A 109,366-nucleotide genomic window follows, 5' to 3' on the forward strand; every position below is an offset into this window, starting at 1 on the left:
GGCGCAAGGTACGAACGCTACAGGTTGCCTTTGTTGGTGGGAGAGATCATCATGTAAACAAGTCTCTTCTGTATTGGCCTCTACAACTGTGGGCACAGCAGGTGTTGCAACCTTCCAACAGTTTGCCTTCACCCACAAAGGCACACTCCTCCACTGTCTCCCGAGGCAGATGGGTGCCGACAACAATATTAAGGAACAGCCAAGCTACAGTTTCACTCTCAAAGTGATCCCTGTTGAGTTGGGATCGACCATATGGCCAGGACAGGAGTGGGCTTCCTGTGCCCTCAGTGACATCAGCACATAGCTGCATTTGATTGGCTACCCTGCATAGTGCTCTGACGTCATCACATCTAGCATGTGGTCACAAAGGTTACTTAAGGAGGAACAAAGTGTGTGTGTGTGCATAGAGGGGGAAACGGCCACTGAACCTAGCAGAGAAAAACAGAAGGGGAAAAGTGGCTTCATACAATTGTAAGCAGCCCTGAAACTGTCAGCAGGAAGCCTTGATTGGAACTAGGGACCCACTCCACAGTTGTCATTTCTTTAGGATAGAACTGGGAGCCAGTGTGGTGTAGTGGTTAAGAGCGGTAGACTCGTAATCTGGTGAACCGGGTTCGTGTCTCGGCTCCTCCACATGCAGCTGCTGGGTGACCTTGGGCTAGTCACACTTCTCTGAGGTCTCTCAGCCCCACTCACCTCACAGAGTGTTTGTTGTGGGGGAGGAAGGGAAAGGAGATTGTTAGCTGCTTTGAGACTCCTTAGAGTAGTAATAAAGCGGGATATCAAATCCAAACTCCTCTTCTTCTTCTTCTTCTTCTTCTTCTTCTTCTTCTTCTTCTTCTTCCTCCTCCTCCTCCTCCTCCTCCTCCTCCTCCTCCTCCTCCTCCTCCTCCCTGTTTAAAAGGAGGCGTGGGGAATCTTCTACAGCCCAAGGACCAAGTATTCTTGTGAATAAACTCCCAGTGGTTTGCTGGTGCCAGGGTTAAAAGTGGGTAGAGCCAGAGTCAAACCTGGGTGGGACAATGGATATGAATCTGATAGTAGGCTACATTCTACCTATGCAAAAGTCAGAGATTCACACACACACACACACACACACACACACACACACACACACGCTTACACTTCAATTCTCCTTCCAGGTAAGCAAGAGACATCACCATAGTCTGACGATGTTGGAGTTTGGTGCCTATATTTTGAAGAAATAAATAATCTGTTAAGATTGCTGGCTGGAGGAATAAACAAGGCTTATTACTTTTGGCAAACAAAGCCATACTAAGTATAAGCTTTCTGCGGGCATCACAGAAAAGGAAGGTTTAATGCTAACTGATGGAGGGGGAAGGAAGGAAGTAAAGCCAGAGAGAGAGAGAGAGAGAGAGAGAGAGAGAGAGAGAGAGAGAGAGAGAGAGAAAGCAATCTAAAAGTAGTTACTCAAGAAGGAATCAGTAAGGAAAAATAGGTTGCCTTTCTGTCTATCTCCCCCAACTGGTCCAGGCAACGTATTACAGGCATTGCTGCTTTACCCCCAACATAAGACCGATTCCAAACAGCCAAAAGCAGCCCAGGAGAGTACCAAGAGCTGCAGAGAGAGGCCTGGCAGGCCATATTCTGCTCATGGGATGGAGGTTCCCCACCCCTATTAGAAAGCATGAATAATGTAATGTGTAATTTGGCCGTCACTCGAATTGCAAGGGAGGTATTTCTTCTTGAACAGCTGATTGCAAGAAGCCGCTTTACCGCCTAAAACAAACAGGCCTCTCCTAATAAATAAACCTGACTCGCTTGCCATGAGATTGGAGCCTGCCACAATCTCCAGGGAAGGATTATGAACAACGTGTTAACAGCTCAAAACATTTACATCTTGCCGTGAGTTCTAAATAAACCATAGGAATGTGTGCACGGCTGAAATCATCCTGGAATGAATTTTCGTATTCATTTCTTATTAATGAGGAAGAGAAAGTCAAGGCTAAGGTTGGATTTCATCCTAAGTAATTAGCAATGACCTACCCTGCTGGGGCCGGAGGAAATCATTCTGCACCGTGAGCTATAAAACACACAAGCGCCATTTCTTCCCATTTGGTAGATGCAATAGTTACAGCTGTCTTCCCACTGGGTTTTTGCACTTTGGCCCTGACCTTTTAGCGCTCGAGTTTAACTGGGATGCATTATTAAGTTCATGATTTCCCTGGGATTCTGAAGCTATTCACTGCAGGCTTGAGTGATCTTTGAGCACCCTAGTAAAGCCTCACTGCTCTTGGGATCACTTCCTTCAGGGAAAGGACCACAGCTCAGTGATAGAGCATTGCATGCAGAAGGTCCAAGGTTCACTCTCTGGAATCTCTGGATAGGGTTGGGAACGCCCAAAATCCTGGAGGACCACTGCCAGTCAGTGTAGACCAGAGTTTCCCAAACCTGGGTTTCCAGCTGGTTTTTGGACTACAACTCCCATCATCCCTACCTAGCAGGAACAGGGGTCAGAGATGATGGGAATTGTAGTCCAAAAACAGCTGGAGACCCATCTGGGAAACCCTGGTGTTATGTACTGAGTGAATAGGATCCAAAATGCAGCAGTCTGATTGGTCCTAGAACAATAGGATCCAAAATGCAGCAGTCTGATTGGTCCTAGAACAATAGGATTCAGAATGCAGCAGTCTGATTGGTCCTAGAACAATGCAGCAGTATGATTGGTCTGCAGGAGCCACCCAATCCGGCTCCAGATGGAAGTGACTCCACAACCTGATTGGCCTACAGGAGAATTCCGGAATTAGCCAATCACGTGCAGCCCATTGTGTAAATAATGTATATAAAGCAGATACTTTGAGGGGACATTCATTCCTCCTCACCACTATGAGCTGAATAAAGAGCATGAAATCCACTCTCGACTCAGAGCATATTTCACCTGGTGTAGACAATACTGAACTGGAAGGACTAATGGCCTAAATATTGAGACGAGCCATAGCCCAAAGGCAGACCATGCTCTTTCCAAGTCTCTCCCAGACCTCAGAAGACCATGCTGGTCACTTACAACTCAAATTCTAAACTTGCGATAGCTTGGATGCTGAGTGTCTAGCCGTGTGGGAATTCTGAAACCCTGAGGCTGGCAAACATACACAGTCAAACTGAGGAACTTTGTTAGGAACAAAGGTGGGAGAAGGCAGGCAGAAGGTCACAGAAGAATACAAAATAAACCTGAGTACTATGGCACCACAGCTGAACTAATACTAGCCGATTCACTGCACGCACTGTTGTTCAAATTTACTCACAAAGAATGAGCAATGCTGGTCAGCTTCATAGAAGATTGTGTCCTGGATCTCTGATGCTGGAAAGGGAATTGGATCCCTTGATGTTGGTGGGGGGGGGGGGAGCTGCAATAAGCAGTTCAACTTTTTTAAAGGCTTGCTGCCCTCTAATTGGGGTGGTGTGTCTTGGCTTGGCTGTTCCTGGTAGGCCCCCCTTAAGTACCCAACTGGCATATAATGAGGACTGGCCAGAGATATGCTTAGAGAAATGGGCTGATCAAGGCTCTTCTTCACCTGTGTGGCTTTCTCTTAATTGTTTTGAATATACTGAGTATAGCAGGAGCCCAGAATAATTTCTCCCGGTTCTCTCTGAGCAATCCAGGATGGCCTTGCACAAGCCAACGAGGTTGCATTACATCAACCCTTTGTGCGCAGGAGCCAGATCTGAAGGATATATAGCTCCACTACAGTGGTACCTCGGGTTACATACGCTTCAGGTTACAGACGCTTCAGGTTACAGACTCAGCTAACCCAGAAATAGTACCTCGGGTTAAGAACTTTGCTTCAGGATGAGAACAGAAATCGTGCTCCGGCGGCGCAGCAGCAGCAGGAGGCCCCATTAGCTAAAGTGGTGCTTCAGGTTAAGAACAGTTTCAGGTTAAGAACAGACCTCCGAAATGAATTAAGTACTTAAGCCGAGGTACCACTGTATAATCACACTGGAAACAACTGGCAGAAAAGTGACTTCTGTTCCTTTAACAGTTACCGTATTTTTCGCCCTATAGGACGCACTTTTTCCCCTCCAAAAATGAAGGGGAAATGTGTGTGCGTCCTATGGGGTGAATACAGACTTTCGCTGAAGCCTGGAGAGCGAGAGGGGTCGGTGTGCACCGACCCCTCTCGCTCTCCAGGCTTCAGGAGAGCCACAGCGCCAGCCCCACAAGGTCGGGGGACAGCGGGGAGGCGGAACGCCGCCATCCCGCTGTCTCCCGATGTGGTTTGGAGGCTGACCGCGGGGAGACGCGTGCTTCTCCCCGCCGCCAGCCCCGCAAGCTCCAGGGACAGCTGGGAGGCGCAGCGTGTCTTCCCGCTGTCCCCGGACCTGTTCTGCAGGCGGGCGGCGGGGAGAAGAGCGCTTCTCCCCGCTGCCTGCCCCGCAAGCTCCGGGGACAGCTGGGAGGCGCAGCGCGTCTTCCCGCTGTCCCCGGACCTGGTCTGCAGGCGGGCAGTGGGGAGAAGAGCGCTTCTCCCCGCTGCCTGCCCCGCAAGCTCCGGGGACAGCTGGGAGGCGCAGCGCGTCTTCCCGCTGTCCCCGGACCTGGTCTGCAGGCGGGCAGTGGGGAGAAGAGCGCTTCTCCCCGCTGCCTGCCCCGCAAGCTCCGGGGACAGCTGGGAGGCGCAGCGCGTCTTCCCACTGTCCCCGGACCTGGTCTGCAGGCAGGCAGTGGGGAGAAGAGCGCTTCTCCCCGCTGCCTGCCCCGCAAGCTCCGGGGACAGCCGGCCCCACAAGAGCCTGGGGGGGGAATAATTTTTTTTTCTTTATTTCCCCCCCAAAAAACTTGATGCGTCCTATGGGCCGGTGCGTCCTATGGGGCGAAAAATACGATACATTGTAGAAGAAGGAATCATAGCTGAGTGGCTGCTGCTTTGGGAGACATGAGCCTCAAATGAAGACTAGCACTACAACACCCATAAGCCCCAGCAAGGATGGTCAATGGCCAGGGATGGCTGGAGCTGTAGTTTCACAGCATCTGGAAGGCAAACGGTTCCCAACACCTGTGCTATGCCTTAGCTGCAAGGTTGCTAGCCATGGTCCTGAACTCACTCCATAAATGTTGAGGGCATTACCTGTACCATGTCTAGGGTTCTGAAGCCACCCCAATCTAGACCAGTGACAGCCAAACACCTTAAATCAGGGGTGGCCAATTCCCAAGAGACTGCGATCTACTCACAGAGTTAAAAACTGGCAGTGATCTACCCATTTTGGGGGGTTCAGATTAAAGTTGTTTAGCTTTTTTCAGGAAGGAAACCCTGTTTTGCGGGATTCAGGTCTTTTTTTAGGGAGGAGGGAAGCCCCATTTTTTAGGAGCTCGTCCTACACTCGAGTAGGACCCTGGCAAAGACACATGCCCGACTGGCATGTTCTCTCCCTCCTGGTCGATCGTTCGGGAGCTTCAAAAGCTTTCTTCAGCCCGAACATCACAGGCACCCTATTGGTGAGGATGACCATGACAAGGCAAACCCAGAAAAACCAAGATGCCAATGATTGGATCTGACATGTGGGTTCCAAAGTCACAGAGCGATACTCTCGGCAAACATAGTTTGCAAGGTCTTTCCCTGGATTCAGACAGAGTTTCTGATGGGAACTGTGACAAGATAAACCTGGAAAAAGCCAGGATGCCAATGGATGAGTCTGACATGTGGGTTGAGACGTCACGAGGCAGGAAGCATAGATTCTTCCTCGGGTATGGTGATTGGTGATGGCTTGTACAGTGTACTAAAGCCTAATACCGAGCTGATTTTACTCACTGGGGATGTTGAGTGCAGAGAAGAGTGGGAAGGAAATGTGTGTATTTTCCTAGGCTACCCCATTGCTGAAGACTTAGATACTAAAACAGCCCCCGGTTCTTCCTCTGCTGGCACTGGGTCTGTGGCCCCGATCCCTGGGCCCATGACCGTTGTCAGGAGCTCGTCCTACACTCCAGTAGGACCCTGGAGGGAACATGCCAGTTGGGCATGTGTCTCCACCAGGGTCCTACTCAAGTGTAGGACAAGCTCCTGACGGTTCAGGTCAGAGTTTTTCAGCTTTTTTTAGGGAGGAGGAAAGCCCTGTTTTGGGGGGTGCAGGGCTTCTTTGGGGGGTGCCAGTGATCTACCAGCGATCTACCAAAGACGTTCAGTGATCTGCAGGTAGATCACAATCTACCTGTTGGACGTGCCTGCCTTAACTCATGCCCTCTCCATTAAACCATTGGTCCACCTAGATCAGTATCTAGTCTGACTGGCAGGGGTCTCCAGGGTTTTGAGCAGCTGTTTCTCCTATCTGTACCTGGACAGGTTGGGGATTGATCATGCAGCCTTCTGCATGCAAGTCAAATGCTCTGCCATTGAGTTATGGCCCTTTTAATTTGGACCCCCTTCCCTCTCCCTCTTTTTTCTGGGGCCGGGGTAGTTCTTTGGTATTGAAAGACGCTGAACTGAAACTTTCCACAGCTGCTTTGACCCGCAGCCTGTGCTTTGTCCATGGCATTTCTGTCCTCAGTCTGCCCTTCAAGTACATCCTCTCCTTAGTTGCAACGTGGTTTGGGACTGGCCAAGGCTGCCCTCTTTCGACACACTGGGGTATTTCAGGTCATCTTTAATGCAGCATCGTAGCTTTGCAAATATGAACGTTCTTCCAGCTACAGACTGAAGGCGAAAGACTGCTTGGAACTGAGCTCCTAATGACAGGCTCCCTGCAAATATTTGCCTTTTGGCACAGGATCAATCTCAGTTAAGTTAATGGAGTGAGTGACTTGACAAAAGTATCAGGATCGGCTAGAGAAGGGCAGGATGATTTTCAAGCTTCTGAGTTTTACTTTGCTTTTTAGCAGAATCCTGTTGCAAAACACATGCACTTCTTTAAGCATTTTTTATTGTTGTTGTTTATACGTGGTTTAAGGGCACCTACAGACTATCAATGTTTTTAAATAGCATTCATTCGCACACAGTGGTACCTCGGGTTAAGTACTTAATTAGTTCTGGAGGTCTGTTCTTAACCTGAAACTGTTCTTAACCTGAAGCACCACTTTAGCTAATAGGGCCTCCCGCTGCTGCTGGAGCATGATTTCTGCTCTCATCCTGAAGCAAAGTTCTTAACCTGAAATACTATTTCTGGATTAGCGGAGTCTGTAACCTGAAGCGTATGTAACTTGAAGCATATGTAACCCGAGGTACCACTGTACTAGAAAATGTTGTTGTTGCAATGCTGCTGCTGCTGATGATGATGATGAAGAAGAAGAAGATGATGACACACATCTGACTGGGGTGCCCCAGCCACTCTGGGCGGCTCCCAACAAAAAATAGTAAAAACACAATACAAGATAAAACACTAAAAATCACATAGCTGTTTATCTGTTTGACATCTGCTGGGAAGATGTTCCGCAGAGTGGGTGCAGCTACCAAAAAAAGCCCTCTGCTTAGTTCCCTGTAACCTCACTTCTTGCAATAAGGGAACCACCAGAAGGCCCTCAGAGCTGGACTTTGTATGGAAAATACATCTGGAAGACAAAAATGTATCAAAGAGTTAGTTATCTGACATTACCCTTCCTGTCTCTGTTCCTTCCCCCTCCCTTGCTCTTGTTAAGTTTTTTGATGGTGTGAGAACAGTCTTTAATGTCCTGAGAAAGTTAGAAGGAGGTGAAGTCCCACACACAGCTGCTTCAGTCAGTTGTGGAGGATAATGCTGGGTACCTTCTTTGATGTTGGACATTGTTTTGAGAAAGTGAGGCATTGGGAGGGGGTGGCTAATAAATGATCTGCGTGTAGCCAATCTTGGAAACCACACTGTCTATCTATAAAATTGGATGATTTGGGCAGAGCTTCTTTGAAGCTCGTGCATGGACTGATTGGCTGCAGGGCCGTGCAAACTGAGGCTACCTGGGGGAGCTGCTTTGCCACTTCTTGGAAGGGCTTCCAAGTGGCAGATTGAAGTGCTTGCTTGGTATGTATACATTGCTGATTTAGAATAAAATCTTTAATCTTCTCACTCACTTGTATATTTTCTATTGCTTCTGAATCACATTTTAAGAGATTTAGGTAGGTAGCCATGTTGGTCTGACGCAGTCGAAATAAATAAAAAATTGTCCAGTAGCACCTTAGAGACCAATTAAGTTTGTTCTGGGTATAAGCTTTCATGTGCATGCACACTTCTTCAGGTGCTACTGGACATTTTATTTATTTATTTCATTTTAAAAGAACCACCTTGCCTTTGGCAAGACAGACCTCAGTGTGCAGGCTGAACAATGGCGGTGAAGATACTCCTTCAGATCTACAGGGCCTCCATGAACACCTTGAGTCCAAAATGACTCCCAGGCTGTACACCTGATCCTTTAGGGGCACAGTTACCGCATTCAGGACCAGGGAGTCCTCCAGACCTGCCCGCCCCACCCCCATCTTCCCAGAAACAGTACTTCTGTCTGTATAACATATCATTTTCAACAATCATTTAACATAATTTCATATCTTATACAATTTTTTGACTTCCATCAATCACATCTGAAAATTTTCCAATCTTTTTCACTTAATTTACATTTCTTAATTTCACTATTACTTTTAATTATCTTAACTAATAAGTCTCTTCATAACCTTCCTTCCAATATTTCATATGTTCCTCCTTACAAAACTTCTTGGAATCCTACTAGCGTAATCTGCTGATTACAATTGCTTTTCAAATAGTTCACATATTTATTCCAGTCCTCTGAGAATCTCTGGTCCCACAGGTTTCCTGGCATCTTATCTAATTCTGCATAGTCCATTAATTTCGTCTGCCATTCTTCTTTCGTCAGTAATTCTTCTTGTTTCCATTTAATAATAAATAAATAAATAAACAATACAAAAATGTACATATGTGTCTTGCCAAAGGCAAGGTGGTTCTTTTAAAATGAGATTCAGAAGCAATACAAAGTACACAAGCGAGTGAGAAGATTAAAGATTTTATTCCAAGAACAACAAGCAATGTATACACACTAAGCAAGCACTGCAATCTGCCACTTGGAAGCCTTCAAGAAGCGGCAAAGTGGCTCCCCCAGGTAGCCTCAGTTTGCATTACCCTGTGGCCAATCAGTCCGTGCACAAGCTTCAAAGAAACTCTGCCCAAACCATCCAATTTTATAGATAGCCGGTTTGGCTTGCCAGACTGGCTACGTGAAGGACCCCCCTTCCCAATGCCTCACTTTCTCAAAACAATGTCCAACATCAAAGAAGGTACCCAGCATTATCCTCCACAACTGATTGAGGCAGATGTGTGTGGGACTTCACCTCCTTCTAACTTTCTCAGGACATTAAAGACTGTTCTCACACCATCAAAAAACTTAACAAGAGTGAGGGAGGGGGAAGGAACAGAGGCAGGAAGGGTAACCGTGCCAGATCACTAACTCCGATACATTTTTGTCTTCCAGATGCATTTCCCACACAGTACGTATATATTAGTGTTTGTTAAGCACATACAATAGTGAATAGTTGCACTAAAATGCAACTACAGTGGTACCTCAGTTTACGAACTTAATCCGTTCCGGAAGTCCATTCTTATATCAAAGCGTTCTTAAACCAAAGCATGCTTTCCCATAGCAGGTAATGGAAAATGGATTAATCCATTCCAGACGATGAAAAACAACCCCTAAAGCAGCAATTTAACATGAAATTTACTATCTAACGAGACCATTGATCCATAAAACGAAGGCAGTAGTCAATGTACTGTACTATAAAATAAATAAGTAGATGTATTGTAGATTGTAGTATTGTAGATGATAAAAATTAAAAATTATTTTCTTTTTCTTATGTGCACTGACGATAGTCATTGTTTGGATGGAGGGGGCACTTTTATCCATTTCTGCAGTCACACAACCAACCAGTAGCTGAACTGGGTTCCACACAGTCACAAAAGCAAGTCACAAAAACAAAGTAACAAGCCGCAGTCACAAAAACAAAGTAACAAGCCACAGTCACAAGTCAGTCCCATAAAATGAAGAACAAGTCACAGTCAAAAAAACGAAAAAGCCACACAAACAAAAACGCAAAAAAAATCCAAAAACAAAAGCTATCACCTCTGTGTTGTGTGGGTGCTCAGGACTCAACAGTCAACAGACTCAACAGGAAGCTTCTGATTAGCAGCAGGGGGCTCAATTCACAAATGGAACACACTCAACAGGAAGCAGAACATGTTCAGCTTCCAAGGCAAAGTTCACAAACCAAAACACCTACTTCCGGGTTTGCAGCTTTCTTATTCCAAGTTGTTCATAAACTAAGCTGTTCTTAAACCAAGGTTATTGTTGTTGTTGTTTAGTTGTTTAGTCATGTCTGACTCTTCGTGACCCCATGGACCAGAGCATGCCAGGCACTCCTGTTTTCCACTGCCTCCCGCAGTTTGGTCAAACTCATGTTGGTAGCTTTGAGAACACTATCCAACCATCTTGTCCTCTGTTGTCCCCTTCTCCTTGTGCCCTCCATCTTTCCCAACATCAGGGTCTTTTCCAGGGAGTCTTCTCTTCTCATGAGGTGGCCAAAGTATTGGAGCCTCAGCTTCAGGATCTGTCCTTCCAGTGAGCACTCAGGGCTGATTTCCTTCAGAATGGATAGGTTTGATCTTCTTGCAGTCCATGGGACTCTCAAGAGTTTCCTCCAGCACCATAATTCAAAAGCATCAATTCTTCGGCGATCAGCCTTCTTTATGGTCCAGCTCTCACTTCCATACATCACTACTGTATAAATATGAACCATGATTTACTTCTTGACCAGTAGGTGGCAGTCACAACAGAGCTTCGACCTATCTATTCTATCTGCAGAAGTGTGCATGCACACGAAAGCTTGTACCAGAACAAACTTAGTTGGTCCAAGGTGCTACTGGACAATTTTTTATTTTTTATTTATTTCAACAGAGTGTTATGCTACTAAAGAGCAGAAAAAAGATGAGAAGCATTTATTTATTGTAATAGGGTGTTTTGACGGTGCCTGGTGATGATGAGCAAACCTGTCCTGTGTGGAAGGTGAAGCATCCAGGCAGCTATTTCCCCAGATGCTGAGCATGGATATGTTTTTTTAATTTATTTATTTTGCAGAAAACTCACATGGAAAGCCTAGATCTAAGGTTATCCTATGCTTAATAGCCCGGGAGCAAGTGCCACTGAAATCAATGACACTTCTGAGTACACATAAACTTGCACTGTAATTGCAATTCTCTTTCCAAAAAAAGTACAAATTCTCAAGTTTGATTCTTGTATCTTTGTGAGCATCAGGCAGATGGAGGCTTTGGGGTGGAAATTGACAACATGTTGCATCTCCATTCCTATCACAACAGGTGGGTGGGTGGATGGGGTGTTATATTGGCTTTGTGGTTTTTGTGCAATCTGGAGACACTCTTCTTTAGGTTTCTGCTGAGTCTGCTCCCCTGCCAAACAGCTCTTACCGTCAGAAAGTTTCACAACGTGTTTTTATGCATATCAGACCAAAATGTGACACACCCACTCAGTTTAGAGCTGCCAGCTAGTGTATTTTGCACAGAAAAAATGGCTAGGAAGCATTTGTAAACAAACACAATTATCAAATTATGTCTCGCTCTTTCTTTGTGTATGTATTATTTTTGTGTGGAGGGGTATTAAACAGAGTTTGAGTGGCCACCTGTTGTGTATGATCTATCTGAGATTCCTGCATTGGATGGGGTTGGACTAGATCTCTTCCAACTCTATAATTCTATGACATAGCTGTCAATTTACAGATTTGAAAATAAGGGACCAGCAGCCTGGAAAATAAGAGATCAGCAGCCAAAATAAGGGATTTTGCTTCGCTTATACAGAAATCCACCACTGATGGAGCCATGCTGCTTTGGCTGCGACTGACTGTGTTTTGCAGGGGGTTGGACTAGATGATCCTAAGGGTCTACAACTCCCACCAAAGAAGAGGGGCAGACAAAACTGATGAACGACATCGAGATGGCATAGCTTACAGGCAGAATTAGAAACCAGGAAGAGGACCTCTTTAATAAAGAATGGGGAAAGTTTATAATTTAGTTGAAAAGCTGTTGTAAAGAGTTACATACATTGGTAGGATTGACAGAAAACTTGTATTAAAAATTTGAACTATGGATGGACAAATGATTTATAAAAATAGAGTTATGAAAGGGATGCAGAGGGGAAAATCATTGCATTAAGATGCTGCACTGGTTGGAGGGTATGCTAAGCAGCACGTTGGGGCTGCCGTCATCCTGGTGCAAGGAGTTCCATCGGCCCTTCCCCACCTGAGAGAGGGAGGGGAGGGAGGGAGACTCTCGCCCACGCCGCCCGCGAGCCCGGCATGAGGCGGTTGTGGCACCGCGACAGCCCCTGAAGCGCCACCCTTCTGCGTGCCTCCCCATCCCCTCCTCTTCTTCCTCCCTCAGGCTGCCTTCTCAGCCGCCGCTGCCGCTGCCGCCTCCGGCTTCCCCTGGCAGCACGGCAGAAGTCTCGCAAGAGAGGGGCTGCCTGCCCGCCCACCGCCACCCGTCTCCTCACGACGCGCCCCTGAGGGGGGAAAGGGAGAGACGGAGACGTGGCAGCTCGTGCACGCGCGCTCTCGTGCAGCGGAGGACCCCGAGCCTTTGCTTCCCTCCTGAGCTGGGCGAGCATGAAACCCGGGAAATTTAAGGGACATCATCAATAAGGGACAGCAGCAGGACACGGTGCTGGAATAAGGGAGTTTCCCACCAAATAAGGGACGGTTGACAGCTATGTTCTATGATTCTGTAATTTGGAAATCCTCAACCTTCAATGCACTTTTCCCTTTTCCCTCCACTTGGTGGAGTAGTGAGATGTACAAACAAACAAAAAAGTCTATTCTTTGGCTTAACTTCAATAACCATTTGGCCAACGGCATCTTAAGGGGTTCCCTGTGAGGAGCCAAGCAGCTTTCTTTCCTTTCCTCTTTTTTCTTTTTTCTTTTTTTCTTTTTTGTATCCCAGGCTGAAAACCTGGCACACGACCCAAACCTGGCAAGGACTTTCAACAGGTGCTAGTAATGAATGTCGGACTGCTTTACGCCCCCCCCCCCCCGGGCAGATTATGCAGGTATTTGGTTAAGCCGGACCAATTTTACGAGCCACCAGCACAGGAAATGGAATGTGCAAGGCAGAACACACAAGCATTATAAAGAAGGGAAACTGCTGACTTCGGCATACCCGGACTCGCACGGCAAAACATTTTTTGAGTTTATATGCAAGGCTTAACACACATCATCGTGGCTCAGCTGGGAATGAGCACAGCAACCTAATTTGGGGCTGGGTCACCTTTTGAATATGCTCATAAATAAGTCCATTCCATCCCTTTTATGTATTAATCTCCATCCCTTCATGATGGACACGGGGAACTGGATCCTAACAGCAGAGCAGGTCCTTATCTCCCTCCCTGCCAATAATAATAATATTGTAATAATTTATTATTTGTACCCCACCCATCTGGCTACATTTCCCCAGCCACTCTGGGCGGCTTCCAACAAAATTAAAAATACATTAAAATGTCACACATTAAAAACTTCCCTGAACAGGGCTGCCTTCAGATGTCTTCTAAATGTCAGGTAGTTGTTTATCTCTTTGACATCTGATGGAAGGGTGTTCCACAGGGCGGGCGCCACTACCAAAAAGACCCTCTGCCTGGCTCCCTGTAGCTTTGCTTCTTGCAGTGAGGGAACTGCCAGAAGGCCCTCGGAGCTGGACCTCAGCGTCCGGGCAGAACGATGGGGGTGGAGACGCTCCTTCAGGTATACTGAGCTGAGGCCGTTTAGGGACACCTGATGTCACAGTGAACACACAGATCATCTCTCCCATGCAGTGGCGTAGCGTGGGTTGTCAGCACCCGGGGCAAGGCAAGTAATTTGCGCCCCCTAACCCGTGGATTTGCGCCCCCTAACCCGTGGATTTGCGCCCCCTAACCCATGGATTTGCCCTAACCCCAGATGTTGCGCCCGGTGCGGCCCGCCCCCCCTGCACCCCCCACGCTACGCCACTGCTCCCATGCAGACAATCTTGTGTGAGATTATGCGTTGGTTAGGTTTGGCTGCTATTCTTGCTAATTAGCATGAGAAGGGACTGACACCACAGAGTTGTACTGCTGATAGGCAGTTACTCAGACCATAGAAATACAGTTGGTAGAGAGGGCTCTGTACGATGTCATTTCCCCTCCTTTCCTAGAAAGGAAGGAGTGTATAGTACTGTACTTCTTGTTCCTCTGTCACCCTTCCTTTGGCCAGCCTTGGGAGCAGGTGTGCCCTGTGTCTGCTCCAACTCAGGCAAATATCTGAAGCTGGTTATAATGTAAATGTAAGTATTTTACAGTGGTACCTTGGGTTGCATACGCTTCAGGTTACAGCCGCTTCAGGTTACAGACTCTGCTAACCCAGAAATAGTACCTCGGGTTAAGAACTTTGCTTCTTTAAACAAAAAAAGCCCACATACAGGGAATATTGGAACGGAGTGTCTTTGCAAGCTCTTGAGATGGCAGCCTGCCAAACAGCATTCACGCAGCTTTGTAAAGGAGGAGCTGCTGTAGTTGTGATTAACAAAGAATAAGGAGTAACTATTCTTCCCAAAGTCTCCTTGCACACATCCCCTTTCGTTGCCAGCACAGAAAACATATGGCAAAACCTGCTAATATTGTGTTAATGGAGGCTGCTTTCTTCTCTGCTAGTGATAAATGAAGAGCGATTTCCTCAAGTCAATGCTCTACTTTCTCTTTCTTTCTTTCCTTTTTTATTTTAGACAAAAAAAATGGCAATGGGTCCTTTTTCTGGACCTTGGCACGATAACACTCCTGCTTGCATCGCCCTCCCCCCATCAGCCTGGAATAGATGAAAGCAGCTGCATAGTTGCCCTCTGTGGATGCCCTTGGGCGCAGTTCAGTTTTCTTATTGGCTAGGACAGGAAATTATCCATTTTGCACCCCCACCCCAATATGTTACAGACATGTAAGCCCATGTATGCACATTGGGCGGGGGAAGGAAAATATGCATTCACAAAGATCTAAAATGTGCATAAAAACTGGAGAGGGGAGGATAGAAGCATATACTATGGAGGCAAACAATATTGCTAAAGTAGCGGTATACTCCCACAAGAGATTAAAAAGCTGAATAGTGGTGAGCACGAGTTTGTAAAGGTAAAGGGACCCCTGACCATTAGGTCCAGTCGTGGCCGACTCTGGGGTTGTGGCGCTCATCTCGCTTTATTGGCCGAGGGAGCCGGCGTATAGCTTCCGGGTCATGTGGCCAGCATGATTAAGCCGCTTCTGGCGAACCAGAGCAGCGCACAGAAATGCTGTTTACCTTCCCGCCGGAGTGGTGCCTATTTATGTACTTGCACTTTGCACTTTGATGTGCTTTCGAACTGCTAGGTTGGCAGGAGCAGGGAGTGAGCAACAGGAGCTCACCCCGTCACGGGGATTTGAACCGCCGACCTTCTGATTGGCAAGTCCTAGGCTCTGTGGTTTAACCCACAGCGCCACCCGCATCCCATGAACACGAGTTTAGTCTGCAACAAAATGTAGCAGCGTGTAATGTTCTTGTCAGGGTTCCAGTCAACCATGTCCTTTCCAGGATACTCAGTTCCATTATTCCTCTCACCTGGCTATTCATCCCACCCAGTATTCCATGTTCAGAGCCTGCTTATTCCTCACTGGGCTGTTTGGGGTTGTGTCTCCCACTCTAGTCCTTAGGGTCTTCCCCCCTAATGATTGTTTTGAAGTTCTGCAAAGTGTTCCTCCTAGCAAACAGATAGCTCCCACTTGTGGCGGTGCCCCTCATGCCTGAACACTGGAAAGAAAGAGAACGAGGCAGCCCAGGACACCCTCATAATTGTTAGAATTCCTGCTCCATGATTGCAGTCATGGGATTTTTGTCTATCCCATGACGGTGTATGTTTTGACTCCACTGAGTGGGAAGAGACGGAGACAGGATATTTGTGTTACTGTGTTCCGTGAAGTGCGACTATTGTCCTTTGTTCTTTTTCTCTCTTTGCTGTCTGATGCTAGAGAGAGAGGGAGCCATGTTGTAAATAAAAGTAGATTAGCCAAAATGCTGAGTTGCTGAGGTCTGTCACGCAAGCTGCACAGACTCTGCGGATCCCTAAGTGTGCCTGTGTCTGTTGGCATCGGTTGCTGTGATGTTCGGGCTGAAGAAAGCTTTCGAAACTCCCGAACGATCGACCAGGAGGGAGAGAACATGCCAGTCGGGCATGTGTCTCTACCAGGTCCTATTCGAGGGTAGGCTGAGCTCCTGACAATAATGACTAAAATAGTCCGAACCTGGAGAAATGCAAATTAAATGTGGGGTGCAAAATGTACCACATGATTTCAGACCTCAGCTGAGAACAAGCCACACCACACAGGCGCAAGAGACAGGAAACTTTGCTTTCCTCCTGCTTTTGATTTTCAAAATCAATAGATTAGAGGTGGGGTTTTTGAAAGGGTGCCATCCAGGAATGTATCAAGGGTGCTGCTCAGTCGTTAGAAGGCTTGAGGCAACAGACCAATGTCATATGTTTGCCTCTGAGCAAAGTAGGATAGTGAGTGGTTGGGGTCTCCTATGGTGCACTCAGCTATCCTGTAAATAATGATTAAAAAATAAAAGGGGGGAGGGAAGGAGATTTGGAACCCAGCACAAAAGACCTGAGGATCAGGTCCTCTGAGCTAGCTGAAAACAACACCTTACCTTTGTTATTGACATCCATCTCTCTTGAGAGGCAATGGAGTGTGCCTCTGGGGGTGAAGCCAAACCGTTGCATTAGCAGCCCTGAAATGACCTCTCTGGGGCAGAGGCCTGGTCTGTTTGTATGAAACTCCTGGGCTGCCCAGAATAACAATACTCCCTTCTCGACCTCACTGATGTGGTCCAAAGGAAAGCAGAGCAACACATTTGTCACCAGCTGGGCTGTCAGAGTTGCCAGAAGGAGGCGTAGAAGGCGCTGTCATGGGGTCAAATCTCCTGTTCCTGGGGTGACTTAAAGCCAATGAAACAACAGCCAGGGGTGGACAGTTAGAAGAAGTTTACTTTCAGGCTTAAGCGTAAAGGCACAGGTGTGCTAAAACACCAAAAGTCTGCGCACCCTGCTCATATTTATAGTTTTTCTACAAAGTTTCACGTGAACACAACATGTTATGAATTCAGGTAGGTAGCTGTGTTGGTCTGATGCAGTCAAAATAAATTTAAAAAATTTAAAAATGTCCAGTAGCACCTTGTTGTTGTTTAGTCGTTTAGTCATGTCCGACTCTTCGTGACCCCATGGACCAGAGCACGCCAGGCACTTCTGTCTTCCACTGCCTCCCACAGCTTAGTCAAACTCATGCTAGTAGCTTCAAGAACAGTATCCAACCATCTCGTCCTCTGTCGTCCCCTTCTCCTTGTGATCTTTCCCAACATCAGGGTCTTTTCCAGGGAGTCTTCTCTTCTCATGAGGTGGCCAAAGTATTGGAGCCTCAGCTTCACGATCTGTCCTTCCAGTGAGCACTCAGGGCTGATTTCCTTAAGAATGGATAAGTTTGATCTTCTTGCAGTCCATGGGACTCTCAAGAGTCTCCTCCAGCACCATAATTCTAAAGCATCAATTATTTGGCGATCAGCCTTCTTTATGGTCAAGCTTTCACTTCCATATATCACTACTGGGAAAACCATAGCTTCTACTATATGGATCTTTGTTGGCAAGGTGATGTCTCTACTTTTTAAGATGCTGTCTAGAGTAGCACCTTAGAGACCAACTAAGTTTGTTCTAGGTATAATAATAATAATTTATACCCTGCCCATCTGGCTGGGTTTCCCCAGCCACTCTGGGCAGCTTCCAACTGAATATTAAAATACAATAATCTATTAAACATTAAAAGCTTCCCTAAACAGGGCTGCCTTCAGATGTCTTCTATAAGGTATAAGCTTTTGTGTGCACGTACACTTCTTCAGATACACTGAAACAGAGGTCACCAGACCCTTATATATAAGGGCTTGTCTTATATACCTAGAACAAACTTAGTTGGTCTCTAAGGTGCTACTAGACAATTTTTTAATTTTCATGTTATGAATATGCATAAGCTACTTGAAGCATGGTCAACGCATATGTACATTTCATTGGTTACAGAAACATGCTCCTAGCTTCATTAAACAAAGCCACAGCAATGGGGAACTTTAAGCAAAGTCGCAATGTTAACTTGGCCTGCTGTCCACATCAGCTAGTTGCGACCTTCCATTCTTAATTTACAACTGTCTTTGAGTTCCTTTGAAGTTCCCTTGTATTTTTCTGAAGGTCAGCTTATTCTCACTGCAACGCACCAAATGATAAGAAAGTGAGGGGCCAAAAGATGGGTGCTATGCTAGCAAATCATAGAAAATACAGTTTCTATACCCAGTTTTTTTTGGGGGGGGAGTTTGCAGGGAGCAATGAAAAACTGCAGTTTGAGCAACTAGAGGAGAAGGCAACTTATTTAGCTTGCCCCTATTCAGATCAGCACCATCCAACTGTCTTTTTCAAATTTTTATTTACAGGTATGCTTTTCAGGTTTATACATTTCACTAATTTTACAATCATTTTAACATTCAAAACTTGACTTCCTTCCCCCTCTTTCTGTGGTTCCTTAAATTATTTTTTAATATCTTCTGCATATCCAAATTAATTAGCTCATTTATTCATCTACTTTAAATATATACTCTTATCAAACTGTTGCTGAGTCTGAAGAAAGACATGCAGGTGACAGAATTCATCAGTAAAAGTTTACAGAGGTTTGAAAAGCGTAAAATGGTTGCAAAGTCCAGGAATCTTGCAGGGTACCCAGCAAAGCTTGAAACACAACTGAAAATACCTCATCCATAAGCAGAAACACAAATAGGCTGTTCAAAAGAAAGGGAGTGAGAATACAGAGCAGCTCAGAGCAGGATATTTATCTCCTACACAGAGCGGGGTTTTTTGACCTTGAGTCTCACATGACTAAAACAACAGCTGCAGGTCTGTCGATCGAGACAGTTCCAGTGAGTTCCAGAAGGTTTGAGAATGTTCTGCCCCCAAGCACATCCCAAAGACTAGAGTTCCCAGTAAGTCCCAGTATCTCCAGTGGAGGCTGGTACATTGCGGCGAGACTCTGTTCCACTCCACCTTTGCCCAGCCCGCACCTGCCTGCCTTCTTCCTTGCAACCAGCACAGAGGATGACCCTGGCTGTGAGCTTCCTCCTCCTTCATAGTTTCCCCTTGTAGAATTCAGCAGGGAGGCAGATGGGGACAGAAATGGAATTAATTGGCTCTGGCTCCCTCTATGACTACACAGCCTCCCTGTCTTTTACCCTACCAGTCCCAATGGGCACCAATCAACACTGTCCAGCTCTAGCTGTGCACAACAGTGAGTATATCAGAGCTTCTCGGGGCCACAGCAGATTTAAAGTAGACGATCAGCTACTAGGCTACCCAATGTGTGTGTTTTAACTAATTAGATACATCACAAAGGGGCTGTTTCAGAGGCGGCGCTCCAGGAGATGGGTGTTCAGCTGCCAGGCTAGACATGAGCTTTAAGCTAGCCTTTGCATCTAGCATGGAGGGTTTTTAAGAATTAAAATTATAAATGAAGTGTGGTGGGGTGCTTGCAGGCATGGAGGGGGGAATTTAACCCTTTCCTTCCTTCCTTTGATCCTGTGAAATATCCCTCTCATGCAGTTGGTGTTTGCAGAGAAAGGGCTCCCACAATGGGGAATTTCCTCCTTGTGCAAATATTTCGCTCCAGGTTACAGTTTTCCCCCTCAGGACCACAGCTAGGGACAAAAGGGTTAAACTCCATGCACTCCATGGTCCCATAAATTTCACCCCCACCTCAAGCAAAAGCAATTTGCTTTTTTAAAAAAAGCCAAACCTTGTACATTAAATGCAAAAGCATATTTAACATCAGTCTAATTGAGCTGAGTGTTCCCTGCCTTATGCTTTCGCTGCTGCAAATTGCACTCTGTCTTACACACACACACACACACACACACACACAAACACAGGACTCAAGCAGCTGTGTGTATTGAGGCAGGGGTGGAGTTACAGATGCTCTCACACATTTTCCAGCTCATCTCTAGTTTTGTCCTAAGAGGACCTCGGCTATGAACTGCAAAGCCCCCAAGTGACACATCCCACTTGCGTCACCAAGTGTCACTAAACTCACCAGGTGTCACTAAACAATGCACTATTCCCTCTGCCTCATTTGCAACAGAAATATGATGCCTCGCAATTTTAAGGGCTACCGCCATAAACCGAGATACTGTGAAGTGTGTGAAGTACCTGAACACTGAATGAATGAATGAATGTTTATTATTACGGCCAAACAGCCAGCATAGGTATCAACATTCAAACATTTGAAATCACTACTAGGTAGAGCTTCATTTATTTACTTTTTATTTTTTTAAAAAAGCTTAGTTTGCTCAGACTCAGGTTTCCTGAAATGCCAGCCATGCAGATGCTTCTGGTAAGCAGAGCAGAAAGGTGACAGCTTCTATCTCCTTGTCCCCATTTTTCCCCCCATTCACACAAAGGTGAACTGGTCCTGAACATGGAAGTTTCCTTTAGTTGTCATGGCAAATGCTCGTCCATTTGCTTAATTATTCCCGCAAGCAAAAATGAAAAGAGCAAGGGCTGTGTCTCTGTGGGGTGGAGCAAGATGTTCTGGGTTCAATCCTCAGTTTCTTCACATAGGACTGGAGAGACACCACTGCCCAAAGCCATAGAGAATCCATCTGTTATGTACTGAGTTGAATAGGATCCACAATGCAGCAGTCTGATTGGTCCTAGAACAATAGGATTCAGAATGCAGCAGTCTGACTGGTCCTAGAACAATGCAGCAGTCTGATTGGTCTGCAGGAGCCACCCAATCCAGCTCCAGATGGAAGTGAATCCACAACCTGATTGGCCTACAGGAGAAGTCCGGAATTAGCCAATCATGTGCAGCCCATTGTGTAAATAATGTATATAAAGCAGATACTTTGGGGAAACTTTCATTCCTCCTCACCACTATGAGCTGAATAAAGAGCATGAAATCCACTCTCGACTCTGAGTATATTTCACCATCCCTCACCATTCACCATGCTATCTGATGCTGATGGGAATTGGAGTCTAACAGCAGCTGGAGGGACATAGATTCTCCATCCCTGCTTTCTACCACCTTTCAGTGCAAACCTCTTATTTTTGCTTCAGATTGATGCTGCTCTCCTCTTCCTTTCTTTTTTAAAAATACCATCTTAACTTGCATCCAGCGCCACATTCTATGGTATGAATTATATGTTGAGAACATATGCTGAGCTAGATCAGCCCCACCTAGACAAGACTCCTGTTTCCAACGATGGACAGTCAGATAGATCTGGGAAACCCATAAGCAGAACTAGAAAGCAAAAGCGCCCTGTTGTCCAGTTGCCCACTGCCCTGGAAAATTGAGGGGTTGGACTAGATGACCCTTGAGGTCCCTTCTAACTCTACAATTCTATTTTTCTACAGGCATTTCTTAGCTGTCCCTGCATTTATTCTGGCTCCCGTTCAAAGTCATCTCTAGCAATAGCCTGGTTAGAGATGTGGGTCAACCCCACACTGGCTGTAAAGAACCAAACAGACTCATCATGCACATCAGGGCTGGGTATCAAATGCTAGGTACCTAACAATGGGGCCAGCACATTCAGTGTAATGTATGCAGGATACCAGCACTGGTGACAGCAGTCACGAAATTAAAAGACGCCTGCTTCTTGGGAGAAAAGCAATGACAAACCTAGACAGCATCTTAAAAAGCAGAGACATCACCTTGCCATCAAGGGTCCGTATAGTTAAAGCTATGGTTTTCCCAGTAGTGATGTATGGAAGTGAGAGCTGGACCATAAAGAAGGCTGATCGCCGAAGAATGGATGCTTTTGAATTATGGTGCTGGAGGAGACTCTTGAGAGTCCCATGGACTGCAAGAAGATCAAAGCTATCCATTCTGAAGGAAATCAGCCCTGAGAGCTCACTGGAAGGGCAGATCCTGAAGCTGAGGCTCCAATACTTTGGCCACCTCATGAGAAGAGAAGACTCCCTGGAAAAGACCCTGATGCTGGGAAAGATGGAGGGCACAAGGAGAAGGGGACGACAGAGGACGAGATGGTTGGACAGTGTTCTCGAAGCTACCAGCATGAGTTTGACCAAACTGCGGGAGGCAGTGGAAGACAGGAGTGCCTGGCGTTCTCTGGTCCAGGGGGTCACGAAGAGTCGGACACGACTAAACGACTAAACAACACCAGCACCAAATCTTGCTGCAGGGTGTTCCACAAGTTAATTTTGTCCCTGTCCTGAATCTATTGTCCATGGATGGCTTAAACTTTATTGCAGGAAGTTTCACCAGTTAATTTTGTGCCTTCTCTGAACCTACTGCCCATACATTGCTCCCCTCCCACCTTAATCTTGTTGCAGGGAGTTCCACAAGTTCATGTTGTGCTCCCCGCGCGTGGCTTGTTTCCCGCCCGCCTTCACCTCGTCTTGGCTCTGCGCTGATTCCTTCCCTCCTCGCCTCGCCTCTGTAAGCCCTTCCTCCCACGGCGCGCTTATTATTATCTGCAGCCACACACGTACTCTAGGAGCTGTCACTTTCGGTTCAAAGGTACGTGCCGGCTTCTTCGCCATTGGCTCGGCTAAGATAAGGCCACCACCTCAGAGGCGCCTGGGTTGGCTCGGTGAAGCATCAGTCATGCCAGGTGGGTGGGATTAAAGAGGGATTGAATGGAAGGGAGGGGAGAAAGAGAGAGATGAAGAACTGATTAAGGAAGAGAGAGGAGCAGCATCTCCGGGGTCCCCACCCCGCCAAAAAACACACACACCAAACCCGACCAGGTAGACGGGATGCGGGATGGGGAACGCAACGGGTGGTCTTGAGAAATACGGATGGCAATTTCCGATGTTGTATATGTAATATTTTTAGTAGTGGGCTTAGGGGGAAAAAATGCATGTTGGCCAGCCTGTTTTCCTGCTAGACTCCAAGAAGGACCAGAGGTGTGATCCTGATCCCTATAAACACACGCGCACCCTGTGGACTCTGCGTTGAACAAATGTCCAGTCCGAGAGAGGCAAATACGGTCGGATGAGGCGCCGTTGTTGTAGGAGTCAGAGGGAAGGCAGGCAAAGGGTGGTTGAGAGAGATAGAGAAAGAGAAAAAAGCATGCATGTTTCCGATGATCGGGACCAAATCCACACGTGAAAAGTGGAATCCCCCCACCCAGGGGAAAAAGAGACCATGAATGAATGTCTATATGGACTGGGGAGAGGATGCCTGAGGACCTCGCCAGCTTTTCCTTTGTCACGTCGTATTGTGGGCATCAGCTACTGTCTACTGATGGGGGAATTTGGGTTGTGTCTGGGGTGGGGAGAGGACAGATAGATCCGTGGGGTGGGGATCTGGCGCGCGCGTCCGCCGCACATCTGCCCAACCCAACCAAGAAGCCCTGGATTTATGATTCAGCATCAGCCGAGGAACTGCCGTGGGCTGGCGAGGGGGCTGAGATGTCTGGTGAATAGGGGGAATGAACCGGGGAAGCGACGGGGGTTTCCTCGCAAACCCAGCGCTCTCCTCGGTCTTTCTTTGTGCGGCGGAACATTTCTGGCGAGGGCGAGGCGGATCAGGTGGCTGAGTTATTTTGGAACCCGGTTTGCCTGAATGGAGCTGCGACGCTTGCATTCTTCAGTGCCTTTTTTTTAAAAAAAAAAATCTACCTTTTGACTCCCTTTTGTATTTCTCGAGGTATGAGGGCTGGTTCTGGCGCCTCAGGGAGATGCGCTCTTCACATGTTCAGAAACGCTGCCTTGTGTTGCTGCTCTTTACACCTTCCAATGCGCGCGCGCGGGGGGGGGGGGAGAGAATCGCCTTTGGAGTTTAAACCCCAGAGGAATTACTGGGGGGGGGCTCCCTGACTGTGGAAGAGGGAAGGGGGCGAGATGGGCTACCAGGTATAAAATTTTAGAATTGTAGAGTTGGAAGGAACCCCGGGGGTCATCTAGTCCAACCCCCTGCAATGCAGGAATCTTTCGGACTCGAGTGGCACTCGAACCCAGAACCCTGAGATTAAGAGTCTCATGCTTTATCGACTGAGCTATCCCAGAGCGAGGGACTACGTTTGGAAAGACGGGGCTGCAAAAACAATCAAGATTTTTTCTTGTTTTTTTTTTTTTTTTAAATCAGAACTACAGAATGTTCTGAATGGGCTTTGATTGAGAGGGTCAGAGCAATCGCGATCGTCCTCAATCTCTTTCGAAACTGGCAAGGAAATTGAGAAGGGTTGGCCCTCAGTGGCGATTAGGCAGTAGTCTAGACGTGCGTCAAAAGGGGCGCCCTCTAAGAAACATTGGGAGCTGCCTTATACCGCGTTAGACCGTTGGCCCATCTTAGCTCAGTATGGTCTACACGGACTGGCAGCGGTTCTCCAGCATCTCAGGTAGGCGTCTCACCAAACCAGGGGTACCAACTTGGATAAACTATTGGGGGGGGGGAAGTAAGCCGCGCCCGCATAATCGACCATATGACGCGGTACATGAATGGCAGTGCCCATGAACTTTGGACGGGCACGGCCCCCTCAAATCCTTAATGGGGGAGAGACCCCTTGGCCCCCTAGGAGTACAGTGGTACCTCGGGTTATATACGCTTCAGGTTACGGACTCCGCTAACCCAGAAATAGTACCTCGAGTTAAGAACTTTGCTTCAGGATGAGAACAGAAATTGTGCTCCGGCGGCGCGGCGGCAGCAGGAGGCCCCATTAGCTAAAGTGATGCTTCAGGTTAAGAACAGTTTCAGGTTAAGTACGGACCTCCGGAACGAATTAAGTACTTAACCTGAGGAACCACTGTATATTGAACCTGGGACTTTCTCCTGCTTGCAATGCAGGCTCGCTCTCTGCCCCTGGGATAAGGCTGCGCTCCGGTAGGGCCGGAGAGGTTGGGTCTCCCCCGAGCTCAGACAATCCGGATTCACTGCGGCTGCCAGCCCACGTGGGAGCGTGGGAAGCGAAGCGCAGCAGCACCCCCCCCCCCGCAATCCCCCACGGGGTGGTGTTGGTGGTGGGGTCCCTGCCTTGCCTGCCTGCCTTTGGGAGCTGCCAGTGGGAAACGCTTGGCGATGCGGGAGAGAAAGAGAGAGGGATGTGGCTGGAGGGAGGGGTTCTCGAGGGCGGGGGCAGGTTAGTGGCTTAATTGAATTGCGGCGACTCCGAGGAGGGAGGGGCACGGGGGAGGCGCGCTCGCGGGTCTCTAGCGTCTGCCGCCCGGGGTTATGTTCGGTCATCCACCTGTGCGCTCCGCTTCTGCGGCTGCTCGCCGACACGCACAGGAAGCCGCGGGCTGCTGCTCCCCCCCCCCCCTCCGCTGGTTTGGAGAAGCCGGGTAGCCGACTCTCCTCGGCCACCGATCGGCCTTGTGGAACGCCGTGGTGCTGCATATTGCAATGAAATGAAGGCCCCCGCCCGCCCCGTTTGTGGGACGTGGAGAGCCCCAGGGTGGCTGCGCTGGAGAAGTCGTGGGAACTGCAACTGGCCGCCGGAGGGCGCGTTCACACGACCCTTGTGGAGCATTTGAGGGCACCGGGATGGTGCGCGCGCGCACACACACACCGCGTGTGCGTGGATGTGGGCCCGGCCTGAAGTGCTTACCTGAGCCCACTGATAGGCAACTGGCAGCCTTCGAGCTAAATGCAGCCCACAGCTGATTGATTAGTTCTTGGCCCCATTGCTCACCCTTGTGTGTTCCGGTAGATAGAGCTATGCACCCTTTTTGGCCCTAGTCGGTGTCTTCACAACATTCACAAGGGAGAAAAAAGACCTGGGAACACGCAGCATTGTCTTGATCACAGGCAACACCCTATTTGGGGAACTGTAATGTTTGACAGTTTGATCCACCTGGGACACAGGTGGCGCTGTGGGTTAAACCACAGAGCCTAGGACTTGCCAATCAGAAGGTCATGGTTCGAATCCCTGTGACGGGGTGAGCTCTCGTTGCTCGGTTCCAGCTCCTGCCAACCTAGCAGTTTGAAAGCACGTCAAAGTTCAAGTAGATAAATAGGTACCGCTCCGGTGGGAAGGTAAACAGTGTTTCTGTACGCTGCTCTGGTTTGCCAGAAGCGGCTTAGTCATTCTGGCCACATGACCCAGAAGCCGTATGCTGGCTCCCTTGGCCAGTAAAGCGAGATGAGCACTGCAACCCAGAGTTGGTCACGACTGGACCTAATGGTCAGGGGTCCCTTTACCTTTACCTAATGTTTGAAATGGTTTTAGAGTAGTATTTCAAATTGTTGTCACCCACTCTTACAATGAAGGGCAGGTAATAAGTCAAAATCGTCGCCGTCGTCAGCTGGGGCCTCTAAAACTAGTAGGATCCTGATTCTTTGGGAACTGGCTCTTGTGGAGCTGGGGAAGTGTTTGGATGTGCAGGGATGCAATGAACATAGACTGAACTATGAAGAAATAAACTTCGGTATCATGCCTTCTTGGAGGCCAGCTTTGCAAACTGAAGCTGGAAGGCTGCATATTTCATGGCTGCCTCGCTCTGAAATGCGAAATGCAAAAGGGGCTGCCAACTTTTTTCCTGGCAAGGCTCCTGTGTCTTTAAATGCAAATAATAATAATAATAATTCTGCAGCATGTGAAGATTTCCCACATCACAAAAGTTTCATATGCCCAATTTCCCCCTGTGCTTCAGCTGTGAAAGGCTCAGGAGCCTTGCCAGACAAAATAGTTGGCAGCCCTAGCTTGAGGCTAGCTTTGAAACTTCGCTTGCAGTTGGGCGACAACTAATGGAAGGCTCTTCTGCAAATTCAGCCATGCACAAGCCCAATTAAATCAATGTGGTTAAGTGCACCTAGCAGTAGCTCAGGGTTGGGTTATTCCCGACCTCGCTCGAGGGGGAGGCTTTCGTGAGATAAGTTGAACAAACAACCTAATCGCAGAGGCACTTGAGGTTTCTCATGCTCTTGTGCATCACTAATACTCATGGCTAATTGTCTGTGGGTAGGTGGGAGCTGGAGGTGACTCATGAAAGGTCTCTATTTCATTCAGATTGAAAGCGCAGAACCTTGAGTGAACCTTGGTTGGTTGGGGGAAAACTGAATCACATGTGGGGAAATTCAGCTCAGAAAATAGCGAGTGGAGCATGAAGAGATGGGCAAAGCATTCCTAGTGGGTGTGGAAGGAGAATCATATATAATTTTAGAGTTGGAAGGGACCATGAGGGTCATCTAGTCCAGCCCCCTGCTTTGCAGGAATCTTTTGCTCAGCCTGGGGATGTGGGTGGCGCTGTGGGTTAAACCACAGAGCCTAGGAGTTGCCGATCAGAAGGTTGGCGGTTCGAATCCCCGCGACGGGGTGAGCTCCCGTTGCTCGGTCCCTGCTCCTGCCCACCTAGCAGTTCGAAAGCACGTCAAAGTGCAAGTACATAAATAGGTACCGCTCTAGCGGGAAGGTAAACGGTGCTTCCGTGCGCTGCACTGGTTTGCCAGAAGCGGCTTAGTCATGCTGGCCACATGACCGGGAAGCTGTACACCAGCTCCCTTGGCCAATAAAGCGAGATGAGCGCCGCAACCCCAGAGTCGGCCATGACTGGACCTAATGGTCAGGGGTCCCCTTTTTGCCCAGCTTGAGGCTAGACCCCTGAGATTAAGAGTCTCATGCTCTACTGACTGAGCTATTCCACCTCTTCACTGGCCTGCACTAGGCAGGGAGAAGACTGGGCGGTCTTTCCGAGGACATGTCGGGGGAAGTGAGTGGAGCTTTGAATCTAGTGCAGGGGTAGGCAACCTAAGGCCCAGGGGCCGGATGTGGCCCAATCGCCTTCTCAGTCCAGCCCACGGACAGTCTGGGAATCAGCGTGTTTTTACATGAGTAGAATGTGCCCTTTTATTTAAAATGCATCTCTGGGTTATTTGTGGGGCATAGGAATTCGTTCATTTTTTTCCTTCAAAATATAGTCCGGCCCACCACATGGCCTGAGGGACGGTGGACCGGCCCATGGCTGAAAAAGGTTGCTGACCCCTGATCTGGTGGATCCAAGGCCTTTCCCCACAACAGATCCAATCCATGGAACACTGGCAGCAGTGCTGCATCCATGGCAGAGCCTGTGCCTGTGGACCTCCCTCTGTGCTCGCAGCAGAGCACATCCATCCACACCATGCAATGGCCATGTAGCTCCCCTCTCCAGGAGCTTGGGATTACTCACACAATCATGGTGCACAAGAGGCAATGGTCATGAGGCTAATGGATGCAGTAAAAAAACACTCTTTGTAATCTGCTAGTAATAATAATAAGTTTTTATTTATACCCCACCCTTCCTGGTTCAAAAACCGGGCTCAGGGCGGCTAACAACAAATTTAAAACACTTAGTTATAAAAGCAGCATAAAATACAGTATAAAAACATGAATAACAATAAAATTCAAAGTTCAAAAATCAATTTAGGGGAAATCCATCTAATAAATATTGGATAATCACCAGGGCTAGCTGGCTGAATTAGTCCTACTTGGGCCAGTGAGGAGGCCAGGGGAGAAATAGCTGTGGGGTCTCAGAGTGGGTAATCTTCATAAAAGGGGAGGGGAAAGGAAGAGAAGGGAAATAAAAGATCAGGCTGAATTCAACTTAAAAGCCAGATGGAATGGCTCTGTCTTACAGGCCCAACGGAAGGAGGTTAAATCCTGAAGGGCCCTAGTCTTGTGGGACAGAGTATTCCACCAGGTTGGAGCTATCACTGAAAAGGCCCTGGCCCTGGTGGAGGATATCAGACTTCCTTAGGGCCCAGGACCTCTAAACTATGGTTATTCATGGACCTTAAGGTCCTCTGCTGCAGCAAAATGAGAGATTCCCAGAAACCATACTCTGGAGGAGTGGTTTTCAGCCAGTGTGCTGTGGCACCCTGGGGTGCCGAGGGCAACACTGGCCTCTGTCCTTCTTTCCTTCCTTCCCTCCTCTGATTCCCTCTCACATCTCTGCCTCCCAAAGGCTTGCACAGCTGTTTGTTGCAGCAGCCCTGGCTGTTAGCTCTGCAGGCAAAGGGTGCCTCTGGGAGGCAACTCTCCTTGGGGTGGGGGTAGGGAGCAGCTTAGAGACCTGGGATGGCAGTAGCAGCTGCCCGGAGGACTCCCAAGGAGAGGGGAAAGGAGAGGAGGCTGAGGGAACACTCCACAAGGGAGGGTGTTTTGAAAGGGGTGAGGGGCTGCTAGCTCAGCAGGCAACCTTTACCATTAAAAGAAACCTTCAGGTTCTCAATCTATTTAGTTCTATATTTGAATTTTTAATTAATTGATTAATTAACTAATACTTAGCCTTTTCCCCATTATGGAAGTCAAGAGGGCATTGCAGGGGGTTGGACTAGATGGCCCTTCAAACTCTACAATTCTATGATCCTATGATTCATGCAGGTTCCCAGGAGGTCTCCTGCCCCGTAAAAGGTTACTACATCGTGCACCATAAGTCCTGAACTGCCAAGAGCCGATTCTGTTCTTCTGCCAGCTACAATTCTAGCTCTGCATGTAATCTTGGGCAAATCCAGTGGGTTCTAATGTCGGCAGCCTCCATATTCTCTCAGTAAATTGTCATGTGAAGTTTAGAAATAGTTTTGGCAGCGGTAACAGCGTTACAAGGCCTGGCAATTGCCCCTGTTGCTCCTTATTCACTGACAGCCCAGGTGGAAAAGGCGTGGCTCAGGATCCCCACACACCCAAAGTGTTGAAAAACCTCTTTACACAGGTTCCCCCTCCCCAATTCTAACTGTAGTCAGCAGCGGAAGAAGCTGCTTGGGCGCCTGGGGGCGGCGCAAGGGCAGAGCGAGCTGCCCATAGGGGCGGGGCATGCCGTGGGGCCTCCAGACTCTGCCTGCCTCTTCCCACTCAGCTGCCCTACAGCTGGAGGGAGGCAGCGGGCGGACCGTTTGGGCAGCATGGAGCCTGTGCATGCCCAGGAGAGACACGTGGCTCAGGCGCGCTGCAGGTCCCACAGTGAGTGCCACCCGGCATTTTGTCACCCCCCCAGTGGTGACTCCCGGGGCGGCCTGCACCCACCACACCTTCCTTCCTCCGCCCCTGATTGTAGTAGCAAGTTGAGCTGCTTAAAAAGGGTCATCGTTGGAGCAAGCCTCCAGTGGAAACACGCCTAAGGCTTCAGAGGAATTGCTATCCGTTCTCGTGATCTCTGCTAGTCATGCACAATGGGAGCTGGCAATGCGCATCTGTCATCAGCTTGACCTTAACTACAATGTCATTGTGACATTGTATGGTGCAAGCCATATCTTCTCCACCCATTCCAAACAGAGAGAGAGAGGGAGGTTTATACCTCCTGACTAGCGTCCACCTTACTTTGTCGGAATGCGAACACTCCCGGAAAATGTTGCTTGCCCTGTCGAAAATCTCCCTCAACTACCCTCATCCCACCAGAAGTGCTTTTCATAATAGGGGTGGTAGTAACAAAGGATTGGCTGCACCTGAACTGAGTGCCGCTGTTGATTATTATTATTATTATTATTATTATTATTATTATTATTATTATTATTTTAATGATTATTATTTTTTACCAACAACCAAAACACAAACAGTGAAAACAAACAGTGAAAACCCCCTGATACATTGGGTATACATAATCAATAATAACATATTCAAATCAACCATATGTACAATTCTGTATACCTTAACGCTCCTCCCGCCACATGGTTTATTTAACTTTTAACATTGTGATTGCCCCAAATTGTTCAAACCTACCCAAATAATTCAATATCTTCTCAAACTAATCAGAGTGCCACTGTTGAATAAAGGAACTGGAGGAAATGGTGGGTTGGGCCTATCAGTTTTAAATCTGCCTTTGAATTTCGGGTGTGTGATGAGTTTTGTTTTTGTTGTATCTATGTTCCTGTTCATTTTGTGGTTTTACATATTTATTTTGTAGTTTTAAAAACGTTTCTTCCTCATTTACCTTAAGCCACCCGGAGAAACTTTTCTTATGGATTGGCATAAATGGTGTCGGTAAAGGAACTCTGCATCACTCCACTGACATATTTTACTAGCTGTGCTGGAAATCCTCTGACTTCCCTCCCAATTCATGCAATGTTTTGCCAATGTGGGGAATCCCCAAACTCATTTTGGATCTTGCTTTAGGCAACTTTGCAGCAGCCACCATAAACTGACTCATTCATTCTGCCCCAACCCAGGGCGTATGTGTGCATTAGACCACAACTTCTTGTTTCTTCTTCCGTGTATGTGAGATCAGTTGTCTTCAGGCCTCTGGTAGGATTCCTAATGCACACAAGTATTAAAGTGAAGAAAAAGCTGCTTTTTGTGTGACCTCTGTTTATCCACAAAACATTTTAAGCTTATACGGACATCTAATTTCATGTCATTTCTCAGTTCCATAATCTGTCTCAGACCCTCCAAGTGTCCCTGCTTTCCAGGGACAGTCCCAGATTTACAGAAGCTGTCCCGATTTTTAATTTGATCCCAAAATGTCCCACTTTTCCTTAGGATGGCCCTATTTTCATTGGAGAAATGTTGGTTATGGAGTTATGCAACCCCCAAGCCAAGGAGATAAGTAACTTTACAACCTTTAGAAGACATCTGAATGCAATGCTGTATAGGGAAGCTTTTTAATGTTTAATGTTTTATTATGTTTTTATATATGTTGGAAGCTGCCCAGAGTGACTGGGGCAACCCAGCCAAATGGACGGGGTATAAATAATAAAATTGTTGTTGTTGTTGTTGTTGAATAGGATGCCCCTATTTTCATCAGAGAAATGTTTGAGGGTATGTGTGTCTTTCCTCTCCAGACATGGGTGTTCCCAAGGTATTTTCTGTTGATCCTGGAGTATGTAATTGAAACTCTACACAGGGGTTTGTAACTTAATTGGTTTATTAACAAGGGATGCAGCTACATTAGTAAAGAAACAGCTATTTGAATGCACTATAAACCTGCAACACCAGATGGCACCAGAGAGCAGGAAATTTTAAAATGCGATTATCCATAGGGATTTCTTTTTTTTGTCACAACAATCTAATTTTTGACTTATTTATAGCGGGGGTTTTCCTGTGTCTAGATCCACCCAAGGTTATATACAATTCTCTTGCAGGGCTCCTACTTCAAGCCTGCCCCCCTCCCTTCAGTATACCTGACAAAAAACCAAGCTATTTCCCACAAACATGCCACTTTGTGCCTGTGGCTTGAGAATGAACGGAACTAGCTCTCTGCCACTGAGTCACATCAGGAGATGCTATGTTCTATGGACAACATGTAGGTGATAAACAAATTATTTATGTGAATCCCCTTATTTCACTTTTTTCCTGAGGTTGGGGAGCAGATTGCCATTACAGTCGTACCTTGGAAGTCAAATGGAATCCATTCCAGAAGTCCGTTCGACTTCCGAAACGTTCAAAAACCAAATTGCGGCTTCTGATTGGCTACAGGGAGCTCCTGCAGCCAATTGGAAGCTGCGGAAGCCCAGTCAGATGCTTGGGTTCCGAAAGAACATTCGCAAACCGGAACAAGCGCTTCTGCGTTTGTGGCATTCGGGAGCCAAAATGTCCGAGTTCCAGGGTGTTCGAGATCCAAAGTACGACTGTATTTTCATGTCTTGGTTGATCTGACTGGCTGCTTTTGGAATTGAAATGCAGGAATGGCTAGACCTTGTCCTATCCAACTGAGCAAATTTCAAGAGTGATCGCCATTCTTTTGGAACTCTGAAAGGGGGAAAGCTTGAGTCCAGAGTCCAATTTAAAGTGATGGAGCTGCCCTTTGCATGTCCCTCTCTGAGCTACTCCTAAAGGTCAGGGGTGCTTCCAGAATGGCGTGGAATCTGGAGTGGGCATGGGCTGCATCTGGAGGAGGAAATATACAGGAGTTAAGGACCTCCTGCCCTTCACATGCATCGAAGTACCTTCTTTTCACATAAGGGGATTTCTGAATTCCACCCAGGGTCAGTCACTAAGTTGGTCTGAAAGGCGGGATATAAAACAGAGTGGGTTATTATGGGATTCCTTCTAGGACCCCACCAGAACTGTGTTGCCAGGCCATCGCATCTCTAATGCTAGCCTGGATAGGTCAGAAAAAGGAAATAGCATGGGACAGGGTGAGCAAGGCAGCTCTTGTGGGGTGACCTTTCCTCCACCCCTTTTTTTCTTTAAAATGCAATCAAAGCTGAAAAGTATGCTTTTGAAGGATTTGCAATTTCCGAAGAAACATATCCCTCTGTGACAGCTGCTGTGCAATGCTGCTGTTTCTCAAGGGTATGAGATCTGGTTTGACAAAATGTCCATCTCTCCCAGAGATGCAAAATGAGCCCCTTGGAATGCCAACAGATGTTTGTGCCTGGCAACAGAAACATTATATACCCTTATCTTGGGAAGAAAATGTTGTGTCCGTTTGGCAGTGTGATGTGTGTGTGGTTTTTTTAAAGGAATATTTTTTTCCCACCCCTTGGCACTGGGAACAAAATTTATGCCTAATATTTCAAAAAGGCCTCCTGGGGAGGGAGGGAGGGAGGGAGGAAGGAAGGAAGGAAGGAAGGAAGGATGGTAGACACCCACCTTTGATCTCTCTTCCCAATGCTCCCCTTCCCCATAAATCTCAAGGGGCAGGTCCATGCCATACATCTAAAATGCCCCCAATACCCATTTAAAGCACATGTGCATTGGATGAACTTTAATTGTAAGGTGTGTATACGGTTGGTGCATTTGTGCTTGCAGTCAGATTCATTTCATTTTCATTTACTAAACTACTTCTTCTTCTTCTTCTTCTTCTTCTTCTTCTTCTTCTTCTTCTTCTTCGGTGATGACTCATAGCCAAGTAAGATTGTCTTCCACAGTGGCGTAGCGTGGGGGGTGCAGGGGGGGGGCCGGCCGCACTGGGCGCAACATCTGGGGGTTAGGGTTAGGGGGCGAAAATCCATGGGTTAGGGGGCACAAATTACTTGCCTTGCCCCGGGTGCTGACAACCCACGCTACGCCACTTGTCTTCCATAAACACAGTTTTAACAGTGACTGTGGAGGCCAATTCTGGATCCACATGTCCTTTCACAGTGGGGACATGGGTTTCCGGGTGGGAGTTGATCATGGTGAGGGTTTCCTTCCTCTTAGCATGTTTCTTCTTTTCGTCCTGAGTTCAAGCGTCTTCAAAGACCACGGCACCTTTGGTAAAGGCTGTTCTCCAATTGGAGCACTCTCAGGCCAGTGTTTCCCAGTTGTCAGGTGTTTATGCTACATTTTTAAACATTTGCCTTGAGAAAGTCTTTAAACCTCTCTTGTTGACCACCAGTGTTACGCTTCCCATTTTTAAGTTCAGAATAGAGTAGTTGCTTTGGAAGACGGTAATCAGGCATCCAAACAACATGACCAGTCCAATGAAGTTGATGTTGAAGAATCATTGCTTCAACACTGGTGATCTTATTATTATCCACTTGTCACCCAAAGGTCTACAAGCAATTTACAGCAAAAAAAAGACAGAGATACATATTACCATGGCGGGGGGTGGAATCGGTGTGTGTGTGTGTTATACAGTACACTAATATTTTATATAACCAGTGCTTTTTCCTGGGGGTACTCAAGAGTACCCAGTACCTGCACCTTTTTCCCCTAAAAGAAAAGCACTGGTTAAAAATGTGGCACTTACTGTAACAACTTCATGGTGAATACTGGCACCTCTTTTTCTAGAAGAAAAGCACTGCACAGAACATAACACCCTTTAAAAAAAATACTCAAATAATAAACAAAGCAATTCTCTGACCCACTCATTAACAAATCCAAAACCTCCTCTCCCCCCCCAGTCCAAAAATCATTCACATCAAAACATCAATTTCCCCGTTTAACCTCACCACCCAGAAGTCTGGGGTCAAGTCCATTTATTACAAACCAGTGATGGGGTTGGATAGTTGCTCATCCAACTTTGGTGGTCACTGGTTATGTTCCAGTCGTGCTCCTTTAACTCAGTGGCAGGCAACTAGCTTTAACCCAAGGATGGAGGCTCTTAGAGTAGATTATAAACTAGCTTGCAAAAGCCAGATGTTTCGGTGCACTTCCATGCACACAGATGTTTCTACAGCCAGCCATGCAAGAGGGTATTATCAGTTCAAGGACATGTACCAGCCAGGGAAGAGCACTTTGACAGGAGCAATGCCCCAGAACAAGGCTAGATCCAAGGATCCCTCCAAGGTGGCAATGTGTTTCTTTACCTCCTCGTTTTATTCTCACAACAACCTTGTGAGGTAGGTTAGGCTGAGAGGCAGCAACTGACTCCAAGTGAGCTCCATGCCGCAGTGGGGATTTGAACCCTGGTCTCCCAGGTCCTAGTCCGGCACTCGAACCACTACACCACACTGGATCTCAATAACAAATAGGAAACAAGAAAGAGAGGGCATACACAACCCTTGTACACTTAAAGGCACAGGCAACCCAACTCCGACAACGAAGAGTGAAAGTCTAATTTTCATTTGCCAAGTGAGTCAGCCCTGCAATTGGTCACGTCAGGTTGATAGACCAAAATGCATTGAGCACAATCGCTCACAAGCAATTGAAATGGAAAGAGTAAAAAAAAAAAAAGTTACGAAGGTTCAAAGACATTTGGCAGAAAAGCTTTGCACGTCAATAATTGTTCTCTCCCCATTCAACCAACCAACAAGTCTGTTTTGTTTTTCACTGATATTGTTCCTGGAAAGAATTGGAGGGAAGTGTTTAGCTGGCAGTGGGAAGTGTATTTGGCTTTTGTATGCAAACGTCATTTGTCAGACACTTTGGTAATATCTGTGACATAAATTTTTGGGCCGTCTTGCAATTTACAAGGCTCAGGTGAACTTTTTTCTCATTTCGTGGCCAGTCTCTTGCCGGTGGAGTTGCACAGATAGTTTTAACCAGGGGTCAACAAACTTTTTCAGCAGGGGGCCAGTCCACTGTCCCTCAGAGCTGTGGGGGGCCAGACTATATTGGGGGGGGGGGAAGATGAACGAATTCCTATGCCCCACAAATAACCCAGAGATGCATTTTAAATAAAAGCACACATTCTACTCATGTAAAAACAGCCAGATTCCCACACCGTTTGCAGGCTGGATTTAGAAGGCGATTCAGCCAGATCCGGCCCCCGGGTCTTAGTTTGCCTACCCATGGTTTAGGTGTTGCTTGAAAAGCAGACGTTGTGGTTTTTAAAAGAAGGAAATTTCTGAGTATTTGCACAACCTCCAGCTATGGCTTTTGAGCATTTCCTTTTTGCACTCTACATATTATTTCCTGGTGTGCCCTCCATACCAGACATGAGCTCCAACTATATATTCTGCTGGTGAATTACTGAAATTCTCTCTTTGAACAATTCTTAAGATTCTTTATCAAAGGGCTTGTTCATAGGTTGGCATTGGTCAGTGATCACTGCTTTTGTGCTGGTTTCCCAGCCTGCTGGGCTCAAAAAATGCCTGGATTTTCAAATGTACGCCGGACCTGCACAGAGACTTCTGAATTCTAGCACTCGGCAGTGACATCATCATCGAGCGCCAGAGCATGGAGGTCCTAGACCCGTAACATATGCAAAATACATCAGGACTCCATTTTCACTGCTCTGCTTCTTGCATGCTAAATACCAGAGGCAGAAGGGAAGGCCAAAAAGGTCCAATTCACAGGGTGGAGAGCATAGATTTCTGAGATAGCTCTAGTGGTTTTTTGCATGTGGGCTAAAGGGAAGGAGGTTTCTGCTAAAATAGGTAATGACCCTAATATATACCAGAATGTGAAATAATATAGAAACAGGAAGACAAACACACCCAACTTACTCATTCTGCTTACTTTCATCCACCCCCATCGTTCAGCCCAGACACTGAGGTCCAGCTCCGAGGGCCTTCTGGCAGTTCCCTCACCACGAGAGGTGAGGTTACAGGGAGCCAGGCAGAGGGCCTTCTCGGTAGTGGCACCCACCCTGTGGAATGCCCTACCATCAGATGCCAAGGAGATAAGTAACTATACAACCTTTAGAAGACCTCTGAAGGCAGCCCCATATAGGGAATTTTTTACATGCTTAATGTTTTTATGTATGCTGGAAGCCTCCCAAGAGTGCCTGGTGCAACCCAGTCAGATGGGCAGGGTACAAATAATAATTTTTGTTGTTGCTGCTGCTGCTTCTGCCGTTATCCTAATCCACTCCTCAGTAGCATTATTTGAACATAACACAAACCATGGTTTCTGCGAACTATGGCACACAAACCATGGAGCTTCCAAATGTACTGAAATATACTCGAGTGTGGATTTCATGCTCTTTATTCAGCTCATAGTAGTGAGGAATGCCAGTTCCCCCCAAATGTCTGCTTTATATACATTATTTACACAATGGGCCCCACGTCATTGGCTAATTCCAGGATTCTCCTGTAGGCCAATCAGTTTGCGGATTCACTTCCACCTGGAGCTGGATTGGGTGGCTCCAGCGGACCAATCAGACTGCTGCATTCTGGATCCTATTGTTCTAGGACCAATCAGGCTGCTGCATTTTGGATCCTATTCAACTCAGTACATAACATGTACAGACCAACTATGGTTGAAGGCTGGTTGTCTGTTTCCATTTCCCATTTCCTTGGCGCTGTAGATTCTAGACTCAATACTTTCCACAGGCAGTGCACCTGCCTTACATTTCATACAGTAAAACTTGGTACAGGCCACTGACAACCCCGATTCCCAGTTCTGGTTAGCTTGTTGTTGTTGTTTAGTCGTTTAGTTGTGTCCGACTCTTCATGACCCCCTGGACCAGAGCACGCCAGGCACTCCTGTCTTCCACTGCCTCCTGCAGTTTGGTCAAACTCATGCTGGTAGCTTCGAGAACACTATCCAACCATCTCGTCCTCTGTCGTCCCCTTCTCCTTGTGCCCTCCATCTTTCCCAACATCAGGGTCTTTTCCAGGGGGTCTTCTCTTCTCATGAGGTGGCCAAAGTATTGGAGCCTCAGCTTCAGGATCTGTCCTTCCAGTGAGGACTCAGGGCTGATTTCCTTCAGAATGGATAGGTTTGATCTTCTTGCAGTCCATGGGACTCTCAAGAGTCTCCTCCAACACCATAATTCAAAAGCATCAATTCTTTGGCGATCTGCCTTCTCTGTGGTCCAGCTCTCACTTCCATACATCACTACTGGGAAAACCATAGCTTTAACTATTCGGACCTTTGTTGGCAAGGTGATGTCTCTGCTTTTAAAGCAATGACAAACCTAGACAGCATCTGGTTAGCTAAATCTTTCAATTCACACATTGCCCCAAACCATAGTTTCTTTTTCTTAGCCATGTATGCAACAGAAGTCCCCTTTCTCCTCATGCCATTTCCCATCCCAAATGTGCTCTGGGTTTAGTGGGTGTGCAGTGGGGGAGGAGAGGCGAGGAGCTCCATTGCGGAAGCAGAAGTCCTTGCACTAACAATGGGACGAGTGACTTAGCACTGCTTTGGATACAAGCCCATTGTTTGGAATTGCTACAGTATCTGAGCTGAGCCGGTGTGCAGCCTACTTCATCAGAAGTGTATCTATTTTCTATCTGATAACTGTTGGGAAGCATGCAAATGTTTCCACAAAAGCTGATGCTTTGTTTACACAAAGATGGTGAATCATTATCTCTTTAATTTGCTTTGTCCTGGGAGGAGAGCCAGAAACCACGATCCAGATAAAAGCTTTCCTTTGTTCATGTTTTCAAATACATAAGAAGCTTCCTTTGCAAATGGTGGGGTCCAAACAGCACTGGCTGTTCATACTGGGCTTGGTTCAAGGTGTTGACTTCTACATATAATGTCCTGAATGGCTTAGGGAACCAAAACCTTAAAGGACAACCTCTGCTGGTTTGGACCTTGAGATTTGCAACAGAGGTCTTTTTTCATGGTTCCACCAATAGGAGTAACCCATGGTTGCAGTGTCATAGGATGGGCGATTTCAGTGGTGGTGGTGCCCTGGTTACGGATCTTGCCCACCCCACTTTGGAGGTCCAGGTCTCTCTGGTTAGTGGTCTTTTGGTGTCAGCTTAAGATGTATATTTTCAACCTGGTGTTTTTCTGTGTATTCTGTCTGCATTTTTCTCTCTATTTCTAAATTGCTGGAGTGGCGGTATACATAGGAACCAACTCCTAGGGGCCGAAAGTCTTCGCCCCCCCCCCAATAAAATATTTTATGGGGCCGGCCCCCCAATGTTTTATTCAAGCTGGCACACTTGGTGGTATATATTTTGAATTGAATGTTGTTTGTTTTAATCTCTAACCTGATTGTGTTGTTTGGTATGGCTTTCTGTTTGAATTTGTTATTTTGCACACCACTCTGGGATCTCATAGCTGAGCTGGCTTAGCAACAAGCATTGTGTATATTTTAATGAACTGAATAGAGTGAAATATAATATTATGAGTCATGGGAGCATGGAAAGTGTGTATGAACTTCACAGTGCTTAGCTTGTGTGTGTGTGTGTGTGTGTGTGTGTGTGTGTGTGTGTGTTTTGTTTTGTTTTTTGGTTCCTATTTTGTTAATATTGTTTTATAGATGATAAATGCTGTAATGGTTTGTCAATAACACAACTTTTTCTGCAATTGCTGCTTTATTAATAGTACTTTACAGATGATTTTACTGAAGGTTTGTTAATTATTTTATATGATTTATGCTGTACTTGTGATGCTCTGTTACGTTGTGGTTATTTATCGTTCGTTTGGGATTCATTTGAAGGAAAAGCAGCCTAGAAATATAACAAATTTTTAAAAAATGAAATCAACCAGCCATGTGGTTCAGAAAAGCATGGAAATGACACAAGGCTTTGTGTGGGCCCTGGCCCACTTAAGAGGGGGAGGTATTAAAATCACACTTCAACTCTGGAGTGGGGAAAAAGATCCCTGAATAATTCTGACTTAGGTCATTATTTATTCCCCACATAGAACTGATGCACCCCCAAAATTCCCGCTATCCCACCATGTAACACTGAGCTTTCAGCCTCTTTTTGAAAGCTGTGGGCTGGTATTTCCTTCAGAAGTTCTAGGGCAGGGGTTAAGATCTTATGTTGCTCCAGATGTTGCTAAGACTCCATCATGCCTGACCATTGGCCATGCTGACTGGGGCTGATGGGAATTCTAGAGGGGCACAGATTCTTTGTTCTAGAACAGGCTTCCTCAACCTCAGCCCTCCAGATGTTTTGAGACTACAATTCCCATCATCCCTGACCACTGGTCCTGCTAGCTAGGGATCATGGGAGTTGTAGGTCAAAAACATCTGGAGGGCCAAGGTTGAGGAAGCCTGTTCTAGAAGGACCAAAATGAAGGATGCCCACTTTTAGTCTGGTTGTCTTGGGAACTGATCTGGCAACAGGAACTAATGCAGCCCACCCATGTCATTTGTTGCAATCTGCTAGGTGTTTAGAATCTCCCATTCCTCCTTTGGCTTGCAGTCCCAAGCAGGAAACGAAAACATGAGGTTGATAGTGTCCCTGGTGAGCTATTACGACATGATCGGTAATGGGCTGTGTTCTGCCTTGCAGGCCTTGAGTTACGCAGAACTCAGTGCAACTCTTGTCAATGGACTGGTTGGCTCTGTCAGGCTCCAGAAGCTGGACTAATTTGTTTGGTCAGCTCACATCTCATAGCATGTTAGAATCAATGTTTTATAAACAGTTCCAGTTCAGTGAATGTGACGTGAAATGAGCTCTGCATCCTATCCCATTGCATGCTGCCAAAATAAATCTATTGATTACGGATTGGAAACAAAATAAAGAGCAGTGCTGGTGTGTGGGGGGGGGTTATCATCTGACTCCTCTCCCAGTACATTTTTAAAAGTGCATCATTCATGCTTGGAGACAACAAATGGTCTCCGATACTTTTAGTGATGGTTGAGAACATTTGCTGGTCATTCAATTTGCAGTTTTTATCCTTTTTCTTTCTATTTGGGTAGCAATTAACTTAGGATTTGTTTTATTGTTCTGTGTTGCCTTGAAGCCATTTCAAGTGCAAGACATGGTATAGATTCCATCATTGCTGGTTTTATGTTTCTCTAGATTTTATTATTATTTTATTATTATTTATTGACGTTATATACTGCCCTATAGGGATGCAGGTGGCGCTGTGGGTTAAACCACTGAGCCTAGGACTTGCTGATCAGAAGGTCAGCAGTTCGAATCCCCGCAACGGGGTGAGCTCCCGTTGCTCGGTCCCTGCTCCTGCCAACCTAGCAGTTCGAAAGCACGTCAAAGTGCAAGTAGATAAATAGGTACCGCTTTGGCGGGAAGGTAAACGGTGTTTCCGTGCGCTGCTCTGGTTTGCCAGAAGCGGCTTAGTCATGCTGGCCACATGACCCCAAAGCTGTACGCCGGCTCCCTCAGCCAATAAAGTGAGATGAGCGCCACAACCCCAGTCAGCCACGACTGGACCTAATGGTCAGGGGTCCCTTTACCTTTACTTATACCGCCCTATACCCGGAGGCATAGTTACCAGGTAGGAGGCATCTGGTTTGCCATTGTGAGAACAGGATGCTGGGCCTGATCCAGTTGGCTCTTGTGTTATTATGATAATAATAATGCTTATCCATAAGCATACTTAACATTTGCAGAGTGATTTTTCTTCTTCTGATGTCTTGATAACCACACACATTTTTTCAATGAGGTTATATATACAGCTCCCTGGCAGAGCTATTATTACAAGTCTGTAACAGGTTTCCCTCTTCTGAAAGGTAGAGAGGTAGAAGGAATCTGGAGTCTGAGCTCCACCTCAGAGTGCACTGCTAATTCAGTTTATATCTTGCCTCCACCACAAACCCAGACAATGGGTTATATAACATCTTCCCCCATCACATTTCCCTCTAGATGTTATGGATGCAGCTTCCAATATCCCTAGCTGGGGCTGATGGGAGTTATAGCTCAAAACATCTGGAGGTAAAGGCAAATGTAAAGGACCCTTGGATGGTTAAGTCCAGTCAAAGGCGACTATGGGGTTGTAGCGCTCATCTTGCTTTCAGGCCGAGGGAGCCGGCGTTTGTCCACAGACAGCTTTCCAGGTCATGTGGCCAGCATGACTAAACTGCTTCTGGCACCACAGAACACTGTGACAGAAACCAGAGCGCATGGATATACCGTTTACCTTCTCACTGCAGTGGTACCTATTTATCTAATTGCACTGGTGTGCTTTTGAACTGCTAGGTTGGCAGGAGCTGGGACAGAGCAATGGGAAGCTCACCCCATCACAGGGATTTGAACCGCTGACCTTCTGATTGGCAAGCCCAAGAGGCTCAGTGGTTTAGACCACAGCGCCACCCATGTCCCACATCTGGAGGGTGTCAGGTTGGTTGGGGAATGCTGATATGGAAGATGATCACACTATTCAGTTTGTGACCCATGCTACACTACAGAGCTGGAGAACAGTTGGATTCAACTCCTGCCATCTCTTACCAATGGCCAATGGGAGTTGAAGTCTAACAATATTCAGAAGCCCAGCAGTTCCTCATCTGTCAGGAATGAGCCAACAGTAAATCACACCATGCAAGCTGGAGTCAGCTCTTTATTTGCAACAACAGGATCTGCACAGGGTTTGCCAGGCCTACTGAGAACAACAACTCGTATCTGGAAGTCTTGCCCCCATGAAGCAGTTGCTGAGGCTGAAGGTCCCCATCTCCCCACAAATAACACCGGTCTTGAAAGACCTACACTGGCTCCAAGCACAATTCAAAGTGTTGGTGCTGACCTTTAAAGCCCTAAACAGCCTCGGTCCAGTATACCTGAAGGAGAGTCTCCACCTCCATTGTTCTGCCCTTTACTGAGCTCCAGCGCTGAGGGCCTTCTGGTGGTTCCCTTGCTGCGAGAAGCCAAGTTACAGGGAACCAGGCAGAGGGCCTTCTCGGTAGTGGCACCTGCCCTGTGGAATGCCCTCCCACCAGATGTCAAAGAGAAAAATAACTACCAAACTTTTAGAAGACATCTAAAGGCAGCCTTGCTTAAAGGTAAAGGTAAAGGGACCCCTGACCATTAGGTCCAGTCGTGACCGACTCTGGGGTTGCGGCGCTCATCTCGCTTTACTGGCCGAGGGAGCCGGCGTACAGCTTCCGGGTCATGTGGCCAGCATCACTAAGCCACTTCTGGCGAACCAGAGCAGCACACGGAAACACCGTTTACCTTCCCGCCGGAGCGGTACCTATTTATCTACTTGCACTTCGACGTGCTTTCGAACTGCTTTTAATGTTTAATAGGTTATTGTATTTTAATATTCTGTTGGAAGCCGCCCAGAGTGGCAGGGGGGACCCAGCCAGATGGGCGGGGTATAAATAATAAAATATTATTATTATTATTATAACTGCCTATGTCCACTCCCCTCCAGGGTTTCCCCCCCAAGCAATTGGAGGCTGTGCCTGTGCAATGCTGATCTCTTCTCCACCCTTTCCATGCCTCCTCTGGTTCTGGGAGACAAGCGGGAAGGGAATCTTGTCATAGCAGGAGGGGGAGATACTTGCGACTCTTTACCATACTGACTCATCTCTGCTTCTTGGCCTCTCATCACCCAATTTCCTGCCTCTGATTCTGGACCTCTCTGCCACAGACTCTCCCAGCTCACTTAGCCCTGTTACCTCCTCAGCTTCCAGCATCTCTTCCCCCCACTCCAACCAGTCAATGACACAATCTTTGATTTAGCGTTACATGCAGTCCCAGTGCATGAGTCACTTAGGCCAACATTCTCCAGCCTATAGTCCTACTGAAGCCAAGGAGCTGTTCCTTGATTTAAGAAATGCCAGAACTAATTGACAACTCTGAAGCTGGCTCTGAGGTCGTAACACTTTGCTCTTCCATTGTGCCCTGTTGAAGCTTGCATATTCTCTGCCAAGACTGTCAGAATCTTGTCCATCATCTTCAGGAAAGACTTTCTGAAACAAGATCATGCCTTTCTGCACCAACTCTTCCCCTTGGCATTTTTATGGTGATTTACGAAGTTTCAGGGGAGGTGCCACAGAAGAGAGCCCCTGCACCCCCATCGAAGCCTTTCTAGGCCCAGTTCGATGACCTAGAAAGATCCTCAAAAATGTTCCTTTGCCGCAGTCCCTGTAGAATTACCTTAGGAAACCAGATACTGCAAATTAATTTGCAGAATTAATGAGGCGTGTGTTGCTGCTGATAAAGAATCAATTACTAGCAAGCATCTGGGTGGTGAACCTCTTTCTCCAAAGTAACCCATAAGAGCGAACAAACCTTTCGGCGCTTTTCATTTCACTTCTCTAAACAAGATTTGGTTCTGCTTTTAGCTCTCCTGAGAGTCGTGGATATAAATTTATCTTCGTGGTTTTCATTACAAAGGCCGGATACTTATCTAAGATTGATGGCTATTAATAGAATAGTTACAAGGATGAAAGTTAAGTATTACTGAGTCTAGCACTGTTCAGGTAACAACACCATTCAGTAAGGCCCAAAGTGTCATTAATTTCAGACTATTTAAACTCTACAGTTACTTCCTTGCACAGCCACACTAAATGTTATGAAAATAAATGGTTTCCTGTAAGCCCAGCCTGGATACCAGCTACCACTTAGCTAGAGTTCATTCAACACCTTTGCAATATCTGCAGCACAGATATTGCTCTGGAGTGTATTTTTATTACACTTACGCTCGCCATAAACCTTACATGCTTCCTTGTTGCTGTTAGGTGCATTATATATATAAGCACTTTTGCCCACTAATGGTTTTGTGTCTTCATTGTATGTTGCCATTACTAAGGTTGCCACCTGGTGAAAGCAAACATAATGGGTTAGTCATGTGAACTTTAACCACTTAATTAACTGATTAAATCTGCATATATTTGCATATGAATTAAACAGAAGTTCCGACAAAAGAAAGGCATCCATTTTTTTAAAAAAGATGACTCATATTAGAAAGTAATGTTAATCTGTCTTAGCATTTTAACTGTTGTATGTCTTAAATTAACTGTTGTAATTTTTTCTTGATTTGTCCTAGTATTATTATTACAGTCGTACCTTGGTTGTTGAATGCCTTGGTACTCGTACGTTTCAGCTCTTGAACGATTGAAACCCGGAAGTGAGTGTTCTGGTTTTCAAACTTTTTTTGGAAGTTGAACATCTGATGTGGCTTCCGTGGCTTTCGATTGGCTGCAGGAGCTTCCTGCAGCCAATCAGAAGCCGCGCTTTGGTTTCTCAACATTTTGGAAGTCGAACGGACTTCTGGAACAGATTCTGTTCGACTTCCAAGGTATGACTGTATTATGATGATGTATTTGTATAAAGACCTTGCATCACAAAGGCATCATATTTACAACCATGCTCATAAAATGTAAGATAGACAGACAGACAGATAAAAACAACATTCCCAATTATTTTGTGCTTTTAAAAAAGGAAAAAAGGGATTCATCACATAATCTACTGTGTGGTGGGCTCTGTAGTCAATATAATATGCATGGCTGTGTTGCAAAAAGGTGCAGTCTTCTTTTGAAAGGTTTTAACTACTAACTAGTGCATTAAATGCATGCTTTCTCAAAAGTGAAACCCACGTTGTACTACAAAACTTACTTCCTGGTAACTGTGCATAAGATTGCAGCCTATTACTCAAACCAGAAGTGGATCCTTTTTCTTCTACTTCTTCTTTTCGTAGCCTCCATTGCATCTCCAGTCCCAGCAAATTGCTAATAAACTTTAATTCTTCCAGCAAAAGTGCATTAGTTGCTCCAAAGCACTAATGGCTTCTAATGACTCTGCCAAATCAAATCACAGCCCTTGATTCAGCAAGAACAGGCTGTATATTCTCACTGGTCTCGCTCAGGTTCTTCGTGAGCACGTCCAAAAATAGCAGGCTCAATGCTGCCTTGAAGACGCAGCTCTCTGAGAACATCCAACAAAAAGAAATCAGCTTTCAAGGAAATGACTTGGGCTGCAGTCTTACTTACCCAAGAATAAACCCTCAGTAAACCCTCAAAAGACTCAAAGGGACTTTCTTTGAGAAAGACATATGTAGGATTGCAGGGACAGTTTCCAAAGTTTTTTCTTTTCTTTTATTCCATTAAATCTATTTACGTCTGCAACAGTTAATTGATCAACTTTCTCAGCTGAAAAAATCTTTTGCTTGTCCAAAAAGGTGTCCCAAGTTAATCAGGCTGAAAATCTTTATTTTATTTTTCTGTAACTTGGTTTCATTCTGATACAAAACTGAATTGCAGAGAGGAACCAAGAGTGAGTAATATCTTTTGGCTCAAAGGGCCACATTCCCTTAGTGGGCAGCCTTCTAGGGGCCACATGTTAATTTGCTGGTGGAGCAGCAAATATTATTATTATATATTTATTTATATCCTGTCCTTTTTTTATTGACAAGAACTGAAGGCGGCTTACAGGAACATCTAAAAATATCTAAAAACAGGAACATCTAAAAATATCGTGCTTTTCTGAATTTTTCAGTGGAGAACCCGAGCACACGGAAACACCGTTTACCTTCCCGCTGCAGTGGAACCTATTTATCTACTTGCACTGGCATGCTTTCGAACTAGGTTGACAGGTGCTGGGACAGAGCAACAGAGTCACAGGGATTCGAACTGCCGACCTTCCAATCAGCCAGCCTAAGAGGCTCAGTGGTTTAGACCACAGAGCCACCCGCGTCCCTTTTGCTGCTGTGAGAAGGGGATGCTGAACTAGATGGGTCTTTGGCCTTTTCCAGCAGGGAACATCTTATGTTCAGTGGTGAGATTTGGACTTAGAATTTGGGATTTGCAACTTCTGGAGTTTCCGCCTATCAATTTCAGTCATTTGGGGAGACCCAGAGCTCTGGGTTAGTGAACAGAATCCGGTGATCCTTTCCTGACGTGGAGGTCACCAATGTGTGCCCATAGGTGTTCACATACCCACAGAGGTCCCCCTGGGTCCCGTACCCTGCCCCTCCCTGCTCTGAAACCAGGCTCAAAAATAGCAATTTGTTGTAGCCCATGGAACAGTTCGTAGTGTGTGTGTGTGGTGCCGGCAACAGCTTATCTAGTCTGCAAATGTATCCGAAAGGGCCAAAAAGGTGGTGACCCCTTCTCCTAAAGAAGAGGGGGGGTCACCCTTGCAGGGGGGTTGGACTAGATGACCCTTTGGTCCCTTCCAACTTCACGATTCTATGACACTAAGAAAAAATAAAGATCAATTTAGGTGACACTTTGAACCACTTGGTTGCTTGACTGGAAGTCAGGTGTGGCTTACCAAAATGAGCAATGCAATAGCAGAGCTGGGAACTGACTCATCTCCCCCCTTTCTGTGGTCTCAGATGCACATTGCAGGGCTTTAGAGGTTGAAGAAGTAGCCTTGTGGCCTCCCAATTCGTACAATATCCAAGCTAACAGGTGTTACTTGCCTTTTCAGTCCCTTGTGTTGATTCCATGATGGCTGTGCTCTGCCGCCACAGTTTGAAGCAGAAATGCTTTTGAATTACAGGAAAATGCAGGTGGGGAGAATGCAAATTTACTCAAATCCTGCATGTGGGCTTCCCACAGGCATCTGGTTGGTCATGGCGAGAACAGGATGCTGGACTCGATGGGCTGTGGGCCTGATCCAGCAGGCTGTTCTTATGCTCATAATTTAATCAAAAGTTATGCAGTCACTACATGTGTTTTCATTACATTTTGATCCCAACATTTGTTCATTGAGCTCCTGGCATCATAGGAACCTAGAAAGCCACCGTATAACAACTCAGGCCATTGGCTCATCTGTATTGTCCTCAGGCATGGGTTGAACTAATGACCTGAGGATCTAGTCCATGAGTAGGCAACCTAAAGCCCGGTCCAATCGCCTTCTAAATTCGGCCCACGGACAGTCCGGAAACCATTGTGTTTTTACATGAGTAGAATGTGTGCTTTTACAGTGGTACCTCGGGTTACATACGCTTCAGGTTACAGACTCCGCTAACCCAGAATCCTTTGCTTCAGGATGAGAACAGAAATTGTGCTCTGGCAGCACGGCAGCAGCAGGAGGCCCCATTAGCTAAAGTGGTGCTCCAGGTTAAGAACAGTTTCAGGTTAAGAACGGACCTCCGGAACGAATTAAGTACTTAACCCAAGGTACCACTGTATTTAACATGCATCTCTGGGTTATTTGTGGGGCCTGCCTGGTGTTTTTACATGAGTAGAATGTGTCCTTTTATTTAAAATGCATCTCTGGGTTATTTGTGGGGCATAGGAATTTATTCATCCCCCCCAAAAAATATAGTCCAGCCCCCCACAAGGTCTGAGGGACAGTGGACTGGCTCATGGCTGAAAAAGGTTGCTGACCCCTGTTTCTAGTCCAACCCCCGGCAGTCCAGGAATCTCAACTAGAGTATCCATGACTTATGACCACCCAACCTTTGCTTTAGAACTTCCTCAGAAGTAGAGTCCACAACCTCCCAAAGGAGACTATTCCACTGTCAAAGAGCTGTCACTCTCAGAAGGCTATTCTTGATGCTTAGTGGGCATTTCCTTTCTTGTCACTTAAAACTTGCTCCATCTTCCCTGTGAAAGCCCTTCAGGGAACCCTATCATATCTCCTCTCAGTCTCCTCTTTTCCAAGCTAAACATGCCTAGCTCCCTTGCCCCTTCCATGGAGGGGCCATGGATTGAATTACACTGCCAGCTAACGTAAACATTACTGAGCCGGAGAGACCGATGGCTTGACTGAATATAAAGCAGCTTCTTACGTTCTTATGAGAAGGGTCGCCACCCATTGCTAGATATAGGCAACATGCCATAAAGCTGTTAAGGAGCTAGAAAGTGTTGGTCAGGTAGATGGCCTGAGAGGGGAGGATGCAGCGCTTTGTTGCATAGCCAAAAGCTGCTGGCAAGAAAGTGAAATTATATCGAGGCAGCAGAGAACAGACTACTCATGTTGGTGCCAGGGAAAGAGCCTGTTAAGAGTCTTAGTCCTGAAGGCCTTCGAAAGAAGGCTCTAATTAGGCTATAATAATAATAATAATAATAATAATAATAATAATAATAATAATAATTTATTATTTATACCCCGCCCATCTGGCTGGGTTTCCCCAGCCACTCTGGGCGGCTTCCAACAGAATATTAAAATACTATTTACTAATGTTTAATGTCTATTAAACATTAAAAGCTTCCCTAAACAGGGCTGCCTTCAGATGTCTTCTAAATAGTTGTTTTTCTCTTTGACATCTGGCAGGAGGGCGTTCCACAGGGCGGGTGCCACTACCTAGAAGGCCCTCTGCCTGGTTCCCTGTAACTTGGCTTCTCGCCGCAAGGGAACCACCAGAAGGCCTTCAGAGCTGGACCTCAGTGTCCAGGCAGAACAATGGGGGTGGAGACGCTCCTTCAGGTATACTGGGCCGAGGCCGTTTAGGGCTTTAAAGGTCAGCACCAACACTTTGAATTGTGCTCGTAGACATTGTGCCCATGTCATCGCATCCCCATAGTTCCACAATTTCAGTGGTTGCCAAGCTGCAAATGTACAAATCTGAGTTGGGTTCCCTGATGCTTTTGCAGGTAATTCTGCATCTCACTTTTCTCCTCCTCCTCCTCCTCCTCATATTCAAGGCCTCCCATTATATTCTGCCACATCAGCCAATGACGGCAACTAATTTCACTTTGCGGGGCGTAAGTCTCTCCCGGCTATGAGAAAACACAAGATAAGAGCGGATCTCATTTGCTATAGTAATTCCTTATCAAAGTCACAAAGCCAGCGAGAGTGAAAGAGAAGATTACCTACCACTGAGAAATGCCTTGGGAAATAGGATTATTTTACATGCCATTTGGCAGCTAACTCATAACATTCATCGCGCTGAGTAGTTGCAGCTGAGTTTTCAGGGAGGGATTTTAATTGGCCCTGTGACTTGTTATGCTGATTAAAACGATAATCTCTGATGAAAAGTTTGTCAGAACGCTTCTTAAACCGCTGCTTCCAAGGCCAGTGGGGTTAGGGGACAAGTTGTGGGGTTTTTTTAATTAATATTTATTGGGTTTTCAATGTTGCCAGTTTCTGCCCCCACATTGCACTCATCTTCAAGCTGCTATGTACCGTATTTTTTGCTCCATAAGATGCACCAGACCATAAGAAACACCTAGTTTTTGGAGGAGGAAAAGAAGAAAAAAAATATTCTGACTCCCAGAAGCCAGAACAGCAAGCGGGATCGCTGCACAGCGATCCCTCTTGCTGTTCTGGTTTCTGGGATAGCTGCGCATCCTGCATTCACTCCATAAGACGCAGACACATTTCCCCTTACTTTTTAGGAGGGAAAAAGTGCGTCTTATAGAGCAAAAAATACGGTAAGTCTAAAGCAGGGACTGCTAATGTGGCACAGTGAGGCAGTTATAGTGGTTAGCTTTTCATCTTTGAAAAATGTCTAGAACCAAATGAAGCAATTGGAAAAGTGATGCTCCTCTCTCTTTGCCCCACCATCCTCTTTCAGTATATTATTATTTTCAAGGCTCAGATTAATTGTGCTGGATCTGACTTTTACCCAGTTTCTGTCTCTCAGGGTGGGCAAAAAAGTGATCAGAGGCAATGGTGGTCACTCACTCAAAAATCCAAGTGTGCCGACAGGCCCAAAGAATGTGGCTATCCCTCCTTTAATGGGTTGCCTGATGCACATAGCCCTTATAATCTTCTCACAATGTTTGAAGAAAGGAAGAGAGTAAAGTTTGCTGTGTGAGAATTAGTTACCAACTTAAAATAAAAATAAAAATCAGAGGCTACATCGGTGCCTTTAACAGCAGTCTTATCTGGAGATGTTAGCAACTGATGATGCATTGTTTCCATGCCAAGAAAACCCCCATTTGCTAATTTCTGCAGAATCAGGCTGCTGTTAAAAGGTACAGGAGCAAACCGGGTTGAGATCTCCCTCTTCTGCCAATTACTACTGGTTGGGAGACCCTCTGGAGCTGATTTTGGGGTACACAGAGAAGGAGGAGGAGGAGGAAGAGAGTAATTTGAAATCCTTCTGTGCTAGCAGAACCCAAAGGTTGCAGCAGCAGAAACCTTATGTTTGGCCTCCTTTTGAAATTCTTCAAGGTGTTTTGAAAGACTAAATTCAATCTTGAGAGAAGTTTCAAGAGCAACATCATCATCATCATCATTATTATCATTAATAATACACTGCCCTATACATACAGGTCTCAGGGTGGTTCACTTTACTAACATGGTGGTGGGCAAGGATGCTAGACAAAGACAGTCTAGTATTTTGAAATAGAAACTTAAATATCAAACAGTTACAGAAGAAGTGTGCATGCACACGAAAGCTTATACCCAGAACAAACTTAGTTGGTCTCTAAGGTGCTACGGGCAGGGACGCGGGTGGCGCTGTGGGTAAAACCTGTGGGTAAAACCTCAGTGCCTAGGACTTGCTGATCGCAAGGTCGGCGGTTTGAATCCCCGCGGCGGGGTGAGCTCCCGTCTTTCGGTCCCAGCTCCTGCCCACCTAGCAGTTTGAAAGCACCCCTAAGTGCAAGTAGATAAATAGGTACCGCTTTATAGCGGGAAGGTAAACGGCGTTTCTGTGTGCTGCGCTGGTGCTGGCTTGCCAGCTGTAGCTTCGTCACACTGGCCACGTGACCCGGAAGTGTCTTTGGATGGCGCCGGCTCACGGCCTGTTGAGCGAGATGAGCACGCAACCCTAGAGTCGGACACGACTGGCCCGTACGGGCAGGGGTACCTTTAAGGTGCTACGGGACAATTTTTAAAAATTTTATTTATTTATTTTGATTGTGTCAGACCAACACGGCTACCTACTTGAATCTAGAATCAACAATTAAAAACTCCCATGAACAGATCTGCCTTCAGATGCCTTCTAAAAGTCAAATTGTTGCTTACCTGTTTGACATCTGGTGGGAGGGTGTCCCACAGGGCGGGTGCCACTACAGAGAAGGCCCTCTGTCTGGTTCGTCATGGCTTCACGTCTCACAGTGAGGGAACTGGCAGAAGGCCCTTGGAGCTGGAGCTCAGTAACTGGGCTGAACGATGGAGATGGAGACGCTTCTTCAGGTATACAGGGCTGAGGCCGTTTATCAGGTGGCACTAATTTCCATCTCCATTGCAAAGGAAATTGTGCATCCCAAACCATTTCCGTGGACTGCATGGGTATTGCAATCTGTGCTTATATGTGGACTGAAAGCAACATCATCTAAAGGCATCTTAGGGGAAGAGTTGTGGCTCAGTGTTAGAATTCCTTTTTTGTAGGGAGAAGGTCCCAGGTTCAGTCTTTCACATCTCCAGGTAGGTTTGGGAGAGACCCCTGTCTGAAACTCTGGAGAGCTGTTGCCATTCGGTGTAGACAATCCTGGGCCAGATGGACCAATTAGATGGTCTGACTCGGTGCAGAGACAGAGGTAGCTGCCTTCTACCAAGTCATTCCATTGGACCATTTAGCACACTGTTGTCTACTCTGACTAATGCAAGACAGCTTCCTATGTTCCTAATGAGTTAGAAAGTGTGGCATTTCTGCAAACTTTTAAGCAGTATTTTAATAAAGTCATGCAAATCACTGCAATATATATTTGCACCCCAGTGCTTTGAGATGGGACAGAGAGTAAACCTATTTATTAACAACCAGAACACTCCACAAAAGGAACCTTTTCTATTCTGAAGACAGCTTAAAAGCCCAGGAAAATGATCCATTATATATCACTCTTTTTTCAAAAAAATAACATATCCATGGAATGCATGCATTCCATCTGGGCTTCTCTTCTAAAACATTGTTTTCTTTTCCCCCCTGCATTTCTTTCATCCTTATCCTTTTTGCGGGGGAAGTATTGCTTCTCCTGATAGTGTCCTTGTATTACAAGTGTCCCCATAGGATTAACTTGACCTATTTCAAAGGAGAAATAGAGAAACATCCTTAATGAAATGATCCTAAATATGAACTAGTTGCATAACAGCCCTACTTTTCATCAGCTGGTAATGCGTGGCATCCTATCTGCTTCCTACCACAACCATGTGCTGTGCACAGTTGACGATAAAGAAATCCTAGTGGATCAGATCCTACTCATGTGTAGGAGCTCCACACAGTGAGAACATCCGTGGTCTGCATAGAAACCATGTGCAGTGCCCAGCTGCTGCAGAAAGTGGCTAAAAAGTGCTAAAAGTGCTTCTTCTTCTTCTTTGACGATCACTTGTAGCTGAGTAAGATTGTCTTCCACAAACACGGTCTTAACAGTGAGTCCATGAGTGACTGTGGAGGCCAATTCTGGATCCACACGTCCTTCCACAGTGGGGACATAGGTTTCTGGGCAGGAGTTGATCATGGTGAGGGTTTGCCAAGTATACTTTCCTCTTAGCGTGTTTCTTCTTTTTGTCCTGAGTTCAAGCGTCTTCAAAGGCCATGACACCTTTGGTAAAGGCTGTTCTCCAATTGAAGCTCTCGCAGGCCAGTGTTTCCCAGTTGTTGGTGTCTATACTACATTTTTAAAGATTTGCCTTGAGAGAGTCTTTAAACCTCTTTTGTTGACCATCAGCATTATGCTTTCCATTTTTAAGTTCAGAATAGAGTAGTTGCTTTGGAAGACGATAATCAGGCATCTGCACAACATGACCAGTCCAACGAAGTTGATGTTGAAGAATCATTGCTTCAACACTGGTGATCTTTGCTTCTTCCAGTACACTGGCATTATTTCGCCTGTCTTCCCAAGTGGTGCGTAAAATTTTTTGGAGACACCATTGATGGAATCTTTTGAGGAGTTGGAGATGGGGTTTTAAGTGGTCCATGTTTCACAAGCATACAGTAAGGTTGGTAGTACAATAGCTTTGTAAACCAGCATTTTGGTTTCCCTGTGAATTTCCCAGTCCTCAAACACCCTGCACTTCAATAGGGAGAAAGCTGCACTCGCAGAGCTCAAGCGATGCTGGATTTTGGCATCAATGTCGGCCCTTGTGGAAAGATAACTGCCCAGGTAGGAGAAGTGATTGACACTTTCCAATGTTGCACCATTGAGTTGGGTTGGTTAGATTTGTTGTTGCAGGAAGTGGGTGCAATGTTTGGGGCTAAAAGTGCAACCACACCATGGCCTGACCTGTGGGAAGCACATAGAATCACATAATTGTAGATTTGGAAGAGATCCCACGAGTCACATGGTCCAACCCTCTGCAATGCACGAATCTCAACAAAATCACAATAGCTGACCAGATGGCCATAGGAAGCCAGCGATCAGGACCTCAGCACAACCCCACCAATGGTTTCCTGCAAGTGGCATTCAGAGGCATATAGCCAGGAGGTAGGGCATAGCCAACATAGCTAGTAGGCACTGTCAGCCTTATCCTCCATGAATTTGTGTAACTCTTTTTTACAGCCATCCAAGTTGGTGGTCACTCGCTAGGTGACCTTCGGACAGTCACATACTGTGTAAAGATTCTCAGTTGCTTTTAGGTTTTCCTCCCCATTGTGTCTACATTTAAATTCTATAATATTTCTATTTCTACATGCATTTGTATTTGTTACGCTTATTACTTTTACTGTATATTGTATGTGTTTATTTCAAGATATCTTAATTTACTAATTATTATTATTATTTTAAAAAAGATAAAATGCATGGTTGGGAGTGTTGCTTCGTGGAAGAAAACCAGGATAAGAATGTAATGTGATAAAATAAAAAGTGCACCTCCTCATTCCATCTGATTATTTCTTTCCAGAATGAAGCTGTTTCAGGGTCTCAGCACTGCCTGTATACCCATCGGTGCACTTATTGCCAATTCTCCCCTTCTGAAAGCCGAGACCTCCACCCACTCTTAGAAGAACACAAGCCAGCCTGGGGAAGGGAGAAAAAAAGAAAAAGAAAAAAGCACAACACACCTCTTGGCTCCTCTTTGATGGCAATGCCTCACAACTTGGCAGGAGAAAATGGCTTCAACTTTACCCAGAAACTCATTTTCTCCAGCCCGTCCAACCCAGCGGAGAACAGCCTTACTTTTGATACGACCAGTCCCAAGGAATCTTGCAACACTTCCGAGAGCAATGGCACTTTATACTCCAGCGCAAACAGCCCTTCGGACTCCTGCATTAAACCCCTCTGTGACGAGGGACCCGAAAACAAGAGCCAGTTCAGCAAAGGCATTAAATACGTCTCCTCAGAAGGAGAAGTGCTGGTTTGCGGATGGGGAGCCTTCACACCGAGTTGTTTACAGTTCTTCAACACGCCCAAGGGGGTCTTGTTCTTCCTCTGCGTGGCTTCTTTCCTCCAGGGGATGACCGTGAACGGCTTCATTAATACGGTCATCACCTCCATAGAGCGGCGGTTCGATCTCCGGAGCTACGAGAGTGGGCTGATTGCCAGCTCTTACGACATTGCCGCCTGCGTGTGCTTGACGTTTGTCAGTTACTTTGGGGGGAATGGGCACAAACCGCGGTGGCTGGGGTGGGGGGTGTTGATCATGGGCATTGGGTCGGTCATCTTTGCGCTGCCCCAGTTCACCACCAGCCAATACGAAGTACACTTCTCGGAGGAGATTGGCATGTGCTCCTCCAATCAGAGCATGGGGTGCACAGAAAGCGTCTCCAGCCTCTCCAGTTACCGGTTTGTCTTCATGCTCGGACAGTTCCTGCACGGGATCGGAGCAACGCCATTATACACTCTTGGAGTGACCTATTTGGATGAAAATGTCAAGTCCAACTATTCCCCCGTGTATATTGGTAAGTGTCAGGCTTCAGGGAATCGGTTTCCTCCCTCCGTGCCAGTAGATAAGCAGAACAAAGGGAAAGGAGTCTTCTTACCGGTTAGAAACTTTAATACTCACAGCCAGAGAACAAAGAACCCATCTCCAAGAAAGGGCGGTGCTCCCAATTAAGAATCCCACCCTTTTACATCCCTATGAATCCATGTCACTGCTACGTCTTGTAATCTGAGCTTGTCCCCTCTGTGATTTGTGTCCTTTCTTTTCTGCCACTTTCTCAGCTCTTCTTGACCTTGGGGAGAGCGGATGAATGCTTTCCAGAGACAGTGGATCTGTTAACCCTCTCTCTCCCAGTGTTTCATCTCCTAGCTGTTCCCCATCCAGTATTTCCCAGCTACTGCCTTCTGAAACTGTGCCCCTCTGCAAACCACTGTTCCAAATCTACACTGTCCTCCTGCTCCTGGGAAGATTCAGGAGCAGGGGGAGGGGGAGGCTCCCACCATTCCTCCTCAGTGCAGCCCTCCTCTGTCATGGAGGGCATGTTGGTGTTGCTTTCTCCTTCCCACACACCTGCCCCATTGGATAGATTTGGAGGGTAGGATAAGATATTAGTTATTATTTATCCTTATATTGCCTCCTTGTGCAAGAGCACCAGCTGTCTAGCAGACTACATCCTTAGCTCCACAAGGCAAGCCTGATCCTTGCAGCATTGTCACACAATGCTCTTTCCCGCCCCATCTCAATGAATTATAGTACACACAAAAGGAAGCATTAGTCACAGGTGTAGCAATTAGCCAGCTTGAGTGCTGAAGAGCTGTGCAATGCAAAGGAGTTAATGAGTTTTCCCTCTGCGACTGCCAGCGTATCATTCATCAGCCACAAAATGGAATCAAGAAGCATCCCTCCTCTTGTCATCTGCAGAAGGGGTAAGCCCTAAGATTTATTCAGGCACAGTGAATTAATTGCAGTCCTATTATTATTATTACTACTACTACTAATACTACCATTAATTTTATAATTGCCTTCTAAGCCACCATCTCAGTGCAATTTGCACAGAGGATAATTAAGTCTTAAGTTCTCCACATTTCAATTTCTGTTTGCAATTTTATTTTATTTTTTAAAGAGCAAGTCTTCATGAGAATTCATCACCATTTGAGTGCAAAATTCTCCAAACTATGCAATTTTCGCATTTCCCTCTGAAACAATACATTTTTATGTGATTTTTTTCACACTTTAACGCAGGATATGCATTTTTGGATACATTGCTTGGTTGGAGAACTGCCAAAGTTGGAGCAGTCTGAATTTCAAAGAATGGCTGTGTTTCGTTTCTCGTACTGTTTCAGAGAGTGAGAATTACACAGATTCGCCTTTAAATGTAATCTGAATCAAATTTCTCCTCCATCTCTGGACCCACCTATGGCAAAAATTAATAGGCGAACAGCACTTAAGCTTTCCCTTTGCAGTACTAATGTGGGCGAACGAACATCTGTTCCACAGTGATAGCGAGAGAATGTTGGGAACTTGGAGAAACTGATGGTACATCTGCAAAGAATTCCCCCCCCCCCCAAAAAAAATCTGTACTTCAGCAAAACTTCAGAATTCAGAACTGACTTTTTGAACTTTGAACTTTTTCAAGTGTCTCTCTTGATATCTTTTCCAGCTATTTTCTACACTGCTGCCATATTGGGTCCTGCAGCTGGCTATCTGGTTGGAGGGATCTTTCTGAACATTTACACCGAAATCGGAAGACAGTAAGTTTAGCATTCTTTATCTCAGACACAGCAAATTCTTGTTAAACCTTTTACCTAGGTTTTTTGTTTTTTTTAAAGTAAAGATGCAAGCGATCTGCTCTCATCCTGTTGAACTCTAAAACAGGCTTCAAACATGAAATGTAGCTCAACTCCAGCATTTTCAGAAAATCACTTAATACATTATACCTAAGTCCAAGTATCATACAGGTCCTGTCATGCATCTTAGCTCAGTTGATAGAGCATGAGATTCTTAATCTCAGAATCATGGGTTTGAGCCCACATTGGGCAAAAGTTTCCTGCACTGCAAGGAATAGATGACCCTTGTGGTCTTTTCCAACCTCCCAATTCTATGATCCTATGATCAGCTTCAATTGGCTGCAACTTTCTAGCCCCAGTAGATGATAGCCCCATAGCGGTGATCACTGTGTTCTTCCTCAACTGCTGATTTTATTAATTTTATTAATTAAATATTAGCTTCTCACTGCAAGAGCATAAGAACTGTGAAGGCCTCTGCCATCAGTCACAGGAAGCTCCAACGACATTCATTCAGAATTTTAGCCCATTCACGTCTGATGACTTGGACCATATTGAAGCATGCATAGCTCATTATATATATATAAATTATATCCCTCCCTCCCTGGCCGAAGCAGGGCTCAGAGCGGCTAACAACAGTAAAAGTAACACAGTTTACATAAAATCACAATCAATTAATTGAAATGCATTCTAAAATCAATTCATACTAAAATCAATTCAGAATCAAATTAATGGCAACCATTGGGCTAGAGTTCTGTGAGGATTACAGAAGGAGGGGGTCAGACTGTGCCCTGGCCAAAGGCCTGGTGGAACAGCTCTGTCTTGCAGGCCCTGCGGAAAGATGTCAATCCCGCAGGGCCCTGGTCTCTTGTGACAGAGAGTTCCACCAGATTGGGGCCACAGCCGAAAAAGCCCTGGCTCTGGTTGAGGCCAGCCTAACCTCCCTGTGGCCCAGGATCTCTAAGATGTTTTTGTTTGAAGACCGTAAGCTCCTCCGTGGGACATACCAGGAGAGGTAGTCCCGTAGGTATGAGGGTCCTAGGCTGTATAGGGCTTTCAAAAGAGGATGAGGTTATCAATGGCTACCAGTCCTGCTGGCTATGTTCTACCTCCACCGTTGGAGACAACATGCCTCTGAATCCTAGTTGCTGAGAGTCACAAGTAGGGAGAAGGTGTTGTTGCTTCCCAGAGGGTTCTGGCTGGTCAATGAGACAACAGAGTGTTGGATGAGATGGGCCTTTGGCCTGATGCAGCAAGGTTCTCCTGATGCTGTTATTATATTCCATGTAGAAAGTCTCGGGTTCAGTCTTTGGACCAGGCAGGGCTGGAGACAGCAGCCTGGAACCAGGAACTAGAAGTTGGGGATAAAAAGGAATCCAGAGCATAGGGTAAGCCAGGTGGCAGAACAGAAGAACATCAGGGCTGGAGAGACATCAGGATAATCAGGTGAACCAGGATCAAAAACATGACAATTCAGGTACACTCCAGGTACTATGGCATCCTAGCCATTCCAGTACAGCTGTGGTATTCTAGATGCTAAAGGAGAGGCCATATTTGCATGGCAGAACAGATGACTTGGATGTGGAAGGTCACATGTGATTTCCCGCTGGTAGGGCTTGGGGAAAAAGAACTTCTGGCCATCCCCTGGACAGCCACCAACCATAACATTAGAAGATAATGGTCTAGGTGACCAAACGGTTCCCTTTGGGAGGTTTATCTGTTCATGGTTGTTTCTACAAGGAAGTCCCATGCAAAAAATTTTGTTCAACATGAGGGTGATTCAAGGGTTCTCTCTGGGGTCAAGGGCTCCTTTGTAGGGAAGGCAGAAGGATAATACCTTGCTATTTTTCAGGAGCGCTTTTATCTCTGGCCAAAGCACTGCTCACGGAGTGATTACTGCAGCAATAAGCAATTAAGTGGTCTTATGAAAAGGGCATATGCCAAATGCACAGATAATTTTGGTTAAAAAGAAAGGGAGGCCGTTTGACCTGTGCTGATAATTTTGCTAAAGCTATTGGCAGTTATTAAAAACTCTGCTCACTCGCTCTGTTTTGGTATTTCAATCTTGCGTAGAAACTTTCATCTTACATTAATTTAACCAGTTGAGCCTGCAATCTATTAATCTTGAATCCCAGAGTGGGCCTTTGAGCCTTGACATGAGCCCAGCCTGCTAAATTCCAACTCAAGTGGAATTCAGGTTCATTTCTAATCATTGCAAAATGCTTCCCTCGCCTCCAAAAGTCTCCACCAGTTGGGAAGTAGGGGCACTATGACATCGTCATAAGAATTTTGTCTAGATCATCCCTGGCTTGTTCTTGGCTGACGTCAGTTTGTCAGAATACGGGAAGAGAATTGTTATAAATGAGTAACCTTCCTCCTCTGCCCTTTACCTGCAGAATTGATCTTACACCGGACAATACTCTGTGGGTTGGAGCTTGGTGGATTGGATTCCTGGGCGCAGGGGCTGGATCCCTTTTGATTTCGATCCCCATCTTGGGCTACCCTCATCGCCTGCCAGGTAGGTCAAGCGTGTCCCAACTAAACTCATTTTGGAGGCGGGTGGTGCTGTGGGCCTAGGACAGAGCCTAGGACTTGCCGATCAGAAGGTCGGCGGTTCAAATCCCCGCGAAGGGGTGAGCTCCCGTTGCTCGGTCCCTGCTCCTGCCAACCTAGCAGTTCGAAAGCACGTCAATGTGCAAGTAGATAAATAGGTACCGCTCCAGCGGGAAGGTAAACGGCGTTTCCATGTGCTGCTCTGGTTCTCCAGAAGCGGCTTAGTCATGCTGGCCACATGACCCGGAAGCTGTACCCGGAAGCTCCCTCGGCCACTAAAGCGAGATGAGCGCTGTAACTCCAGAGTCGGCCACGACTGGACCTAATGGTGAGGGGTCCCTTCACCGTCACCTTCAGCCCATGCCCTTCTCAAGAGAGTGGAAGGTTGCCAAGTGGCAGGGATGCTAATACTGTACCCCTCCTGTCCTGATGAGCAGGAGAGGCCATAGCATAGCATTGGTGCACCTGCTTTGCACGCAGAAAGTTCTAGGTTCAATTCCATGGCATCTCCATGTAGGGCTGGGAATGTCCCCAGCCTGAAACTTTAGAGAGCTGCTGCAAGCCAGTGTAGGCAACACTAGACTTCATGGACAAACAAAGTGGCCCAGAATAAGGCATTTCCCCATGATGTTCTTAAGAATGTGGTCAGATTCTCTTTCAGCATGTGGCTGGACAATACAGATAGGCAGCATAACAAATGGTAAGGCTTGGGAAATAGTTCATTCTGCTTACTATTCCGTTAATCAAAATACAAAATAACGAGTGGTCTTGTTTGTACGTTATGCTCCACCAAACCATGGCCTAGCACGGATGTACCAGCTAGCTGGCAGCGGACCGACTGAATCCTGGAGCCCTGGGAGACGAATAGGGAAAGGAAACAGAATTTGCAGAACAGCGTGCCTTTGTTAATCTGCCATTGTTATGCCCTGTGTGTTATCATTTGAACCTCGGTCATGCTGTGCATATTTGCCTGTGGAGGGGGAGAAATGAAAGCAATGCAAATTCTCTCCCCCACATCTTCCTCCTCCGGCGTCTCTTTTGCTCAGTTGCCTTCCTTCCCCTCTCGGGCCTTGTCCCAAATCACTTTGAAACAAGCTGACGAGCTATTTGCAACTTGCTTGATGACACACACGTGGTGTCCTAAGATTCCCTCACCCTCCCTTTTCATTGTGCGATACTTTTGGGTAGCCAAGCTCAGAGCAGACAAGGCACTGAAATTCTCCGCTCAGCCTCTGGATCAGCCCTGCTGCTGCCTTTTATGCCATTTTTTCCATGCTCACCTCCTTCTGATGTGTCAATTGACCTTCTCTTGGTCTGCTGGAGTTGCAGATAATGTTTCATGCACTGAACTCTACACGGGAGGGTTGGCATTTTGCTGCCGAGCACATGATTTGCATGTAAAAGGGTCCCAGGGTTCAGTTCCTGACATTCGCCAGCAGAGCTAGGAAATACCTTTGTCTAGAGAGCCTTTGCCACTGCTGGTTGGTGTAAGGGGAAAAGCCTGTGGCCTTCCATGAGTTGGTGGCACGCCTGTGCAGGCAGCAAAACCAGGACATTGATTGAGTCTCTGTTGGGCCACCATAGATAGCTGATGACTTGCAGCCCAATCCTACCCTGTGAGCAGTGGTGGACCTACATTTTTGTGACCCCAAAGCTTGAACTGTCCTGGGGGCCTCTTCACAACCAACAATGAGGTCTGGGTAACCATTGTTACCTGCTTCAGTGGGGTTGTTCCATGACAGATCAGCACACCTTTACAACATCTGTGCTACTGACTCTCAAACTTTGAGATTGCAGACCCTCCAACAGTCCCTATTTTCCAGGGACAGACCCGGATTCACAGAAGCCATCCTGGTTTCTGATCTGATCCCATAACGTCCTGCTTTGCCCTAGGATGTCCTTCTTTTCATCAGAAAAATGTTGGAGGGTGTGGTAGGACATCTCTATTTTCATCAGAGAAATCTTGGAGGATATGGAATTATGTGACCCCTGAGGCAAGGAGATAAGTAACTATACAACTTTTAGAAGACATCTGAAGGCAGCCCTGTATAGGGAAGGTTTTTTTTTTTAAAAAAAAAAGTTTAATATTTTCTTATGTTTTTGTATATGTTGGAAGCTACCCAGAGCGGCTGGGGCAACCCAATCAGATGGGTGGGGTATAAATAATAAAATTATTATTATTATGGAATAGGAAGTCCTTATTTTCATCAGAGAAATCTTGGCGGGTATGGGATTGTAGAAATATTTGCAACAAAAAATTAATGAATTCGGGTCGCGCCACTCATATTGGGTCTGCTAGACCCCAGAATTTTAAGCAATGTGAACTAAAGTTGCTTCTGCAGCCCTGAAGCTTAAACTTCATTATTTCCATAGGAGACCCTTCCCTGACTGTGAGGTAGGCAACACTGAGAGATAGTGACCAGCCCATGGCCTCTCAGTGATATTCATGGGCAAGTGTGGATTTGAACGCTGTTCTCCCCTGTCCCAGATGCATATTCTAGCCAACGACACTAGACAGGTTCAAAATGCACGGAGATCAGAGGTCGGAACTGGCAAGGAGGTTGATATTTGGAAAGGGGACACAGGGCACTCTCTACAACCCCCAGCCATTTGGATACTGCATGGAGGACATTTCTGAATTGTGACGATTCCCCAGTCTGGCCAAATCCCCCAGCTGCAAGGTTCACACTGAACTTTGTATGTTTTCAGGTTCTCAGCGCTACATAGTCATGAGAGTTTCAGAGGCCCATCAGCTGAAAGACGGCAGCCACAAAACAGCCTCAGATCCTGACTTTGGGAAGACGGTTAAAGACCTGCCACGGTGAGAACTTCTTGTACCTGTCATTCAGATAACTGTGTATTTTATTGGGGAGGGAGTATTATCTTAACAATTTATTTCTTAACTGTCTTTAAACTCTGCAACAGCCTTGCTCCTTCCCCCTGGATCTTCAACCACAAACAAGTTAATGTTCTGCCACATTGTGGCGCGGGAAATGGATGTTACAGATTGGGGAATAAATTTGATTCACTTCACAATTAAAGGTGAATCTTCCTAATTTGCACTTTCCATAACAAAACTGACACCGCCCTTCAAAATTTGGACTTCTCAGAATCTTTTCAGTACTGTTCTCCGCTTAAGTAATTTGAACAGAATGCAAATATTAGAATAAAGTGTGGGGGAAAATGCATATATGTGTGAAAATAACATACCAAAAATGTGTTATATTACGGAATGTTGCTTTACCAAAACAAATGTGTCTATTAGACAATATTGCATACAAAAACCTGGGTATTAGGAGAAATTTGTACAAAAATACTATGGTATACATTTTCATGAGATCTTTATATATATATATATACCGTATTTTTTGCTCTATAAGACTCACTTTTCCCCTCCTAAAAAGTAAGGGGAAATGTGCGTGCGTCTTATGGAGCAAATGCAGGCTGCGCAGCTATCACAGAAGCCAGAACAGCAAGAGGGATTGCTGCTTTCACTGCACAGCGATCTCTCTTGCTGTTCTGGCTTCTGAGATTCAGAATATTTTTTTCCTTGTTTTCCTTCTCCAAAAACTAGGTGCGTCTTGTGGTCTGGTGCATCTTATAGAGCGAAAAATACGGTATATGAAAAATTTCAAACTGGTGTAGAAATGTTGAAAACTGAACTTATGATTGGAAAAATGAAAAACTGAGGGAAATCAAAATTGACACATTCACCACTGCCTTACACTAGCCATTATTGTCCATTGAGTACAATCCATTGCTACTGGCTAACACGTCCTTAGCCAACCTGGTGTCTTCCATATATTTTGAGGTACAGCTCCCATCCTCATGATGGGAGATATCTTCCATATCATCTAGTTTAGAGAACACCAAGTTAGGAAAGGCTGCCTTAAGCAAAAGACATTTATTTCCATGGCGATTCATAATTATTGCAGTATAGCATTTTGTAGGCACAACCTATAAAACCAAGTCCTCCTGATTTCACTGGGAATGATTTAGAGAACTGGTCAACCTGAAAGTGCATCGCTTTGACTAGAGCAGCCTTTGCTAACCTGGTGCTTTCCAGATGCTTTCGACTACAATTCCCATCAGCCCCAGGCAGGCCGAGCTATGTGACATCAGAGCTAAAGAGAGGCACTGAATAGTAGTATGTGCTTGGACATCGCAGGGGAGTTCAGATGACCCCTGCTGCAGCAGACATTGGGAGAATACGCCTGGAGGGATCTCCAGGCTCTGCAAGCTAGTCAGGCTCCCTCTCTCTGCTTTTGGCTAACACGTGAAGTGATTTGACATCCATACTGGTGTAAGTGCACAGATCCTGGCCCAATCGAGACTCCCCCATTGCATGGAAGAGCTGGATGGCATCACTGAAAGTGATGCCAGACTTCAGTCAAGCTTATAAAGTAACAAGATGGTCTCTTCTACAGATCTCAGCATCCAAGAGGGTCTGTAGGCAGGAGATGGTCTTTTAGATGTCTGGGTCCTGAGTCATTCAGAGGACAGTCCTCTGTGAAGTAGGATTCATGACCACCCTAGCTGATTAGATTTCTCCCCCATCCGCATATGATCAGGGTAGAATCATTACTACATGACATTCTTTACACCCACATTTCCAATGCACTGCTAAGCGTTCTTATGCACCTCATGTATTTTATTATTTATTTATTTTGAACGATGCCTAAACTGCTTAATCAAAGCTCAGTCAGCAGAGTAGGAGACTCTCAATCTCAGAGTTATGGGTTCGACCCCCACCTTGGGCAAAAACGGAACCAGAATTAGTTAGCTCTGCTTGTCATTAGCTCTGGCTCCACCTATCATTGGCTCTGCCACTGCCTGTCATTGACTTGGTTCCTCCTCCTCCTCCTCCTGGCCTCTCTGCCTTTTAGTGGGACGCGGGTGGTGCTGTGGGTTAAACCACAGAGCCTAGGGCTTACCGATCAGAAGGTTGGCGGTTCGAATCCCCATGACAGGGTGAGCTCCCGTTGCTCAGTCCCTGCTCCTGCCAACCTAGCAGTTCGAAAGCACGTCAAAGTGTGAGTAGATAAATAGGTACCACTCCAGCAGGAAGGTAAACAGTGTTTCCATGCGCTGCTCTGGTTCACCAGACGCGGCTTAGTCATGCTGGCCACATGACCTGGAAGATGTACGCCGGCTCCCTTGGCCAATAAAGCGAGGTGAGTGCTGCAACCCCAGAGTCGGTCATGACTGGACCTAATGGTCAGGGGTCCCTTTATCTTTACCCATCATCCCTACCCAATACCCAGACACACATGTACCTGGGTGTTTACAAATAGGTATGGATGTGCATCTTGTCCAAATGCTGCACATTTTCTGCCAGGTATACTGGCTTTTGCCTCACCAGCCTCAATAGGAACCAGCCAACACTGGGTTTGCATAATAAAATCGAAGGTAAAACCCGAAGTAACTATATTAAAATGTGCATAAAATACCATAATTCTCATTCAAACGCAGATAAGTAAAAATATAGGCAACAGCAATCTATGCCTTGGTAGGCCTGCTGAAATAAATAATAATAGAGGATAATAAAGGATGCCGGTGGGCTTAAGCACCCATAAGTCTCCTCTGGCGTGTGGCCCACCTGGGTTGGTTGCCAGGCAATTTGTATGTATTATGCAGAAAGAGTATCCTGAAGAAATTTCAGCCTACTTACTGAGTGACATTCTTGACCTGGTGCCACTTTCCAAGATTATGGCTCAGTTCTTCTATACGGAAATTAAATTCAGAAATAGCATTTAAATGCTGGTCGGCGTATGACCCAAACAACAGAGATGCAAAATAGAAGCCGAGAGAACTCAAGAGTTTGCTTTACTTTTCACTCCAGGTGCTTATCTTCAAGTGCTTATCCACCGATGATTTACAGGCTTTCTAGCTTCAGGGAGCCTTCCCTCAGAATTAAAACGACACAGCACAAAAGGAAAGGGGGCAGGGAAGGAAAAGGAAAACAGCAAACTCAGGGTGGAAGTCAACATAGCACTAAGGTGATTGTGCTGCCAGCGCAAACGTTTCTGCTTGGCTGATGGGATGATCTCCCCTCTCACCTCCCTCCCTGTGCTATGTTCTGGGGGTTTTTCAGAGTTGATTTGGGGGAGCCATGGGGGTGCATGGAGGGAGGGGAGGGTGTGGAAGGCCCCATTGCACTACTGAGACAGGTAAACGGCATTTCCATGTGCTGCTCTGGTTCACCAGAAGCAGCTTAGTCATGCTGGCCACATGACCCAGAAGCTGTATGCTGGCTCCCTCGGCCAGTAAAGTGAGATGAGTGCCACAACCCCAGAGTCGGTCACGACTGGACCTAATGGTCAGGGGTCCCTTTACCTTTACCTTTATACCAAAGCCTGCAGAAATTGTTTCTGCTCCCTGGTTTCCAACAGACAACTGTTTGACCACCGTGAGAGCAGTTTGCTGGACTAGCTGGGCCTGATCCACCATTTTCTTATGCACTCCTCTGATCGACATATTTCTGGTGTTGCTAATTTCTTTTTCCTAAATTCATATAGAATGGGAACATTGCAAAGCATTGTCCCCCGCAAAGCACAACAAATTGAATGAAATCTGGTACAAGCAAGTCTTGTTCTCAAAGTAACATTTAAGAACAAGATTAGCTTTCTGTGGATTTCGCTGGTTAGAGACATGTAATTCTCACTAACTGCTGTGTTCCTGAACCACATGCCTATCTGAGAAAACACCCAGGGAGAGAGGATCGTTCAACAGCTGTTGTTACAGAACATCATCAAAAAGGATCAGAGAAGGTCAGCCTCTTCTCAGCTGTTTCTCAGCCGATAACCGAAAACTTGACACTATCTTTCCTTTCATTTTCCTGCATCTAGTGTTTACTGACGATGATGAAGATGAAATAGAAGGGAGTCAGTGTTGCATTTTTATAAATTAACTAGTGGCTGTGACCTCTGCTTTGTTGTTCTCCAACCCCATCTACCCCTGGCTTCATGCAAATGCAGCATTCTGATGAGATGCTACAAATTCTCCAATGGGGGCTGCATGGTGACAGCCTTACATGTGTATTTATATAGGAAGAAAGCAATAGTTATGACCTACCCTGCTGGGGCTGATGGGGGGCTGTAGTCCAAAATATCTAGAGGGCACTAGGCTGGTGAAAGCCCATTCACCATAACTAGTTCTACAAATTGTTCCCATGAAAATTAGAATGACTTTAAAGTTATGGATTGTATGGGTTGTGTCCCAAGACAGTTAAAGTTTGTAATCAAATAACTGTTTCATGTTTCAAAACAATGCCATTTTTGCAGACCATGGGTTGAGACTCCTTAGGGTAGTGATAAAGCGGGATATCAAATCCAAACTCTTCTTCTCTAGTTAAGAACAGTTTCAGGTTAAGAACGAACCTCCGGAATGAATCAAGTTCATAACTAGAGGTACCACTGTAATAAAGCAGCTTAGATTCCACACCTCAAATGCCTAGTTTCTGCTTGGACTATGTTATCAGACTGGGTGCATATATCTTCGGATACATGTCACAGAAGCGCATCGGGAAAGAGTGATGAATCATTCCGAGCATTGCTTGTGGAGAAGAACGCAGCTGCCTGGCATTTTCCAAGTTGGTTCAGAAGCCCAGCACAGTTTACTACGTACCAACAACTGCAAGTCTTCCCTGGGCTGCAACTGTGCTGTCACTTCCATTGCAAAGGGGGTAAAGGACTTCATAAAGTTGTATAACAGAGAGATTCAACTTGGTGCAGAAGAAATCCTGTTGAATTTGGTTGCTCTTCATATCCGAGAGAGGGATAGATAATTGGGACCATCTTAGTTCCCCAAGGCCTTTTCTGTACCCAGGAGAAAGGCTCACAGCTGGAATCACTTTCTGGAGAAAAATACAGAAATAATTGCCACATGTCATATATGCTAAAATATCTTTCGACACCCATCCTGCAGAGGGCTTATTCATATGTCTAGTTCCTGGGTAGTTTAATTATTTGGTGCTTATTTCCACATGTATTAATGTCAGTGTTCTGTGTTTTCCCGTCTAGTTTCCTTTAAATTGGGGGTGGGGAACCTTTTTTGGAGGGGAATAAAGGGCCACATTTCCTGGATTAAAAGCTGTTGGGGCCACATTCCAGCTGTCAGAATGGGTGGGGGCAGTTGCAAACACAACCAATCACAAGTTCATGCAGAAAACAATTTCCATGGAAACAGAGACATCTATTTAATTGTCAGTAAATCCACTTAAGTTCCAGTTTCCATTTTCTCCACATACATTCTCACATCAAGTTGTTAAAAAAGAAACACGAACTCTTTATCTGCCCCGACTGTGCAAAAGTCCAAAATAATGAAGTGACACCTACATAAGGATGTAAATAAGATAAACGAATAGCCAAATTTCAAGTCTTGCCATACAGCTTTCCAAAACTTCAAAATGCAAGTGCACCTCCAAAATTGCATGCATGCAGTTACAAGACGCATGGATGGTTTTTGGCATACTGCAAGGAACACAAGTCGACCTCTCTGCTGAGACATTTCCCTCTCTGGTTTGGTCTTCTTGTACCAGAACTTCTTACAGAGGATCCCCTCAAAGTGTTTCTTATTGAACAGCTGGAGGGTAAGAAGGAACCATCTGGTGTAGCACCAGGATTTCCACATATCTGTGTCAGTGGTTCTGGGATTCCCTAGCAGAATGTTAAATGTTGCACAGAAGGCCAAAATGAACCAGCAGGTGTAAGTTAACAGGAATAGAAGGGACGCGGGTGGCGCTGTGGTCTAAACCACTGAGCCTCTTGGGCTTGCCGACCAGAAGTTCAGTGGTTTGAATCCCCGCAGCGGGGTGAGCTCCAGTTGCTCTGTCCCAGCTCCTGCTAACCTAGCAATTCGAAAGCATGCCAGTGCAAGTAGATAAATAGGTACCGCTGCAGCAGGGAGGTAAATGGCATTTCTGTGCGCTCTGGTTTCCGTCACGGTGTTCCATTGCGCCAGAAGCAGTTTAGTCATGCTGGCCACATGACTCGGAAAGCTGTTTGCAGACAAACGCCAGTTCCCTCGGCCTGAAAGCAAGATGAGCACCACAACCCCATAGTTGCCTTTGACTGGACATAACTGTCCAGGGACCCTTTACCTTTACCTAGAGGTGCAGCGTGGTGCAAGTTTTGGAATGCTGGACTATGACTGGGGAGGACCAAGTTTCAGATCCCTCCTCGGCCATGGAAACTTACTCTTTCAGCCTAGCCTACGTCACAAGGATAATGTGAAGATGAGAGGGGGACTATGGGCTTCTTGGAAGAAAAATGGGACAAAAATGTTGTACACATATGTAAAGTATACAAGAACTTGGAAGAAACCAGGCTACCACATAGAATTACCAATCAAAGCATTGACAATTAATATGGGACTTGAATGGGAGTTTAGATGATTGAGATTGAGCTTGTTTCAACATGCTGTTTTTCCTCTGCTCTTGGATCAATGCAGGTCAGTGCTGCTGCTCCTGAAGAACCCAACCTTCATCTTCCTTTGCTTAGCTGGAGCAACAGAAGCCACACTCATTGCTGGGATGTCCACCTTCGGCCCCAAGTTTCTGGAATCCCAGTTTAGCTTAAGTGCCTCGGAAGCAGCAACCTTGTTCGGTAAGGAAATGTTTGTAAGGGGCCATTGCAGGTTGCTTACACCTTCTTAAGCAATTGGGCGTGTACGGCCTGGTTCGCACAACATGCTAAGCCAAACATTGGTACAGTGAGACCCACATGAATGGAAGTGTCTCTGAACAGAGGCTGGCAGCCACTTTGCTGCTAACCAGTCCTTTTTGCTGCTGCACTGTGTTGCATACCCCACAAATGTCCCGGGAAAACTGGGACACCCCGTTTCCCCCCTGCGATAGCCCAGCAGCCATTTGGTCACCGTGAACTCGCACAATTTTGCACTGAGAACTCACCCCGAAAAAAGCGCATCTTCTGGGTTCTGTTATCTTGCCCAGGTCACGTGAGTACAGATGGGAAGATGTCTGTCCCGGTTTTGCAACTCAACATGGTGTTGGCCTAAGGCAAGGTTTGGCTTAGTGTGTTGTCTGAACTGGTAGGGGTGCCAACTTGAATAAAATATTGGGGGGGGGAGAGAGAGATTGGTTCTATTACGCAAATTGTATGACAAACTGCATCCTCTTCTGTCGCACTTTTTTGGCATAGGGCTGTTGATGGATTTTATCTTTATTTTCTGTAAAGTGGAAGCGGCCACCCCACCCAGAAGCCCCTATAATAATAATAATAAATAATAATAATAATTTATTTATATCCCGCCCTCCCCAACGGAAGCTGGGCTCACAGCGGCTAACAACAGGAAAAGGAACACAATTGACATAAAATCACAATCAATTAATTGAAATACATTCTAAAATCAATTCAGAATCAAATCAATTCAGAATCAAATTAATGGCAACCATTGGGCTAGAGTTCTGAGCATTACCAAAGGAGGGGGTCAGACTAATCATAAAATTTAATAATAATACTGCCAGCTCAGGAAGGGCTGCCTGGGTGAACAGAATTACTCCAGAAATGAGTACAGTGTAACCATGGAAGCTTCTCACTTCCAGCTCTGGGTCTGGGATAGCAGAGGGCCAATCCAAAGGGTGTTGGCTCTAGCCTGGCGCCAGGCTGCACAACCAGCTCCCCTAGTGGTTACAGTCACCAGGTAGCCAACTCCTAAATGGCACCCCACACAGTAAATGGCTGTGTAATTCGTATTCAGAGCTGCTTAAATGGTAGTCCCTAGCTGGTGTCCCGTCCAGATACTGGCCAGGGCAAGCCTTTTTTGTTTGCATTCCTAATGATGTATGTTCCAGCTGGCATCAAGTTGGTTTTATGCAATCCTGCTTTCAGTAAAGTCTCAGGTTGGAGGCGCTGCTTCATTTCCCAGTTGGCTCATGTCCCGTTTGCTCCCTGCTGATCTGGGTCCCCTCCGCCAAACACTCATTTCACGTGCTGCAGCAAAGAGTGCCCCTCCAGCTTTGCAAAAAATGTGATAATATTGAAGAAGCAGAGCAACTAATAAAGCAGAATGGTTTGGGGGTGGCCCAGTGCAAATGCACCACTAATGCACAGTTATTGCATCAAATGCAAGTTGCAGAGTCTGCCCATCCACAAACAAATACCCCACCAGCCTGGAGGGACCCAATTGCATCACAAGCTTTCTGAGGCTATTTGTTTTGCTGAACATATACTAGTTATTCCTTCCAGTGTTCTTGCAGCCTGTGTTCGAGATCAGAGGGAGATCTGTCCCATCACAAAGAGATTCTTAGTCTGTGCTGCCAAGAGCTGTGTTTTCAGACGGGCGTGATTGCAAAAGATAAAGGAAAGCACCTTAACCACATATGTGATCTTGCCGATTTCTTCTCCTTTTGGAAGGCTACCTCGTGGTTCCAGCCGGAGGCGGGGGCACATTCCTCGGAGGCTTCATCGTGAACAAATTTAAGCTGCGCTGTTCGGGGATTATCAAGTTCTGTTTGTTTTGCACCATGTCCAGCTTGCTGGCCATTTTCATCTTTTTCATCGACTGCCCCAACATGCCCATGGCTGGAGTGACACAGATGTATGACAGAAGGTAGGAGACATGATAAGCCATGTCACTCTGCTGATGCTATTGATGCTGAGGATGCAGCAAAGGGGGGAACTCGGGATTATTAATGTATGAAATTGAGACCAGGTTTCCCATCCCCACTCAGCCATGAAGCTCCCTGGGTGACCTCGGGCCATTAACCTCGGACTTGCAGCCTAGTTAAAATGGAAGGGTGGAGAGAGAAACTATGGGAAACTTCCCCTGGGAAGAGGGATATTGATTGTTAAACCCCTCTGAAAATTGTAGTTCTGTGGGGAGCTGTGGCGATCACACAGGGCCCCCGGATGTTTGACGGTCTATTGACCCTGTGCCACCACTGTGATTGCTTTTTCCGCTGCCACCACCCCATTTCTCACAGGGACGCACGGAGTCCAGACAGATGTTAACATTAACAAATAATCAAGTTTATTTTTAAATGCAGGAACAAGCTTATGGTTTCAGTTAATTTTTCTTGGCCGTTTCTTAATCTTAGTTTCTTACTGACCTATCCGTTCTTAACAACTTTAAACTGATTATTCCAACTATCTATCTGACTCCACCTGATAATTCCTTTTTTTTTTTAAATGATATTTATTGGAATTTTCAAAATGTTTCAAAAAAAAATAAAAACAAAAAAAGTACAGATTCAAACAAAAAAGAAAAAAGAGAGAAAAAATACAACAATACATCACAAACAATTAAAAACATTTAAGAAGCGAATTCATTATTTCCAAATCCTCAACTGTCATTACCTTCTTTCTTAGACCTCCTCCTCCTCCCTTTCTTTGTATCCTAGTTGTTAATTATCCCAGCAAATCCTTTCCATATTTCATAATATTCTGTCATTACATTACCCTAAACTGTTTTAGTCTTATCTTTCTATAATAAGATAAATCTTAAAGCTTAAAACTTAAATCTTGTCCTTACCAGCTTCTCATAACCATAACATTCTTTCATAATTCTTTAAACATTTTTGCTAAAGCCAAGTAATTTCATTCCAACATTTTTCTAATGTTCATCAATTTTATAAAACAGTTCTAATGGTATATAAAAAAAAATACAAGCAAGTCCAATCTTCATCCAACGTTCCTTCCTCCTGGTTCCGGGTTTTGTCAGTCCTTATTATCACGTCAATCTAGCTCATTAACCTGGCAACCTTATATCCGAGGCCCTCAGGTCTCTTCCATGTCCCTTCCGCAGCTCTTCTTCATATTTATAACTGTATTTTCCCTTGTCTCCTACTCGTGATAGCTCCAGCTTGACAATATTTTTAGCCCTTCTCGACAGATCAGCCCCTCCACCTGATAATTCCTGTCACTCTCTCACAATACAACTCTACCAACCCACACCTAATCCTCCCTCTTCCTTCTTCAACTCCCAAACCTCAACTGACTTTCAAAACCTCCCACTCTAACTTTTACTCCTCCCTTGCATTCCCACTGGCCAATCACATCACACTCATTTAACCCTTTCCTTATGACCCACCTAGGAGGCAAACGCAACAGAGGCCTCCTAAAAACTCTCAGCACCCTTAACAAACTGCAGCTCCCATAATCCTTTGGGGGAAGCCATGGCTGTCTAAAGTGGTGTCGTAATGCATTAAATGTACCTTATGAATGTGGTCCATCTGTGGACACTTCAAGAGGCTAAATGTTGTGTGTGTTGGCAACTTCTATGCTTTGTCCAGCATCTTACCCGAAGGCCGCCTCAACCTGTCCGCCCCTTGCAATGTGGAGTGTGATTGTCTGCGAGAGATGTACAGCCCCGTGTGTGGGAATGATGGAATCATGTATTACTCCCCCTGCCACGCAGGATGTAAGAAGGTTTCAACCAGCCATGACAGCGGGAAAAAGGTATGATCTACAGAAAATACCTGCTCTGTCTTGTTGTCAGGGTCTGGGCAGAGGAGGAATGGTGGCATACAACCAAGGAAACGGGGGCAATTGGCAGGCCCCCAGCTGGCTCCAGTCCACTGGCCAGTGTGCCGGGCAATCTCCAGTCCTTGGTGCAGCATCTGCGACTCACAGCTTCAAAAGCTGGAGCACACAACTCAGCAGAGACAACACGCAAACAGAAGTGCCGAGAGAGTATGTGTAAACATATTTACAAGCAGTTTATACAGCATAGGTAAAGGCAAAGGGACTCCTGATCATTAGGTCCAGTCATGGCCAACTCTGGGGTTGCGGTGCTCATCTCGCTTTCTTGGCCGAGAGAGCCGGCAGACAGCTTCCGGGTCATGTGGCCAGCATGACTAAACAGCTTCTGGCAAACCAGAGCAGTGCATGGAAATGCCGTTAACCTTCCCGCTGGAGTGGTACCTATTTATCTACTTGCATTTTGATGTGCTTTCGAACTGCTAGGTTGGCAGGAGCAGGGACTGAGCAACGGGAGCTCACCCTGTTGCGGGGATTCGAACCACCGACCTTCTGATTGGCAAGTCCTAGGCTCTGTGGTTTAACCCACCGCGCCACCCATACATCAGGACAAAAGGAAAACATGTCTGATCCCTTTTGTGTCCAAAGCAAGGCAGCATAAGCAAAAGCTATACACAAACAGAAGTTCCCAGCAAGCTGTGCTGGAGTGTAAACAGACATGTGACATACAACAGTTCCACACGTCTGTTCTTAAGGTGGAATGGAATATTCTAACAGCTTCTCCAGCCTGACCCTTCCAGAGAAGAAGGAGACAATTCAGAATTATAACAGGGGTTTGAGGGAGGTCACAGCTCAAAAGGCAGATGAGGGGAAAAGCTGGGAAATAATGGGAGAGAAGGAGGAGGAAGAAGAAGCACCAGGGGAGAGACAGCTGTTGGACTCAGTGTCTTTATAAAGCATTCCAGACACCCCCCTCCCAGAACACAGCAGGCCTTGAAAGTAGGAGAGCAAAGAACTCAAAGGCAAAAGGCCCTTCCCAGCACCTGTAGTAATGACTCATGAGGAAGTGGGATAGACGGAGGAGGTGGGGTTTCACTCGGAGCAACACCATTACTCCAAGAGGCTGCATTTCTAAGCCTCTCTTTGTGAATATTAAATAAAAAGCATTGGTAAGAACTTTCCTTGTCTTATCTATTCCTGGCAATCTACCGATGGCAGTTGAATACTCTGACGCCTGACACCTGTAGATGCCATGAAGCCTGCTTCATCACAGTTTAGTCAAGCTGTGGACAGAGCTAAAATTAACTGGGAGGGAGGGGGTTCTAAAACAATTTCCCTTTCAAATGTGTGTGTGTGTGCATGTAATTTTTATTCATTTGTATTAACACAAAGTGTAGAAACCATCCTGGAATGTATGAGGTGTGTGCCTCATTGGTTGCTCTATCTCAACATTGTCTATAATAGCTTCCGACATCCTGGTAACCACCAGATGTTTTTGGACTAGTCTGATGAGAGTTGTAGTCCAAAACATCTGGAGCTCACCAGGTTGTCGGAAGCTGCTCAGTGCTGTTTGGAAGTGACTCTCTGGGGTTTCAGACAGAGATCTTCTCAAGTCCCACCTAGAGCTGTCCAAGAATGAATCTGGGACCTTTTGCATGCAAAACACAGGTTCTATCACCAAGTTGTGGTGCCACCTCAATATGCAAATGAAATGAAATGTTTGCTTCCCAGCATGTGGGAAAGTAGCGTGTTTTGGCAGAGCGTGTGGTTTGCTTCTAAATGGGACCTTCTCTTGTTGTATGCTTGACAAGGTTTACCACGAGTGCAGCTGTATACTTGATGCTCCCGTTGCATCTGGCTTGGCGACCGCAGGAAAGTGTACCTCCTCGTGTGAGAGAAAGACCCTCCTCCTGCTTTTCATGTTTGTGGTCATCCTCTTCACATTCCTGAGCAGCATTCCTGCTCTGACGGCCACTTTACGGTAAGCCGCAAGGACCTGATCTCATTCTTCAGAGCTTGTCCCAGCAGAACCTCAACTCCCATCATCCCTGACCACTGACCTGTCATTGAAATTCTACTCCATATTGATCCAGAGCAGATTCCAATGTACAGTTAGCAGAGCAAAAACTTAAACACGTTGTAGGATTCCCCCAAAATAGGCCAGAGGCAATTAATATTTCATCTAGCAGAGCTTTACTGCTACTGAAGGCAAATGAACATAATGGTCAAAAATCCAATACATTCAGGATTGCCACTGTCCATAAGAAATCCAGTTGCAGCAGACTTAACTTAAACTTACAATAACTTATAATAAGTCTAAGCATACAGAAGACCACACCAGAGAGAAAAGAGATAGGAAGAGAAAGTGAGTGAAACCCAGGCTCCTTCCAGCCTATTTTTATAGCCAGCATGACCTTGACTGAAAAAAGATAACAGAACCAGTTTAAGCCAGCTGTACTCAGCTTCTCTGAAAGAATAACCCAAACATCATGAACCTTCTGCTTGTATCTTTCACACAGAGAAGCTTCCAGAACCCTCTTGAATTAAGTAGAATGGGAAAGATCTCTACACATCAGATCAATACTTTCTGTAACAGGGCTGTCTTTAGCGTATGTGCCGCTGGGGTGCAAAGATCTGCCCAGCGCCCCCAAATTTAGTTTAGCTGCCCCCAAATTAACTTTTTAATGGGAGAGGGAGGAAGTTGTTGAGCTTTTTTGGGGGGGGGATCACTCACCTGTAACAATGACGCAGCAGGGGAAAAAAAGATTTGATGCTGTGGAAGGGGGGGAGGGGGGAGACTTTCGCTCCATTGCTTTTCACTGCCGCCAATTGAGAGGGAGCCGGTATACATTTGGCGTCCCCCAGAATTTGGCACCCATGTGCCTTGCACCCCTTGCACCCCCAGATAAAGACGGCCCTCTTCTGTAATAAGAAATGCAAACTGACATGACCATGCTGCAGTCTGGTTTAATATTGGCTGCACATATATATGCAACCAAGTCAGAGACACTTAGCAACCAGATGGGCATGCTTGAGTTCTGTATAATGAGAATCACATAGCTTCCAGGATTTTGGAACATGTGTTGGACTGAATATCTGTGTCTCTTTTTTTCTGGTAGGCAGAAACAACTGCCATGACTTTGAGCCATCAGGATCTTTTTACAAAATTATATATCAGAGGCATTTTAATATTTAACATGAACCAGATCACTGTGCCCTTAACTATTGAGACCCACAATTTGGTGGTATTATGGGAAACAGAGCTGCTGCGCTGCTCAAGGGTTGTTCCTGCTCGCTGTCATTTATAAATGTTTTGTCTTATGCTTCCTAGGTGCGTCTCAGACAGGCAGCGATCGTTTGCTCTGGGGATCCAATGGATTGTAGTCCGGACACTTGGTACACTATACAGCTAAGATCTAATAATCTACTCCTTGCATATGATGTTTATTGACATAACTCTTGCTCAGGATAAAATCATGTAGGCTATGAAGACATTCTATATGTCTGTAGAAGCAAAATACAACAACAACCCACAAATGTTGGACCAGTTGGCACATTGACCTTTAATATACAACTGCCTCCTTCTTAAAAACAACCACCACCACAAAAACAAGTTAGCTGAGAAGGTAGGATGGTGTGTATTTGGAAAGAAATGGTCAGCATCTGCAGACCTGCACACATTTAGTCCAAGCATGATGACACTCTCCTCTTTTTACTTTTGTTGTGGCAGTGATGTTCCTATGACCCAATGCTTAGCATTGGGCTAGCTCCCCATTCTGAAAAGACTACAGCATAGAGATCTCCATAAATTGGACTAGCTGGGCCTAGAGTCTGGCTCATTCTGTGTCCATTGTGTTCTGCTCAGAGTAAAGGTAAAGGTCCAGTCATGACCGACTCTGGGGTTGCGGCGCTCATCTTGCTTTATTGGCCAAGGGAGCCGGCGTACAGCTTCCGGGTCATGTTGCCAGCATGACTAAGCCGCTTCTGGCGAACCAGAGCAGCACACGGAAACGCCGTTTACCTTCCCGCTGGAGCGGTACCTATTTATCTACTCGCACTTTGACGTGCTTTCGAACTGCTAGGTTGGCAGGAGCAGGGACCGAGCAACGGGAGCTCACCCCGTCACGGGGATTCAAACCACCGACTTTCTGATCGGCAAGTCCTAGGCTCTGTGGTTTAACCCACAGCACCACCTGTGTCAGAGTACAACTATTGAAAAGATTGGACCCATGTTAGTCAAGTCCATTAATTTCAGTGGTTCTGCTCCGAGTATGGCTAGTATTGGATCCGGCCCTGTATTTCTAGAGAGCACTGTTGCATTCTGAGGAATTAAAGTGTGGAGCAGAGATCCTTGTGCTGTGTCAACAGACTGGGAACTTTGATTCACCCAAGAAACACACATTCATGCTATTATTCAAGGGAGTGTGCTTGTGTATATATAAAACACTGGTCTTGCAGCTGGCCTTTTAAAAGATATCATAAAATGACCTAAGCAGGTACTGTTTTCCCAAGTTTTCTCCAGTGATTATTTCCATCTAATCACTGAAGCAGGATTTTCAGACCAAATTTAATGCCAACTAACACAACAGAAGGCTTCCCGCAGAGGTCCGCAATACCAACGTTTCCAGATATGCTAGAATTGGTTTGGGTGGAGCATGGCTAGTGTGAGATTTATCCAACAGCAGGCGTCTCTCTCATTTCTGTCTTTGCGTAGGTGGTATTCCAGGACCAATTGCTTTTGGCTCGATGATTGACAGGTCGTGTCTCCTTTGGCAGAACCAGTGCGGTGAACAAGGATCGTGCTATGTCTACCAGAACTTTGCTATGAGTCGATACACCCTGGTCGCAGGTGTTATATACAAGGTAGTCCTAAACTATTTTCGTCTCCATCATTTAGTGAACTTCAACAGAGAACTTTTCCAGCCCTCTGATCCATCCTGAATCTGTCAGCATGGGGCACCATGAGGACTGGTCACTTGGCTTTGCAAGTTCATTCCCAGCATGTCTGGGTAGGGCTGGGAGAGTCTCCAGTCTGAAAACCTGGTGAGCTGCTGGCAGTCAGTGTAGACAATATTGAGCCACGTGGACCAGTGGTCTGACTCGGTATAAGTCGGTTTCTGCTGTTCCTAGGTGCACCTCTGCTGTGTGCCAAAACTAGGGCTGAGTCCTCACACACATGTGGCTGAGTTGTACTAACTCAGGTTTCGCTTGCTGTTCATATGACCAAATGATTCTTCAGTTAGAAGCTTAGCTCCGCATGCAAAACTAAATGGGATCACACTCACTTGTAGTCTGAAGTGGTGTGTCAGGGACTGACTAGACGAGGAGGAATGGTGGGGGGCTACAGCTGGGGAACCCCCAGTGAGCAGTGCCGGATTTACATATAAGCTAAACAAGCTATAGCTTAGGGCCCCACTCTCTTGGGGGCCCCAAAAAAATTAAAGAAAAAAACTGGGTGTACATTTCAATAATAATAATAATAATAATAATAACAATAATAATAATAATAATAATAATAATAATAATTTTTATTTATACCCCGCCCTTCCCGATTCAGAAAACCAGGCTCAAGGCGGCTAACAACATATTTAAAACAGTTAACTGATGCAACAAAAAACAGCATAAAATACAATATAAAACGTGAATAACAATAAATTCAGAATTTAAAAATCAATTTAGGGGGAAATCCATCCAATAAACATTAGATTTAGAGCTAGCTGGCTAAATTAGTTCTATTTGGGCCAGCAAGGAGACCAGGGGAGAATTAGCTGTGGGATCCCAGTGCAGGTGATCTTCATAAAAAGGGGAGGGGGAGGGGAGGAAGGGGAATAAAAGATCAGGTTAAGTTCAAATTGAAAGCCAGCTGGAATAGCTCTGTCCTACAGGCTCAGCGGAAGGAAATTAAATCCTGCAGGGCCCTGGTCTCATGGGGCAGAGCATTCCACCAGGTCGGAGCCATCACTGAGAAGGTCCTGGCCCTGGTGGAGGATAATCTGACTTCCTTAGGGCCCGGGACCTCTAAACTATGATTATTCATAGACCTTAAGGTCCTCTTGTAAGGGCATACAAGGAGAGGTGGTCCCATAAATACGAGGGCCCTAAGCCCTAAGATACCCTAAGATAAAAAAAAATGGTACACAGATAAGATAAAAAACAAATAAAATAAAACATCAACAGTGTTTTGTGTTGTGTAGGCTCCTATTTTGTTATGTGCTAATGGCTTTACATACCTATGAGGTCCATAAATTACCATATAGCATATATTCAACACAAAAAACGTCGGCAATTTGTTGTTGACAAGGGACAGCTAGACATATAAAGGGTCCCATTACCTTCAGTACCTTAGGGCCTCATCAAACCTAAATCTGGCCCTGCCAGTGAGGCATCTGAGTTGGAAGGCTCTGAGCCAGAAGAATGGTGGTGAGGTTCAGGAGACAGGCCAGAGCAGGAAGAGGGTGCAGACGGGTTGGAGGCTGAGCAAGCAACAGGTTTAATTGAGTCTGGGAAGAGGAGGAAGTGAGGAGGAAGAGGAGCTACTTGCCAGTTTCACTGCTTCCTTCTCCCATCCTCCTCTGTCCCCAAGAACCAGGAGGATGTTACAAGCAGCAGAACAAAAAGCACAGAGAGCCCCTCCTCAATGGAGTTTGCGGCTGTTGAGTGGGCAACCAGGTGGGGAGGAGCTTTAGGAGGATGTAGGAGGCTCAGATCCTGGCAACTGCCTCACTTGGGCTAGTCCTGCCATGGAGTTCTCAGTTGGGGTTTTGTTTCTCTGAATGAAGAATAAAACTTACTGCTCATTTCCGAGTTTCTGTGCTGAACTGCAGCTGAACCAGCCCTGATGGGCATAGTTTGCCAGCTGTGTGAGAGCTAGGCCCAAGTCACATACTCTGGCACATCTGAAATATGAAAAGCCACACCACATCCTGGAGTTAGACATGCAAGAATGCCCTTGGTGGATTAAACCATGTGTGCCATAGGTTCGCCACCGCTACCATAGGTGTTCCCCTGGTTTTGCTCCCAGTCTGTGTACTCAGAGGTTTCCTTCCTCTAGAAGTGGTGATCATTATGAAGACTGGCACAAACTTCAATGTTCTGGCACTGGGAGGGAGGGAGCCAGGAGTGCTAGGTGTTTATGGACCCCAACTTGCACCAGCACCACCCAGCATGTCCAGAACTATAGGGAAGGGCCATAGCTCGGGGATAAAGCTCCTGCTTTGCATGCAGAAGGTCCCATCTCTGGTATCTCCATGTAGGACTGGCAATGTCCTCTGCTTGAAACCCTGGAGAGCCAACACCAATCTTTGTAGATAATGATGAGAAAGATGGACCAGTGGTCTAACTCAGTGCTTGGCAACTTCTGATACTCCTGGGATCAGGGGTGATGGGAGCTTTTTTCCAAAACAGGAGCAGCACAAGGCTGGGGAAGACTTTGGATGGCCCATCAAAAGGGACAACAGTGGTCTTTATTTTTGCCCTCCGCTGAGAAAATCAGGACTTACGGAAAGTCATCTCCGCCAAGCTAAGCAGTTGGCTCCTTCCCTCTCTCGCCCTGACCTGGCCACTGTGATCCACGCGATGGTCACCTCCAGACTGGATTATTGTAACTCGCTCTACGTGGGGCTGCCCTTGAGACTGACCCAGAAACTCCAGCGGGTTCAGAATGCTGCGGCGATACACCTTACGGGGTCTTTGCTGCGAGATCACATTCACCCGGTGCTATACCAGCTGCACTGGCTCCCGGTGGAGTACAGGATCAGGTTTAAGGTGCTGGTTTTAACCTTTAAAGCCCTATACAGCCTAGAACCCTCGTACCTACGGGACCGCCTCTCCTGGTAGGTCCCACAGAGGAACTTATGGTCTTCAAATAAAAACATCTTGAAGGTCCCAGGCCACAGAGAGGTTAGGCTGGCCTCAACTAGAGCCAGGGCTTTTTCGGCTGTGGCTCCGATCTGGTGGAACGCTCTGTCACAAGAGACTAGGGCCCCACGGGACTTGACATCTTTCCGCAGGGCCTGCAGGACGGAGTTGTTCCACCAGGCCTTTGGTCAGGGCACAGCCTGACTCCCTCCTTTGGCAATCTTCACAGAATCTCTAGCCCAATGGTTGCCATCAATTTGATTTGAATTAATTTTATAATGAATGATTTTAGTATGTTGTACTATTTTATTGTTGTTAGCCGCCCTGAGCCCGGCTTCAGCTGGGGAGGGCGGGATATAAATAAAATTTATTATTATTATTATTACATAAGTTGAAATCTTGGTGTCTTTCAGGTGATTGGATCCTTCTTCTTCCTGCTTGCTTGCGCGCTCTACAAACCACCTCCCCCTGAATCTGTTCCGGGAAGCTCTGACGCCTCTGAAAATGGCAACTGCGACGTCCAAGAGAACAAATACCCACATCAATCTCAAGACGACGTATAGCACGGAGGATATGACAAGTGACTTTCACACCATTTCCAAGATACTGTGTCTAAAGAATATGTATTCGTCTTTTCCTGTTAAATGATTGGTATTATTTTTCTTCATTTCCCCCTCCTCCGGGGAAGAATAATTTAACGGTATATAATTTAGTATTTTCTGAACAGCAAAAGCACACTGCAAAACTTGTGCACTGGCCTTGCCACCTTAAAGCCTATCACCAGGGTTTGGGACCCTTTTTCCCAGTGTAGAAGATGGAGGTGCAAGGATTTTTGGAAAGGCCACAGCCAGTTTCAGATGTCTCTCACACGTGGCTGCTGCCATTTTGGAATGGAGCGCCGCCATTTTGAAATTTATTTATTTTTCTAAACCAAGATGACAGCACCTGTGAGGCACTGGAATGTGTTCTGCCTGGCTCGAGTGGGCAGCATTCACTTTACGAAGTGTCCCAGCCTTGCATTTAGAGACCAACTTTAAGCGTAACCTCAGCATGCCACGTTTTGTGGTGTCAACCAACCTCACAGTGTTAATTTATGTCAAGAAGGGCTAAACATAGCTTCAGACCATTCCTGTATAAAGCACTTAAAGAGGCAAGCAGAGTTCACCCCATGGGCCGTGTGTGGATGCTGGTACAAGCTCTTCTCTGGTGTAAATGTAATTTGGCTGGTTTGTCGCTGCTCCTCAGACAGGAAGTTCTGTGGTAACGTTCTTGGTCCTCTTCCTTTTTGGGAGGTTTTCTGCTCATCACTCGGGGGCTGCAACATTGCGGTGACTCACAGATATGTATCGGTCATATTTGACAGGCAGAATTTCCATATTGCCACACCTCAAAACATCATTTCTAACGGAAGCCATTAATATATTTAGCCATGAGTCACTAAGTGAGGAACATGCATTTGTGGTGGATCGGCATTTTTTATTTTTATTTTTTTTACTGTGAACAGTCCTCTTACCAACACAGCTCCTTTCTAGGCTTCTCTCTTGCAGCTGTTTTGTCTGTCATGTATATTTTGCTCTTGGTGCTCCAAGTGGCTTCCCAGGCACTGTAACCCTCCCCAGGAAGTGCCCCATGAAAAGGAAGCTCTCTGGACTTGCTCTGTCTTAAAAATAAGGCCTTATACTTGCTGCCTACTGATGCCAAAAATGCACCATACATTTAAAGCCCATGACTTTCCCCAAAGCATCCTGGGAGCAATAGTTTTTTTTTAGAGGGTCTGGGAGTTATAGTTCTGAGAGTGGCAAACTACAGTTCCCAGGATTCTTGGAGGAAACAATGTGCTTTAAATGTGTACACAGCATGGGTGGTTGGAGTTCGCACCCCATTCCCGCCAGAAACCATTTTACTGTTTCTGTACCCCTGTGAGTTCACTCCCCGATGTGGGTGTGTGGCACCAGAATCAATTCTTTTTCAGGCCTGGACTGCGTGTACAGCTGTTTCTGGTGTGAGAAGAAGCACCGAGACAAAATCTTTCCTCATATTCATTTATGCCTTTTCCCTCCCCTGGGATTTAAGCTGTCTGGAAAGCAAGCCTTATGAGGAACAGTTGAGGGAACTGGGTATGTTTATCCTGGAAAAAGAGGAGAGGAGACTGAGAGGAGATGTGATAGCCATCTTCAAATATCTCAAGGGTGGTCACATGGAGGATGGAGCAAGCTTGTTCTTCCCTGCTCTGGAAGGTGGGACCTGAACCAGTTGCAAGCAAGGAGATTTCAACTAAAGATCAGGAAGAGCTTTATGACAGTAAGAGCTGCTCAACAGTGGAACAGATTCCCACAAGAGGTAGTAGAATCTCCTTCCTTGGAGGTTTTTAAGCAGAGGTTGGGTGGTTGTCTTATATCAGTGATGTCCAACAGGCCGATCGCAATCTACCGGTCGATTGTGGAGCATCCCTGGTCAATCCTGGTCAATCGCGTGATCCTGACCCCTCCCCCCAAAAAGAAGCTCAACAGCTTTGGGTAGATCACTGCCAGTTTTTTATAGTGGAACTAGATCACAGTCTCTTGGAAGCTGAACATCCCTATCTTATATGATTTAGCTGAGACTGCTGCATTGTAATGCAGCTACTGAGACCCCTCTAAATTCCTGCTGCCCTTTCCCCTCCTCTTTAACCCTGCCCCCAACTTCCCATCAACACCAGGCCACTGGGTCTTGGAGGCACCATTTTAATTTCCCATAATGCCTTGAGACATCATGAACCATTAAAATGGTATCTCCAAAACACTACTTAGTGCTGGTCAAAGGACTACTGTTGACCACTGTCACTGCTAAGTAAGCCCATCAGGAGACCCCACTGCATAGCTGTCAACGTTTTCCCTTTTTTTAAAGGGAAATTCCCTTATTCTGAATGGGATTCCTCGAAAGAAAAGGCCCCACTGACAGAGGACAGGGCCAATCAGACATTTCTCAGAGAGCCCCTTCCAACTAGGATTTCAGCATGTGTGAAATAAGCACCCATGAGATCTCATGAGTGTATGAGAGAGATCAGTTCATGGTGAGGAGTACCGTTTTCTGATGAGTGTAAAGGAACTTCTTCTTTCTCCCTTCCTCACAATATTTAGTCAAGGAGCCTGACGAGACCTGTATTTCACCGTGCCAAAGGCCACAGTCAATTTCAAAACGAGGGGAAATTGTGTCAAGCACAGTTTCAATGGGGATTCAAAAAGAGAGGAAAAAATGAAAGCATGCTCAATTCTTCTACAGTTCTAGCCCCCAAACTGCCAAAAAAGTGGGGTGTTCTCTTGTTTGTGATTGCTTGAGTTTGCTTTAACTGGGATCAAATAATTTACACAATCTGCCAAATCTTGGAGTACAGCTTGTCGAGACTTGCATTCCTTCTGACTGCTGGGGTGGTGGTGATATATTAAAATACTCCTCCATTAAGGAAATAATAATAATAACCAGGGTGACAAGGAGAAGGCTAGGCTGAGCCCTTTCCCTTTGACATGCTACTTTTGCATATGAGGGGAAGGAAACGAAGATGCTTTGGGATTTCATCTTGGGGGGGGGGGTTAGCGGTTGCTGGTAGGATGTGAGGGAAGACCTGGAGTCTATCCTGGACACCATTTCCAGGTAAAAGTATCAGGTGTCAGGTGATGGGAAAGACCTCCAGCCTGACACCCTGGAGAACAGCTGCCAGCCAGAGTAGACAATATCACACAACTCTGTTGATTGTATCAATTGACTAAAATCCCCCAGCTCAGATCTCCTGATGATGTACAAAACCATATTTTTCTGGGTTTTTAAAACAGCAGGAAATCCTTCTTCGCACAACACACAGAGAAGGTACGGAATTTGTTGCGTGGCGAGTTCCCGCCTCCCCCTCGGAAATAAAGACACAGGACACCAGCATTTTAGGTTAATGGGCTAAAATTGGCCACAACTTTATTGGTTACAGGAATTGAGCGGTATTGGCTTAGGCATTGGTCCTATCGACTATCTGGCTTCAGCCTGATTCCTTGAAGACAGGGAAGGGTTAACCGCCAGTAGGGGGAGTCCTACTGATGCACATCAACTAGGAGTTCCCCCGGGGTCACCGCTCGGGGGTGTGCCTTAGGCCCTCAGCTCCATAGGCTTCGGACAGGGCCACACCCCCTGGAATCCTTTACCGGACTACCCTTCAATATGGGGGGAAGTGATGGCGCTTCGTCCCCCCCCCCCATCTACATAACAATACCCTTACCAATGCCTAAGTGCCAGTGCCAAGGAAGTTGTGATGATTTGGCGAAACACCAAATGGCTGGAGCCAATTTGCCAAGTGGAAAAAATTCCTACCAGGCCCCTTGACGGCGACCAACCGAAGTCCATAGCAATGTTAGAAAACCAAAACCCAAAGGGTGAGAAACAGGAGCAGCTAGAGCGAAGAAAGAGGAAAAGCCTCGGCTGCACCGGCCCTAAATAGCGCGGGCCATGCCTCCCGGGCCAGCTGATTGGCTGGCAAGGGAGATGACACGGCCGCGGATTCCCCCAATCTCGCGGTGGCTGGCTTGCAGCCCCTGCGCATGTGGGGAGGGCGTGAAGCCTGCAACCCCACCTCCTCTCCAGCTCAGAAGTGGCTTTCTCGCGGGAGACAGGGATGATCACCACCTAGATGGCTTTGAAAGGGGAGTAGACAAATTCATGGAAGAATAGGTAGCCCATATTTACTAATACTGATGCCCTCTCCACTGTCAGAGGCACTATGCCTCTGAGTAGCAGTCAGAAACCACAGAAAGTGAGAGCGATGTTGTGTTGAGGACAGGTTTCCTGTAAGCATCTGGTTGGCCACTGTGAGAACAGGACCATGGGCAGGATGAGACCCTAGCCTGAACCAGCAGGGCTCATATATTTAGAATCTATACAGACTTCTCTCTGGACAATTTTGGATCCAAAAATATCTTCCCTATAGCAGGCTAATAATCTGACTTGCAAAGTTTCCACCTCCCAATATGTGATAAATGAAATTCTCCTCCCATGACTTTTTCCTCCCCAGTCGCTCTTGCAGCTGTCTTTGTCTTCCCTCCCCAAGTGTTAAGCCCTTTGTTTATATTGTACATACAGCCCTGATAGCTTCATGTTACTTACTTTGCAATGGAAGAAGGGTGAGAGAAGGGGAAAGATTATCTGCCCGGCCCCGTCAGAGGATCCCACACAATGCCGCCGTCTCAAAACTCAAACGCTTAAACTTGAGAGTTGTTTTTCACCCGCTTTCCACCAAAGTCTTTTCAGACTTGGCACTTCTGAGTCTGATCCCGATCCCTTTCCCCAGGGCTCAAAGAGAAGAACTACCATATTACGTAGCCACAACCTGATTTTGTCCTACTGTTTTAAGATGGACACCTTTTTTTCAATGTACTGTAACAAAGGTTTGACTTACTGGTTGTGATTGTGCATTGTCACCTCTGCTGATGCTTCCACTGGGAAACATGGTGTTTTTTTTAAGAAAAAAAATGGATCTATGCAATGTCTGGCTTGCTGTACTCTGTAAAGAAACTGATTTTAGATACATGGAAAAAACAAAATCGGAATGGTCATGGTTTGTTCCCCGGCTCCCATTCACTAGGTATTCATGCTAAACACCTGTCACAATCATAGGGGTGCCAGCTGGGAATAGGTGTGGATGACATTGACATTTCCAGTTTCAACTCTTAAATTTTGCTTGCACCATTTTTGCATCAGTTTGCCATTAAAAAAAAAAAAGTTCTCACAAAAATTCACCAGCATTTTAATGTGCCTTTCTGCTAATATTAGGGCTGTGCACCAAATAAGGCTGAGGCCCAGATCCCGAACTGAATTGCACTGATATGTCCCTATCTGGGCGTTGGCTGGGGCAGGATTAACCAAAAGCTGCACAAAACGATGTACTTATCTGATTCTAAAAACATGCACAAAACCAATTGAAGACACTTGATGCATCTGTTCCACTTCAGAAGCAAGACCAAGTGTTGAGAGCTCCAGAATCTGGAGAGAAATTCAGATGAGGGGGAATTTTGACCCATTCCTAAACGGGCATGCTAAATCAGCCACGAAGAAAATGGGTTTCAACCCACTTTTTTTGAAAGGATAACCTTTCTGCACTGGTTACAGATAGGTAGCCGTGTTGGTCTGCCATAGTCAAAACAAAAAATTTTTTTCCTTCCAGTAGCACCTTAAAGACCAACTAAGTTAGTTCTTGGTATGAGCTTTCGTGTGCATGCACACTTGTATCTGAAGAAGTATCTTCTGTGTATCTGAAGAAGTGTGCATGCACACGAAAGCTCATACCAAGAACTAACTTAGTTGGTCTTTAAGGTGCTACTGGAAGGAAAAAAATTTTTTGTTCTTTCTGCACTGGTTCCATATGGCCACTAGGTGGTAGCAAAGACAACACTTTCATCAAATTGTCCTATTTGGGTAACTGGGAGTTCATTCTTACTGGGAATAGAATTGTGGAAACGTAAAGCAGAACGGATTAGAAAACTATTAAGCAGCCCCCCGCCTCCATCCAAAACCATGGCCCACTGTCCATTGGATCTCCACATTAATCCACATGTGCAATCTCCAAGAGTCACTGCAGGGATGGGCTTCGTGTATCACATCAAGAGGGTATTTCAAGATAACTCAAACAAGTCAGCCATGCCACATCTGTAAGGAAAGTGTATGGACAAAATATTCAGTTGGTATATGAACATTTCCCAAGACCTGCTGGAGATTATTTGTATTCACCAGGAAATGTCGACAAGTCCCTCTTCAATTAAGGATTGTGTGCACATTCTCCATGCAGCCTGGGGAATGTGCAGAATGACCGGTTGTTGTGCACTTTACTGCTCAACTTACATAATACATTAACACAGCTCCTTGCTTTTTGGACTCTATCTTGGCTGTGTTGACTGTCATTATGAGTCCCTCCTGCAAAATGCAAAATGTTTGCATTCCCTCCAACATTTCTCAGATGAAAATAGGGATGTCCTATTCAATAATAATAATAATAATAATAATAATAATAATAATAATAATAATAATAGACTGCCCACCTGACTAGGTTGCCCCAGTCATCCTGGGCAGCTTTCAATATATATAAAAACATAATGAAACATTAAACATTTAAAAAACCATGCCTATACAAGGCTGTCTTCAGATGTCTTCTAAAGGTTGTATAGTTATTTATATCCTTGACTCAGGGGTCGCATAACTCCATAACCTCCAATATTTCTCTGATGAAACTAGGGAAACCCTACCATTCCCTCCAACATTTATTCAATGAAAATAGGGATGTCCTAAGGAAAAGCAGGACATTCCGGTATCAAATCAGAAACTGGGACGGCTTCTGTAAATCCAGGACTGTCCTTGGAAAATAGGGACACTTGTGGGGAGTCTGTGTCTGTATCATCAGAGACAGCGCCAGAGGTCAATGCATCTTCACAACCACTCCGGCCTGTCTCTCTTGCATAAAGGTAAAGGTAAAGGGAGTCCTGACCATTAGGTCCAGTCGTGACCGACTCTGGGGCTGCGGCGCTCATCTCGCTTTATTGGCCGAGGGAGCCAGTGTACAGCTTCTGTGTCATGTGGCCAGCATGACTAAGCCGCTTCTGGCAAACCAGAGCAGCACATGGAAATGCCATTTACCTTCCCGCCGGGGCGCTACCTATTTATCTACTTGCACTTTGACGTGCTTTCGAACTGCTAGGTTGGCAGGAGCAGGGACCGAGCAACGGGAGCTCACCCCGTTGCGGGGATTCGAACCACCGACCTTCTGATCAGCAAGTCCTAGGCTCTGTGGTTTAACCCACAGCGCCACCCGCGTCCCTCTCTCTTGCATACATGGGGGCAAAGTTGTTAGGTACACATAGCCTTTCAGGAACTCACAGGAATCCATGGCAAACTTCATTTTTACTGAATGAAGAAGTGTGCATGCACACAAAAGCTTATATCAGAACAAACTTAGTTGGTCTATAAGGTTCTACTAGAACATCTTCTTCTTCTTCTTCTTCTTCTTCTTCTTCTTCTTCTTCTTCTTCTTCTTCTTCTTCTATTTCGACTGTGTCAAACCAACACCTACCTGAATCTAGATTCATTTTTACTGAGAACAAAACAAGAAGTAAACTTTGTAGCAGCATAACACTTAAAGAGAGGCATCTGTTGGCCTAGCACCACTCTGACTGTGGTATCCTCTGTATAAAATAAAATGGTGGCCCCACAGCTGATTATGAGGCTGCCATTTTGTTTTGTTTTGTTTTTAACCCAGAAGCCCCCTCAAAATGTTGCTACTCCGTTACATAGCATGGTTCTATGACAGGGGTTGCCAAAGGAGCAACTATTTCTTTCTTAGCTCTTTTAGATGTGGCAGCAATTTGGGGTTCTGCCGGGCCCCCAAAACCACCATTTTGTATTATTCCATGCACGCACATATGCGGCAGCCATTTTGTGACTGGCACCCAGGCCACTTTCCCAGAATTCCGATGGGCCCATTGCCCCCAAAAGGTTTGTGACCCTTGTTCTATGGGGCTTGTGGGTAAAAATAGCAATGTACCCACCAGGAAGAGTGTTCCAAACCGATGCTTCAGGTTCATCCTCAGCTCTGACTCTGTCATTCCCCTGAGCTGTCAAATTCACCGCCTGGTTTAGGTGCTGATGTCTTATCGCCTTATCCTAAGTGGCACATCAACACACAGGGTTAGGCTTTAAGGATTCTAGATGGACTTTAAAGCAGTGGTGGGGAGCCTACGGAGACCACATAACACCAGTCTTGAAAGACCTACATTGGCTCCCAGTATGTTTCCGAGCACAATTCAAAGTGTTGGTGCTGACCTTTAAAGCCCTAAATGGCCTCGGCCCAGTATACCTGAAGGAGCGTCTCCTGCCCCATCGTTTTGCCTGGACGCTGAGGTCCAGCGCCGAGGGCCTTCTGGAGGTTCCCTCATTGCGAGAAGCAAAGCTAGAGGAAACCAGGCAGAGGGCCTTCTCAGTAGTGGCACCCCCCCTGTGGAACGCCCTCCCATTAGATGTCAAAGAGATAAACAACTACCTAACATTTAGAAGATATCTGAAGGCAGCCCTGTTCAGGGAAGTTTTTAATGTGTGACATTTTGATGTATTTTTAATCTTTGTTGGAAGCTGCCCAGAGTGGCTGGGGAAACCCAGCCAGATGGGTGGGGTACAAATAATAAATTATTATTATTATTATTATTATTATTATTATTATTATTATTACTACTACTACTACTAGATGTGGATCTGGCGCAGAAAGCCTCTCTACCTGGCCTGCCAGTTCTTACTCATCACACCCACTGGGATTCAGCCCATTGGGGGTGGGTTGCAAGCCTGCTTGAAAGGAACTCTCCCCTCCTCAACTCTTCCTCAATTACCGTATTTTTTGCTTTATAGGCATCACTTTTTCCCTCCCAAAAAGTAAGGGGTAATGTGTGTGCGTCTTATGGAGCGAATGCAGGCTGCGCAGCTATCCCAGAAGCCAGAACAGCAAGAGGGATTGCTGCTTTCGCTGTGCAGCAATCCCTCTTGCTGTTCTGGCTTCTGAGATTCAGAATATTATTTTTTTTGTTTGTTTTCCTCCTCCAAAAACTAGGTGCGTCTTGTGGTCTGGTGCGTCATATAGAGTGAAAAATATGGTAATTTAGATGGCAAACGTTCTTCCCTTGTTCTCTGGCTGTGTGGATATGTTAATATTCAAAATCAGCATCTGAAGCTCGGCATTTCTGCAGCAGATCTCCAAATGAGTGATGGGTGAATTGCTGTCAGCTCTGATTGGAATCAGCTCGCTACTTATCTGCATTCTTGGAGAAGTTCCAGGCTGGGTGACAAGAAGCAGGTGGGAAGAGTCCCTTTCCGGAGACTTCTCTTCCAGCTTTGCACATCGTAAGAGCGCAAGTCAAGCCCAGCTAGATCAGACCAAAGCCCCATCTGGTCCAGCATTTCTTCCAAGTGATGTCTGCAAATACTAAAAAAAACTCCAAAAACAAACAGGTAGGAGTTTTAGCAAACAGAGCCCTTGAAAAGGCAGGCTGAATTCAAACTCCACACCCCCAGTGTCTCTCCTTCTCTGCCTTGTGATGTCTGCTGAGTCACATCCAGATAAAGACTGATTCATGTGGGATGTGATACATAAGTAGCAGTCAAGTACAACATTCCTTGTTTTCCTAGAGTGGACATGCAGGGGAATGTTTGGTCCAGCCAGGCGAAAACTTCCTGTTTCCTCCTGGCTGGGACATACTTGCTTTTGCATGTGACTAGAGGTGAGCATGACCTTACCTGTCCAGGTAACAAAAAGGACACAACACGCAGCACCCTCTCTCTCTTTGATTTCCTCCATCATTGGGGCAGCTTTTAGCTAGAGGTGCTCTGTTGGCTTCCAGCCAACAGAGGACACTGGGACTATCTCCAAATGGGATAGATCCACATGTATATACTTTGTAACTAAGTCTGCCTTCAGGGATCCAACTGTGAATTGATGATGTGAGTAAACTTCTTGTACAGTGGTACCTCGAGTTACAAATGGCTCAGGTTACAAACACTTCAAGTTACAAACTCTGCTAACCTGAAAGAGTTACCTCGAGTTGAGAACTTTGCCCCAGGGTGAGAACAAAAATCATGTGCCGACGGTGCAGCGGCAGCAAGAGGCCCATTAGTGAAAGCACACCTCTAGTTAAGAACCGTTTCAGGTTAAGAACGAACCTCTAAAACAAATTAAGTTCATAACTAGGGGTACCACTGTATATACTTTACACAAGATTGTGGCGTGTTTATTCTTTTAAGAGGAATATAACGGAACTTACCAGGAACCTAATATTGAGAGGCTTAAACAAGCCTGCAACCAGCTATCTGCTGTGTGTTTAAAAGGGGAATGCAATACTCTGCTAAGGTATAGAACTTGCTAGCATAAGTTAGGAAGGATATTAATAAAAAATATATCCTCTCCTGCCTCCCTGAACATTCCCACACTTCATCAACCATGGCTTTTCCATTGTGCCACTGAGTTACAGCACAATTCTAACCGTGTCTACCCAGACTGAGGTCGGCTTCTCAGGCAGCAGAATCCAAAGGGCGCCACGAAGGGACAAGGGAGAAGGGGCAGTGGCGGTTTCTGGGTTCCAGCAAGATCTCGCGAGAGCCCTCCAAAACCTTTCAAGAGATTTTGTGGGGCTCTCCTGAAATCTTGCCAGAACCGGGAAGCCACAGCCATGCAAACCTGGCAAATAAGGCTTTGACAGGGGCAGAGGCTCAGGGCAGTACTCTCCTGTTTAGCGTCAGGAAATAGAACAGGACAGGCTACCTTTATTGCTCAGACCATGAATTCAGCAACTGCAATAGCAGGTGTCGAGGGTTCCAGACGTGATAGCCACAAAACAATCTCTTTCTCATGTATAGAGGTGTCCACAAATCAAAGACGTTATCTGATTGCATGAGTGTGGGTGACCTTTAGGTTCCTCCCCAATATAATTATATGGTGTGCATTACCTTTTCAACAGGGTTTTCTCTCTCAGTATAACATTTCGCTTGAGCTCTCCTGCATCCAGTGTCCTATAATCAGCGGAGTTCAGTCTACTAACTCATCATTTACACACTCCAGCAAATAGCATGTTTTTTAAACATATGTTGTGTGTTGGTCTCTTACCTTGCTGTGAAGGGGAAAGAGGATTTTGAAAGCATAAGGCGGAGAAGAGAATATAAAAACCCATCTTTTGCTACTTTGATGAGAACATGTCATATATGCCAATAATTGGGCACAGCTGCCCTGACTAAAATTGCTTCATTTTAAAGGGGTTTTTTTAAAGAAGAAGAAGAAGAAGAGGAGGAGGAGGAAGAGGAAGAAGAGACAAGGCAAGAAGCCAGAACAGGCTGGCTTCTCGCCCAACCTGCCCCTGGCTATATACCTGGGATAAAGCAAACATCATTATAATTATCTAAGAGTCCCTGCAGGCTTCAGAACTAATTTCAGCATTAGCTTGCAAATGGCAAAGCGTAAGGTCAGAACAGGAACACCATCCAGGAAGGCAATGTTTTAAAATAGATAGGTAATAGTACAATTTTGCTTTAGATAGTTATGCCTTCTGGTCAACCGTTCCTTCCAGAGATAACTTGTAACAGTGAAAAATGGTCCTTTGGTTGTCAGCGAGAACTAATGATCAGGAAAGGGCTGTCTTGCGCATCTCCTGGACATCTCTCTTGAGTTTTGAAGGACGATGACCATCAGAGCTCAAGAAAACAGTTGACATCACCCACACACATATCCAAGAAGAGTGAGTGCATTGTGTACAGTGACACACTTTGAGGTGCAAGGCTCATTGTGGCAACCGTCATCTTGACACACCTGAGGAAAGCCTGGAAATGTTGAGAGCTGTGTTGATCTACTACGGAAGAAGTCTTCAGAATGCTCATCTTGACTAATGATGCCGGAGGTTTGGTTTGAGCCATCCAGAGCTATCTGTTGGTTTTTGCAATAAATCCTGGAGTACAACTCCCATCATAGCTAGTTTGCCTTGCTGGCTTTGGGTTGATGGGAATTGGAGTCCAACAATGTCTGCATGGCTACAGGATTCCCTAAAGGGACCCCTGACCATTAGGTCCAGTCGCAGACGACTCTGGGGTTGCGGCGCTCATCTCCCTTTATTGGCCGAGGGAGCCGGCATACAGCTTCCAGGTCATGTGACCAGCATGACTAAGCCACTTCTGGTGAATCAGAGCAGCACACGGAAATGCCGTTTATCTTCCCACCAGAGCGGTACCTATTTATCTACTTGCACTTTGATGTGCTTTCAAACTGGTAGGTTGGCAGGAGCAGGGACCGAGCAATGGGAGCTCACCCCGCCACAGGGATTCGAACCGCTGACCTTCTGATCGGCAAGCCCTAGGCTCTGTGGTTTAACCCACAGCGCCACCCGCGTCCTACACAGGATTCCCTACCCTTCACCTAATGCAGTGGTTCTCTAAGGGTGTGGCAGGAGACAATCAGTGAAGCATTTAAACATTTCAGTGTGGACACAGTCAGAAAATATCCATGCCTCTCTTCAAGAGCATTGGCTATACTTTTAAAGATCTCCATGACATAGTGTTGTGAGTGGGGATTCTCAACTCTGACAAATATGAAAGATCAGAAAAAGAGAAAGGCTCATTTGTGTTGATGAGGAGAGGAGAGTTTGTCTGTCTCAAATTAGGCCTAATGTAAATGAAATTACCCAGCAAAAGCAAACTCATACCTCTTCCTGAGTTTGTGTACATATTTAAGGAACATACATAAGATGCTCATTTATAATTACATTTTGGGAATGATTCCAAAACCCAGCTATTCACTAGAATATAATCCAGTAAAAACAATTTTCTTCATCTAAATCCAGAGACTGCAAGCAGAATGAGGATCTTTCAGCAAATGCTACTTCCCAAGACAACTACAAATCAGATGGTTCTCCCACGACATTAATCCTCAAACAGTCAGATAATTTTGCATACACTATAATCTACTCCTCCACAACTGTCTCGTCATGCAGCTCATGAAAAATAGAACTGGAAGATAATGGATTGCATTCAATTAAGTCCAACTGAAATTAATGAACCTGATTTAGTTATGCCTATTAATTTCAGTGGGTCTACTCTGAGTTGGACAAGCATCTAATATGACCCAATGTTCTGAACCTGATCACCAAGCATAGGGTTGGCTGTTCTCCTGGGCTTGGATAATGAGGCCAATCAAAGCAGCATTTTCATGTGAACCACAGAACCATCCTTTCCTTGCCCCATAGCTGATTCTGATTTTTCGACCATACATTTCTGCAGACGCTTTACGGCAGCCATCCATGCCACCATGATGGGGCCATCTGCCACATTGCAGATGGCCTCAGTCTATTCTCAGCAAATGGGTTTTGCCATTCTTTCAATTACCCTGCTACCAGGTGCCAATTTAGCAAAATCAAGATGGTTAATTCATAGATGAGGCGACAGTTTTGGACAGTGTACAATATGTGGTTTGTTTCATTTAAAGTGTCCATCAATCAGGTGGATGATTAGTCCAGGAGAAACAGTCACGAGCACAGAAATTAGCTGTAGAAGCTGCATTTCTGCTGGACCATCAGAGAATCCATGCAGACAACAGCCTGATAGTTGCTATAGTTTGAATGTCAACACGTGAGAAGCACTGCACACACATTTTTTGGGTGCGTGGTTTGATGTCAAACCACACAGGCAAAAAGAATTTACCCAACATCCCAAGTATCAGTCAAACATGACTGGTGTGTGTGTGTGTGTGTGTGTGTGTGAAGATAAGGATCTGAGCCACCTGTTGCGTTCCTGTTCTCCACCTCTGTTATAGCTGTCATGCCAGTTCCAGAGGAGGGAAAAACATTAAACACATAGCAGAGTTCCCCAAAAATAGACCAGAGGCAATTGTACTTCATCTAGAAGAGCTTTACTGAAGGCAAATGAGCATAATGGTCACAAATCCAGGACATCCAGGATTGGAACAGTCCATAAAAATCCAGTTGCAGCACTTACAATAAAACTTACAGTACTTATAATAGGACTAAACCTTAACACTAAACATACAGATCAGAACACTAGAACAGGGGTCAGCAAACTTTTTCAGCAGGGGGTGGGTCCACTGTCCCTCAGACCTTGTGGGGCACCAGACTATATTTTTTTGGGGGGAAATGAACAAATTTCTATGCCCCACAAATCACCCAGAGATGCCTTTGAAATAAAAGGACACATTCTACTCATGTAAAAACACCAGGCAGGCCCCACAAATAACCCAGAGGTGCATTTTAAATAAAAGGACACATGCTACTCATGTAGAAACACGTTGATTCCTGGACTGTCCGCAGGCCAGATTTAGAAGGCGATTGGGCCAGATCCGGCCCCCGGGCCTTAGTTTGCCTACCCATGCACTAGAACAAAGAGACAGGAAAGAGAAAGTGAGTGAGTGAGACTCAGGCACCTCCTGGTCTTACTATTATAGTCAGTATGACCTTGTCGGAAAGATAACAGAACCAGTTTAAATCAGCTGTACTCAGCTTCCCAGAAGAGATAGCCAAAACGAAAACCTTCTGCCTGTTTCTTTCACATAGAAAGAAAACTTTCTTTCGCAAAGAGAAGAAGCCTTCTAGAACCCTCTTGAACTAATCAGAACAGGAAAGATCTCTACATATCAGATCAATACTTTCTGCAAACTGACAACAGTGCACCCTGGTCAGGTGTTTTGTTGCTAAAATCCAGGTCTGTCCAGGAGAAAACATAAGCCATCCATGATGAAGAGGTCAACTTGGCGTGTACAACTGAGACCCAGGCAGATGGACTGGGTGGTCCTATGACAACCCAGCTGTCCCCACCTGGATACTTGATGCCGCACCATTCCAGGTCAGAAGGGCGGGGGGAGTTGCAATCACCCATAAAAGTTTCATTTCCCTCACCAGGAAACCAATCCACCATGTGTCTTTCAGGAGTCACAGAATGCTGTGTGCGATAGTAAGTCTGCAGGCTTGAGCTTGCTAGCTGATGCAATCAGCCTGCAATACTTTCTATGGAAGTGCTGGGTCAGAAAGACTCAGCAGTAATGGGCTGTCAGTTGATTGGGTGTCATTGGTTTAAAAGGGAAACCTGTCCAGCAGTAAGGGGGTGGTGTAGAAGAATGTGGTCAGAGATAGATAGATACAGTGGTACCTCGGGTTAAGTACTTAAATCGTTCCGGAGGTCCGTACTTAACCTGAAACTGTTCTTAACCTGAAGCACCACTTTAGTTAATGGGGCCTCCTGCTGCTGCTGCGCCGCCAGAGCACGATTTCTGTTCTCATCCTGAAACAAAGTTCTTAACTTGAAGCACTATTTCTGGGTTAGCGGAGTCTGTAACCTGAAGCGTATGTAACCCGAGGTACCACTGTAGATAGAAAGGTCTTCCTATTTGCCTTAAGGTGCAGCCAGATACTCCCTTTGACTGTATGAACTGCTCGTGTATTATATCCTGTAGATATTTGTATATATATATATAGCTCACAATAAAGATGCAGTGGTACCTCGGGTTACATACACTTCAGGTTACATACTGTCAGGGAACTGACATCGGAGCCAGAGGCGGAGGCAAGGCTCCCAAGCGATGCTGGAGAAGGGCCCAGCAGGGAGAGAGGCAGCTCATCGGCTGGGGAAGGAAATCAGCGTAACACCAGGGATAAAGGGGGGCAGATGGGGGAATCGGCGAGGGGGCTCCAGGACTCCTCGCCGGAGACCAGCGGGGAGAGCACGGGTCCTCCGCTACCCACACCCACCCTGCGCAGAAGACTTCCGCGCAGGGAAAGTAGGCGTAGACTTGGCGTCAAAGAACTTCTTTGCTGGAAGAAGTTCAAGAAACGCCCACTGACGGATTCTGCTAGCGACTGAAACAGCCACGAAGTGAAGGGCTGTCCAGCCAGAAAAGGTTTAACCAGGCAACCTAGCCAGGAGTGGCGGCAACTTACGCACGAGCAACCCCTATAACCATTACACATACGCTTTAGGTTACATACTCTGCTAACCCAGAAATATTACCTCGGGTTAAGAACTTTGCTTCAGGATGAGAACAGAAATCGTGCTCCAGTGGCACGACGGCAGCGGGACGCCCCATTAGCTAAAGTGGTGCTTCAGGTTAAGAACAGTTTCAGGTAAAGAATGGACCTCCGGAACGAATTAAGTACTTAACCCAGGGTACCACTGTACTGCACTGAAGAACCTGGAACTCTGAGTATTTCTGCTAAAGTGTCACGAAGAATTTGCTACAATGTCTGGGTTTGAGGGATTGCTTGTGGTGCTGAGAGAGAACGACGCTGTTAGCGTATGTCCCCTCCACTGCTCTACAACCTCCCTGGATGACTAGTGGAGGCAATCTTGGATGTGGTGTTGGACAACCCTTTCACAAGGAGCCTTCAATATCAATGCTGAGGCTGCCTCAAATGGGCCAGCTTGGGACTTCATGGCGTCCACAACAACCAATGGCCTCCATGAACTGCCCTAAAGAATCTTGGTGACTGTTGGTTGGTTAAGGGTGCTGGGAATGGTAGCTCTATGGGGTAACCTACAGTTCCTAGGATTCTTCAGGAGCAGTCATGTGCTTTGACTGTTCTTTAAATATAAGGTGTGCATACAGCTTTGGGGGGATTACACACATGGCAGATACTTTATAGCTTCTCCTGGTGCGATTGGGTTATCTGTATGTCCTCAGACAATCTTCTCAAAATTCCACATTAAATTCTAGTGCAGGCTTTCTTGCTTTTCTTCCAGAATGACAGTCCTCTTGTAAGCTTCACCACAATAGCAATGATTCTGTGGGTGCAGGGGAACTCAAATAAAGCAGAGAAATGGAAATGGTGCGAAGGTTATGGGCTGTCACAACTCAGAGAAAATACTGCCAATAAAATCACACCCACATAATTCCCTCATTAAATTCACCCGAAGGACATTTGCAAAGTGGCTTTGCTTACAAGATATCAAGGAACACAACAGCAGGGCTTTTTATTGTGATGGAAAAGGAGGAACACATGAATTGTAGCGAGAAAAGAGTAATGCTTTTGCATAGAATAAGGTTGTTTTTATTGTCCTGGGTACCTCTTGGTTAGCTCAGAAGCTCCTCAGTCAGAAGATCAGTAACAGTAGACAAGCTTGCCTGAAAGACGGCTAACTCACCACAACCATCATCACCTGCAATGTGCAGTCACAGGTGAGCATTAGATGTGTTCATGGAAATGCTCTCCATTAATGCAATTCAATGGTGAAACCCAGTGGGGCTTGCCAATTTCCCACATGAACCATGCCACAGAATTCTCTGCAACGTGTTCTGGAGTTCTGTCGCAAATGAGACCATGTAGAAAGAGCCCCATGAAGATAGAAAGTCCATTAGTGCTTCAGAGATTAGGAGAGCATGATATAAGCAGTATATCATCATCATCATCATCATCACCATTGGGGCTTTTTTCAGCCAGAACTCACTGGAACTCAGTTCTGGCACCTCTCAAGTTGGCATCATTGCCATTGTAAGAGAACAAGGGAGGCATTCATGGTGAGTTCCGGCACCCCTTTTTCTAGAAACAATAGCAGTGGTGATGATGATGTTTGGAAGTGAACAATACCCCCTCTCCTCCCACACACAGTTCTGGGGTTCTCCCAACCCCCCAAACCCAATTTGGAGGGCACTGGGGGCATGTGAGGAAAGGAAGGGAATCTCATTGCGCCAGCAGAGATACTTGCACAGGTTCATCCTGCTGTTCTGTTTATGGATATGGATATTTTGTATGGTTTGGGGTGTGTGTTTTTTTAATTGTACTCTTTCTGTGTGTGTTCATGTGTTCTTATCCATTGTAAGCTGATTCAATATCATCAGATAGCAAGTGGTCTATAAATGGAAATAATAAATGGTTGAAAACCATGACTGTGGACCTGAAAGAAACACAAAAGGTAGACCACATGTATGCATTGTCAACATATATTGAAAAGGGAGACCTTCCTTCAACCTGAGCTGAGAACAAGATGTTGGATTAGATGGGCCTTTGGTCTGATCCAACAGAGCTCTATTTACATTTTGGCCACACCACTCACACTGTTCCCTTGCATGAAGGCAATGGAGTGGGGACAGGTTTATTGGCTCATGCCTCTCTGATATGTTCCTGATAGCCCTTGCTATGTGTTGGGGCTCAGCTTCTCTACTAAGGAAGCTGCTCTGCTCATGTAGGCTCCTTGTGGAATTGAGAACCCTTCAACTTTCCTTCTGCATATATTTAGCACTAATAGGTAGACAGTGGTGGAACTGGGCCACCAGAAAATAGGACTGAGAGTGCAGGACCACTAAGTATCCTGTTGCTTATGTGACAGGGAACTTATGAGGGGGGATGCCCAAACTGGGTACTGGATCTTCATCTCTAAGCATAAAACAATTCCAGGGATAGCTGCTATGAAAAATGTTGACCAGAGCTTTCTTCTGGTGCTCAGTTCCAGAGAACAATCCAATATCTCAAAGGGTCAGGTCAGCAATTTAGGAAAGAGGTCAACCACTCTGAGCCCATTGTACAAATGGCGTCTCAGCCAATACACACACGCACACCTTACAGTAGACCCAATATGTCCTCATCAAAACCATATGGAAAACCTTCATCTTCTGTTTGATGGTGATGATAATGAATTAGGCATGCAGAATGTCAGCTACAGTTGTATGTCTAATTGGATTAACTGAATACGGATACAGTCCCTTTGCTTTCCTCCACTCATTCAATCCATATGGCTATTGAATGTTCCTTGGAGACAGCTTCTGTCCCTATGCGCCAACATGATGCCTGGGGATCAGCTGAGAACTCTCCATGGTTGTCCCTTTGGAGCTCTCTCAGAGGAAGTGCAGCTCACAGTGAGGCATTTCCAGTATGGAAAGTCAGCTGAAGACGACTTGTTCCAAACAATGATCACAATACTGGAGCTACATCCCTGGTTTTAGCAACAAAGAGGGCCTAAAGCTATACCTATATCTTCATGACATGCATATGAAAGACGTTGACTATGCATCAGAAGCACTACAGAATCACCTTCAGGACATATATCTAGGATGAAGACAAATATTGCATATACAGAGTGATGAGTCTGATTTGGACTTCCACCAGTGATAACAGGACATAGAATCATAGAACTGTAGCAGTGGAAGGGACCCTGAGGATCATCTAGTCCAGGCACGTCCAACAGGTAGATTGTGATCTACCGGTAGATCACTGAATGCCTGTGGAAGATTACTGGTAGATCACTGGCTCCCCCCAAAGAAGCTGAACAACTTTGGTTCCTTCCCAAAAGCTCAACATTTTTGCCCTGCTCCCCCCCCCCAAAATGGGACTTTCCTCCTCCCTAAGAAAAGCTGGACAACTTTGACCTGAACCCCCAAAAAGGGGGTAGCTCACTGCCAGTTTTTAACTCTGTGAGTAAAAACTGGCAGTTGGCCACCCCGATCTACTCCAATGCAGGAATGTGCAGTTGTCCCATACTGGGATCAAACCTGCAACCTTATCAACATTATCAACACCATGCTCTAAGCAACTGAGCTATCCAGCTCCATCCTATGGAGAAGACCATCCTCAGAAGTAGTCTCTTGCCTCTTGAGTCTCTCCATGGGCAAGGGAAATAAGGCTATCACAGGCTATGATGACTATATTTTACCACCATACTGCCTCTGAATTCCAGTTGCTGGGAATCAGGCCTGAAGAGTGCACTGTTACACTCAAGTGCTGCTTTTAGGCTTCCAATCTGGAACATCTGATTGGCCATTGTGAGAACAGGATGCTAGAATGGATGGGTCATTGGTCTGATCCAGCAGGAATCCTCTTCTGTTCTTATTTCAGGGAAGATCTCAAGATTCACCATGGACATTTGTCTGGGTGTGGAAACCCCTTGAACCCATGTTTCGATCTGAACTGACGATGCAATGTAGATAAAACTAACAGAAGGGAGAATGGAAAGCATGTCACGCTGCCTATTGCACAATATCGGCCCCACCGAGTCAGCCTCGAGTTCTTTGGTTTGCTGTGCAAACAAAGCCAGGCAAAAAGAAAGCATTGCTATGTTTCAGTGGCCAGGAGGGGGAAAGGGCAAGCACAAGCTCTTGTAGCTGGATTTGAGTTCTGTGTTTACATCTGAGGCTCATGAAGCACCAGGAGTTTGTTCTGCCTGCTCTTTGTTAGCAGAGACATCTTTGAGAATTTGCCTCCAAACACAGCAGGAACAGATTTTGTTTGCTTAAGAGGACAGATGGAGTACAGTTTGCTGAGGAATGCTCTGAGCCAAAGGCAGCCTAGGCTAATCAGACCCAACTGGCTAAGATGCTCATCCATGGCCATGATGTTGCATCCACATATCTAAGGCAGGGGTGGAAATGCCTTCTTTTTCAGCCCTGGGGCCACATTTCTTTCTGGGGTACCATTTAAGAGCCACATGCCAGTCGTGGGATGGGACAAAGGAACAGGTAGTTGGAAAAACTGGTGCACCTCTTTCCTTTGTCCAGCAGGATACATCCCAGGCAAACATGAGTCTCCAAGCAACTTCTCCATCTCCCTCTCATGAGGTTAGGGCCAATTGCATGGCTTTGTATTATGTCTGTGACCAGAGTAGTTTCACCACCATGGTACAGAACAGGGGCCAGCAACTTTTTTCAGCCGTGGGCCGGTCCACCGTCCCTTAGACCTTGTGGTGGTGGGGAAATGAACAAATTCCTATGCCCCACAAATAACCCAGAGATTTTAAATAAAAGCACGCATTCTGCCCATGTAAAAACACCAGGCAGGCCCCACAAATAACCCAGAGATGCATTTTAAATAAAAGGACACATTCTACTCATGTAAAAATACGCTGATTCCCGGACTGTCTGCGAGCCGGATTGATAAGGCAATTGGGCCACAGCTGTCCCCCAGGCCTTAGGTTGCCTACCCCTGGTACAGAATATCATGAGTTATTGGTGTGTGCATTTATTTATTTATTGTTGCATTTTAATCTCACTTTTCTTCCAAAGAGCTCAATGTGATGTACATGGCTCTCCCATGCCTGTTTGGCTTTGATCGTCTCCCTTCTTTACAGGACTAACTCCTTTTATAGAATAACACCTGACATTTCACAAATGAGAGAAGGGATACTATAGTGCTCAAATTACCAGCGGTTGTAGTAGTGACGGCGGAGGAAGAGGTGTGGGCCAAGCCCCTCATATCTTGAGATGAGCACCCTTCGCTACTCTTTAGTAGGTTACCGGGGATCCAAAGGTTAGGGTAAAATGGAGGGGGAGGGGTCAGGAGCAACAGAGTATGAGATTTGTGGACCCTACATTGGCTCTCAGGACATTTCCTAGCACAATTCAAAGTGTTGGTGTTGACCTTTAAAGCCCTAAACGGCCTCAGCTCTGTATACCTGCAGGAGCATCTCCACCCCCATCGTTCAGCCCAGACACAGAAATTCAGCTCCAAAGGCCTTCTGGCAGTTCCCTCAATGCGAGAAGTGAAATTACAGGGAATCAGGAAGAGGCTCTATAGGGTCATGCAAATAGCCTGGCCTGTACAAGGCAACTTTCTAGAAGTTACAGTCAATGTTAGTCCCACTCAGAGTAAGCCCACTGAAAATAATGGACATGGTTAACACAGGCTAATTAATTTCAGTGGGTCTCCTGAGTAGGATTTTTGTTGGCCACAGCCTTCAGGGCAGAATTCATCTTACGAGCCCCATCAACAGAAACCCTGCACAAGGACTTTCGCTTGCATAATGGTCCCCCCACTTCTCTCCCTAATTGTTTTGGGGGAGTCAGGAGAACCCCAAAACAGTGAACAGGGGGAATAGAGGGAGAATCATTCCATTAGGCAAGCTGAAACGCTTGCAGACAGAACGTTCACCATAGCATGGCACTGAATTTCATCTCCACTTCCTAACTCTACTGCATGTCAGTGTACACTAATTAAATGTTTAAGAAGCATCCCCAGGTCTTCTCCAATGGCCAAATAGGGACAATGGTTCACCTGGGACAGGTATTAGAAAACAGGAACTGTTCCTAATAGGGATCATTCCATTTTAGGTTATCTATTCTCCTCTAGCACGCACATGTGTGTGTACATGCAAACACATGCACACCCCTCCATTCTTCAGGGACAATATTGGGCAACCTTCTCTAACTAGATCACGTACAGCTGTGACTCAGCAGCCAGCCAGCTCCTTAACAGGCTCTTCTCTTTCATCAGTGCAAGGCTAACTCTGCTACACCTCTGCAACAAGTCAAAAAATATATATATCTTCCACTGACATCTCTAAGGTAGTTCAAAAACTGAGGCTCATCTTTTCCCACTGTCCGGATGATTATTCCTGCCAATAATAGTACAATATTGTACATCTGGCTTTTTCTAGGAAATGTTTCCATTTCTCTGCCAGTAATTTCACCACCTCTGGATAAGATAATACCTTTTTTCCTGAGGATCACGTTCTTTCCGCAAATTGTATCTCCAATATAACAAGTTTGGGGTGTTTTAAAAAGGCAGATAATAGACTCTGTTTGGTTGCTGCAACTGCCAACTTCCAGAGCATTGTCTGTCAAATGTTGATTACTGAATTCACACTCCATGAATGTTTTTTTAAAGAGAGTTTTATTCAGTCGCCTGGTAGGGCTCTTAATACAGGCCTGCAGCAGGGATTCACCTAGGGTTCACCAACCATTTTGGACAGGGAGGAACATACTGAATTTTGAGAAATTAAACTTAAAAGCCCTGATGGTTGCATCCCGTCCTCCTATGGGACTTGCTCACCTCCTTGATAATTTTGGTTGCTCTGTTCTGAATGGAAGCATAAGAAACGCCAAGGAAGATTTCAGCCTGAATGCTTTGTTTCAGCTCGTTTCATTGATGTCGTATTCCAGGAAATGTTTGTCATGTTGTTTCATTAACATTCACGGTACAGGATGAATCTGAACTTTCCATCTGGGAAGCAGTTAGAAAAACACTTGAGCATAATTGTGCTCTGCAGCACAGAATGAATGATACTTCAAATAAAGGCAGAGAGATTAATGTGCACCTGAAATGAGACTTTTAAGGATATGTCCCAAGAGGTATTACTGTGAAAATTGCCCACATTTTCCTATCTGGCATGACCCAAGCACAGAACTTTAAACTTTGGATTGAGAAGAGGTATAACAAAGATAGGGGGCACAGAGGGCTCTTAAAGTACCTTGGCCTTGCAATTCTATAGGCAGACAATCTTAAATTTTAATTTCTACATTTCCACATCAGTTTGTGATGTTTTTTATTTACAAAAGTCTCATGAAAATTCACCAGCATTTTAATGTGTATTTCTCACAATATACACATTTTTGCAAGCAACTCCCCTTAGTATATATATTTTTTGTAGAACTTACTCAGCTGAAAAATCTATACTGCGAAACTCAGAGAAGTATAAATTTACAAGAATGCCTGTGTATTAGTTCACATATTGATCGGGGAAATTAAAATTGAGAAGGTTCTTCTTAAAATGTGACCTGAACCAAACTTCTCCCCGACCTCCAAGGCCATAGTCACACCATACAGCTAAAGCACTGTGATGTCACTTTCAACTGCCATGTCTTCCCCCAAAGAATTCTGGGAGCTGTAGTTTGTTAAGATCTCTGAGACTTGCTAGGAGGCCCCAATTCCAAGAGTTCCTTGCGAAGATGGGTTGATTGTTAGACCACTCTATAAATTGTAGCTCTGTGAGGGGAATAAGGGTCTCCTAACGACTCTCAGCACCCTTAACAAACTACAGCTCCCAGAATTCTTTGGGGGAAGCCATGACTGCTCAAAGAGGTATCATGCATGGTGTGAATGTGACCTAGGTTAGCCATGAATCATACTCCTCCCTCAGCTTCAGGCTACGTGTACCCACAATCATCCTCTACCAGATGCCAGATGTCTGTTTATACTTTACATTTATCCCTTCCCTGTCTGAAAATTGAGACATTTGAAAACACTGTTTTAAAACCAGTCAGGGTTGTTGTGACATCATGGATGCTAGCCAATTAGTGTCATCCATACTGGATTCCCCCCCTGCTCCAAACTGTTTTGTTTCGAGGCTCAGATCTGGAGAGGAAAATGCTTGTTTGCTTGGAAGACAGAGGAGTGCTTTCAAACTCCCCCCCCCGCCCCATTTAAAATGTTATGCTTTTCTTCAACCCTTCACCAGCTTCATGTGATGGGTACAAATTGAAGCACATTTCAAAAAGGGGGGAGAGATGAAAGGTGAAGAAGAGATTGCGTCGTATGAAGGGGTGTGTTGTGAATTAAAGATAACAGGAATGTAATTATGTCAAAGGCAGCTGAGAACATCCAGAGAGTAAAATGGATTAACTCTGAAGCACTCATTAAAAATAAGTGATCACATTTGTGGCTCTAATATCCTGTTTATAGCGATAAATCTATGCACAAATTGGAGTTTCAAAGAGGGAATAATTCTCCCTCCCCCTTTCTCCCAAAGAAAAGCATTTTGATTTGAGATGCTGTCTGTGTGCCGCGCATAATTAAAGCTGGGAACAGCTGTTGGTGACGAAGGGAACTAAATCTGTCGCTTTTCTTCTGGAGAACATGCCCGTGTGTGTAAAGAAGGCATTTAGCAAAATGCAGGAGAGATGTTGCTCATTTAAGCTTCTCCTTCCTTCAGCAACAACAGAAACGATCATTACCGTAACAGCAGATTCCTTGAACTGCTGCTGGGTGTTCCAGGTGCATCCTCCTTCTCCTTCGCCACCTATGGTGCTCCTTCGAGGGTGGCCAGATGCGAAGGAGGGCAAGACCTCTGTACTCTTCTTAACAGCTGTGCAGGAGACAGAATTTGGCAGCTGAAGCTTTTCATGCAGAGATGGGAGAGACGGCAGCCCCATCTAAGCAACTGTTGTAGGTTCTCCTTCCTCACTCCAATTTCTCCTCATTTATTTCCTGTGGCACAGAATAGTAGATGGCATCTTGCTGGGATTGCGTGAACAGAACAAGAGTGAGAGAGACAGAAGGTGCTCCTCTCCCCGCCCCCCATATCCAGAGAAAGCAACTGGGGCAACTGAGCATCCATTATTCACACAGATCACATATAAAACAGAAGTTCATAATACAGAAACATTTGCGACGAAATTATTCTCAAGCATTTCTTCATTATATCGTTGTTGAAATATAACACAAAGCCCTGAAAGATCTGCAGTGATCCCTTATGGGAAGAAATTTGGTTTGATTCGCATGTTAAGTTGCGCCTCCTCAAACGACATTGGCACCAAAACACAGCTAAACTTTGGAATTCATGTTTCTCTGAATTTTGCAATGCAGTCCCTCCCATCCCGAAAGGTGTTACAAAAATGCATTTTTAGGAGAGGAAATAATGGATAAAAGGTGCATATTGGTGAAAATTACATACAAAATATATTGCATTGGGGAAAATCCATATATGATGCGCACAAAATGTGTGTCTTGGATGAAATGTACACTACAGTGCTGATGAATTTTCCTGATTGGAGTCATTTACCCATCATATTGCCTCTAAGGCAGGCATCCCCAAACTCGGCCCTCCATATGCTTTAGGACTACAATTCCCATCATCCCTGACCACTGGTCCTGTTCGCTAGGCATGATGGGAGTTGTAGTCCCAAAACATCTGGCGGGCCAAGTTTGGGGATGCTGACTCTGGGGTTGCGGCGCTCATCTCACTTTACTGGCTGACTAAGCCGCTTCTGGTAAACCAGAGCAGTGCACGGAAATGCCGCTTACCTTCCCACTGGAGCGGTACCTATTTATCTACTAGCACTTTGACGTGCTTTCGAATTGCTAGGTTGGCAGGAGCAAGGACCAAACAATGGGAGTTCACCCCGTCACGGGGATTCGAATCGCCAACCTTCTGTCAGAATCTCCATTTGACCAAGCTCCTCCGAGCTCCTCCGGAATCACCTTTGACGATGATTAACGTCCTGAGCCTCTGATAAGGCTCCAAGCACATTCCCATTACTCAGAGTATCAAAGCAGCAGAAGTGACGAGATTTATGAGCTACATCGCTATGCTTTATTTAACTACACAGACAGGAAAAAAAATAAACATGCTCTCTTTGTGAAAGCAGAGAGCAACTGAAAAAACAAAGGAACAGGAAACCAGTAAACATCACATCCATCTCCTGTCTTCTGTGAGACTTCCAACAGCCTGGAATGTCTGGAATGTAAACAGAGTCTTGTGACTCCAAGAACTGCACAGTGGCAACACACAGAAACCAACACCTTCTGATTGGCAAGCCCTAGGCTCTGTGGTTGAACCCACAGCGCCACCTGCATCCCTTGTGGAAGATCATGGAATCATAGAATTGAAGAGTTGAAAGTGACCCCAAGGGTCATCTAATCCAACCCCCTGCCATGCAGGAAGATTTTGAGGCATCACTCCTCGTGGTTGCCCATGACTCACTACCATAAAGCAGTGTGCTCAACATGCCTGGTAGACCTCCATGTTGGTATTGGTCATTAGCATCACATTCTCCCATACCCTTTTGGAGAGGCGAGCCAATGCCCATGATTAGCGGGACACTCACATACTGTTCTTATGCTCTGCATGCAGAAAGTCCATGGTTCAAGAAATAGCCCTTGTCTGAAGAAGAAGAAGATGAAGAGTTTGGATTTGATATCCCACTTTATCACCACCCGAAGAAGTAAGTCTCAAAGCGGCTAACATTCTCCTTTCCCTTCCTCCCCCACAACAAACACTCTGTGAGATGAGTGAGGCTGAGAGACTTCAGAGAAGTGTGACTAGCCCCAGGTCACCCAGCAGCTGCATGTGGAGGAGCGGAGACGCAAACCTGGTGCACCAGATTACAGGTCTACCGCTCTTAACCACTACACCACACTGAAGCTCTGGAAAGCTACTGCCAGTCAGTGTATACAATACTGAATTAGATAGACCATTGGTTGGGTTCATTATAGGGCAGCTTCTTTTATTCCTGTGCTTTGTTCGGTGATCTCGCTTGGACTACTGCAATGCGCTCTGTGTGGGGCTACCTTTGAAGGTGACCCGGAAACTACAACTAATCCAGAATGCTGCAGCTAGACTGGTGACTGTAGGCGGCCGCCAAGACCGCATAACACCAGTCTTGAAAGACCTACACTGGCTCCCAGTACGTTTTTGAGCACAATTCAAAGTGTTGGTGCTGACCTTCAAAGCCCTAAACAGCCTCGGTCCAGGATACCTGAAGGAGCATCTCCACCCCCATTGTTCTGCCATTCACTGAGCTACAGCGCTGAGGGCCTTCTGGCGGTTCCCTTGCTGTGAGAAGCAAAGTTACACAGAACCAGGCAGAGGGCCTTCTCGGTAGTGGCACCCGCCCTGTGGAATGCCCTCCCACCAGATGTCAAAGAGAAAAACAACTACCAGACTTTTAGAAGACATCTGAAGGCAGCCCTGTTTAGGGAAGCTTTTAATGTTTAATAGATGGTTGTATTTTAATATCCTGTTGAAAGCCGCCCAGAGTGGCTGGGGAAACCCAGCCAGATGGGCGGGGTATAAATAATAAATTATTATTATTATTATTATTATTATTATTATTATTATTATTATTATCATCATCATTCCGAATCCTCTGTAATGGCTGGTGAACAAGGAGATAAACAGAGAAACTATCTTTCCTCTCTACATTTACCAACGTCCTGTGGAATGAGAAAGAGAAATGTTTCCTAAAATTTTCACAGTTCCTCCCAGCTTTATATTATCACATGTATGCACACCGACATCTAGATTGATTCTGGGTGAAATCT

The 109,366-nt window shown here is 45.8% G+C and overlaps 1 protein-coding gene across 4 annotated transcripts; it reads left to right on the plus strand.

The window, feature by feature from the left end:
- Positions 1 to 22,687: 22,687 nt before the first annotated feature.
- SLCO4A1 (solute carrier organic anion transporter family member 4A1) lies at positions 22,688 to 86,847 on the plus strand. Of its 4 annotated transcripts, none has more exons than XM_083618549.1 (12): positions 22,688 to 22,800; positions 54,488 to 55,484; positions 57,126 to 57,216; positions 59,646 to 59,767; positions 62,512 to 62,623; positions 69,253 to 69,407; positions 71,178 to 71,373; positions 73,055 to 73,220; positions 75,053 to 75,222; positions 76,573 to 76,637; positions 77,956 to 78,104; positions 81,512 to 86,847. In XM_083618549.1, the coding sequence occupies exons 2-12, from the start codon at positions 54,665 to 54,667 to the stop codon at positions 81,659 to 81,661; spliced, it is 2,196 nt and encodes a 731-aa protein (XP_083474675.1). In that variant the 5' UTR covers positions 22,688 to 22,800; positions 54,488 to 54,664; the 3' UTR covers positions 81,662 to 86,847. The 4 variants fall into 4 exon arrangements, with proteins under 4 accessions (XP_083474675.1, XP_083474674.1, XP_083474673.1 ...); XM_083618548.1 differs by lacking the exon at positions 22,688 to 22,800 and adding an exon at positions 24,279 to 24,395; XM_083618547.1 differs by lacking the exon at positions 22,688 to 22,800 and adding an exon at positions 32,480 to 32,521.
- The last annotated feature ends 22,519 nt before the right edge of the window (positions 86,848 to 109,366 follow it).

The sequence above is a fragment of the Podarcis filfolensis genome, assembly GCF_964270895.1.
Source record: "Podarcis filfolensis genome assembly, chromosome: 6".
Classification (NCBI taxonomy): domain Eukaryota; kingdom Metazoa; phylum Chordata; class Lepidosauria; order Squamata; family Lacertidae; genus Podarcis; species Podarcis filfolensis.

What these genes read in the sequence shown, in the direction of transcription:
- SLCO4A1 (XM_083618546.1), top strand. Translation starts at nt 38,829, where the DNA reads ATGGGCGATTTCAGTGGTGGTGGTGCCCTGGTTACGGATCTTGCCCAC. An exon ending in TACACCGAAATCGGAAGACA is followed by an intron (nt 57,217 to 59,645) that starts GTAAGTTTAGCA and finishes CTTTACCTGCAG; the next exon opens with AATTGATCTTACACCGGACA. An exon ending in GCCATGACAGCGGGAAAAAG is followed by an intron (nt 73,221 to 75,052) that starts GTATGATCTACA and finishes ATGCTTGACAAG; the next exon opens with GTTTACCACGAGTGCAGCTG.